At 37.6% G+C, this 137347-nt stretch overlaps 2 protein-coding genes and 1 long non-coding RNA gene across 7 annotated transcripts; 1 reads left to right on the plus strand and 2 right to left on the minus strand.

Moving 5' to 3' along the window:
- Positions 1-3875: 3875 nt before the first annotated feature.
- On the minus strand, positions 3876-18261 carry LOC130852466 (uncharacterized). 4 transcript variants are annotated; one of them, XR_009053355.1, is made up of 4 exons: positions 18149-18243; positions 16667-16762; positions 5719-5772; positions 3876-4776 (listed from the first exon to the last, which is right to left on the minus strand). It is a non-coding gene; the product is annotated as an uncharacterized LOC130852466 (long non-coding RNA). The 4 variants fall into 4 exon arrangements; XR_009053357.1 differs by lacking the exon at positions 18149-18243 and adding an exon at positions 18031-18045; XR_009053358.1 differs by lacking the exon at positions 18149-18243 and adding an exon at positions 17302-17320.
- A 9625-nt stretch (positions 18262-27886) lies between these two features.
- NUP205 (nucleoporin 205) lies at positions 27887-104556 on the minus strand. Of its 2 annotated transcripts, XM_057732358.1 has the most exons (43): positions 104351-104475; positions 98762-98904; positions 97344-97515; positions 95222-95366; positions 94672-94831; positions 94010-94238; positions 91683-91847; positions 87923-88098; positions 84850-84966; positions 84527-84664; positions 82518-82668; positions 81285-81490; positions 79413-79595; positions 77954-78004; positions 77223-77432; positions 74424-74523; positions 73859-73996; positions 72548-72737; positions 71688-71808; positions 69954-70035; positions 69515-69679; positions 68728-68852; positions 66043-66157; positions 64283-64432; positions 63632-63703; positions 63116-63273; positions 62521-62601; positions 61557-61748; positions 60581-60848; positions 60387-60485; positions 55353-55501; positions 54103-54294; positions 53090-53211; positions 51590-51728; positions 49835-49961; positions 41720-41796; positions 39757-39885; positions 39410-39536; positions 31745-31911; positions 30011-30134; positions 29409-29537; positions 28778-28851; positions 27887-28220 (listed from the first exon to the last, which is right to left on the minus strand). In XM_057732358.1, exons 1-43 carry the CDS (start codon positions 104376-104378, stop codon positions 28068-28070), a joined length of 6039 nt encoding a protein of 2012 aa, XP_057588341.1. In that variant the 5' UTR covers positions 104379-104475; the 3' UTR covers positions 27887-28067. The 2 variants fall into 2 exon arrangements, 1 of the variants encoding a protein (XP_057588341.1); XR_009053252.1 differs by lacking the exons at positions 27887-28220; positions 28778-28851; positions 29409-29537; positions 39410-39536 and having other exon boundaries at positions 104351-104556.
- LOC130851695 (ubiquitin-conjugating enzyme E2 N-like) lies at positions 48628-49365 on the plus strand. Its single transcript, XM_057732359.1, has one exon. The coding sequence runs from the start codon at positions 48628-48630 to the stop codon at positions 49084-49086; it is 459 nt and encodes a 152-aa protein (XP_057588342.1). The 3' UTR covers positions 49087-49365.
- Positions 104557-137347: the final 32791 nt, after the last annotated feature.

A 137347-nucleotide genomic window follows, 5' to 3' on the forward strand; every position in this document is an offset into this window, starting at 1 on the left:
TTTGCCGAAGCAGGCATCACTACAGTCACGTTGCTTTAAAATATTCAGAAGAGTCAGGACGTCACTCCTATTGTCAGGGTAGCCAAATCCTCGAATGTCTGACCCATTAGAGAACTTACACACCAAGCCTCTAAGTCAGACAATAAGACAAAGGCACAGATAAGCAATACACTTCTGGGACTGTAAATAAGTACATGGAGGAAGAAAAGTTGACTTAGAATTAACTTAGAATGATTGGCCCCTGTTCTGTTATTTGAGACCATGACTCGCTCCAAAAGGGAGAGCAGTGGAGCCCCCCTGCAGCTGCTGCCAGGTCCGCCAGGCAGCTAATACACTCAACAGCCAGTTCAGAAGGGGTGTTTATTTCCGTCTGATCAGTAGACCAAACAGCACTGTTTTTCCCCCAGAGATTCAAGCCAAACAAGCTTGCTCATTCCATATATGACTAACAAATGTCAGCTATGACTAACAACTCCTTGTCTTCTAAAATCACTCTGCTGTTGGACAGGAACTAATAGCTGTATTTAGTAGTCTTGTCTCTTGCAAATATATTAAACTTTTATTTTGTCATATCACAACTCTACATGGGCTTTAAAGCTATAAATCATCATCTTATACCAGCTCATTTTATAGATGATGAAACTGAGAAACAAAGACATTAAGTAGAGTTGCATCTTATTCTCAATTATACATCAAATTCGCTTAAAGTTGTCTTTGAAATTCCTTTAAGTTACCCATGAAGTACAGGGTATACCATCTTTTATGTTAGTATTTACATGAAATGAAGACTCACATGCCATCTTAGTACATAAAAAATAGCTAGTTTTTCCTCCATTGTCAAAATAGATCACCATTTATTTAGCTGAAACCAAATACAATTGGTGGCTTCACATTTAGGACTCTGTTTGAAAAATACACCTAAACACTAGAATCACCCTGATGCGAGATAACCAAACCACTAAGACAAAGGGAACTGACAGCACCTGGGGGCACAGGAAGCTGTCCTGGGGCTGCCCTCACAGAATGAATGCCAAGCACACTGCCCACACTACTCACAGGGCACCTTCTGTTCGGCCCAATCCTGTACAGCTGTACATGTAAGAATTGGGCAACCACACTGCACTTTTCATAAGCAGGCTCAGGACTCAGATTTTGCAATGTCCCACCCCACCCCATGCACTTTTCACGAAACTTCACTGTCGGGTTCTTTTATTCCTCTTCCAGAACCTCAAAACATGCCATCCGCTAGGTCTTCAGTACTTGACTATGTTGCATCCAGATTTAGGAAAGGTATTAAACTGAATATTTGAAAATCCAAGCCTCACAAACTCCCTAAGACCAGGCATGGTCTCAAAATATTTCCCCTTCACTGCCCTGTTCCTTTCCACGAGGCAAGGCCCTAACAGTTAGTAGGGAAAAAAGAACTCATTCATCTGCATAACGCTTGGAAATGCTATGTGCAAAGTCCGAGCCGGGAAGCTGAAGAAAAGCCTCATTTGCTCCAGTACACTATACTCCAGTGTATAGTGTTCCTTCAGGAGGAGTAACAGAAAGAGCATTAACACGTAGGAGATCTCCACAGAAAAACAAACACCAGCATAGTACCTAGGGAGTGAACCGCCCAGTGGAAATGAAAACATTATGCATGTTACATACGCTCCATGAACCCATTAAGTACAGACCACACATCCTAACATTTCTCTCAAGTCACACAACTGAAAACTGAGTAAATGAGTTAGAAAGAAGGAAATAAAATTGTTCCTTTAAATCAAAAACTGTTTAATTGTATAAAACACTAAATCAGAAGAGATGTCTAAAGAACATTAACTGGTAACTTCAACTCATAAAATACAGCACCTTTCAACAATTTTAAGTAAAATTCTTCTGGTTTTTGTCACCCTTTGGTTTTTTTGTTTGGGAGGGTTACAGTTTAAGGATAAGCTTTCCAGTTCAACATATTTTTAGGTTCCCAACATCAACCCTGAAGTCTTATTTTTCACACGTGAGTAACCTTCAGTGGAATTTTATGTAACCCTCCTCTGAAGGTCAGGTGTAGCAAAGTTTCCTTAAATCACATCAGTAGTTTTCAAACTTTTTTATAAGAAAAAAAGACATGTCTCACAGTAGTTCTTCCCATCCCTCCACTGCTCTGTGAGGCAAGGGCCTCTACAAAACACCCAGGGAACGTACCTTTCAGTGCCACGATCCCAATCACCACGCCCCCTACACTCCATGATGGTTCTAGGTTTCTCCAACAATATATCTCAGTGAAGATAATCCTGCCTGAGAACTCCGAGCTCCTTTTCACTCCTGCAAGAACCTAAAACTAAGAGGGGCTCTGAATGGTGACCAGGAAGTCAGCCTGTGCTCACTGTGTAGCAGTTTACATGGGGAAGGTGATTTGCTGGGTGGCTCCCACTGGCAGAAATGACCCTGTCGGCGAGGTTAAGTGTCACTCCTGAGGGAAGCTCTAAGTCCAAACGAGCTTTGTTTACAATGTATAATTATAGAGACCTAATCTTCCAACATCCAAGTGACTCTCACCCCCAAAGAAGCCACTCTGGGAGAACACACGCACAAGTAACAATGCTCCATGGCTGATAACAAGGAATCCCTCTTTGAGAAGTTTTCTAAGCTTGTGGCATTTGAATACCCTCAAGGATGGTAAACCTCTATCCACTGAGGCTGTAGTTCATTCTGCGAACAATTTGGTCATTCAAGATCAAACCTTGTAAGCCAGGTGGTATGACCAAGATGGATACTATAGATTTTCATCAACAAAGAGAGTGACCATAGAATAATGACAAATCTTGCACGGTTCACAAACTGGCTCCAAAAGTGAGTGCAGAAAAGCAGAAGTATTCTGACCAAAAGCAACATGTTTGGACTAATATCTGCTATTTATTGGACAATTTGCAAAGCACTGTGCTACATATCACATTATTTCAGCTGTTTCTCACAGAAGCCCTATGAGGTAGGCACTGCAGCCACATCTTACAGAGAATGTAACTGTTTCAGAAAAATAAGCCGCTCGCCCCTGATCTCAAGGGAGAAGCCACACCATAATACTATCCTCATCTATCTCACGCACCAGCACAACCTGACAGGGACGAAACTTATCTCCATGGATGAAGGATCCATGTTTTCAAAGAGAAGCAGAATCACTTCATTTTATAATCACATTTAGTATCAGTGGCATCACTGTCTGAAAAAAAGGTCTCTAAACCATTCTTCCAGTGTACTGATTCTGCTAAAATGTCTTCAGAAATGGCGTTATCCGTGAAGCTGCCCAACAAGCCCTCTGAAACAAAACACTCAATGAAATGGGACTTTATTTATATTTAGTGCAAATTACACTTCCAGGACTTTAGCTTGGAGCTATCCCCCTGCGTAGACAGGAATAATAACATTAGGTTTAAGGTTACCAACTGTAATAGCAACAGATAGGAAACAACCTAAATGTTCCTCTGGAGCAGATTAAATAAGTTACCGTATATTCATTCAGTAGAACCTCATGTCACCAAAAAAGGAAAGAGGTTCTTTGTTCCTTACATACTGATATGGAATGATCTCCACTGAGGAAAACACTGTATATAGTTTGTTATCATTTGTATAACACCCCCCATGTACATGTGTTCATTTAGGCACAAAATCTTTCTCAAAATGATATAGGAAACTAGTGACAGTGCCTGACTCCAGGAACTAGAAGCTGGAGGACAACAGAAATCACTTTTGTATTGACCCAGGGGGAAAGTTATATATTTAAACTTCTTTTTTCATTAAAAAAAAATTATGGACTGATCATACATCTGAAAAATTACAAGAGTAATTTGTGGCTGCAGAAAAAAACACAAGTCTTCTTATGAGAATCACTATGAAGTTATAATGTAAATACATTTTTTAGATTTAAAAAGACACAAAATCTCCTTTATAGACAACTTCTCATTTACCTACCATGTAATGTCAAATGTGCCTGTAATCCCATAAAGTAAGTATGATTCTTACCAAAGAACAGAGCCAGATCAAATGTAACATTACAAAAAAACATGCATGCTAGACTATGAATTCCACTGAGAACAAAGGCCATTATTTTAAATACTTTTAAATTCCCCAGTTCCTGATAGGGTTCTCAGAACACAGTTTCTTGATTAATGAACAGCAAATTGATTTATTGGTTAAATTAGCAACTATGAAGCTTCCTGACAACAAGATAAAATTAGTGGATAATTTACCAGAAACTGGCTTCTAGATTTTCACTTTAATTACTACTTTGAAACAACATAATTTAGTACCAACTGTTTAAACACTCAACATAATTGCTAGACTATGAAATCAGCATTATTTATATCTCATCAGCTATACAAAACTCATCAATTTTTCTTTTGAAAATGGTAGTAGAAATCCTGAAGAATAAGGGAGAGACTGCTAATTAAAGATCATGTTTACTAATCTAGCACCATAATTCCATTCTCAGGACCTCCCAAGTGGCTGGAAGGAGGAAGGGAAGAAGTGAGGATGTTGGAAAAGTAAGGGCTGTTCTTTACTTGTGGCTCCATTTGTGCTGTAAGGCAATGCAAGGTCTAGCAAAGAAGAAAACTGCTGAGGCTGGAGATTAAAACAAAAGCTTTTGGTTCAGATGGTATAGGAGGCCCTCAAGAACAGGAGAATCAGTTTATCCAGAAGGCAGTCCTGGAGTCGGCCTCATGAACTAGGGGGTTTCTTCTTGGCGTCCACATCCTTTTTAATTTCTTCAAGCTTTTTAGCCAGGTTTGGTATCTTTAAAAAGAAAAGAGATTATCATCATTTCGCATCTAACTAATCAATATTTTTTTCATTTTTCTTCCTCTAAAGATAAATGTTTTAATTTTCCTCTGAAACCTGCTAAACAGTGGTCTTTCTTGGCCTCATAACTGCCTAAGAAGGATACCAAAAGTTTTAAGTTAAAGTAGGCTCCCTCCCCAAAAGCCAGACCTTGACTTCTACTTTTATATACCCACCTAGCCCCTCAGTCCAGTGGCAAGTAAAAGTTGTACATATAAACAACAAATGTGACATAAATTCACAAGCACCTGCCTAGAAAACCACATGACTCAAGTGAGGGTTGACAAAGGGAATTCCTTTTGTCACACTAAAAGCTTCACTATAGAACAAATCAAAAGGTAATATGTTTCCCTTCCTTGTCTCTTTAAAATAAGCATTACCCTTTAGAATCCCCATTCATGGACATTTGTGTCACCTGATTTTCAACTTCCCCATCTGTAAAGTGAAGCTAATACAACTTCCTACTTCACAAAACTCCGTCCTCCTTAAATGTGTTGCACTATGTGGACCCACCTCCAAACTACTCAGTCTTCTTGACTACCGGGCAGGGGGCCGAAAAGATTATCCAATTAAAGTTTCACTTCACATGATTTTCCATAGAACTGTAAGACTCTAACGGTGTTATTTACCCTGCACTAACAAACACAGTTCAGGATCACCACAAGACCACCTAAACTGATGGGATTTTGCCCTCTTAAGGTGAAATGTAGGGCAGGTGCTGCTGTGAGTTCTATTATTTTTTCAAACAATGGAAAATCTTTCTACAAAACTCAGGACTTTTTCCTCAGACCTATGGACCTTGTTTATGTTGGAAGGCATAGCTTACTTCAATAAACACAAGTCATCACCACGTATTAGTTACGTGGAATCAAGGAAGACGTGAATATGGTCACTTACGTCATAGTTCTGAGCCAGATACATTCCCACCACGTTGCCAAGAGTAAATCCAAGCTGTAAGAATAGAACAGGAAGAGTCACACTGGAGACTGAGTTCTGTGCCACCTAATACCAAACTAGACTACACATACAATATTCTCCTAAGCAGCTCAGGACAGTTAGAAGACCCCAGTGTCCAGTCTAGGGCTATGCACAGCATGAAATCCACATTTTCTATAAAATAAACATAGAAATATCCTCCCAAAAGGTTAAGGAGTATACAAAAGAATATACGGTAGCACTGAACACCTCATAGATACTTGGCTGTAAGTTCTAGAAACTCAAGCCAAAATTCTGATTTTTGTTGTTAAAAGCCAGGTTTTTTTTTTAACTATGAGATTTATTCTTGCTTGCTACATCAAGTAAAAGGTATTCAATTTTAAGAAGTATTCACCTAAATCATAGGATCTTAGAAAATGTAGGGACCTTCACAGTTCAGTCTCTTCATATTTCAAAAGGCAACTGAGGCCTAGGACAGTGAAGTAACTTGTTCAGGGTCATTCACAAGGAGCACAGGACAACGTAAATTAGATTCACACTCAACAACTAAGATATACGAGGACATAAAGCAGGAAACTGACATACAACTGAGAGAGCATATGGCCTAGCACTCTGCCGTGGGTGGAGTCTTATGGGGAGGGCACTTAAGATCTGCAGAGAACGCAGGTCCCCTAGCCAGCTCTTAATATCAGTGACAAGAGAGAAGCGCACGAATTTCAGAGAACTGTGTTTATCCCAATGGGTGACTGTTTTCCTGAACAAAAACTGTTTCATGAAAATTTAACCCACTCCCTTCACACCAAAAGAGCTTCAAAGTTCCTTAAGCTTGGAGTTTTAATGATGATCTTTAATTTCTTGGGGGTTTTTCCCCCAATAAATAAAAATCTCCAATTGAATGCCTAACTTCTAATTTTATAAATTCGAACTGGCATCTGGTTTTTTATCATTCTCTTTAATTAGTGTTGCTTCTACTTAATAGACAGCAGAAATTAACACAGAAAAACAAAGCATAGCACTTAACACTGTTGGTAATGTGTGGTGTGGTCTAATTGTCTTCAAGTTGGAGATACATATAGGGGACAGAACACAGCTATATCCTTACTAAGCTTAGAATGCCAAAAGCATAATTTAAATAGGTTTGTTAGTAAGTTAAGAAGCATAAAATTAGGCTATCAAGTCTAATCATAGACCATTTTCTGATCATTTGATTAATCAAACATATCTTGTGAAACATTTTTACCAACATGGCACCAAATAGCAAAATGATTTTTTTTCATTCCTATGGGTTGAAATCATGTAGTCAGAGGTTTTCCAAATCCAGAAAGAGTATTAAATTTGCTTAAAAAGAAGAGGGGAAGAAATCATCTAAGAATGTTAGCTCTAACACCAAACAGAAAGAATAGAGGTTGAAAATTTTCAAGAGAAATAAATTAGAATTCTGGTTCTACCACTAGCTGTGTACCTTTAGGTAAGACAACCTCCTTTGGTGCTTTGCCAGTTTGACTTTCCTGATTATAAAACATTATACTAACAATGCTCCTTTCAGCTCCAACATTCTAAGAGTCTTGGTTCTTTCCACGTGTGTCTCAAAATAAGCATGGCATATCTAATGTGGCGATTTCACCAGGCATCAAGGCACATAAAAAAATAGCAGTTATTTTAAAACACAAAACAAAAACCATGGGTCTCTAGACAAGTCATATCCAATTCCAGTTTCAGAATATTGCTAGGTCTATCAATGGGATATTGTAAAATTACATACACAACATGAGAGAAATGGTGTACATGAAGAGAAATTTGAGGCAAATACATGACACCAGAAAAGCATTTATAGGTTGTTCATGGGATACTCAATAGGCAAATTTAGACAGGTAAAAAATTTTAATCTGAATAAAGGATCTAAATAAATAAAATCTAAATCTGAGGAACAGTGACTCATTAGACTGCAGCCAGGTACAGAAGGTCTCAAATGAGTCTGAAGCTTCTCTGCAGGCCGAGAATGCTTAACCTCCTCCAGGCCAAGACCTGGACTTCAATGGTCCATCCGGATGGCTGGATGCTATCACCATAGTCCTCCCCCACATCACATGGTCCTCCCCCATAGTACTCCCTGCAGAGAAGATAGTGCAGAAGAAAGGAAATGCCTTCTTCCCGAGCTCAATGCTAAATACATCACTATCACATCCTCTCTGCAATCATTTTGAGACTTTAGGAACACTAAGCTTCTTTTCACAAACATACTGGGGACAATAAATGGTAAAACACCAGAAGTTTGGGGCCTGAGGAGTGACATAAGCAAAGTAATGTAGAGGACAAACGAGTGAGAAGAAATATGAAAAAAATCCTCCCAAATACATCTGGCCTCCAAAGATCTTGATTAGATTACAGACCTTTATATACTAAAAATCAATTTCATATTCAGCCCTGTGAAAAGATTATAAAATGGTCTCTACCTTAAAGAATTTATATGGTATATAGAAAGAAAAGCTACATATAAGTAAAATTGTTATTTAACAACAGAAAGCAGCACCCAGCACATGACCTCGAATGTAATAGATGCATGAAAGATCAGAACTGGGTCATGCATTAAGTAACAAAATGAATGATATAGAAGTGATTCTTTTAAGAAACCATACCTGAAAGAGATCAGTATACCTCAACTTGTTATTAGAGGCTCTAAAGATGCCAAGGAAGTGTTAAAATTTAAACTGGAAAGGGGTGTGACTGTGAAGAACCAAGGTACAAGACAGGAATGACAACATGATCACCTGAATAAAAGAAATAGGCCCTTGGGCTTCCTAGGTGGTGCAGTGGTTGAGAATCCACCTGCCAATGCAGGGGCCGCAGAGCAACTAAGCCCGTGCGCCACAACTATTGAGCCTGCGCTCTAGAGCCCATGAGCCACAACTATTGAGCCCATGTGCTGCAACTACTGAAGCCCACGTGCCTAGAGCCCATGCTCCGCAACAAGAGAAGCCACGGCAATGAGGAGCCCACGCACCACAATTAAGAGTAGCCCCCACTAACTGCAACTAAAAAGAAAGCCCACGCACAGCAAAAAAGACCCAACACAGCCAATAAAATAAATAAATAAATAAATAAATTTATTAAAAAAAGGAAATGAAAAAGAAATAGGCCCAATTAGAAAAGAGGATTTGAACTAAAAAATGGAGAGAAATACTAGTGTGGAGTGCAGCGTAGGGCTACCTGGTAGACTTCAAAAAACAAACAATGGAGTTTAGTTCATACGCAAAATGGTAGGGAGCCACTGACTGCTCTTTACCAGGAGCAACATGATGAAAGCACTGCTTTGTAAGCATTCACCTGACAACTGTACCCAAAAAAAGCTGAATACAAATCAGAGAAAGCACATGGGATAGCAAGCAAACATGAATGAATTTTTTCTTCTAAAAATCAATGAAGATCAATGGAATAGAATAAAGGGCCCAGGAATAAACCTTTACATTTATGGTCATATGATTTTTAACAAGGGTGCTAAAACATTCAATGGGGAAAAAATCATCTTTTCAAGAAATGATGCTGGGACAACTGGATATCCACCTGCAAAAGAATGAAGTTGGACCCCTACGTCACATCATAAACAAAACAACTCAAAATGGATCAAAACCTAAATGTAAGAGCTAAAACTATAAATCTCTTAGGAGAAAACATAAAAGTAAATCTTCATGATCTCGGGGTAGGCAATGGTTTCTTAGATACGACACCAAAAGCACAAGTGACAAAGAAAAAATAGATAAATTTGATTTTATCAAAATTTAAAATGTTTGTGTTTCAAAGAATACCAACAAGAAAGTGAAGAGAACCCACAGAATGAAATAAATATGTGCAAATCATATATCTGACAAGGAACTTGTAACCAGAATATAGAAGGAATTCTTATGACTGAATGATAAAAAGATAACCCAATTTTAAAACAAGCGAAGGATTTGAATAGACACGTCTCCAAAAAAGATACACAAATAAACAGCCAACAAACACATGAAAAGATGCTCAACATCATTAATCACTAAGGAAACACAAACCAAAACCACAATGAGGTGCCTAGGACGACTTGAATAGAAAAGATGAACAAATGTTGGCAAGGATATGGAGAAATTGGAATCTTCATATATTGCTGGTGGGAATGCAAAATAATGCAGCCACTTCGGAAAAGTCTTGCAAATTCTCAAAAAGCTAAGCACAGTTACTATCTGACGCAGCAATTCCACTTTAGCGTGTACAATCAAAAAACTGAAATGTATCTACACAAAAACTTGTACATGAATGTTCACAGCAAGATTATTCATAATAGCCAAAAGGTGGAAACAACCCAAATGTCCATCAACTGGTGAATGAATTAACAAAATGTAGGGGCTTCCTAGGTGGCGCAGTGGTTAAGAATCCGCCTGCCAATGCAGAGGACATGGGTTCGATCCCTGCTCCAGGAAGATCCCTGCTCCAGGAAGATCCCACATGCCATGGAGCAACTAAGCCCGTGTGCCAAAAAAAAAAAAAAAAAAAAGTAGCATATTCACACAATGTAATATTAATCAGCCATAAAAAGGAATGAAATACTGATTCATGCTACAACACGGATGAACCTTGAAAACATTACACCAAGTGAGAGGCAGTCAAAAAAGACCACATATTGTATAATTCCACTTAAAGGAAATGTCCAGAATAGGCAAATCCAGAGAGACACAAAATAAATGAGTGGTTGTCCAGGGCTGGGTGTTAGGGGAATGAGAAATGAATGGTAATGGTATGGAGTTTCTTTGGGGGGCAATGAAATATTAGATATAGAAATTAAATAGTGGCGATGCTTGCACAACTCTGTGAACATATTAAAAAGCCACGGGACTTCCCTGGTGCGCAGTGGTCAAGAATCCACCTGCCAATGCAGGGGACACAGGTTCAATCCCTGGTCCAGGAAGATCCCAAGTGCTGCGGAACAACTAAGCCCACGTGCCACGACTACTGAGCCTGTGCTCTAGAATCTGCAAGCCACAACTACTGAAGCTTCGAGGCAGTGTTCCACAACAAGAGAAGCCAACACAACGAGAAGCCCGCGCACTGCAACAAAGAGTAGCCCCCACTCACCACAACTAGAGAAAGCCCACATGCAGCAGCAAAGATCCAACGCAGCCAATAAACAAATAAATAAATTTATTTAAAAAGAAAACAAAACACGAATAAAATTTGGTAGACTGTCAGCGATACAGGATAAAACTGAGGAAATCAAAGACAACTTTGAGGAGTCCAGACTGGACAAATGTTTAAAAAGAATGGAAACGTCACGGTGAAAAAATGAGGACCATCAGGTAAACAGTTTGCTTTGTATATGAGAGGTCCACTGAAAATGTTGTCTGTCAACTTTTTTTTAATGTATAGACACATGAGCCAGTGAGTTACAACACTGTATCTACTAACATAAAGCACTAAGTCTTAAAAAGAAGGACAACTCCGAACCAGTCTGACTCATCTCATCATCTGCTGCTCAACTCCTGTCCCAATCAAAAAGTTATGTGCGTAGATCAGTAAAGAAAGCTACAGTTGTTTAGCTGGGGATGGCCACTGGCAATGACCCAGAGTGAATACTATCTGACAAGTCTGAAATATAACTTATCAAATCACATTTTCGAAAGGTCCACACCCAAACCAAGTTATGACATAGAATCTGAACCATCTTGTATTTACCAACAAGGATTTAAGAAATCTAAAAAAAATATGATTGTATTTAGTAAATATAGCTACAACTAGCATTCAAAAGGACACCTAAAAATGTTTCATGGTCTCAGATGAGAAAAAATACACTGACAAAAAAACCAAAAGTACACATTATCTTACATTAATAAAAGATAAACTGATAATTTTACTTCTCAATTTTAGTCTCAGCTGCAGAAGCTGTCAGAAGATCTCTCCATTCCAAGGAAGCAGGAAAAAAAAGTTACCCTTTTTTTGTGCCTTAGTCTTTTAAACACTCAAGACTTGGTGTGGAGATTATCATGAAAGATGTTTAACAACTGCTTTGATTGAACCTGGTGTACCCCCAAAAAAATTTTTAAAAAAATTAAAAAAAAAAAAAAAAACAACTGCTTTGAGTAATAATAAAACTCACATTCTGTACATTAAAACAAAAATCTGCTGAGGATATAACCTACATCCCCTCTACTACCACCACAGAGAAGCACATTTTTAAGATGTAAGCTAGGTTTTACATTCAATAATTTTCCTTAGAGAATGCAGAACGGAAGGGGAAAAAAAGCTATTATTTCTTCAACTGAATCAGTAAATTAAATAGGGACATTCATGGAAGTTGACCAGTAACACTCTGGAAAGTGGGGCATCAGGTAGAACTGGTTTGCCTATTCTCAAAGAAACTGACTCAAATATTCAAATATATTATGAATATCTGAAAGTAGGAATCAGGCAAAAGAGGAATATCTAATTAAATAAATGAAATCAATCCTAAAGTACTAAATGCCATTTGCTTGGGAAATCTAAGTATATTTCTTCTTCCCATAGAATTTATGATCTATTCTAGAAAGACAAGACAAAGTAAAATACATCAAGATGCAGGAAACAAAACACAGCACATCACCAAATAATGATCTGAATGGGCCACACAGTTTAAGTGCCTTGTGTTAGAAATTCAATTAATTCATATTAACATATTAAAGGATAAAAGTCACAGGATAACCAGATAGGGAAATAGCACGATAAAATTCTGTAGCCAATCACAATAAAAACTCCAAAGAAATAGAAGAGAGTTTCATTAATTTGTCAGAACATATCAGAAATACAAACATCCTACTAAAACATGAGAAGCATTTCAACTCAAAGCAGAAACAAAACTAGGATATCCACTCTACTTCTACTGAAAGTCCTGGCTTGAGAGTAAGAACTAGTGAGAGGGAAAGAAATATAGGAAAAGAACACAAAACTGTCATTTTTGCCTTCACTGGAGACATGAGTGCCTTCATAGTACTGCCTTCTCTGATTCACTTCCAAATGAATCTACAAACTACTGGAGCTAAAAGATAGGCAAGAATGCTAGATACATAATCAATACACCCAAATTACTAGCATTTCTATACATCAGCAACAACTAATTTGACAACGTTGAAATTGAGTCCTCCTAAAACCGAGTTCATTCCCCTGACCAGTTTATGATTAACCAACCTCTCTATCCAAAACTTCACTCCCTTTTTTGTCCCCTCTGACCTCAATTCCGTGCTAACTGAACGCTAGTCAACCAGTCAGATGACTAAAGTTCCTGTTAGCGGTATCGCTAATAAAACAAGGTCCTACTGTATAGCACAGGGAACTATATTCAATATCCTGTGATAAACCATAATGGAAAAGAGTATGAAAAAGAATGTATAGTATTGATATATATATGTATAACTGAATCACTTTCCTGTATAGCAGAAATTAACACATTGTAAATCAACTATACTTCAATAAAATTTTTTTAAAAAGCACTGTACTAAAATTGATATTGTCAATAACATTGTTAATGTACCAAAATTGCTGCTGTGCATAACATCACTAATGTACAACAAACTCAGGTTGTTTCTCCAGGATAAAATAAGCTACTGGACGCTGGAGTCACCGGCCACTTGGCCAAAGAATTGTAAACCAGGGACATCCTGACTCCAAAACTATGATTAAGAAATGTCACAGAAACGTCACAAGACAATGATCGACCTCAGCTTCTTTGTTCTTCCCCTTTAAAAAAACCCCAAACTCAAAGACCAAGTTGGAGTGAATCTGGGGCTTGTCTCCCATCCCTTGCTTGGTGCCCTGCAACACAAGCCTTACTTTGCAGAAAACACCCACTGTCAGAGTCTGGCTTTCTGCACAGCAGGCACACAAGCCCTTTGCTCAGTTACAATGTAATTTTAAAAAGGATGTCACAGTAACAAACAACCAAACTAAAAAGTACCTAGGAAGACTAGGTAAAACTAAATACAATAAAATTGGAAGAAAAAAATACTAGGTAAAACTGAAAAGTTCCTAGAAAAACAAGGGGCAAGACTATCGCTTAGAAAATACAAAACCAAACCAAACCTGATGAAAGACATGTACAACTTAAATAAATGGGGAGATGGATCACAACCACGTAAAGGATTCAAGAACTTAAATTCACCAGGATGGCTGGTGGGAAAAGACAGGAGTTGGGCCATAAGGGTAGCTGGGAAGGCAAAAAGGAGCCTGAACGGGAAACCGTGTGGGAAGGTATGACGGCAAGAAGGTCCATAGGCTGGTGTGGATTGGTACCATCCGCCCAGCAATCCAAAACAGAGGATATATGTTGAAGGGCAGTGGGAAAGGAAAATGGGGTCAGATCATCAAATCTTGAAAATCAAGTAAAAGAGGTTATGATGTGATGTGGAAGGACACAGGTACCACTGACCATTTCTGAGCACATGAATAAGGCAGTTAATCCTGGATGATTACTCTGGCAGCTGAAAAGAGGACAGAACCAAGGATGTCAATGGAAGCATGTGGAACTCGAAGCAACAGCCTAGCTATTCTATGGCCGATCAGACAATATTAGGAGTGCTATGTTTAATAAAAAAAAAAAAAAAGAAAAGAAAGAAAAGATTCAAAAACTAGAATATTCAGGGAAGGGAGACCAGCATGAACCTGAAATCATGAAGAATAAGTGGAAGTAGAGATGTGTAGCCTAAAGCCAAGACTGGTGGGAGCAGGGGGGTTAGAGAGAAGGACCAAGGTAATGCTCTTCAAACATGTAAAAGGCTGTCATGTGCATTAGAACTGCTCTTTAACATCAAAGTGTAGAACCAGGTAAGAAGACACTGACCAAAAGTGAAAGAGAACCTGAGGAAATAGTGAGCCTGCTGTAACTGGAGGTGATGCAATATGAACTGGATGCCTCTTCAGACTTAAGCATCAGCATGTTAGTTCAACTAGAGAACCTAAAATAACTTTCCAACTCGGACCTACTAGGCTAGTGCAGCCAGTGCAAAGGTGGAAGGAAAAAGACCTGCTCTACAAACCTGGCAGTGGGAACAGAGAAAGAACTTGTCCTAAGATGAGTAATGAAGACTTGATGCCTTAAAGCAACACTAACTCTTACTGGGTGCTTATTATGCGCAAGGCAGCATTTTAACTCTTTTTTAGGAATTAATTCACACTCTTCACAACCTGGTTAAAGCAGGTATTATTACTGTCCAGTTTATGCTGGAGAAACTTAGGTACAGAGCAGTTAAGTAACTTGCCCAAAAATACACAGCAGGTAAATACATGTGCCAGACACACAACAGGTAAGTGATATGGAGAATGAAGGAGAGAAATAAATCAAAGATTATGTCAATATTTCAAATGTGAGAAAGCCAGGGCTGGGGAACAAAGAAAGAAGTCAGGTGTGGGGTGCGGGGTAGGGAAGGGAAGAGGTAATGGGTCCCCCACGTGTTGGGTCTAAGAGGATAAGACAAGAGAGGTTCAGTAGGCAACTGATGCCAGGGAACTGAACTCAGAGAAAAGGACTCAAGGAAGTTTTGGAAGCTGTCAGCAGAGGTGAAAGTGACAGCATGACAAGGAACACACCCCCTAAGGGTGTTAGAGAAAAAGGCATAGAGAGTCAAGGACTGAGCCCTGAGAAACACCCACAAACCAAAAGAAGGGAAAAGCAGCCAATACAAACCGGAGAGATTAGATAGGGTCAGTTCCCAACTGGTGCACCAAGATACTGCTCCCCTCAGCCCTTGGAGTGGCCAGCACCCAGGTCTGGTCACCTGCACTCTGTGCAGCTTCTTCCATAAAAATAAGCTCATGTGTGTTACAATGTGTAAGAATATTGGAAAGCACTGAGATGCAGGATCCAAAAGTCAAGGGAGGAGGGATTAAAGAGGGGGTGCAGGACTTCCCTGGTCACGCAGTGGTTGAGAATCCACCTGCCAATGCAGGGGACACGGGTTCGAGCCTGGTCCAGGAAGATCCCAAGTGCCTTGGGGCAACTAAGCCCTCGAGCCACAACTATTGAAGCCCATGAGCCTAAAGCCCATGCTCCACAACAAAAGAAGCCACTGCACTGAGAAGCCCATGCACTGCAATGAAGAGTAGCCCTCACTCGCCACAACTAGAGAAAGCCCATGTGCAGCAACTAAGACCCAACACAGCCAATAAATAAATAAATTCATTAAAAAAAAAAAAAAAGTACCAGATGCTACTACTTTGAGACAAGAAAAGCACCGCATTACCCCAATAACAGTACAACAAGGCAGCATACACAAGCCACAAGCAGTGCCCATCATATCAGGTTTCCCTTTAAAAGCTTCAAAAGTTTCCTTACACCAAACTGGCTAAACCATGCTGCAATTAGGGAAGCTACTGCAGTAAAAGCAAGGGGGAAAGAGGCAGCAGGACCAAAGGAATAAGTTTTGATATAGGGATGATGGGCAAATGTTTTAATCCAAGGAGAAATGAACAATGAAAAGAATATATAAGCAACACAATCTGGTGCAGTGGTTTTCAAATAGTGTTCCAGGAAATGACAAGTGTAGGAAACATCTTGGAGGGTTCCAAAATGGGTAATGACGGTGCACCCTCTAAGATATTTAACTTTTGACTATCCCATCATTTCCAAAACCTGTTCCATCACTATGCTTCTGAGGAAAACTAATCCTCATTCCTGAGAAGAAACTCAGAGTTCAAGTGATACCTTGCCAAAGAGAAACTGAACAACAGCTGAGTCCTTATTGTCACTGTTTCAAGTACTTTAATGTATTTAACTCATTTTTAATCCTCACAATAAAACCATGAAGTAGGCTCCCATCTTCAGATGTGGAAACTGAAGCATAGAGAGTTCAAATAATTTCCCTTAGTTCCCACTACTTAAAAATAATGGTTCAAACTCAGGAGTCTGATTCTGGAGTCTGACCTCTTAAGCACTAGGACATGATGTCTGGTCACAGGTTAATAGCCAGAGATCTTGGGGATCATCTGCATCAACCCCGCTGTTTTAGAGATGAAATGGCTGAAAGCAAAGAGAAAGACTCAAGTTCAACTTAGCTAGTGAATCATTTGACAGAGGCAGAATCAAGGTAAAGCAATGCTATCACTTCTTTCAACAAATGCAGTGAGGAGGTGGGAGAACACCTGTTACTTCTGAGCTAGAAATTTAATGAATGGCTTCAGCACCTCTCCTTTAATGCTCATAATTCTGAATTCGCAAATCAGTCATCATCCACATTTATACAAGGCAAAAGTTTATTCTAAAACCAAAAAAAGCCACTCTGCAAAAGCACTTACAAAGTTAAGTGTAAATAAATCCATGTCCTCCCAGTTATCAATGAGCTACAGCTGTAGCAGGAGAATCAATTACATCATCTTACACTCTGAGGCTGATACTGTTTTTAACCTGTTTCCTACAACTATATGACAGTCATTATTTCTATTGACTCCCAAGCTAATACTCAGTTAGGATACTGGAGAAACTTCCAGAAGGAGAAGTATAGCCATGTCTTGGCTAGGCAGTTTACCCTCTTTGGGCCTAGAGATTGAAAAGTCAATTACCATCTCAAAAAAGGACAGCGGGGCACTTCTTCTTTAAACTCTTTGATAAAGAATGTAACATTTGGGAGCGCATCTCATCCCAAGGGCACTTCATTTCCATCGGACACCTGGAAGGTACTTAGAACACCTGCCTCTTATCAGAATTTAAGCATCAAGTTTTGAAAGCACAAAAACCTGGAAGAAAGAATTTCATCTGGGCATTTGGCAAGTCCTCCTGAAACCTTCAACCAATCTCTGAAACACACTGAGCTTTGCCAGAAAACCCGTTTTTAGCTGAAATAAACAGCCATGAAAAATAATTTGTTTACTCATGGTAACACTCATGTCCCCCCAGAACGATCATTCTGGAAAAGTTACTTGTACACCAGGGCCTGACTCACGCCAGCAACCAGCCGTCCTGAGTCTGGAAGCTATAAAAGGTCTGATGAGGGCTCCCTAGGCCTCTAACTCTGGCGGCTTACTGATTCAGAGTTTATTCCTGGCCTTCCCACGTTCTCAAGGATGCCAACCAGCAGGCCTCTGAGTCGGGGATGGGCTAAGCGTCTACGTCGGGAGGGCAGAAAAGAGAGTCTTAAAACGGGGAATACACAAAACACGAAGCACGCGGGGCACGTCGCAGAACAGCTCTGAAAACGCATGCTCTGACACCTCAACATTTCAGGGACTTGAATGGCGGCAGAAAAATGCCGGCAAAGGATCTGGGTGAGGAAACAAAACCCCACAGCCCACCCTGACAGGCGACGCGACTCACGCCCAGGCCCCCGGGCCCAGGCCGGCACGACGGCCTCCGGAGCCCCTGAGGGCCCTGCGCCAAGCCCCCGGCTCGCTCCTCGGCAGCTCCACTCACCAGGAACTGGAGCATGGCGTCAGCAGGGAGGGAGAGAAGGGCGGCTACAGCTCCGCGGGCCGTCCGAGCCTGCCTCCCCCGGCGCGACGGGCGGAGCTCGCGGCCGACTTCCGGCCCGCGCCCCGCCCCAACCCTGCGGCGCCTCCCGCCTCGCTTCGCCCGGAAGCTGCTCCCGCCGCCCCCTGGCGGAGCGCCTCGGGATCACCTCCTGAACTGACCGCCGTCGGGGAGCTCTTGGGACCTGCTAGGAGTGAGCCCCCAGCCCCAAGCCTGGCTCGGAGCTTTGAGTGTTCTGATTCCAGGGCCCAGCCTTTAAATCCCGCTTCTGTAAACCGGGGCTGGGCCCAGGAATCTATACTGTAATCGGCACCCCACCGATTCTGATCCACAGCCGGTCTTAGAACTCCCTGCCCTGGAAGGACCACAGCAGGCTGTGGTTCCCTTCCCCACGTGCAAAGCAGAATCACCTGTGGAGCTTTTGCGACATACTCCGCTGGGGCCACACGCGGAGAGTGTGTTTTTCAAAAGCTCCACAGATATGCTGTGTAACCTGCGTTGAGGATCTGTGACAGAGGTAAGTAGTAAGATGGTAGGCCTTTGGAGTCTGGCACAGCTGGGTCCAATTCATGACTGCCTTGCACTTCCCGGCAGCCGTGAAGAAGTTATTTAACCTCCCTTGCTGAATTTTTGGGGGATCAAATGAGACAATGAAAGGGATCCATAAATGCTTGTCATGTGTCTGGTGTGGACAGTGAGCTCTGGAAGACCTCTTCCTGTCCTCTCTGCCCTCACACTGTGGGCACCTCCTACTCCTGGTCTTCAAATCCCTCTACGACCTCCAGCAACACACACACTTACAAAGCAAGACCACTGTTTTCTCTTTACTCTCAGCCTTTTGAATTCACCGTTATCTGTTATATTAAGTAGAACTCTTGTTCCAAATAATAGAAACAAAATCATATTAGCTTAAACCAAATGAGAGTGTATTAGGGATACAGTAGACAACAAGGAGGAATAGGAAAGCTATTAGGAATTTAAGCAGCATTTGCTCTCCATTTCTGCCCTTCTCCATACATCTGTCTCATTGTCCTCTCTCTTTGCTTTACATTTTTTTGGGTTTTTTTTTTTCCTGCTTTCCAGAATATGGCCACAGTAACTTATTTTTACTCATTAAGTGGTCCATCCAATGGAAAGGCTGGATCACTCTTTCATTACCATTTTCAGATACCTGGGAAAGGAAGGATGATTGGTGTCAGTTGCTTTCTAATCAATTATAACTAGAAGGGACAGGCTCTCTTTGAACTAAAGGGGCTGCCAAGAGGCAGGAGATGCTGGGAGATGGCTGTAACACACTCTACTTTCCAATATATCTAGGTTAAAACTTGAGTCAGTCAAGTCTTGACCAGGGCTTCTCAAACTTAATGTGCATTCAGATTACCTGGGAATCTTGTTTAATTGCAGATTCTAACTCAACATATGTGAGTTGGGTCCTGACAGTCGGTATTTCTGCTAAGCTCCCAAGTGATGCTGCTGTTAGTGGTCTGTGAACCATGCTTTGAGTTACAAGACACCAGACTATAAGCTACATGAGGGTGAGGACTTTATTCGGTTCGCAACTCATTCCTAGTGCCCAGAAAGTGAACACAATATTTATTGAAATTCCTTGTTTAAAACCTTGTCTCCTTACAGATAAAGCCTTAAATGAAGCCTGGGTTTTCCCCTAATGCCTTTGCAAAGGCTCTCTCTCCTTACCCCCAAATAACCACAATGTATGGAAAAGAAAGGCAGGATTCTTTTGCTACTTTCAGGTTATTACTTAAATGTTCTCATATTTTAAAAACCTCCTTTAAAATTCATGTTTTCCCTGTACCCCTTCACAATGCCTTAACTTACTGACTTCCTAGGCAGTCCCTTCATTCACTGAAGGTTTGGCATCGAACAGCCTTCCTTTCAGGCCCAAGCTATCATAATCATACGTGACTTCAAAGGCCATGAACACTTACATGTTCAAAGAATCCTTACCTCTAATGAACTGGATCCTCACATCACTTCAGCAATCCACCACCATGTTCATAACCCACACTTTGTCATCTCCTGGACCTGCTCCACCTGTGAAGTATTATATTCCAAAATCCTACCTTCTATCAACTATTTGACCTTAACTGGATGTCCAGTCTCTCAGCTGTTCCATATTCTCACAAGCTATGCGCTTCCTCCTGGCTTCACCCTCTTCTGTCTGGTCTAAACCCCCAAGAGGTCAGAACTTCAGTCAAGGACCATTAGCCTCAAATTTCATATCCATTGTGATTCTGTGATACTTGCCTTTCAAAATTTTAATTCTTGATCAGTCTGCCTTTTTCACTTCCACACCAGTGATTCTGAGCATCAAATGCAGATAAGATGGATCATTCAACAAATGATATTTCTCTAATGAGGTTCACTGTGATTTTTCCACCTGGAAAAAATAATGTTGGGTTCCTACTTCACACATTACACATAAATAAGTTACAAATAAATAACAACCTAAACCAAACAAAGCAAAACAAAAAGAAATATTAAAATCACTAAAAAGGGAGAAATTCTTTTATAACTTATAAATTTGAAGGTTTTTCACGTGACCCACATGGTACAAAACCCAGAAGCCATAAAAGAAAAGACTGATAAAATCAACTACATACAAATAAAAAATTTTCTGTATGGCAGAAAGAAAGTGGGAAAGAGAAAGAAAGAAAACATTATTTGTAAAACAAGTGACAAAGGCCTAATTTCCTTAATGTAAAGAGCTCGCACAGTTCAGTGAGACCAACAATCCAATGAGATGTGGTCAAAGGATATAAACAGTTCATAGGAAAGGAAATACAAATGGCTCAAACATATGGAAAGATACTCAGTGACATTCACACTGAGACATGTAAATCACTACCATAATGAGGTGCCATTTTTCTCCAGAATGGCGAGAATCAAAAAGCTTAATAATACACTGTGTTGGAAAAAGCAGGGAAACAGACATAGCTATACAGTACAGATGGGGATACAAACTGTTAAAACTTCTGTGGAGTACAATTTGGCCAAAACTATCAGAAGTGTAAATGAGCAGCAATTGCACGAACTTGTATATATTCAAAAACTCATCGTGGCAAAAAAAAAAAAATGGTACTGATGAACTCAGTGACAAGAACAGGGAAGCAGATACAGAGAATGGACTGGAGAACTCGAGGAAATACAGGAGATTGAAGAAAATGTTAAGAACATTATCCAGAAGTAATCAGACAAATCCAGAATTTGTGGGACAGTCTATAGGACACCTAACCCGATGGCTACAAAAAGTGAATGTTGTGAAAAAAAAAAAACTGGTGAGAAGCTTCTTCTAGAACACAAAAGACTTAAAAGATGTAACAATCAAATAGGATGTGTGCACCTTGATTGGAACCTGGTACAAAAAAATGCTAATGTGTAAACACATTTTTGGATAATTGTGGAAATGTAAATGTGGACTGAATATGAGATGATTACAGGGAATTGTTAATTTTCTTAGATATGATAATGACATTATAGTTATGGAGGAGGAAGCTCTTATTGTTAGAAAATTAACACAAATATTTAACAGTAAAATCATAATGCCTATTATTTTTAAATGTATAGAGATGCAAGTAAACTCTACAAATATATCCTTATATGTAAGTAAAGCAAATGTGGCATATATTAAAAATTACTGAATCTGGCTGGTAAAAAAAAAAAAAAAAAAAAACTCATCGTGGCAAAAAAAAAAAAGGGGGGGGATGTTAATAAGTAACTGATTAAATCACGCTATATACACACACTGAAATACTGTGTGTATATGTGTGTTTGTGAGAGAGAAAGAGAGGGAGAGGTTTTATATGTGTTGATATAGAAAGATCTTCAGTATAAGTGGAAAAAAAGCAGTGTTGATATGGCAAATAGGAAAAAAGAAAAACATCATCTGTACCAATGACAAAGGACTAATTTCCTTTATATAAGAAAATCCTACCTATTGGAGGCGTATGACAGAGGCAATAGTATTGATCAGTGAGAAAGCATAGGCTATTCAATGAATCATAAAAAGAAAACTGATCATCCACATGGGAAAAAAGTAAGTAAAGTAAAATTAGATCATGGACATCCACATGCAAAAAAATGAATCTAGACACAGACCCTTCACAAAAATTAATCAAAATGGATCACAGATGTAAAATAATAACACAAAACTATAAAACTCCTAGAAGATAACATAGGAGAAAACCTAGATAACCTTGGGTATGGTGGTGCCTTTTTACATACAATAGCAAACACACAGTCCATGAATAAAATAAACGATAAGATAGATTTTAATAAAAAAAAAACCTTCTGCTCTGCAAAAGACATTATCAACAGAAGACAAATCATCAACTGGGAGAAGACACTTGCGAGAGATGAATCTGATACAGGGCTGTTATCCAAAATACACAAAGAACTTTAAAACTCAACACTAAGAAAACAAATGACCAGATTTTAAAATGCGCCAAAGACCTTAACAGACATCTCTCCAAAGAAGATATACAGATGGCAAATAAACATATGAAAAGATGCTTCACATCATACGTCATAAGGGAAATGCCAAAGTCCAGATCACTGATAGCAGCACCAAATGCTGGAGAGGATGAGGAACAACAGGAACTCTCATACATTGTTGATGGGAATGCAAAATGGTGCAGCCACTTTGGAACAGTTTAGTGGTTTCTTACAAAACTAAACACACTCTTACCATATGATCCAACAATCATGCTCCTTGGTACTTACCCAAAGGAGTGGAAAACTTATGTCCACACAAAATCCTGCACACGGATGTTTGTTCATAATTGCCAAAACTTGGAAGCAGCCAAGATGCCCTCCAGTAGGTGAATGCATAAGCAAACTGGTACATCCAGATAATGGAATACTATTCCGAGCTTAAAAACGGGCAAAAAAAAAAAAAAAAAAAAAATGAAGGGAGTTTAAATGCACATTACTAAGTGAAAGAAACTAATCTGAAAATGCTACTTACTATATGATTACTATATGACATTCTGCAAAAGGTAACTATATGACAGTATGCAGACAATAAAAAGGTTGCCAGGGAGGGTGGAGAAATAATTAGGTATAGGCAAAGTGCAGAGGATTTTTAGATCAGTGAAAATAGCCTGTACGATGTTACAGTGAGGGATATATGTCACTTTACATTTGTCCAAATCCATAGAATGTACAACACCAAGAGTGAATCCTAAGATAAAAACCCTGGACTTTAGGTGATTTGATGTGTCAGTGTAGGATGTAGGAACATCCTTAGTAAAAACGCACCATTCTGCTGAGTGATATTGGTAATAGGGGAGGCTATACATGTGCAGCAGTGGGGCATATTTGGGAAATCTTTGTCTTCCTGTTAATTTTGTTGTAAAACAAATTTGCTCTTTAATAAAGGATGACAATTGGAAGGGTTATTGATGGTGTGGACAAACAGGAACTCTCACCCTATGGGTAGGAGAACATTGGTGCAACCACTAAGAAAAATACTGCAACGTCTAGTGAAATTGAAGCTCTTCATATCCAACTCGATTTCCATTTCTAGTTGTGTAATCCAGAGAAGCCCTCTTATGTGTGTGACAGTCATTACTGCAGCACTGTTTGTAACAGAAAATATTGGGAACTTAAATGTCTACCAGCTCACCAATAGTAGAATGAATAAATTAGGGTATTTATAAAATGCAATACTATAATTCAGTAAGTATAATAAAGGAGCATGAGGGATTATCAAAACCACATTAAACAGCAAAACAATACAACCTGCAAATTGCCTCATAACATGACACATATAAAAATTAACAACCTGTAAAACAATACTTTGTAATGCCTATGAATACATATATGTAGCAGAAGTATGAAACACAAATGGGAAAGAACAACAATGAATTCTTGACGATATTTATCTCTGGGAGGGAGGGAGGGGAATGGGATCAGAGAATTCACAGGAGCCTCAACTATATCAATCATATTTTTTTAATTGAAGTATAGTTGATTTACAATATTGTCTTAATTTCAGGTGTACAGCATAGTGATTCAGTAGTTTTGCAAATTACATACCATTATAGGTCATTATAAGATAATGAGTATAATTTTCTGTGCTATGCTGTATATCCTTGTTGCTTATCTATTTTATATACAGTAGTTTGTGTCTGTTAATCCCATACCCCTAATTTGTCCCGCCCTTCTCTCTCCCCTTTGGTTAACTACCAGTTTGTTTTCTATATCTGTGAGTCTGTTTGTGTTTTGTGTATACATTCATTTGTACTATTTTTTAGATTCCACATATAAATGATAGCATATATTTATCTCTCATTTGTTACTGTCTGACATTACACTAAGCATGCTATTCTCTAGGTCCATCCATGTCGCTACAAGTGCCAGTATTTCGTTCTTTTTTTATGGCTAATATTCCATTGTATGTATACCACATCTTCTTAATCCAGTTGTCTGCTGATGGGCACTTGGGTTGCATCCATGTCTTGGTTATTGTAAATGGTGCTTTTATGAACATTGGGGTGCATGTACTTTTTTGAATTAGTGTTTTCATTTTTTTCTGGATATGTACCCAGGAGTGGAACTGCTGGATCATATGATAGTTCTATTTTTAGTTTTTCAAGGAACCTCCATACCATTTTCCACAGTGGCTGCACAAATTTATGTTCCCCATATTTCTTTCTTTAAAAAGATCCAGAGCAATAAATAATCAGGAGAAAATATAATTAATTTTAAGATCTGACAAAATTAGGTGTATGAAATGAGGACAGAGTGAATAAAACACCCAGATGGGTGTTTACTACCTTGACTGTATTATTTGTATGATTGAAACAGTGTGGGAAAACATTCAGAAGTCTTTCTGAAACCTTGAAAATGTTACTAAAAGTAATTAAAGTATGTGGGCCGAGCAACTGGGTGCAGGATGTCCTGCTTGAGCAGCGGAGGAACTAAGGGTGCTGGGCGTGGAGACCATGGGGGCATAGGCTACCGTGGAAACAGAAAATTGACCCTCTCTGGGGGCGCAGCCCCTTTCTCACTTGCACACCTCATATCACCCTGTTTGGCCCCGGAGGATGGCTGGTTAGCCAGAGATGGGTAAGATTCCTCAGGGGAGGAACAACCTAAGACAGGCACAGTTGCAGAGGGGCCAACAGGGGTGGGGCACAGACCCTTAATCCTTTTGAGAGAGGTCTCCTGCCCCCAGGGCTGCTTTGCTATTCATGCCCAGCTCAAATCCACACCCAGCTCAAATTGGACCCAGGAGGCAAAGATCATTGCGCCCCCCCCCCCCCCCCCCCCCCCCCCCCGTCATCTGAGGCCTTTGTTTGTTTACTTCAAAGATAAACTTGTTTGTGGGACTAAACTGGGAGTGTTAGACCCTTAGGCTATGCCAAGAACTCAATAAAAGCAACCTGGGATCAATCAGCAAGGCTCTTGATCCTAGAAGTCTTGAGTCCCCCGGTCCCATCTTTCTCTTAAATCTGTGTCTGTGTTTTCTTTAAGCTTGCGGCACCCGTCACTCACCTCAAGTCGCCGAGCTGGTCTCAGCAAAACAGTACATAACTTAATAAAAATATTTAATAGGAATGAATGATAAAAACTATGGTTGAAAGATTTTTTAGAAACAACATATTCACGGTCTCCAAGTATCAACCCACAGATCACTCACTCATTGCAATGGGAAACAGACAACCTTTACAATGGAGATGTTTGTCAAATACCATAACCAAATGATCAAACAGTATAATGGGGCAAACTGATATGCACCTCCTGATATGACACGGTGAGGCATATCACCTGAATAACTGCAGTATTCGTGCCAAAAATGTTTAACCTGAATCTAGTAAAGAAAAACCAAATGCCTTTTCCAAACAGCTAAAGTGTCAATGTTGTAAAAGACCCTCTCCTCCCTGCAAAGACACTATCTGCTGAAATATTTCGTGATAAAGTGTTATGATGTCTATGACCTACTTTCAAATAGTTAAGGAAGCAAACCAGTATACATACATATAAAAAAAAGAGATAAAGCAAATGTGCAAAATGCTGATAACTGGTGAAACTAGGTGAAAGGTGTATGGGTTCACTACTTTTCTTTCAACTCTTATGAAGATGCACAGTTTGTCAAAACCAGTTGGGAAAACAATAGACAAATACTTAGAAAAGACTAGATTGTGTGTGACCAGATTTTATAAATAGCTCAGCTAAAGCTCAGACACCTATATTTAAACATCACTAATTTATCAAAACTAAAGCACTAATAACGAGGAAGAAGGTTTTCAGCTCTTTTTGATTTTCTAATTCCACCAAACTAATTAACTCAGTAAAAACAACACATTAAGATCCTATATTTATTTAGTATTGTTGAGGAATAGATGAATCTACCCTTTGAATGCTAAAACTTTTTTAAACAAGCTATCTAAAATCTCTTTCAATCTTTTTTTTTACTTTGCTGAAGAGCACATGCTGCATCCAATAGCCTCTCTCCACGCCCCAGAGAACAGTGCTGAGTCAGGTGGCGGCATGTGCCCTGAGTGCTAGCTTCTCCCCATACTATTTATTACACAAACAGCATGTCTGGTCAGCCTTTTAAGCAGCTTATGTGCAGCTGCAATCCTTCCTGCTTCTCCCTCCCACACCCTTCTCCACTGCCCCAACTTCTGACCCCCAGTCTGCTGTAATTTTGGAAGAAATGATGGGAAGACAAAGTAAAGAAGCTTAGTAACTCCCAAATCTTAACTAATTCCAAATTAGCTAATATCTCTGTCCTGAGGAAGGCTTCACACTTCAGAGGTTTATAAAATGCTTTGATTCTGTGCCCCAGACTCTTTTCGAGTATCTCTATGTTCATGCCTGTGTTCCACAGGATAAAGTTTACCATATGCCTCACCAGTGGAGCAACAGTCAGTATTACTGTCTTGGACCAGTTAATTATTCATTCACATCCCTCTAAGAATGCTATTTATTAACAGAATGCTTTCCAGCTGAAGCTTGATGTTTATAAGTGGTAGGCAGTAGATTGCTTTCAAAATATAACAACGACAAAGCCTTTTTTAAAATGCCTAAAAAGCCATGGAAATTTTATTATAAGATTAAGAAAAAAACCCAACAACACTATAGAAGTGTTAATTTTCTGCCACTACATGAGAGTCAAGACTCTTTCCCCTCTCACAGTCTCTTCTATATATCAGACTGAAATAATTGGTGGCTGGAAAGGGGAAAACAGACTTTCAGGTGATGTAGTCACGTACACATAAATACTATCGGGCAAGAAACAGAGTGATGATTGAGTAAATTCTTTTTCCCTAACTGCAGCCATCCTATGAGAAATATAGGCAGATGATTAATTTGAAAAATTCCACAAATTTTTTTAAGGAACAAATCCAAGTGATTATTTGTCATTTACATGCAGAAAAAAAATTTTAGTAAAAAGATGGCTTGACTTTGAGATTATTTCCAATATAATACACTGTATGTACTGAGTATACTTTTCTATTAAAGAGCATTATCATAAAAAGTGTAATTATCTACAAAGGGAAAAATTTAGAATTTTCAGACTATGTCTTTAATTTAGCACTCAGAATAATGCCCCTGAGGAAAAACCATCACTGTGGAAGGATTATTTGTTGAATTCCTGATAATGTTGACCATTTTCTAAATAAAATTTCAAGAGACTGACTACATGTTTGTTTTTTTTAAAAAGTATTTATTTTTTACTAGTGAGGATGTGACCAGGCAAAGAAGTTTACAGAAAAGAAGTCCATATATAAAGAAAGAAATAGCAAAATATCTTTTGGTCATAATTTAGAAAGTATAAAAAGGAGACAGTTTTCCCCAATTCTTCTCCTCAGAAGAGCATAAGCACGGGCTCTCAGTTCCGTGATATCCTCAGCAGGCCTCGGATACGTCTGACAAGAGCTTGTATGAAACTATAGCGAGATCGAACTTTTGAATACAATCCTTCAATGTCCAGAAGTTTCTTTTGTAGCGATTCTCCAAAAGCGTTGATGGCGTCAGCCTGAAGCTACAGGTAACACAAGTGACATTTCATTATTAAGTAGTCTCAAATATTTTGTATTCTGTCTTCCTATTTAAAATGCCTTTGAATTTTTGTAATGTCTAAAGTAACTCAACATTCACATTTTCCACCCTAGAATTTATTGGCGTGCTAATGTTTTTCCTTCTTTCCCTTCTTGTATAAATGCATAAAATTTAAAATTTGCTTTAAATAGCAATAACTGTTGATATGTGGAGTTTCCAGATCATAATGCCCACCAATTACTGAACTCTTACTGTGTTCTAGGCACTACCCTAGGAGTCTCACACATGAAGCCTCATTTACTTCTGACAAAACGCTTTGAGATTTAATTATCATTCCCATTTCTGAGCTGAGGAAATGGAGGCTCAGAAGCTAAGTAAGTTGTTCTGAGTCACACAGCTAATAGGTGGCTATCCCAGAATTCAAACCAGGTCTTTGTATGCAACCTTGAAAATTATTATCTTACTAACATACCAGGCTTTCACTTTTCTCTTTCAAAAAAGACAAAAAACAAAAAACAGGGTATGAGAGTAAAACCTTACCTGGTCTATATCATGTTGGTTCACCATAGTCAGCCCACTTCTAAAATCCAGATTGCTTTCTGAAGCGAAGGAATCTAGAGATAAAACACACAAACCAGCTTTGCAGGTGTGAGTCTACTACACAGTGGAAGAACCTGAAGACAATGAACCACAGTGCCGTGAGAGTATGGGTCAAGCCTGAGAACTCTTTCAGCTTTCAGTAAATGGAAGCCCCTACGAAGCATTTCACTGTTCTAGGCTACAGTTCTCAGGCTTTCCTTCTGTTTCTCACCACCTAAGGGATCCAATACATGCTCATCAGTCACAGAAGTTCCCTCGAGCAACAAGAATCATGACCAAGGCTGACACATTTCCATTCTTTTGGAAAATTATTTGTGCCCAGAGGACTCTGGACCTGGGTCAGCCATTAACTGCAAGAAGCTGAGGAGCAGCTGAAGAGCAGCCTCTACACACAACATCCCATGGACAGAAGGAAAATACAAAACATAGCTGTGCCTAGTAACTAAGTAGCTCTAGGATTACCTAGTCTAAGTAACCTGAACAGTCAAAAGTAGACTAAATGTAACTAGTTTTTCAAGGTTCTAAAATCTATAGGCATTTATGGTTCACTAATTTTCAGAATAAAGTTTACCCTGTAGTCTTCTGCTTTTAAATAAGGTCCTGGAGGCAAACAAGGAATCTTGAGAATCCGTGGGTGTGCAATGTAACAAGTAGTACTCCAGATGGCGCCAGAGAATAAACAGGCAGGTCTCTATGATAACTACAGAGGGAGCTCAGATTAAAGGAAAACAACCTTATCACATGATTTTACAAACCAGTTTCTGAACAGGAGGAAAAAGAAGAGACTGCATCATTCAGGGATGTACCCACAGCCTCAGTCTAACAAGCTGGATGTAAGGTCTCTCCAGAAAGCAGCTAGATGTGCTGAGAGGAAGGAGGTGGAAACCGAGGGGCGCTGTGCCAGCCAGCACAGCCTTCAGTGTCCTTGTCTCCTGTCTGGACAGAAAGTGTCTGTGTATATTATGAGGATTTCTAGTTACTCTAAAAGGTAAGAAAAAAATTTTCAATTTAGAAATATATCTAAATTTAACTAGAAAAAAACTAACAGTAATTATGTCCCTTTCCTTATTATTCTGATACCCAAATAATGTGAGAATAAGTAAACAGTGCCCACATTTGAAAATTCTCTTAAAGGTCACCCTTCAAGCCCCACCCTGATTCCATTAAGGATACAGGAGCAAAGGGAAAGCAATTTAGCTCGGTTGTTGATCAGCTTCACCAAACGCCGCCTTGCTAGGACATATTTCTGGGCAGTGGAGATTTTATCAACACCAGCAGGCATCACAGACTGACACAACTAAGAAAAAAACAGGAACACAGTATTAAGAATGACATATACTGTAACAAAAATTTAATGAAAATCTATATACTATAAGCAATCACTTGTGATAAGTGCTGTGAAAAATATTCAAATTTAAACATCCTTGCAGACAAGAGTTTATTATCTTAATTAGGAAGCTGGTAATTTTAAAAAACAAGAGCCAAAGAAGTAGTTGAATTCACAAATGAATGTTCATCTGCTGCTTTTTGAAAGTCCAGTCCCTGAAACAGACATTTCCAATCTGCTAATGGGCCAACTGACACTGAATTTCTTGTCAAATTAAAACAAAACAAAACAGTGGGATTTTCAAGCAGTAAGTGTCACAATGCTGTGGAGAATTTCTGTAACAGCTGTCAGGTATCTTCTGAAAAAAATGTAAATTAGACTCGTAGAGCGTAACAATTTTATGATCATCAACCAGAACCTCCCCTGATCCCTTCTCCATCTGGCATACCTGCAAGCACAACGGGTCAATTTAACGTCCAGATACTGGCTTTGGCAGCAGACATACTGCAGTGGGGCTGGTGGAGTGCCACATGCTTTACTGTGACGCTGTAGCTCCTCTTGCAAGTACTAGCATCACCCATAAGCTGCACTCAAAGGGGAAGGACTGCCAGGTGTAAACTACACAATTTCAGGGATTACCTGAACCCAGTCAATAACGCCTGCCTCAACCTGTACTTGCTAGCTAGCTAACTTTGGATAAGTTACTCAATCTTTCAGTGCCTCAGCTTCCTCATCTGAGAAATGGGAGAAGCAACAATATCTGCCTCAGGTATTCAGGTATTCAGGTATTCAGGTATTCAGATAAAACACGTAGCTCAGGGCTTGGCACATCATAAACTCTCAATAAATGTTTCCTAGAATTATCAGAAGAATGGTAAGAGGGAGTACGCTCTGACTGTTCTTAAAGGTGACAAGGTGTTTTTTAAAAACCTGGTGTAAACCAGGAACGGCAAAATGGCTCAACATCCAGGCTGCCCCACAGGACACCACGAAGCTTTAGCACTGGCCAGGGGATGCCGTACAGTTCAGCTAGGCCAAATGGAAAAGAAGGCAGGCTGCTCAGGGAGCAAGCCCAGTAACTCAGCATCTTTAGCTACAATACGTGCCAGGGAATGATTCTGGATCATTGAAAGAAGGCAGTCAAGTCTGATACGCCATCTCATTGGTCTGAAAAAATTCACTTAACAGATACTGAAGATGCTGAAGGAACATATCTTACCTAAGGAATCATTTCTAACTGAAAAAGCATCTGCAATAGAAACCTAAGTTTCTCAGCACAGATTTTTAGAGAGTAAATGACCAAACTGTTTATTCAAAGGCCAGCTGCTTTTCTCCTGACTAGCAGGTGGTTTTCTTGAACAGGTGCAGCTTCCTGTCATTCAGTCAAGGGTTTCTATGCTTATGAGGTGTGGTACTAGGTGAGGGACTCTTCTTCAAGCCACCCAGAGGAGTCACTGTAATTCCTTTCATCTCACTGCATGCATCACCTTTACTTACAAGTCTGACACTAGACCCCTGGTCCTTATCAGTAAAAGCAATGGTTTCTCAAAAGTCTCCAACACTCATTATAAGATTTATACCTCTTTTATCTCATCTGGGGGAAGCTGCTCCACGTTCTGTAGCTTGTTGACACTCCGTCGATGACTGTCATAATAGCTGAAGAAATCATTAGCGCTCTGTTTCAGCAGGTAGACAATAATGCCCAAACCAGGCAGGCGCCAGTATGGAACCACTGGAGCTTGGGTATCTAGTTGATAAAAAACAATGTTCTACTTATAGCCGTTTTATATGAATTTCAAATGACCTGTTTTGTTTTTTTTTTTTAAAAAGGAAAGCCCAGGAATTTAAGGGCATGTAAACTATTATTAAAACCAACCCAAGACTACTTTTAAATACCACTGACAGTTCAAAGGAGTGGTCAGGAACTACTGTAATGAGGTAGGTACATAAGGCTGGAGCATTGAGACAATAAGGAAATCTGGCTGATGGACACTGAGACAGCTTGCCCTTTATCGGTGAAGACCTCTTTGAGAACTCTATGGAAGTTATAAACCTTTACACCCATCTCTCCACCACCCCTCACCCCATGCTCCTGACCCCAAGTAACTCCTGCCTCACCCTATGGCTCTACTTATACAGATTCATTTCCAGTCTGCATCTTTCTGGTTGCTGAGTTCCCAGCTCAAAGTCATTCTTCCAAAGAGGCAAGGAGAACACTAACAAATAGTTAAAAATTAGATAATTAAATTTAAAGTTTAATAAGTCTTCTACCATGATAACTCCATTTGGATAGCAAAACAAAATGATCTGCCTTTTACTGGACAATTTTCTGATGGTGTAAAGGAACAATGTGATGTAGGAAAACCTGTTTGCAGAGGGAAGAAAAACTAAGAGAGCAGTAACGTTACTATTCTATTCATAGAGTTTGTGTGGTACAAATAAAGCATTTCCTCTTGTAACTGAGGGATTTCTTTGAGAAACACCTTAGTAATTTCAAGTATAATTTGGAGATAATCTTTGTTTAATGGCTGCAACTGCCACAAATACTGAAGGAGAGATCTACATTTGCTTCCCTCACTACCATCTCCCTGAACTTTGCTCCAAAGTCAGATCTCACAGACCTTCGTGGGGAGGGAAAAAGAGTCCCTTGTCAGTGGATTTTGCCACCGAAAAAATATCCCACACTCATTTGATTTGCCAGGTCTCCTTTACCAGTCTCAGTGAAGACATAACAATCTGTATGATACAGGTCATCACAGAGAGCCTTCTCCTAGTGAAATTAGGTACACTGGTCCCCAGACAACATTTGTGTGACCTCGACTTGGTAGGAAGCTATCCATAAATACAATGGTCTAACGCTTAAGAGTATTCCAAATCTCTTCAGGAGTTCTTATACACTAAGTTGCTCAAGTCTAGAAATCAATATTAGAGCATTCAGAGGCATCAGACTTAGATGTCAGATAAGGATGGCTCATGAGATATTTAACTACGGAAACAGACTCTGCGGGAAAGAGCACGAGGTCAAGGAAATAGAAGTGCTACAGGAAAGGGTCCCTCGATCACAAGTAATAGTAAATATACTAGAGAATAACAATAATACAAGAGCAATAATAAAAATAATAATAGCTAACACTGATGTCGTGCTAAATGCCAGGCACTGTTCTAAAGCACCTTACATATATTAACACATTTAATCCTTACAATAACTCATTGGAGGAGAGCTTGTTATTACGTCCACTTTATAGACAAGGAAACTGAGGCACAAAGAGATAAGTGACTTTTCTTAAATCACATGTAGAACTGAGATTCAAATCCAGGCAGTTTATCATCAGTCTGTGCTCTTAACCACTAGGTTAAACTATCTCTGTATAACTAAATATTCTAGAACCTACCAAATACCTATCTATTCATATGTGTACAATTGGCAGAGAAGAACATGCTTCTTAACTCTTAAAAAAGTCTGATGAAAAATAAAGATCAATTTATAAAGCTTTATAAAGTTCATCTTTAAGTATTAAAAATCAAAGAATGACATGGTTTGTAAAAGATGGGTTCAAAATGGTAAGAAACTAATGAAATTTTAATAATTAGTGATATTAATGTTTTGAAGAATAAATGACAAAATACAATTTTGTTTGAAAAATCTTATATTCAGGTTAAACTTGTTTTAAGAAGATGCAAAGGGGAAGAAAAGGATCACCCTCTTGAGGCAGAGTAAGAGGTCTCCCCAAGCTGCAGACCTACAGGGAGTAATACACAGATGCATGCCCATTACAAACTGCTAGCCAGAAAGGGGCTGGAGCGGGCTAAACGTCGCCACTATGAGGTAGCAAAACCACGCTTCTGAGTGAAAATGGGTCTCTGGGTAGGATTCCCAATCATTCCACGCCCCTCCAATGAAGAAGACCTCCTTTCTCCTATTTGCTGAGCCACATGAACTAGCACTTTTCCCTCATGCAGGAGAGATTGCACCTTTGTAGTCTCGTCATCTTCCTGGCAGTGAACTTTTTGAATATAGGAGAAAGCTAGAACTACGCAGAATCAATTTGCTTAACCAAGTCAAAGAAATGGTTTTATATATCCAGTTTGAATGATTTAAGCATTTTACTCCCTAAAATACTACTATAAATCTTTATAGTTACCTCCTCAATTTCTTTAAGACATACTCTCACCCAAGACTACTCCAAATGAATCACTGACTGACAGGTATTTTTAAGTAAAGGTATCTGATTAGGTATTAAGGACTTCTGCTTCCAAATATGTCAAACTAAGACCATACCAAACAACCCACTCCCTGCTCACGGCAGAAAATAAAAAACCTAGACCTAACCCCAAAACAGCTACCTAAAGTTACCAGAGTAAACAGAAGCAGACAGACACTGGTAGGGAGTGCAGGCTCACTGGGAAGAGGGCAGATGGAACCTGTACAACTCTTAAGTTTTCATCTCATGGCCTTAGCCTGGGGCTAAGTACACCCATGCACCTGGCAGTAGCACAAGCAACACAATGCAGAAGCAGGAGTGCTGATGGAAAAAGCACGGTCATTCGCGCCTGACAAATGGAAAAAAGAGAAGCTGAGAAGCTGGGAAACCGTGACCAATAAAGAAAGTTTTAGGGGAATCCCAGAAGAGTAGAGAGGGGATCCCTATAGCTACACACATCACTAACTGACCCCTGAACCATGCAGGTAACACACTCAAAACATCTCAGCTAAAGGCAAAAGTCATAAACTGACACACGCAAGAATCAGTGTTCACAGGTCAAAATAGCCAAGGTAATTAAGCCAAAACAAAAGAAAAACACCACAAGGGGAAAACAATAACAGAATCTAGAACCTTCACAACTTTGTAATGTCCAGTACACAATTTTAAATACCCAACATATAAACAACTAAGAAAATGAAAAAGATTCTAAAGAGACAAGAAAACCAAGCAAGTCTAATCCCTGATAAACTAGATGTTGGTAACTAGTGAATGAGGGTTTTAAAGTAGCTATTATAACTATCCTAACTGAGAGAAAACAATGAAAACATAGTCAGTCTCAGCAGAGAAATAGAAATAAGGGAACCAAATGAAAATTCTAAAACTGAAAAATACAATTTCTTAAATAAAAAAAATTCACTGGATTTATTTTGCCAAATAGAGCTTACTGAGGAATGAGTAAGTGAACTTGAAGACAGAGCAACTGAAGTAGTCAAAAGGTACAAGCTTCCAGTTTCAACATAAATGAGTAGTAGGGATGTAATGAGCCACACAATAAATATAATTAACACTGCTGTATGTTATGCAGGAAAGTTGTTAGAGTAAATTTTAAGAGTACTCATCACAAGGAAAAAAATTTTTTCCCCTTTTGTTTTGTATCTATATGAGATGATGGATGTTCACTAAACTTACTGTGACAATCATTTCATAATGTATGTAAGTCAAATCATTATGCTGTACAACTTAAACTTCTACAGTGCTGTCAATTATACCTTAATAAAACGGGAAGAAAAAAATTCCAGTCTTCAATCATCTGTAAATATAGTTGCTAACATAAAATTTATATATTCATATGATAGCAAGATATAAACAAAAAATTATGAGGAATGGCTGCAGCAAAATAAATTATCTGCCCATTACATTTACTTTCAGGGCTTTGAAATCATGCTAACTACATGATTTAAAGTAACAAGTAATGTAACTTTACGTGAGATAGTAAATCAATAAAAAAAGTATAGTGAAAGTTCTTATCCTATTTCTTATAAACAAAGAGCATTAAAAAAAAAACACACTATCAAACCATCTAATATATGTTTGAAGAGAATGGGGCTGAAAATATTTAAAGAAAAAGTGGTCAAAATTTCCCCCAAATTGATAAAACACAGAAATGTATAGATAAAAAAATCTCAACAACACTAAACAGAATAAAAACAAAGAAGCCCACACCAAGGCACGTAACAGTCAAACTGTTTAAAAATGAAGAGCACGTCTTAAAAGTAGCAAGAGAAAAACAACACTTTACATACAGAGGAACAATATTCCCATCAATGACTGACTTCTTATTAGAAATCACAGAAGACAAAGGAAAGTGAAACCATATATTTGAAGTACAGAAAGCACAAAAGTACCAACTCAGAATTCTATATCCAGCAAAATTATCCTGCAAGAATGAAGACAAAATCAAGACATTTTCAATAAAAGAAATTTAAGAGAATTCATCACTAGCAGACCCGTACTTATGTAAGAAATTTTTCAGCCCAGTAAAGCAATTATATTCCAATTAAAAAGAAAGAAAGAAAGGAAGGAAGGAAGGAAGGAAGGAAGGAAGGAAGGAAGGAAGGAAGGAAGGAAGGAAGGAAGAAAGAAAGAAAGAAAGAAAGAAAGAAAGAAAGAAAGAAAGAAAGAAAGAAAGAAAGAAAGAAAGAAAGAAAGAAAGAAACTTCAGCGTGAACGGAAATGACACCAGGTGGAAACTCTGATCACTGAGAAAGAATGAAGAGCACCAAATGTGATTAATATCTAAGTAAATGCAAAAGACTATTTTTTTCTTTTTTACCCTTTTGTTCTTTATTTATAAAGTATTAAATGTTTGAAAAAAATTATTGTCTAAGGGAATTTATAGTGTACGCAGATGCAGTACATGTAACAATTGCAACATAAAAGAAGGGGGAGAATGTGGGCCTATAACAGTTAAGAAGAGATGTAAATTTTAAAGTGGTACTATATTAACAATAAATAGGCTGTGAAAAATTATGGCAACTACTAAAAAAAATAATACAAAGAAGTACAGGTAAAAAATCCAATGGTAAAATTAAAATCAAATTCTATAAAACAGAATTTTTTTTAAAGCAGGTAAGGGAAAACAAAAACAAAAACAAAAAAATAGAGAAAGCAGGTAGAAAACAAATAGTAAGTAGAAAACAATTAAATGATAGAGCCTATTCCAATCATATCAATAATTACATTAAATATTAAAGGACTAAACACACCACTAAAAGTAGAGATAGTCAAAATGGATTAAAGAAAAAAAAAAGACTCAACAAGAGATGCACTTTAAACATAAAAACATGAAAAACATGGATAGGATGAAAATAAATGGACAGAAAGAAATAAACCATGTAAACCATAAGCATAAAATATTTTGAAAAAGAAAAACAAAGCTAGAGGATTTATACCACCTGATTTCAAAACTTACTACTGCTATAAAGCTATTGAAGATAGTGCATAAAGTATATAAAGACAGTGTGGTATTAAGAGAAAGAACAGACATACAGATTAATGGAACTGAATCTAGAGTCCAAAAATAAACCCAGATTTATGTGGTCAACTGATTTTTGACAAAAGGTACCAAAGTAATACAAACAGAAAAAGATAATTTTTTCAACAAATGGTACTAGAATTGGACACAGGCTCATCCCTAGTCATCAAGGAAATGCAAATTAAAACCACAATGAGCTATCACAACATGCCCACTAGAATGGCTGAAGTTTAAAAAGACTGACAAACCAAGCATTGGCAAGGATGTGGATCAACTAGAACTCTTACGCATGGCTGGTAGAAATGCAAAATGACTGTCACTTTGTAAAACAGAACGGCAGTATCTTACTTAGTTAAACATACCACACAGGGCTTCCCTGGTGGTGCAGTGGTTAAGAATCCTCCTGACAATGCAGGGAACACAGGTTCGAGCCCTGGTCCAGGAAGATCCTACATGCCACGGAGCAACCAAGCCCGTGCGCCACGACTACTGAGCCCATGCTCCACAACAAGAGAAGCTACTACAATGAGAGGCCCACTCACTGCAACGAAGAGCAGCCCTGGCTTACCACAACCAGAGAAAGCCCGCATGCAGCAACAAAGACCCAACGCAGCCAATAAAATAAATAAATAAATAAATATAAAATAAATAAATAAACATACCACACAAGCCAGTAATTGCATTCCTAGGCATCTAATCAAGAGATATGAAAACATATGTCCACATAAAGATCTGTATCCAAATATTCATAGTAGCATTATTCACAATAGCTAAAAATCTGGAAATAACCCAAATGTCTATCAACTAGTGAATAGATAAATTATGGTATATTTTTAATATGGAATACCAGCCAAAAATAAAAAGGAACAAAATAGTGATACACACATGGATGGCTTTCAAAAACCCTGAGCTAAATGAAAGAAGTCAAAACACAAAAAAGACTACATATTGTATGATTCTATTTATATGAAATTCTGGAAAAGGCAAAATAATAGACACCTTGACCAGGGGTAAAAGGAAACAATTACATACAAAGGAGCAACAAGGAACTTTTAAGGATGAGGGAATTATTCTATATTTTGGTTGTGGAGTGGTTACACACTGCATAACATTACAAAAAGTACTCAAACTGTACACCTAAGATGTGTAAATTTTGTTGTATGTAAATAAAAAACCTCAATGAAAATTTTTTTTCTTAATCCCACTAGGTAGGACATTTTATAACAGTTACACAAGAGTTCTTAGCATAATATATTTTTTCATAATATTCTATTACACAGGTATTTTATGTGATTAAGCAATTTTCAGAGAAAATAAGATCCTGAAGAGGATGAAAATGTGACAAAATGATTCACAGAAATCTCAAACAAAAGGTTTCTTGAGATCACCACCAGTCCATCACAATACAACCACCAAGATCCAAACAGGCTTTAGGCTTTAGGCTTTTGAGTGTCCGCTGGGATGACAGCTTTAACCAACCCATAATCCTTGCCTCATATTCTCAATCTTCCCTACTGGGTCACTAGGAAATCATAGGCTACATCAGCTTACTAAGTATCTAAATTTTACTTTGCTGTGTTATAGAAATTTGGAGCTAAATACAAAACCCAGATGAAACACCAAATTCAGCTTAACATGATTTAACATACAAACTGTTATATTTTCATACTTTTCACCTAGCTAGCTTACTCTCCAATCCTAGAGCCTTTAGGGCTTCACACACTATATAAAACTATACTCCCCCTACAGGGCTTTTCCAGATTCAGCCTCAGAAAATCTTAAATTTCTCTATTCTTTCCATCTCTCCAGCTGTATCCACAGGTCTGACAGCAGTACCTCCTCATCACTTCTTCTTAAAGAAGTTGTTTTAAAAATTTCCCATTCATTACTGGTGAAAAAAAAAATTTTTAATTAAAAAAAAAAATTGGATCTTACTAGAGCCAACTAGAGCTTGTCATAACCCTGGCAACTTAATTCCTGAATACAGAAAGAAAGAACTAGCTCACCTTGCCGGGGCCCATCTCTATTAATGGTTTCTGACAGGCTAGGGGTGAAGAGACACACAGCATGCTGAAAGGTAGGGGAACTCTGTAACATGAGTGACTGGCAGTATTCCATGACATTGGCACAAATCTACAAAGAAAGAACATCAGTAACAAACATATTAGCTCCCCAAATGCCTCATATCCTGGAAATCCAGATTTGAAGGAGAACAAAGTTACAGATCAATTTGTAAAATTATAACAAAGTTACAAATCAATTTGTAAAATTACCCACATCTATTATTTTTCTCAAATATCTCCAAAAACATAAAAACCTTAAAGAATAGTTATACAACTCTCGCTCCTCTTACCTGCTGCATAGCCAGTTCGATCTCATCTTTCTTGCTCACTCTATCCCCCTCCACATTATCATCTTGAAATTTAAACTGCCGCAGTCTGTCGGAGCCACCGAAGCGACTTAGTAGTCCTAAGCACTGGCGCTAAGGAAGGAAAAGATATTTTGTCCATATCTAGTTGGATATGTTTAAAGTTAGTGACCTATTTTTCTTGAGGGAGATAAAAAACAAAAACTCAGTGAGAAGTGAAATCAGTCTTTAAAGCATCTAATTTCTAACTTCCAACTGATAGTACAGTGTTCTGCACACAGTAAGTGCACAATAAAAACGTTTTTAATACACTGGTATTACACATACACACACACCCCCTTACATATATACATACATATATTACATATCTAATTTAAACTGATGTTAGTTTAAATAATAAATATTGATAATGCAAAACATACTAAGGAGATAAACTTATTTTGTCAAAATAGCTACATCTATTTTTAAAACTTAAAACTGGCTGTTTGCTACCCTTACAGATAAAACAGATGCACTAACACATTTCCAGAGGCCACCTTATGAGAGATGCAGCAAAAATATTTTTTGTCCCCACCAATGAAAAAAGTTATAAGACTGAAGGAAAAAAAAAACAAAAAAAAAACCAAAACGAGAGTATTTTGACTTGGTTAGGGAGAGTACAAGCCTTTCTGGAGTGCTAATTGAACAAAGACTCAAAATGTACTACTTGTGTACACTGGCACCCAGTGATAACTGTTATGTTATTTGATCTGTGGTTTAAAAATTTATACACTAAAATGCTAATGGCGGCATTTTTCTTTTGGAAACTTAAAATATAGCTCATGAAAAGAGGACTAGTTAAGAAAATTACTGTATCAAAAACATTGGAATATAAATTCTACTATATAAATATAATTTCTCTGCAGCCAAAAAAAAAAGTGAAGATGTTCAGATCAAAGCAGGCCAGGAGGCTCCCAAAAAGACTGTGATAAAATATCTAATTGAGGACTTCCTAGGTGGCGCAGTGGTAAAGAATCTGCCTGCTAATGCAGGGGACATGGGTTCAAGCCCTGCCCTGGGAAGATTCCACATGCCATGGAGCAACTAAGCCTGAGCGCCACAACTATTGAGCCTGTGCTCTAGAGCCTGTGAGCCACAACTATTGAGCCCATGTGCCACAACTACTGAAGCCCATGCGCCTAGGGCCCGTGCTCCAAAACAAGAGAAGCCACCACAATGAGGAGCCTGCGCACCACAATGAAGAGTAGCCCCCGCTCGCAGCAACTAGAAAAAGCCCATGTGCAGCAACGAAGACCCAACACAGCCAATAAATAAATAAAATAAATAAATTTATTAAAAAAAAATATATCTAATTGATAGACTAGTTTGAATATATTGAAAAGAGATTACAGAACTGGAGGAGAGTTTGGGAATAAATTAGAAGTACATAAAAGCAAGCAAATTAAAAAAGAAACAATTATTTTCTCTAGGGAAAACATAATGTTGTATAGAAAAGTAACATATGGTCCATCCATGGCTTATTCATAAATGACATTTACATAGCAATAATAATATAACACTAAATATTAATCTAATCAAAATTATGATATAATTAGGTGAGCTGGGGGTGGGGACATATTATGAGAGATATACATATTGTACGATGGAAGAAAAAGAGTAAAGAGATCTAAGTTCTCATCCTCCTTGATGAAAGGTCAATAGACGACTCTTAAAATTGGAAAATCAAGTAACAGCAACATAAGCATATTATTTAGAGATATAAAAGAATCAATTAAAACCATTGCTGGGTTTACCCAAATTCAGAAAGCAGAATGGGAAGGATCAGTGAGAGGACTGTTGCATTTTGCTACAAATCTTACAGCTACTCTTTAAAGAAGTTAAAAATTTTTTTTAATTTTTTTAATTTAAAAAAATAAAAATAAAAAAGAAATAAGAAAGAATCAGTTACCTGAAATCTTCCAATATGTCCCTGTAGCTCCATTAGAGATCCTTCATTTACATCAACATCAAGTTCACTTAGTATACCTATAAAATATGGAATGTTTTAAATGTAGTTTTATAATCAACAAAATAAAAACATTAAAAAACTAGGAAGGGTAGTTTTACTATTTTATGTTTATATATATATAAATATATACATATTTATATATTGATATTTATATATATGCATGAATAGACACAGACTCTGCCATGAAGGAGGCTTGAGAAATACTTTACAAAGATTGTAAGTGTACCACCACATGCTCACTCATATGCAAGCTAAATCTAGATTGATTCAAAAAGGCATATTTTAAAGTTTTTGAGAAAAATCTACTTTTTATTTATAAACATAAAAGTTAAAATTTCCTAAACTCGGCAGTAAATTACTTTCTCACGCAACAGTTCAGAATATAAAACACTAAGAATGAAATGCATTTCTTTTTTCTTTTAACTCTTCTATGTATTATATCATTTGATTTTTTTCTTTTCCCTTAGGCAAAGTACAGTTTACACATACACAAAAATGTTGCCATTCAATTTCTTAGTTTGGACCCATTACAAAATCCCTAAATCAAGCTCATCAATCTTTTATATTACCATGGACTTCCTTTATTTCTATTGAGCCCTCCAAGCAAACCCATGGGTCATTCTCTCCATTGCTCTATTTCTTTGTTCCATGACTGTAGCCATGCTGAGGAGAACCCGGCTGACCCTGCCCTAGCCACCCTAACTTTCCATGCGTTTTCACAATCTCTAATCCGTTTCTTACTTCCAAGCATACACAGCATAGCACATAACCCAGAACATTATCCTTTACTCCTTACAATGACAAACCCTCCTCTTTTCAGATTTCTCAGCCCATCACCTCAACACAAACCTACAGAAAATACTCCTATCACCAGGCATGCTGGCTTGTTACCTCACCTGCTCCTCATCGCTCCACTAGATTCTATCCCTTCCCACCTCCACCTCCACTTGGAGTCTGCTCTCACTGTATTTAATTACTTTCTAAAATTTACCCTGCCACACAGGATTTTTCCTCACTATCTAAAAATGTGTTCAGGTCTCCCTTATACTCCAAAACAAAACAAAACCAAGCAAAAACCTGGTTAATATCAAATTCTTGAAATATTTTTTCTACATTTGCTGTTTGTGATTCTTATGCCCTCCTTTTCCATCGCAACCCCTTGAAAGCTGAAGTTCGCACTTAACTTCATGGAACTTTGGCTTTTTCCTATTTGTCCTTAACCAGGGATCAAACCCATGTCTCCTGCAGCAGAAGCACAGTCTTAACCACTGGACCACCAGGGAAGTCCAGTTCTCAGATTCTTAAGACCTTTCTGCTACATGCCTCCTGAGTACTGTGGACCATATATATCACCCTCAACTCCAAAATACTTTACAGAATATCTGTGGGTCACAGATAAAAAATTAACCTGCTGATAAGTAGCTGAGGAGGTACAACATACCTGGTAACATGCTAACATTTAAGACAAAAAACATACAGTGAAATTACAGGATAATACAAAATCATATGTAATCAAGAACTGAACTAGACAGAGTACAGTTAGTAGGAGCATAAATTGTTTTTAAAAATTGTTTTAAAAAAAATTTGTTGCAATGGTGAATGGGATTGTTTCCTTAATTTCTCTTTCTGATCTTTCATTGTTGGTGTATAGAAATGCAAGAGATTTCTGTGTGTTAATTTTGTATCCTGCAACTTTACTAAATTCATTGATTAGCTCGAGTAGTTTTCTGGTGGCATCTTTAGGATTTTCTACATATAGTATCATGTCATCTGCAAACAGTGACAGTTTTACTTCTTTTCCAATTTGGATTCCTTTTATTTCTTTTTCTTCTCTGACTGCTGTGGCAAGGACTTCCAAAACTATGTTGAATAGTAGTGGCAAGAGTGGACATCCTTGTCTTGTTCCTGATCTTAAAGGGAATGCTTTCAGTTTTTCACCACTGAGAATGATGTTTGCTGTGGGTTTGTCATATATGGCCTTTATTATGTTGAGGTAGGTTCCCTCTATGCCCACCTTCTGGAGAGTTTTTATCATAAATGGGTGTTGAATTTGTCAAAAGCTTTTTCTGCATCTACTGAGATGATCATGCGGTTTTTATCCTTCAATTTGTTAATATGGTGTATCACATTGATTGATTTGCATATATTGAAGAATCCTTGCATTGCAGGGATAAACCCCACTTGATCATGGTGTATGATCCTTTGAATGTGTTGTTGGATTCTGTTGGCTAGTATCTTGTTGAGGATTTTTGCATCTAAATTCATCAGTGATATTGGTCTGTAATTTTCTTTTTTTGTAGTGTCTTTGTCTGGTTTTGGTATCAGGGTGATGGTGGCTTCATAAAATGAGTTTGGGATTGTTCCTTCCTCTGCAATGTTTTGGAAGAGTGTGAGAAGAATGGGTGTTAGCTCTTCTCTAAATGTTTGATAAAATTCACCTGTGAATCCATCTGGTCCTGGACTTTTGTTTTTTGGGAGATTTTTAATCACAGTTTCAATTTCATTACTTGTGATTGGTCTGTTCATATTTTCTATGTCTTCCTGATTCACTCTTGGAAGATTATACCTTTCTAAGAATCTGTCCATTTCCTCCAGGTTGTCCATTTTATTGGCATATAGTTGCTTGCAGTAATCTCTTATGGTGCTTTTTATTTCTGTGGTGTCCATTGTAACTTCTCCTGTTTCATTTCTAATTTTATTGATTTGAGTCCTCTCCTTTTTCTTGATGAGTCTTGCTAGAGGTTTATCAATTTTATTTATCTTCTCAAAGAACCAGCTTTTAGTTCTATTGATTTTTGCTATTGTTTTCTTTGTCTCTATTTCATTTATTTCTGCTCTGATCTTTATGCTTTCTCTCCATCTACTCACTTCGGGTGTTGTCTGCATTTCTTTCTCTAGTTTCTTTAGGTGCAAGGTTAGATTGTTTACTTGGAATTTTTCTTGTTTCTTGAGGTAGGATTGTATCGCTATAAACTTCCCTCTTAGAACTGCCTTTGCTGCATCCCATAGGTTTTGGATTGTTGTGTTTTCATTGTCATTTGTCTCTAGGTATTTTTTGATTTCCTCTTTGATTTCTTCAGTGATCTGTTGGTTATTTAGTAGCATATTGTTTAGCTTCCATGTGTTTGTGTTTTTTACAGTTTTTTTCCTGTAACTGATTTCTAATCTCATAGCATTGTGGTCAGAAAAGATGCTTGATACGATTTCAATTTTCTTGAATTTACCAGCACTTGATTTATGACCCAAAATGTGATCTATTCTGGAGAATGTTCCATGTGCACTTGAGAAGAATGTATAATCTGGGCTTCCTTGGTGGCGCAGTGGTTAAGAATCTGCCTGCCAATGCAGGGGACATGGGTTCGATCCCTGCTCCAGGAAGATCCCACATGCTGCAGAGCAACTAAGCCCGTGCGCCACAACTATTGAGCCTGCGCTTTAGAGCCCGTGTACCACAACTATTGAGCCCATGTGCTGCAACTACTGAAGCCCACGCGCCTAGAGCCTGTGCTCCGCAACAAGAGAAGCCACGGCAATGAGAAGCCCGTGCACCACAACGAAGAGTAGCCCCCACTCACCGCAACTAAAAGAAAGCCCACACACGGCAAAAAAGACTCAACACAGACAATAAAATAAATAAATTTATATAAAAAATTAGGAGGATATTTGGCATTATCTTTTAAAATCATTTTAAAGTGTGTGTATATGTATATACAAGCACTGCCAGGAATTTACCAAGGCTACCAGCTCAAATATGTAAAAATGTATATGTACACACACACACACACAGTTATTAAATGCCACACTGTCTGAAATTTTTAAAAAGATTGGAAAATAGTCAACATGTCATAGGGGTCTGGTAACTACCTCAGAAATGGAAAACTATTCCACCAATTAAAGAGTGAGGTAGGAACTATATATGCTGATGAGAAAAGATCTCCAAGACATAATGCGGGAAAAATTACTGAGCAGTGTGTATGGTATGATTTCATTTGCATAGGGAGGAAGAAATTTTTACACCACATGCAGAAAAACTGCTAGAAAAATGAAGTATAAATGGATAGCTGGTTCCTTTTCGGGAGCAGGAATTGCTGGTCAGGGTGCTTTTACTCTATTATTTTGTTTGAATTTGAATTTATCATGAGTTTGTTAAAATAAACTGTGCTTTTCTGAATATGACTTTAATACAGTGATAGAGTTAAATGCTGCTATTAGCAAAATACAGAATATTTCAGGTATTTTTAAAAAGTAATGAAAGAATTCATCAATAAAATCACTTTGCCGGGGGATCTACTAAAAGGTAAATTCTCTCTGTACTAACTCAGGGCTTCTGGATAAACATGGCAGAATGAAGGGGTATCATAAAATGTCCCTTCTATAATCAACCTACAAATAAATGAAATTCGCCAAAACAGGAAAGGGGCCAACTTATGCCATAAACACTGAAGAATGGTGGTGGTTAAGGAAAAATAAAAGAGAGAGATGGAGAAAATTCCAGGGGAGTAAAAAGCATGATTCAACTCATGGCCCTCCTCCCACTCCTCAGAAGCAGTACAGAGGAAAGAAGATAAGCCAACAAACTCTTGCAAATTCTCATGGAGACCCTGCAATTTGCAAAGAAGCATATCAGGGTGATTAAGTAAATTAAGTAATTAGGAGGAATCAAGGTAAAAACCATTAGGAGAACCACTACATAGCACTATGGGACCTTAGTAAAGGCAAGAAGCATGGCCTGTCTTGGTGTCACCTAAGGACACTGGAATGAAGTAGGGATATGAGCATAATAAGCACACAGGACTAAGACTCGCCAAAGCTAGGTAGAGCTGACCCTGGGATCTCCTCAGAATGAGCACAGCCTCTAGCTACTATAATACACACTGCACTCCACTCTGCCAAACTCTCTCCTCTCAACACAAAGGGCTCAGGCACTGACGCATGCCCAGAGAGGAAAAAATATTGGAGGCATTGTGGCAGAATCAGGGGTTGGCCTCAGATTTCTCCACAGCAACATAAAGATGGAGGTAGTAGAGCCTAGTAGTTAAGCACACAGGCTCAGAAGCCACACTGCCTGGAAAACCCTACAGTATTATCTGTGTGACTCTGGACAAGTTAACCTCTCTGTGCCTCAGTTTCCTCATCTGTAAAAGGTGGATAATAATGGTTCTACCTCACAAGACTGTTGTGAGAATTAAAACAATTAATATGCTAAGTGTTTAAAATAGTACCTACATATAAATGCTTAAAAAATAAGTTATTACCATTAATAGTAGGCCATGCTGTCATTCAAGAGTAAAGGCAACCTTTATTTGCAAGGCAGAAATAGAGACACAGATGTAGAGAACAAACATATGGACACCAAGTGGGGAAAGCGGGGAGGGTTGGGGGAAATGAATTGGGAGATTGGGATACCAAATAGTACACTCTAAATATATGCAGCTTATTGTATGATAACTGTATCTCAATAAAAGTTCATTATATTAAAAAAAAAAACTAACACAACATTGTAAATCACCTATATGCCAATAAAAATAAAAATTAAAAAAAAAAAGGAGTAAAGGCAACCTTTAGATGTTTGTAAACGTTAGCGAATTCGGGGAATATTATATACTTTTTCTTAGGGGAGGGGACCTCAATACAAATTAAAAATACCAAGAGATAAATCAAAAGAATGAACTCAGAAATGGTGAAGCTCTAGGGGGAAAAAAAGAATTGATGTTTTTCTGTGAATCCATGTAAATATACAAGGACAACTAAACAGCTGAAGGTATTATCGTTGCAGAACTGAATGTAAATGGTATTTACTTGGCAAAGTAAAAATAATACAAGCAAACATAATGTGTGGGTAGAAGAAGAAGTGTAAAATAACTCATTACTTCATCTTTCACATCAGGAGTTAGTTGATTCTGTCTAAAATTTACATGTAGTGAAAAAAAATTTTTTTAATGACCAAAATATCTTAACAATTTATCATAATCTTTTTTTCTTCTTAATCATAGTGATCTTTTAAGAACTAATATCTCTTATACACTTGTAGTAAAGAAACGTTTGTCCGGAATTCAGTGTCTTCACTTTCTCTTCAATTAGTTTTTCATCTGTAAAGTTCATGTAAAATTAAATAGTTGTTTTCTAAAACTGCATGTAAAAGGTATCCCATTCTCATGGAATTACCTCTGTATATGTTTCTCTCCACTGCCCCTCCCGCCACCAACACATACATATACAGTGAGCAATGTTTGAAAAGCTACTTACCAAATGTTAACATTTGGTAATTTCTAGATAGTAGGATTTGAGTGTTAATTATTTTCTTGAAATTTTTATACTGATCATATATCACTTTTATAAACATCTGACTTCAAAAAAGGCAGTTAAAGGGATTTCCCTGGTGGTCCAGTGGTTAAAAAATCTGCCTTCCAATGCAGAGGCCATGGATCCCTGGTTGGGGAACTAAATTCCCACATGCCGCAGGGTGACTAAGCCCCCGTGCCGCAACCACTGAGCAAGTGGGCCACTACTAGAGAGCCCACACACCACAACTAGAGAGAAGCCCACACACTGCAACGAGGAGTCTGAGTGCTGCAGTAGAGGATCCCACATGCCACAACAAAGATCCCATGTGCTATGACTAAGACCCAATGCAGACAAAAATAAAATAATTTTTTTTTAAAAAAGGCAGTTAACTCTGTTAGTTCCAATCTCAAATAAGTCATATATAGCTGCAAAGTAATAATAACCTCATTTTATTAAGTGTATGTCAGTCTGTAAAGCGTTGTTAAAAATCCATTCAACAGACTTGTGCGTGACGCGAGTGGAGCCGGAGACGAGACCAGAGACCGAACTCGGGATCTGACAAGATGGCCAGGCTGCCCCGCAGGATTATCAAGGAAACCCAGCGTTTGCTGGCAGAACCAGTTCCCAGCATTAAAGCAGAACCAGATGAGAGCAACACCCGTTATTTTCATGTGGTCATTGCTGGCCCTCAGGATTCCCCCTTTGAGGGAGGGACTTTTAAACTTGAACTATTCCTTCCAGAAGAATACCCAATGGCAGCCCCTAAAGTACGTTTCATGATCAAAATTTATCATCCTAATGTAGACAAGTTGGGAAGAATATGTTTAGATATTTTGAAAGATAAGTGGTCCCCAGCACTGCAGATCCGCACAGTTCTGCTGTCGATCCAGGCTTTGTTAAGTGCTCCCAATCCAGATGACCCATTAGCAAATGATGTAGCAGAGCAGTGGAAGACCAATGAAGCCCAAGCCATAGAAACAGCTAGAGCATGGACTAGGCTATATGCCATGAATAATATTTAAATTGATCCGATCATCAAGTGTGCATCACTTCTCCTGTTCTGCCAAGACTTCTTCCTTTTTTGTTTGCATTTAATGGACACAGTCTTAGAAACATTACAGAATAAAAGCCCAGACATCTTCAGTCCTTTAGTGATTAAATGCACATTAGCAAATCTATGTCTTGTCCTGATTCACTGCTGTAAAGCATGAGCAGAGGCTAGAAGTATCATCTGGATTGTTGTGAAACATTTAAAAGCAGTGGCCCTTCTCTGCTTTTATTCATTTCCCCCATCATGGTTTAAGTATATAAAGCACTGTGAATGAAGGTAGTTGTCAGGGTTAGCTGCAGGGGTGTGGGTGTTTTTCTTTATTTTATTTATTTTTTTGGTGGTGGGGAGAAGGTAGTTCTATTTTAATTTTATGAGCTCCTTTCCCCCCTTTTATGGTGATCTAATTGCACTGGTTAAAAGCAGCTAACCAGTTCTTTAGAATATGCTCTCTAGCCAAGTCTAACTTTATTTAGATGCTGTAGATGGACAAGCCTGATTGTTTGAACCAAAATGGGAACATTAAACAAACATCACAGCCCTCACTAATAACATTGTGACTTTGCTGTCAAATGTAGACTTCCTCCCTTCAAGAAAAAGCTTGTGACCATTTTGTATGGCTTGTCTGGAAACTTCTGTAAATCTTATGTTTTAGTAAAATATTTTTTGTTATTCTAAAAAAAAAAAAAAAAAAAAAAATCCATTCAACATAATCAACTCACCAGGAAGTGCTGCTTTACTTATAATCCCTGTCAGCAGAGCCAATTCCTGCAAAGACCCAGCACTAACATCCTGACAGCGCAGGATTGCTTGAATGGTATCAGAATGAGAAATGAGAAACTGCAATACCTAAGATGAGGAAAAGGAGGGGAAATGGAAAAAAAACAGAAGTGGAAGAGTAGAAAATTGTATTATAAATTTATATCCATCTGTTTAATAACACTGAAGAAAGTAATTTAATGTAATGAAGAATATTAGATAAGCAGTTCTTTTGCATTTACATAGTTTATTTCTTCAAGAAGCAAAATCTAAATTTCCTAAGAAAGCTGAAGATAAGGGTTATCTCAAAGTTTAGAAATTAATACACTCAGAAGCTACTGTAGAGGAGTATAATATAACTTGGAACTACTGTACGAAAACTATTATTTGACCCCTATTTTTTTTTTGTCTAAATGGAACTAGAACATGAATTTACAATAAATGTGTATAAAAAGGACTTACTGAATTCAAGTTGGCTCTATGAAAGTCTAACCACTGTGATATGGGGACAATCACATAAAAGCTTTTGTCTAACTCTCCTTTGGATATGGTGAAAATAAATGAGGTACAAATCTTGACCTCCAAACTCTGCCCTTTCAGCTTAGCATTTTACAGTGAACCATCATAGAGGACTCTACATTCACATTCAGATATCTTCTCAACTAGATTATAGATGCCTTGAAAGCAGGGGCTACACCACAACTAGCTGAACATTTGAATCTCTCAGTAACTGTGCCCCCTTCTATTTTTTTAACACAGATTCCTAGCCTCAGACCATCATTGTTAGACACGGAACTCAGTAATCTGTATTTTTTAAAGAAGCTACTCATGTAATTTCACTCTGCTCAGTATAAGACTGGTCTTATATCACAATGTCCCACTTCTCCTAAAAAAAATCTTAATCTCAAGAAAGTAGAAGACAAAGTTTTTCAGTGTTAAATAACTGACTCAAAGGCCGCATACAAAAGGGGTAGAATGTCACCTAGACTAATGCAATATAAAATTAGGTACCACACTAGAAACAGCAGCATTCTTAGGAAAGTTAGCCTTAAGACTGATGGCAGGGAAAGCAGATAAAATCACCATAAATTAGTAGGACACAGTTCCTGAGGGTATCATAATAACAGAGCAACACAATATAAAACTTCAGATTCATAATGATAACCCTAATTAATCAGTGAAAGGTTAAATTGTATATTGCATTATTAGTCTAAGAAACAAACATATTTTTGAAGATTTCACTGAAAAGCATTGAAAATAAAACTACTGAAGGAAAAATATTTTATTAGAAACTCATGTAAATTACTCATTCTTTAAATATCACAACTAAATGTGGCACTATCATCTATCTTTTGTATTTTCTGCAAGGTCTAATAAAGGTACAGCATTCTCTAATAAATACAGGGTTAAATTACATTTTAGAAGCCAGTTTAGTTCTATCACAATAACGGCTTCCTTTTGTAGAACAACAAATTTAGATCTCTCGCTTCCCATCTCACTATTCTATTAATTATCTGTGGTGTTTCTTTCAAACAAGAGTACAAAAACAGACCAATGAAGTTCAGAGCAAAGTGTAAGGGATCTATTTTCAACACCCAGCTCTGCCACAAGCAGAAGGATTAGGGTAAATCCACATAAGCATTCTCTGCCTAGGGCTTCTGCACTTGTACAATAAAGCTTTCACACTCGATGATTTCTACACTAAGGGTCCCTCTTACCTGCCCTGCTGCCTGCAAGTGCTGGGCCATACTAGATGTGAGGATGACCTGGCACAAGCGGAGAGCTGGAAGGAGAATCTGGCGGTACCGGTCCAGCGGAGTAGGGATGAACACTGGTGGGTCTCTCATGCCAAACATCCTTGATTCATATCCCATGAACAAGGAGAGAGCAACAGTCCAAGAGTTAAGGTACACAGTCCCCGACCACCTCTATGGCAAACAATCACAGGTGGCTGATTAAGATGTGAAGCTACTAATGAGGACTCTGTATCCCAGATGTACAATTAGTGAAAACAGTTATCTGAATTTTGAAAAATCTTAGTAAAGAATATTTGCATAAATTTGAAAAGACAATGCTTTCCAAACATACTTATTCTACTCTAAATGGTCCCTTGGGCCATAGAGACTATGTGTGACAGACAGAAACAAAAGTTACTTTCCTCAAATTTCCTTCTCATATACCCAAAGCCAAAAATTAACCTACTTTGTCCATTATATAAAATAAAACAAGACTTAAAAAATTAAAATGAGGTTGTAAAATTACTTAACCTCTAAGGTTAGCTCTCAGAACACTGCGTTAATAAACTATTATTTATTGTTAATATTTCTATTTAAATTTTTGGACAAAAAAAATGGTTGCCTGTTGAAGAGAAGAGAATGAAAGCAGAATGTGGAAATAAAAAGAAATAACAGAAAGGCTTTCCAAAGACAGGCAATAATAATGCACCATGAACTGAGGAATATAATTAGCTCAATCCTCTTCACCTAAGGTGAAAGTAAGAACTCTCATGTTCAAAACTTTAGAAAATGATATTCAGAAAAAATTTTTTTTCTAGAAGTAAAATATTTCTATAGCGAAGCCTGAAAAACCCAAACATTCAATTTGGCAATGGATCTTTTGAAGAAAATTACTAAAACTGACCTCAATGTTATTTCATAGCAGGAGGGTATGCTATAGGCCTAACAATGGTGCAGCCATGTAGACAAAAAAGAAACAAGTCCATATTCAAACTCAACTGAGAAATCTGCTAGAAAGCTTGAAACTTACAATAATTTCACTTGAAGCTTTCAAATTAGCAAGCAGTTGGTAAAAAATGTTAAAATGAGAAAAATATAAAATACTATTCAAGTCATCAAGAAAACCCACAACAAATTATAATTTCATTACAATACTTTAAAAGATCAGTATAACTAAAAACATGTACATTTACTAAATAGAACAGAAAAGTTGAAAAGAAAAACATCTAGTAACAAAATGCTCCCCCATGTCCCTCTTATGTGACTGCTCTAAAAGGGAACGCATAGGTCCCTACCCACGTTTACCCTTATTAGCAACTTTCATTTATTAGTAAATGGCAGGGGTACATGACCGAACAAAACCGTCCAGATGAGGGTACTGCTCCAACAGAATTATAAAAGGCAAAATTACATTTGAAAAATTTTTTTCGTTAATAATCCTTTAGTAGTAACTTCAAAAAAGAAATTGATATGGACACTTACCCCTGTGGGTCCATTTCTGGGCGCATATCGTAGACTTGGCATTGTGCCAGCCTCACAATCACCCCAGATCTCAGCAGCTCTAAAGCGCCCTGTTGTATCTTGGCTACTCTTGTGAGAAATGCCTAAGAAGTTATAAAACAAAAATCATCAGTACAGAGATCACAGCCAATGGTCTCACATAAAAATTAGACTTTCTCATAGCACATTTCTGATCTGTAACCATCGGTGAAGAGCAATTCTGAGCTGGCTAGGAAGGGGCACATTACACCATCTTTATCACAGGATACTTAGGAGGAATAAATGGCACGGCACATCTGAAGCGCTACAAACGCCCTGCATGGATTAAGCATTCAACTAATCATCACAGGGGCTTATGGAGGGCAGGGAAGACTGTTTTGCTCACAGCTGGTATCTCTACTACCTAGTGCCAAACCTGGCATATAACAGACATTTAATAAATACTTGCTGAACAAATGAAGGGAGGAGGAAAACAGAATTAATGAAGAATCTAAGACTTTAGTGCTTCTCTTATTGTGACATTTGTGGTATTTTTAAGCAAGAGCAAACAAATTAAAAAAGATTTAGAGGAAAGGAAATGAATTATATGTACTGTATTGAAATATCCTCTGTTTAAAGTAGAACCTGCACATCTACATTGGCATTTCAACAGGCAACTAACAGTCTGATTTTCGCTGCAGAAGGACATTTTTATTCACTTACCTCCTCACAGAGCACTGGGTGTCACATCGATTTGTCACCACCAGCAATCGAAGTGACTAGGCAATAGTCTCAGTACCCAACTAACCCTCTCAGGATCATTTCAACTCAAATTTGGCATTCTCAGAAGACGCATTTCTAGCACACGTCCCCAAATTTAAAACTCCTTCTAAACAATTATAGCTTGTATGATAGAAACATTCAAAATGTAGGCCACATTAATATTCTTTAATATATCTTTAACCCCAAGAGGAAATGACCTGCTGATCTAACTTCAAGTGAATATAAAGCCTTACCATTTTGGATTCATAAGTATAAAGGGCTTTTAAAAGGGGTGGCTGTGGAGTGAGTAAGCTCTGCAAAGTACGGTCATCTTCTACCAAGCTGTCCACAAGCACCTTCAAATAGCCACTGTTAGAAAGATACAGAAGCCACTGCTGCTGCTTATCTACAGAGACAATCCGATCAAGTAGAGCCAGTGCCAGCATCTGAAGGAAAAATAAACCAAAGTTCAAAACATGGACATGGCTACCAAAATCAACAAGAGTAACTCCCTTTATCTGGAAATGTTTAAAAGTTTTCTTAAAAGGAGAATGGTTGCTTGCAACACAATTCTCTCTTTTTTTTTTTTTTTTGAGAGGTTGAAAAGCTATATATCCAGAATCTTAATTTATTAATAAAAGAAAACTTTTCAGAGTAAAGTTATACTTCTGAAACAAAACCTAACACATTAAAATATATTTTAGCAGAATCTAAACATCACTTGTTGGAGGAAAGTTTGTTTTTTTTTTTTTTGGGTGCATGAGCTTAGCTGCTCTGCGGCATGTGGGATCTTCCTAGAGCAGGGATCGAACCCATGTCCTCTGCATTGGCAGGCGGATTCTTAACCACTGTGCCACCTAGGAAGCCCGAGGAAAGAGATTTTTAAAAATAGCTTTTCTCCCCCTAATTGAAAAGTCTCACATGCTCATTGTAGAAAACATAGAAAACAGAAAACTATACAGAAAATACATTATCTTATAAACACAGACCACTTTGGTCTACTTCTTCCCAGATATTTTTTTAACATAACTGAGAGATACTACTGATTCAAATGCTATGTAATTTTCCACCAGCAGCAAATTATCTTCTCACTGTATTATCGCCAATATGACATAGTATTTTAAAGATATATAAATGCAAATACTCCTTGAAAAAGCAGAGAAAGGTACATTCAGTACAAAAGCTATTTACCCAGCATTCTCTTATTCAAAGATCTTTATTAACCAGCATCTCTGCTGGTTAATTTCTACCAGTGTAAGGCAAATCTCAAAATTAAAAAGATTATTCTGAGGGTGCAGCCTGAACTAATAAAATTCTGAACATAAGTAAACAAAACATATGAATGGACAAAATAGAAATTCCAAATTATAGTAAATAAGAAAATTCACTATACTACAGAAAATAATTCCCAATATGTAACATGCATTTGAAAAGCTGATCCAATTTATGCCTTAATAAGTCAAAATATCTACGCAATTGTAATACTAAGCAGGAGTTACTGTACCCTTCCAATCTCATGACCATCACAAGCGTCTCGACAGACCACTTCCATGAGGGCAGCACCATAGCTCTCAATGATGGCTATGTTTTCTCGCTGCAATTTACTAAACACATCTTCAGGGGCGGTCAGCCTTTCCCACATGGTTTTCTTGGCTAAAGGGTTACAACAGAACATGTATAAAACACTCCAGCAAAAAGCAGTTTGGTAACTGAGTAATTACCTCATACATGACAACAATAGGAAATCCTTCCATTACTGCCTGCACACAAAGGCCCCATCAACCAATGAGTCTGGGTAGGTAAACTTTAAGAACACAATGCAATACTCCATTAATGTACACTGAGATAACAATGGTATTAGGAAAAGGATAAACTATTCTTAAAGAAATCAAAATGAATTATGAGACTCCAGGAGAAACAATCCCTTTATTTATTCCACTATAATCAATCTGGTTTTATCTTTTATTGATATCTATGAGAAGTTGGCTACAAAGGATCAGGTACAAAGTAGACAAAGTTCTGCTTCCACAAAAAAGATATTTTATTCTTTTATATTTTTAATTGAAATACTTATTAAAAAGAAAAGGTATACTCATTATGAAGATAATTTAAATTAATTTAATTCAAGGTACAATGATAATTAAAGATAGGATCATATACTTTCTACATAGACTCCTGTAAACCTTTTAGAAAAGTTTCATAAATACACTACATAAAGCAATAATCTGTATTTGAAACTAATCTTATGACTTTTCCCCAACTAGTGCGTGGTGGCAATTTTTAAACTTTAGAAAGATTCTCAAGACGGTGATCAGAATGGAGAACAAAACAATGCAGGCTTAATCATGAAAAATAAAAGCAACACACATTGTGGTCTATATTCCACTACAAAGTTTGCAGCAGGCAAACGTTCAGAGTTTTAATTACATTTTTTTCCCTAAAGTATCTTTACCACTACTTTGATTTGATTTTAGTCATATTTAATTTCCAGTAGTGTCAAAGGAGGGTATGAGATTATTAATTTTCTCAATTGTGTCACTTCCTTTGGTCATCTGGTCCCATCTACTTCTCTATGTCACCTCCTTCGACCCTCCACCTCCACCCCCAAGCTGCTGCCACACTAGCCTTTCTGTCCCTCAAATTCAGCACTTACTTCATTCTCAGGATCTTTGCACTAGCTGTTCTCTATGTTCTTCCCCAGATCTTAGCATGGCTGCCTCCTCTTCATCATTCCAGCCTCTATCAAATATCACTTCCTTAACTACATCCAATACTCCCTCCTCCTGCCACCCCACACACAATATATCACTATTTTATTTTCTCCATAGTACTTATTTATCAGATTTACTCAAATTATGTTATTTTTTGGTTTCCATGCTTGTTTTCTGTCTCCTCACATCGAACGTAAGCTTATTAACAATGGGATTCTGTCTTGTCTGCCACTATTTCTCCAGAATTTAGCACAGTGTCTAGCACATAGTAGAAGCTCAAATATTAATTACCCATTGATTGACAGCTTAAAGGAAAGTTTAGAAACTTTGCTCCAGGGATGCCACCAGAAGCTCTCAGGGTGGAATACCACGGTGGATGGGTTTTCAGGAACTCGGCATGAGGAGCTATGGCATTTCCTCTTCTGTTCTACACATAGGATTACTACAAAATTACTTGAATAAAGGCTTTGGACAAAAGTCTGAAAGCCACTACTTTATAGGTTTAACATTTTTAGCCATGAACTCCTTAGTTCAAACACTGTGGTTGAAATGAGGGTAGAGAGATACTGGCACATCACTCTAGAGGCTCTTCCACATAACCCCTGAGGTATCCCTGCAAGAACCTTGGGGTTTCACAGTGAAATGTGAAAAACAATGGTTTGCAGAAGACCAGCTAAGTATCAAAGAAATATTTGATTTCAGTTTTCAAACTGTGAATAGACCTCAAAGTTCCAATATTACTTATTAACGGCACTACCTAGAAATAAGAAAAATCTAATTCTACAATCTAATTAGAACTTTCTTTAAACCGGACTCACAGACAGAGAAGAGACTTGTGGTTGCCAAGGCTGGTGGGAAGTAGGGGAGGGACGGAGTAGGAGTTTGGGGCTAGCAGATGCAAACTATTATATATAGAATGGATAAAAATAAAGTCCTACTGTATAGCACAGGGAACTATATTCAATATTCTGTGACAAACCATAATGGAAAATAATTTTTTTTTTTAAGACCTTTCTTATCCTCCCTTTTTTTTTTCGGCTGTGCTGCGCATTGTGCAGGATCATAGTTCCCTGACCAGGGATCGAACCGGACCAGGGACTGAACCCATACCCCCTGCAGTGGAAGCTCGGAGTCTTAACCACTGGACCGCCAGGGAAGTCCCTAAGCGGTCCAGTGGTTAAGACTCCCCACTTTTACTGCCAAAAGGTCCAGGTTCAATCCCTGGTCGGGGAACTAAGATTCTGCAAGCCACACGGTGTGGCCAAATAAATAAATAATAAATCCTAACTTTTCAGAGAATAAATTAATTCCTTAGAAACCACCAAGATGATTTCTTCTACTTCAATCTGTCCCTTCTTCCAACATACCATATAAATCACATAAACTTTCCTAAATACCAACTTCTTCATATCAAACTACTCAAAATTATTAAATGGCTATTACTTAACTCAATTAGCTTTAACACTGCAGTTTCATTTTCAAGGTCATTAATAATATGGTCCGACCCTCTCAACTTGGCTTAATTTGCCATCAACCCCCTCCTCTGCTTATGGTCAAGACAGCCTCCTGATTCTTCACTCCCTCCTAGTTTGAGCCTTGGTTAAAAGCCCTCCATTTATTCTCATGTAAATGCAACCCTACCAGAAAAGTTCAGCAAAAATCTTGATTTCTTTTCTCTTCTTAACTCTTACGAAACTTGTAATTTATACTTGGGGTTGGCAAACTAAGGCCTGTGGGTGAAATGTGATCTCCCACTTATTTTTGTAAATAAAATTTTAATGCCACATAGCATATGTCTCTGGCTTCTTCTGCACAATAATGGCAGAGTTGAGTAGCTGCAACAGAACATACGGCTTGCAAAGCCTAGAGGAGTTATTATCTGGCCCTTTACAGAAAAAGTTTGCTGCATCTGGTCTATATCATCCAATTTAAGGCTTATTGTTTTATAAACACATATACTGCCATTTCTACTAGGATAAAAGATTTTATGAAAGCAAGAACCCAATTAATGTTTCCTGCTTCCCAGAACAACTAAAAATAATCAACCACCAAATGATTGCTGATTTCTGTCTGTTCTATGAAAAGTGGAAATAATCTAAATGTCCAAAAATGGGTACAGTAAGTAAATTATGGTATATCCATATGTGGCAAAATGTATACAGGTATTAAGAATGTTACTAAATGAGGCGGGAAATGCTGATAAAATACTAAATAGAAAAGGGAAGATATAAATCAATAAAAAAGATGGCTGGCTATAACCGAAATGTTGTGATAGTTATCTTAGAAGGGTAAAATGTGTGACTTTTTTCTTCCTTTTGTTTATTAGTATGTTAACAACTAAGTAGCTGGCGCAACCAAAATGAAAAAAATAAAAATAAACACAAAAAATAATTTTTAAAAAAAGGAGATAATAACTAAGATTTAAAAAAAAAGACAAAGGAGAATTTTCTTTTATGGTCACACTGCTTTTATCACACCTTGATAAGGATTTCTTACAAAGCATGTTGTAGAGCTCCACCTAGTGATTTAGTGGTAATTTCTGCCAATTCAACTAAATACACTGTTAAAAATTTTCTGTCAAGAAGAAAATGAGGGAGGTGTGTTGGCGGATTTTTCCCTCTTAAAAAAAGCTCCTATTTGTTTAAAATATTTTTTTGAAATATTATTTTTAATGACCTTAAAAATATTTTTATACATTATTTATGACAGTAGGAAATTCCTATAAATACATCACTTGGCTATTATTACCTTCTAAGGAAGATATTATACAAAAACATATAGCCGGTAATGAATAATATGAGATAATCTAAGTCTTACACACAGAGTGTTTTTTAAGAATCTGAGTACAAAATTACAAGTACTCATGCAGTTTCTCAGAAAGGCATAAGGAATCCATTATCAGAAGGTGCTTATGACAAGTTCTTAAATAGAGTAACTCTGGCAGAGAGTATTATATACTAGTCTCTTGAATAGTTAAAAACATTTTCCATATTTTGGTGATGAAAAAATCCATATTATTACTCTTATTTAAAAATGCTAAGAATATGGGAATTCCCTGGCAATCCAGTGGTTAAGGACTCCGAGCTCTCCCTGTCAAGGGCCCAGGTTCAATCACTGGTCTGGGAATTAAGATCCTAGACGCTGAGCAGTGCAGGGCAAAAAAAAAAAAAAGCTAACTATAGTTTACAAAGTTGATTTATCATTGTTTTAAATACACAGATCTTTTGACCAAGAAATTTCACTCCTTGGAATTTACCCTAGAAAAATTTCACATTAGTACAAAAAGACATATGTATGCTATTTTTGAGAATTTAAACTGGTAGAAGACCATTTGGTAGAATCTATTAAAATAAAAATGTGCACCCTCTTTCACATGGAAATTCCACCATGAAGTATTCTTCTTGAGAAATATATAGGCATATAAAAGAATATTTAAGGCAGCTTTTTTGTGTTAGTAAAAAATTAGAAACAATTTAAATGCTTCCGAATAAGGCAAATGGTTCAATAAATGTTACTTCTACACTATGGAATAACAAAGCTATTTTAAAAGATATGCACTTTATGCATTGTTCAATGACACCAGAGGTGAGTGGGAGTTACAAAAATATACAAACTAAAGCAATATTTGAGGGTTTGTGTTTACATTACTATTGTCACAATGTTAGAAAACTAAACATTCTTCCTTGACTTCAGATTTGATTCCACTTTGATCCCAAAAAGACTCATTTATTATAGCTTTGCTTAGCCAAAAGATGAAAAGGTGATTTTTTAAAAATTTCAAGTCAGCAATCTCTAAGAACAGAAAAGAGAAATCTATCTAATTCTACCTGCTTCTAAGGTATCTGGTTCATCCGGTCTCTGGGCAATCTGTAAGTAATAAAGCAAAGAGCCATACAGGTGTGTCCTCACTCGCTGGAATCCGCCACCTAGGAAAATATAGTAAAGTAAAAACCTTTTTTTTCAAATTAAAGTTAAAACAAATACAGAAGTTCTAATTTATAGAAAATTTAGATGGAAAAACCTGTCTTCAAAATGAAGTCTAACAGTTTCTTCAATATGATATGAAGTGAAGAATCTCCAATAGAAGCAAACCCCACCACTGGGTTCTCTACGGATGGAGGTGAGGTGAAAGAGTTATCAAGCATAAAAGCATAATGAGCCTCTCCAGGTCCCAAGACTACTGGTTGCTTCTGTTCTGTGCGGACGGCTTGGCTTAGGTGAGCAGTCAGGGTGAACACAGCACCTGCTACCACTGGCATTAACTCTTGTGCTGCTTCATCATCCAGTATCTTAAAGCAGAAAGACAAATCATAGTGAGGACCCTGCTTTCAGTTACAGTCATTAACATGTCTTATATACATATTCAGCTTTTCAACTACCATAAGAATATAAGAATGGAATTGTATTGTTCAAAGACAATAGAAGCTAATACATAGAAAGAAATTTAAATACGATGCTGGGTAATATGTTCTTAACCAGAAGGGAGCCCTATCAGAATTCCCTAGAGGTTTTTAGTGGAAATTAACATAATGGACTCACCACTAGAGTCTCCCACTCAGTAGGTCTAGGGTAATAAGATCTGTCATGTAGATTTTTAAAAAGCTCCCTAGAAGATCAACTCGATGATGGGTGATGCCTTAGAGGGCCGGGACGGGGAGGGTTGGGGGGAGTCACGGGAGGGAGAGGATATGGGGATATGTGTATAAACACAACTGATTGACTTCAGTGTACCTCATAAGCTGGTACAAGAGTGTAAAGCAATTATATTCCAATAAAGAGCTTAAAAAAAAAAAAGCTCCCCAGAAAATTCTGATACACACTTTGGTTGAGAACCATTACTGTGTAGAGTTAATACCTTTCTCAAGGAAAGTCTTAACACTGGCATTGCACAACTCTATTTACTCCAAATCTATAATGAAAAGAAAGGAGTGGCAAACTATATATTTAAGTGGTATAAATATTTATTCAGCAGTATAAGGTAATTTAGGAAGCGTTACCTTATCATGCACATCTTGTAAAATATCACGAATAATCAGTTGTCGATCCTCTGCCTGAATGAGGTCCTGGGGACAAGCTGTCAGTATAATTTCTACCAGCTGCCTCCACGACTCCAGCGCATGCCGTTTTGCATGAAGACACTGCAACAATTTGTTTCTTCCTACCACGTACTGAAGTATAGTGCTGATTTCCTAAAGCCACAGAAATTGAATTGCTAGGTTAACACATAGGCAAATAACGTCTTTTACCAACAGGCTCCTATTTTTAACACTGTCAGTTAATCTAAAAACATTTAGAGTATACTTCGGAAACCTTCCATATGCTTGCTATTTAGCAGATAACTTTTCACATTATACTGGTAGACAGAGCTATGAAAAATAATAAATAAGGCGCTGTGTGTGTGTGTGTGTGTAAGGCACAGGCAGAGGTGCTGTGGGTGGAAATGAGTTTTTAACCCCATCTTCTTTCTTCTTGCAACTGTCTACTTATACTTACTCTGGAACACTAGAGTTCCCTAAAACCCAAGTTCAATGGCAAATTTCCTTGATGTGTCTTTTATTTCCTTGCCTCTTGCTTTGGCCTCGCCAGCCATGTTTCCATGAATGTGTTTCTTCCCACCTGTTCTCTTACCCGTATCTCCCCATTTGTGATGACCAATGACTCCTCCCTCACTGATAGGGAGAAGCAAGTGAAATATATTACACAATATGAAAAGGTTATAGAGATCCTCAACTAGCTTAGCAGAAAAGATGTCATTTATTCTGGCATCCAGACATTAACTTCAGTTCAGCTTTTAACAGTTATAAACAAAGTCAAAAGTGAAAGATACCATTAAAGTTTAATTTTTAAGTAGTTAACTAACAATAAACTAGAAGTCAATTCACTGTTTTGTCTTCTAACTGGCAATTTAAGTAGTTTAAGTAGTTAAAAGGTTAAAACTAACATATACTCAACAGGGCTTACCTCCATTAGTAGAGGTCTCTGTCCTATGGCTGCCATACCCTGAAGGGCATTTACTTCAGCTACAAGAACTCTATGAAGAAGCTATATAATTGAGAAACGAGAGAAAATTAAGACCATTTCAGACACTGGTAGAACAATAACCTAGCAATTATTCTAAACTGCCCTAGAGGGACGTCTCAGATACCTTTACCACTATGTAATCTAACACTGGCATTGTCCAGTTTCTGTCAAAAACAGTAGGTATCCCTTACATTCCAGAGAGTGGTACCAAAGAGCCTCGTGGCAGGGAAGTTCGTGCAAACGCACGGGACAGATTCTTCCTACTAGTGAGGCCATTACCATTTACCTGGTAGAGAGTTAAGTATTTAAAACCACTCCATAATTATAGCTGGTGGCATGACTACTAAGAGGAAAGGGGATGGGGAACCTTGTAAAGAGGTAAAATTAGTGTGGCCTATTCAGTTTTCTTTACTGTTTGAAAAGTAAAAACCACAGTCCAATACACCAATATCTATTAGGAAAAAAAAGTTATTTTTTCCGAACGACTCAAAGTCTGAACCACTTGATACTATACACATTCTAAAGCAACGCTCACCTTGACATTGCAGACTGTCTGTCCCCGTAAATTCTTGTGTTCACAGTTAGCAATAACTTGCTCAATCTGGGCCCGATCAAAGAAATCCAACTGCAAAGGCTCAGGTATCTCCTGACTGAAGTCAATGGAGTCGAGAATACTGAGAATTTTTCGACGTACTAGAAATAATAAAAAGTAGTTTTATTTTACTTGGGACACTGAAGAGAAGAGCAAAACACAGTACTCAGCTCACTCTCAAAGACAGCACTATGTTCGGAAAGGACATCAGTCTGGAATTGAAGACTGTTGAAATCTAAATTGGATTTTATTTCTAATATGTTTATTGGCAAAAATATTGTTTTCCCATCCTATCTTCTTAGTTATAAAAAAAATTTTTTTTGATGACAAATAATCCTTTACATAGTCCTTCTATATCAGTTTAGAATTTGCAGACACAGGCATTAACCACCTCTTGAAATTTTAAGCAATTTAATATATATGTATATACAAATTTATTACAAATTCAAAGGGCTTTACCTTTTGTAGCAGTGTCAAAGTGCAAAAACCCAGAGACAGACCTATTTTCATCTTCTATTCCTCCTTCCCCATCTGTTGGAGCATCAGTAAAAATAGATTAGAAAAAGAACAACATACTCATAAAATTTATTTGGAAATAAACATAAGGTATTTTATTTCTATGTCATTGTTTCTAGGTCAAAAAGCCCCTTGCAAATGGATAATTAAAATGCAAAGATGATGAGGACTTATCAACAACATTCATCTAATTCTTTCCATCTCTATGAGATCCACTTCACAATTGTAAAGAGCATAATCGGAACTCCAAAAGCAGCAGGACCCAAGCATGCCAGTGAGATGATTAGAAAAGCTTATGCTTAATTTGCATGTAAAATACATATTAGAATATCTTGGGTCATGCTGGCTCAGTGTGACAAACTCCACTGTGTATTTGTGTATATGAATACAACAAAATGTAAATGCTTCAAACAATAATAAAATGGCAATTATGGGTGATTTTTAAATTTTGTGTTTTAAGGAAAAAAACTCTGAAGGCAGAAAGAACTTGTTCGGCCTACAATAACATACTAACCATAAGATTCAGATTTGTGCTTGCATTCACACACACCAGTCAGCAGCATAACATACAAATGCCAACATTCATATGTTCACCTGAGTATGGTTTCACTGGCATGTCATCCAGTAAGAGGTGTAGGAGCCTCTGGGTGTGTGACCTCTGGCGATTCAGAGAAGTTACCCTTAGTTCTATTGAGGCAGTTTTCATCAGCCATGACATTTGGTTCAGCATAGATATTTCATATTCTGGAATTTAAATATAAATGCTTAGTTTCCCAGTATAATAACACAAGATTAGAACAGACCTAAAATCTGTAACTCATCAGATTATTTTCCCATGTAACATAGTCAATAATGTATGAAACTTGGCACCATAATAATTTATCACTCTGTACCACGAAAAAAGAAAAAAACAGTTGCCAAGGGAGAAAAAATAAGCTAGTATATGTCTATGAAAGGTGAGCAAAAACAACTGAAGAACAAAAGAGAATCAAGTTTCTGTCACCAGAATAATTTCACACAGATTTAGAGAATTCTGAGTCTATCATAGTTTGACATTAATAGAGAATTTAATACTTAAAAAAAAAAACCCAAGTAATTCTCAAATATTTACCTTGTTAAAAAAAAAACTATCTTAAAATTTGATCCTTATTTCAGAAAATAAAAAATTTTAAAAAATTAAAATTAAATTGCATAATTTTATGATGTCTTGAGATTATGAAGGACATTTGGTCTAACATAAAATTACGACTGGGAATCTCTTATACAAGTTTTTGAATCCAATACTATTTTAATATCCCTGGCTTTGAAGCCCTAAATTATGACAGTTTTATAAACATAAAATTCACCAAACACTACTACTACTGCTAGTAACAATGATTAGAAGCAAAGTTAGATCAATTTTTAAAAAGCAGAGAGCATAACAGGCAAGATATTAACTGTTTCTTCTAATTAGGTACAAAAAAGGTTTCTTAAAAACCTTCTTATAAACAGATGATTGAACCTGGTGTACCCCCCAAAAAAAAATTAAAAAATAAAAAAATAAAAAAAAATAAAAAAATAAACTTTCTTATAAACAAAATCTTAGGGCTAAAAATAAAATACACTTATTACAAAAATGAAGTGAAAATTTTCAACCATTAGATAATTCCCAACAGTCTCTCATACCATACTCTAAAAAGTAAATAGAAGCTGATAATTACTAGTAATGGAATTTATTATAAAATCTGTGAGCCTAGATTTCCTAAAACATAAAGATGATACAAAATAAACTTTAAAAAACCTCAAGAAACCCACTACTGTCTGGATATAATATGAACTCAAAAAACTTATAAACTGATCAAAAAGAAAATTATATAAAATAGAATCCTATAAAACATAGGTAGCTTGGGATAACTGTGTTGATCAGGTCAATAAACTAAAGCTTAAATAGTTTCCATCACGATTAGTTTTCTATTTTTCAAAGCCTGAATTGGTTTCAATATATACATAAGAAACAAAAGTAAAACAGATTTTTATGAAACAACTTCACTCAAAAAATCTAAATTTCTAAAATCTTCTTATATAAATATTTTCTTATCCCTTCAACACAATTTTAAAATTTTATTTGTTACTAAAAGGATCATATTCCATCCTTAACAGGCTATTTTAAAATAATTTTATGCTGGCAGTTAAAACATCAGGTTTCTCAAGCACAAATTACAAAAGCAACTCAAAGGAACACAAAGGCAAAGTAATAAAATGAGAACAGAATTCCACAACTTCTAAAACTGCTACCCCCAACTGTTATAAAATTAAAATCACTCAACACAGATGTTAAAGATTTGTTTTAATAATAAGGGAAAATAATGTCCTACCTTTGTTAGAAAATGGTAAATGTTGCAACTGAGAAAATAAGAAGTCCTGGCTGGTTCTCAAGTATCTCATAGTAGGACCAGATGTATCAGAACATGCACATAACTGATATATCACCTAAAGAATTACAATAAAGTGAGAAAATTCCCAAAGCAGCTTTTCACATTATACATTTTAAGATAAAAGGTAAACTTAAATCTACCAAATGGAAATTAAGACCCTTAGCAACTAAAGCAAAATGGATGAACACATGTACATATAAAATAAAAGCTCAGACTTACAAGCAGTTCTTGGCACACTAACTCAAAATATATTGGAATACAATTGGAGAATGCTGACAACATTATTCTAGGACATCTTGAAATCACCTTAAATATATTAATATCGGGTTGGCCGAAAAGTTCGTTCAGGTTTTTCCATACAATACTATACGTAAGATGTTACAAAAACCCGAATGAACTTTTTGGTCAACCCCAATATATATACATATGGTTAATTGAAAAGTTTTAGTATTTTAACTACTATTAGTAGCAAATTACTCAGAAGTAACTTCTAAAAACCAAGGTTATGTATTAATCGATTGATAAAAATGTTGGGATCAGAGAATCCCTTGCAGGTATCTAACCCTATGTATTCCTAAAGAGCAATGGTTCAATATTCACCAATTCACAGGGTTCGCTGTGACTTTATACAACTAGTAACAACTGACCATAAATTCAATCTGTGTCTAGAAATACAGTCTTAAGAAAAATATAAAACAACAAAAGGTAACTAAAGATGTTGAGTAAAGCAGAGTAAAAAAACTGGAAACATCCTAAGTGTAACTTATTTTGCTGCAGCATAGAAAGTTTATTGGGGGGGGTGGGAAGGACACAAGATTGGATGTCTACTGAACATAACTAAATAAATAATATGTATAAACAAGGACAAGATAAGAAGGGAACACAAGGTAAAGCTTAAATACTTGCAGATGTATGCTTGTCTTTCAAACAGCTGTGATATTGTTTTTGACACTCTATAAATACTGAACTTCTCAAAACAAAACCAAGTTATTCACATTAGATGGTAAGTTAAGAAGATATACGAACAGATGCTCAAATATACTCAGATATGGGAAAGATAATACCATTAGAGGGAGAAGGACACAAAAGTGAGTTCCAGAAGCATGACAAGCCACTTTACAAGGGTTTGCCCAATACCCTTCCTAGTTCCCAAGACCAGGTAGGAAAAATCTCCATCGTTAAAGAGAAGAGAGCAAAGGCACAAGATTCAGTGTCAGCTCTTCACCCAGAAGGCCTTGTACTGCTAGATGACAAAAGTATCAATAAGGCCCAAATTATTTCCCTTCTATATAATCAGATTTATTTTTAAACTAACAAGCTTCTCCTCAGAGGTTTAATTTTTCTCTGAAGCATAGTGAAGTATAAACCTAGAGGTAAAGGAAGCCTCTTTCATTAAAAATGGAGCGGCGCTTCTTGTTCAAATGCAGATTCTGACTCCGCAGGTCTGGAGTGGGGCCTGAGATCCTGCACTAACAAGCTCCCAGAGCTGATGCTGATGATGCTGGTCCGCAATCTGAGTAGCAAAGTCACAGAGCACGTGTAATAAACTGGCCGGCTGCTGGCTCAGACATGTGTTTGGCCAGTACAGCGTTCTGAAAAGCAGAGTATCTGGCAAACAAAGGCCTGCATCCCCAAAAGGGGAAAAATGAGCAGCATGAGACCTCCCCTCCCATCTATTTGTCTTAAATCTGGTTTCATTCACTTACTTCACCTGCCTAACTCCTTCAGTCCGTATGATTAACCTTATCAATTGCTTCTCCCAAAGTATGTCAAAATCTGTAACACTGTGCTAAAATATACATCAAGTTTGTTCCCAAATTAAGGGATTCACAGGAAGACCTAGCTAGAGTACTGAGAAGTGAAGGGTTGTTGGGAGAGCTAGAGGATAGAAGAAAATAGTAAAGAATTACGAAAAGAAAAACAGGAAAACAAGAAAGAAAAATCTCCATGTTACTATAAGTTAATGATGCATTTCTTATCATGAAAATGAGAATCAGGGTGTCACTTAAATTGAGAAATTAGTCATACCTTATGAAACCTAGTTCTTAAAATTCTTATAAAATGAATAAAACAAGAAATAAAAGAATAAAACACAAGTAAAACAGTTCTCGTTATAGTTTAAACTTGCATTAATTTGACTGACTACCACCTTAAATATAGCTATAGGGCTGCATAATTCACATGATTCTTAAAAAGTACTTTCACTTACATTCTTGCATTCTCATTTAAGTCTCACAACAGCCTATTTCACAGATTTAAAAACTCAAAGAAGTTTTGTAGCATGTCCAAGGTGATTTAGCTAGTTAAGGGGCAGAGATAGGAACCAGAGGTCTTCTGACTCAAATCCACTACTCTCTCCACCAAAAAGAAACAATCTGAAACACAGCATCCCTGGAAAGTTTCTGGTCTAAATGCAGCCAACTTCCCTTATTTTTCAAGTGATCAACATATAGGATCTTGGGTTTGTACTTTATGGATTTTATCCATAAATGAAAGACTGGTCAAACCACTAAATGAAACTCATTTCAACTCAGTCATACTGTTATACTTTCATATCTGTGATGGATTCAAGCATCTAATTAAGCTTTTTCTCCTAAGTGCTACAAAGTACAGCACTCTGTATACCTGGTAACATAGCTCAGCAAGTTGAGGAGATTCTCTCACTGCCACCGGGCCTGTTCTCCCTTCAGTTCCCTTCTCCAAGATGTTCAAGATAGCATGAAGGCAGGTCCGAGGGCAACCTAACACTCCTGCATGAAACCAAAAGGAAATTCAGCTTCCCTTTTCAAATTTCTGCATTAAAAACATTAAAATACCTCTATAAAACAAATTCCATACACATATACTGTACTGTAAACATCCTTTCAAATACTGATACAGAAAATTTATTAAATACTAATTTTCCAAGGCGTAGTTTGTCTAGACTTGATCTAAGTCCTAAAGATTGACCCGTCACATTACCTTTCATACACTATTTCTTTCACTGAATTATCCCATGAGCCCAGAATTCAATAAATGACCATTGGGACTTCCTAGGTGGTGCAGTGGTTAAGAATCCACCTACCAATGCAGGGGACATGGGTTCGATCCCTGCTCCAGGAAGATCTCACATGCTGCAGAGCAGCTAAGCCCATGTGCCACAACTATTGAGCCCATGTGCTGCAACTACTGAAGTCCACACACCTAGAACCCACGCTCCACAGTAAGAGAAGCCACAACGAGGAGCCCGTGCACCACAACAGAGAGTAGCCCCAGCTCACCACAACCAGAGAAAGCCCATGTGCCGCAATGAAGACCCAACACAGCCAATAAATAAATAAATAAATAAATTTTAAAAATAAAATAAAATAAATGACCATTCAGCAACATAAATATGAAAAGAAATAAATGCCTATGTGTCTTATGGCTATACCTGGGTCTTGTAGGTTTGTAGTACTGACAGGTTTCTTCAATTCAAAGCCCAATAGATAAAGAGCAAGATTTGGTGGATTGCATTCCAGAGAAGTGATGAGAAGATTCAAGATGTGGATTCTTGTTTCATGATGGATTCCAGCTAATTTCTTTTCAAGGTCTGATCCTTAATGTGGAAATCACAAAACAACAAAAAGTTAACATAAGTCAAATTGAAAAATATAAGCTTGTATCCTAAACCTCCATGTTTTCTTTATTTTTAGTTTACTTGATTAGCCACTATATTAAGTTCAGATTTAAGAGGTTTCCCAAAAGCCTTATACACATTTACGCTAGCAAATTCTCAAATTTCTCTTACATCACTATGAGACATTCAACAGTTTTCTTTATAATAAGCATTTACATAAAATAAAAAATACACATGTTAATCTAAGACATACCCTCTTCTAGACGTACAAATTCTTCTGTATCTTCACTATCCAAACACTCCACAAATCCAGCCATCAGCTTCTGACTTACACTCTGAAGTCATAAAATGATTTTAAGATGACAAATTATAAAAATGTTCTAAATATTAGAGAAACTATGATAAATATGATATACATTTATAAACATTTGTCTATAAAGAAAAAAGGCAAATCTGCTCCAAGGAAAGTATTTAGGTTTTAGTTACATTTTTAATTAATATAAAACAGTTCCTTAACTGAGTGCCATTTAGCTTGCTATAGAAATAATTAAAGAAACAGAAACTTTTAAAGTTTATTGGTTTTAGGGCTTCCTAGGTGGTGCAGTGGTTGAGAGTCTGCCTGCCAATGCAGGGGACACAGGTTTGATCCCTGCTCCAGGAAGATCCCACATGCCGTGGAGCGGCTTGGCCCGTGTGCCACAACTACTGAGCCTGCGCTTTAGAGCCCGTGAGCCACAACTGTTGAGCCCATGTGCTGCAACTACTGAAGCCCACGTGCCTAGAGCCCGTGCTCCACAACAAGAGAAGCAAGAGAAGCCACGGCAATGAGGAGCCTGCGCACCACAACAAAGAGTAGCCCCCACTCACCGCAACTAAAAAGAAAGCCCATGCACAGCAAAAAAAAAAAAAAAGACCCAACACAGCCAATAAAATAAATAATTTATAAAGTTTACTGGTTTTAAAACTTGCTTCACTAATTTTCTTTCTCAAAGAATCAAACTAGTTTAAAAAAAATAACATTAAATTGCTATTTAATAACCTCTTCATTATATACTCAGTGCTATTGGATCTTAACTAAAATATAAAATAAAATTCTCATCTTCTCTCTTTAGAAATGTACTACTTACACCAGTTTTATATCTCTGGGCTGAGACATTAGAACTTCATCCAAAAACCAGATCAGACATCTATATTTTACTATAAATAAATGTTCTCAACCTGGGCGGTACTGCCACTCCAGAAGGCAAGAAGAAATATGTGGGGGCATTTTGAGTCGTCACAACTAGACAGTGGCAGGAGGCCTGGGATGCTAAGAGTCCTGCAATTTGAGGGACAGCTGCACATAAAATGAAGATCTGTCCCACCCAAAATGCCAGAAGAGTCCCTGTTTCAAAACACTGGAAGACAATAATATTCTTCAACTAGCTAGAGCGGTGATTACCAGCATAGAATACAAAGGGACAAATGTCTATAAAGAGAAAGAAAAATAGCAGATTCCCCAATTATAGCTATTCAGTGAACAGAAAGAGAACTCTTATAAATTGGACTAAAAGAGGAAAACATCTAAAAACGCTCTACAGTGTATCAAATGAAGTGACACAAATGTGGGTCACCAAAAACCCACAGAAGTAGACAACTCACAACAGTGGAATCAGAATTGCAGAGGCTCACTGAGCACAAAGGCAACTGAGGAAGGGTGAAACGAAGGACGCAAAAAACGAACAGAAGTTGCACTTACAAACCTAATAATCACTTTACTGTGCCTGGAGTAGCAACAGTCTCATCAGGCCAACATACTATAATATGGAGTATAATCACATACTATAGTATACGTAGTATCACTGGGAATGGTATTATTGTCAAACACAAATCACAGCCCAGCACATCATATACAAATATACTTACTTTCAGAATTTTTCCACATACAAGGATAAGATGTACTCAGGAAACACCAAAAAATAACAAGAACAACAACAAAATCAGTTACCTGGTCATGTGTGAAATCTCCAACCAATTTTATCTGAATATTGGAATTGCAAGAGATACAGCAGAGGATCTTGGCACTTTCAAAAGCCAATTCTGGATTAGTATTGCCGTGATATAAATATCTTTAAAACAAGAGAACATTTGAGGAACAATGTGATGAAATTTTTGCTTCTCACTATTCTCAGTATAGAACATTTAGAATCAGGGGTTCTCCTACCCACACAGCACTTTTGGGTAAATTAGACAAATGTTTCCCCTTCTGACTAGATGTAATCTGTTATGGGTTGAATCATGTTTTCCCAAAACTCATATGCTGATAGCCAAACCCAGAATGACCTTATTTGGAAATAGTCTTTGAAGATATAATTAACCAAATTAAGATGAGGCCACCAAGGAGAACCCTAATCCAATGACAGATATCCTTATAGAACAGGGAAATGTGGACACAGGCACACACACAGGGAGGAGGCCATGTAAAGCTGAAGGCAGAGATTGGGATGATGCTTCTACAACTCATGGAACACCAAGCATCGCCAGCAAACGGCCAGAAGCTCAGATACATACAATGAAAAGTTTGCTCCCCAGCCCTATCCTCCAAACATCCAATTTCCCAAGAAGAGACAAACAATATTATGTCATTTTATACTTAGAAATTTTTAGGACATAAAATAAGTTAGAAAGAAGAAAAAAATTATAAGGTTCAGAGTAATTAAAATCAGAGAAGCAAAAGAAGACAACAATAAAATGAGACAAAAAAAAATTTTTTAAGTGATGTATTAGGGATCTGACCCGATGTGGAAATCTAAGCTAGAATGCCATCTGATTGATTTCATCATTTCTCTACCTACAAATGGAACTTACCTGGCAATGTTCACCACGTTATCAGCCTTCTTAGTTCTGGGATTGATTCCCTGCAACAGCTGTTCTAAAGGACAGACTATTAGAGCCAGCTGACTCTCTCTTAGAAGATCCATAAAAAGGTTTTCCTTTTGCAGAGTAAGATTGAGAAGCGCAAGGCAATGCTGCACTGCTTTCTCCAGGTGTTTTTTCCCTACAGAGCAAAAGCAAAGTTAGAAAGTTCTATGTGAGTCTGAGAAACTCATAATCAATTCTCAGGAAAACATGATAAAGGACAAGTTTCAGATTCAAAAAAACCTCAAGTTTTCAAAACTTCAGCAGGAACTTCACAAAACTGCTCACCCAGACAAGTCATGGTAACTTTCGTGACTCAGATTACTTTAATGCAGTGGCTTCTCGGTAATTTTTCCTATATCCTTTCCCTAATTACTTAGAGCAATGGTGCTCAGATGGGAGTAAGCTTGGCCCCAGAGGACACCTGGCAATACCTGGAGACACTCTTGGTTGTCACCACGAGGGATATGCTGCAGGCATCCAGTGGGTAGAGGCCCACAACACACAGGACAGCCTCCACATTAAAGAATTATTCTGCCAAAAGTAGGAATGGGTCTGAGGCAGAGAAACTGATTTAGAATAATATATAACCAATGTGGAAAACTTGGAAAATAAAGAAGCAGAAAATACAAACAAGGTTCACCTATAATCCCACCATTCAAATTTAAAATACACATGCTCTGGAGCCAAACTGCTTAGATCCAAATCATAGCCCTGACCCTGGAGAAAGGTATGAAACCTTTTTATGCATCAATTTCCTTACCCATTAAATGGAAATAATATCATCTACCACATAGGGCTTTTGTACAGGTTAAATGTATTAATACATGCAATGTGCTTTTAAAATTGTCAAGTACATAGTAAGCACTGAATCAATGATAATAACTAGTAATAATAGTAAGTGAAATTTATTGAACACTCTGTACCACACACTATAGAAAGGACTTTTACAAATACTGTGAAGAACACAAAACAAAAAGTACTTTAAAGTTAGACATATTAAAGATGTTACAGTGATAAGAAATAGTCATGATTACCTACCAAAGACCCTGCAATAAGACAGTTATGAGAGTCTCTGTACTTTAGTCTGCTTTCACTTTTAATACACTTTCATTGTATGACTCACTAAAACAACACTGCAGATACAGAGAATCTTACAATGAAAACGAAGTTCAGAGGTCATCTACTTCAAACCTTCATTTTACAAAAGACAAAAATTGCAAAGCTATTTTCAAGATATGAAGACATTCAGGCACATACCAGGGAAAGGAGCATAGGTATCAAGCTGCTTAACACCTTCCTCCAGTAAACTAAGAGCAAGCTCCAACATTGGCGACTCATTCAGAAGATGATACATCAGACTAAATCCTGGTGGCTTATAGGCTATGATTTCTTCTCCTAAACAGAACATAACATAGTCCAAGAGATGGTGAATTAGTATTTTTGTCACACTCTCGATTTCTATGAAATATCTGAGACAAATTAAATGGTATCTAAACAGATGAAGGCAAGTTTCAATTTAGAGACAGTGACACAAACTATACGCAGTGGTAAGTTCCAAAAGAGCCGATCTGCACACAGCAGTTAGTTCCGTGTTAACTCATTAAAGAATCTGTAAGGCAATGTTTTTACCCTTCCATTCAGTGAAATTTTACTTTCTCTTGCTCAGAACAATCAAAATGACTAAAACAATGTAACAAAAACATAAAATTACAATTTAACTTATAACCAGAAACAATTTATAGATTATGTATAACAATTTATAAATTATAAATAGGTTTATAAGTAGCTGACACCCTGTTTGAAAATAACAGAATTAAATTACCTTGTAGTTCCACAAACTGGTCTACAAAATCTTCAAGTTGAGGTTCGTAATCTCTGAGCAATTTATAAAACACCTCCAAAACAACCTCAGCGACTTCCCACTATAGAAAGACATAAATATTTCAATAACAATAACAGTTCAAGGTGATAGCCTTGCTAAGTTTTCATTCCTCCCACTTTTCTCCAGAAAATGAGTGAAGTCCCTTTTCCACTTTATTTATGCTAAGCAATATAGAAATCTCAATTCATTTTGCTTTGTTTTGCTAAAGGACAATGGATTGGCTAAAATTTCAAGGTAAAACATTTATAAAATATTAATCTAAAAGAAACATTTCTACAGCAGATATCTGGGCTTTGTTAACAAATCTAAAGCACTCAGTAGCTGGCCACAGTCAATTTATAATTAAACATCATCAGATTTGAATACTTCTCCAAAGTGTCAAACATTTCACAGTTTCTCTAAGAATCTGAGCTGGACAGGATCTAATAAATCATCTCATTTAATCAACTCTTATTTTGCAGGTGAAGCAAGTGAAGCTCAGAGCAGTGAATTATTTCCCCAAGACCATAAAGCTTGGCAGCAAACATGCTGGAGGTCCAGCCCTGCACTTTTAATTCCCAGATGAGTGTTCATGGCTCTAGCCAAACTTAAGAATCACTAGTAGGCTTCCCTGAATGACCTCATCATCATCTCTTTGTTTAAAATGTTTTTAAAAGCCAATTAACAACAAGGAAAAATATTTATGCCAAAGGGAAAATATATATAACTGCACGGACAGTAAAATTAAACTCTGTTGAAACAAATCCATTGCACAGAAATTTAATAAGGCTGAGTTTAGTAACTGTAGATGGTGGTTTTTAAAATTATTACTTTAGTCATTATTTCCACTGCACATAATTTTATCAAGGCTGATTGTGAGAACTGGAACGACAATCACTTTTTAATTTTTTTTAAAATATTTACTTATCTCTATTTTCCAAAGTTTTCAAAATCATTTATTTAAATAAAAAATGCTTATCACCACATAGTAATGGATTTTAGGATTAATAAATATGTACAATGCCTAAGTCTGTTTATAGTTATTTATCTCAATCCAAAGCACTGTTTTTATGAGAAGCTAGTGTTCTAAAATACAATGACGTAAGTTAAACTTTAAGAAGACTTTCTAGTGAAATAAATTCACAAAATTGAGGGAAAATTTCTTAGGGTAATATGTTGGGAAATCAATGGTGGCCAAGAAGAGAGCAGTGCTATAAATACAGAAATGCATGGGTGAAAAAGAATAAACACGGAAAGAAAGTGGCTGACTAAAGCTCCTCCTAGGTCATAATGACCTTTTTAAGAAAAGGCAAATAAGATATTTAAAAGAAATGCCAAAAAGTATCAGAACATTTCGTTGAAGAGACTGCAATTATCAGCATCCATTATCCATCTGAAATGACTTTTATTAACAAGGCATGGTTGCTGTTATTGTTTTTATCCAATAAGAAAACAAATGTTAATAAGGTAATTCTAGGGCTTCAATAAAGTGTATACCTCTCTCAGCGTTTCTTTTTACCACACGAGAAGCAAAACTTATAAAGCAACTGACAAAAAATAAACTTCAGTTATTTGGGACTAAATATTAGAAACAAACTATGTCCAATGATATGGTAGTGAAAAATAAACTATGCTAGATATAAGTAATGATTATGCAGTCATTAAAAAAGACTGTTTTCAAAGAATCTTTAATAGCATGAAAAAAATCCTCACAATACTATGTTTTGTGGCCAAAAAGGGATACAAGCTAAGGTAGCTATCTCAGTTTAAGTAGATATGCATAGGAAAAAGAATAAAAGTAGTTATCCTTCCTTTGGCAACAGGATTATGGATGACATACTTTCTTCATATATTTTCTATATTTTCCTAATTTCCCAAATTAGCATGAACTAAATTATTTTTATAATCATTAATACAACAAATAAACCCAACAGGTTCAAAAGCAACAAACTATAAAAATAAAGCAGAAATGTCCCTACAAGATATATCCAAGGATATTCTGTGAACCAATTAACAGTATTTTAGACTAAAGTGAATTACATCAGAACCTGGAAGGGTCTCTTACATAGCTTAGCGGTTATGAGCTTGGATCTGGAATCAGAGTCCTAGGTTCAAATCCTGGTCCTGGACCTTAGGCAAGTTCCTTAACTTTGCTAAGCCTCCATCTGTAAAATGGGAATATTAATAGTACCTGCCTCACAGTAATATTAGAATTACATAAGATGATATATACAATAAACTCAGTTGTGAGTGTATTGCAACCAGAGCAAATATGTATATAAATGTCAGTGCTTCTCTATCCACGGCAAACATACCTAATGAATCACAATATGCCGTCCCACTAAGCCAAGACTCTACAACCCAGAAGTGTTACTAATCAATAGAAACTGGTGTGCAAGTTTAAACTTATTTCAATCCCTAACCAAAATCATCCCTATAAAGGATTGTGTGTTTCCAACTGTCAAAGGTGTAACATTTTTGGTTCAATTTTGGTCAAAATTTCTTCAATTAAGGATCTAAATGACTATGACTTCATATTAATTAAATTACTGACCACTAAAAAGTCAGTGCTTTGGTTTTAATGCCTCAGTTTATTTTTTAATACATATAAACCAATCAGACCATGGATATGTCAATATAAAACTATGAACTTTACTAACTTTCAAAAGCTAAAATGAACTTATAGCATCTTGCACCTCTAATAAAAGAAAAAGCAGCAATAAGTGAATAAGGAGACAAAAGTTTTTCTCTGAACATAACCTTTTCAGCTGCTCTCCGGTAAGCTCTTGTACGGAATCGGAGAAACACAGAATCTCTAAGAAACTGCAAATAAGGGTCAAAGCCAGGGGGCCGCAGTCCAGCACCCAAATTAGAAGGAAAGGAGCTCTCCACCAGGGTACTAATTAGCTGGCAAAAGGCACGAGTTAATGGGTATTCTTCACACCGGGATTCTATTTCATTTAGTTCCACCTTCCAAAGAAAAAGAATAGATATTCAGTAACATGAAACCATCAGCCGTAAAGTGCAAAGCATTTTTCAGACATTAACTCATTAATATTGGTATAATATCACATCCAAAGACCCACACAGACATTATAATTTTTTTATTTAGAGGTAAAGACACAAAAATTAAAAATAGAAATCTTAAATGTTTCTTTAAAAAAGAGGAAGGGAGCATAGAGAGAAGAAAAGAAACTAAAACAAGTAAATTCTCACTTCAGGGTTGACCCAAGTAGCCTAATTAAATTGAGTTCAAACCAAACTTTCAGTTTGGATGGCTGCCATCCAATATACTTTTCCAACTCTGAAACTGAAAGTATTTTGATTTCTTTCATAAAAAATTTAATCTCCATTTCAACACTGAAAACTCTCATGAAAATACACTAAATTTGAAAATTACGGAAACTTAATAGGGTAAGAATATTTTTTCTTAGTCATTTTATCATGTGAATGTATGAATATAGCATTTAAAACCAAAAGGAAAACTTTACCTCAATACCAATAGCTTGCCTCTGGCTTGGAACTCTTATGGTCTGCAGTATCTTAAAACAATAAGAATTAGATGTTGGGAGCATTCCTCATTTATCAGTGAAAAGCAGCAGCTTTGCAATAATATAATAGTCATATACAACACCCACTACATCCATACATCTTACAATGTCAATCGGAAATGACAACTGAGAAGTCTCTGATGAACTTCCATTAGCAATTGTGTCCAGGTCCAGGGAGAACTTCAATTACCTGGGCTTCAGAAAACTGGTAATTTCTACATGCACACGTGTGTTTTCAGCAAATTTCCTCTCAGATATTCCAGGAATGAACATTAAAAGAATTTATGGGATGAACTCTCACCAGTATTCATGACACTGGTCTTTTTACAACCAGTCCTACTGTTGGCACCAGAAAAACCAAGAGGTAAATTTGTTAAGAACAGGTTTCTTATGTGGGCAGAAGTTTTGGGTTAAGAAGTTCTGTCCTGACCTTGCTGGAGGCGTAAACAGTCTATGGTATAATTAATTACACTTAATGCCATGTTACTTAATTTCTTGCAAGTTAAGAATACACTATCAAGTGTAACCCTTTAAAAAAAGTCTTACTTTAGAAATGTCTAAACCCAATCACACTTCATCTTAGGTATATAGAAGCACTAAGCACTTAGGACAATCATAAGTACTGACACGCTCATGAATGAAAAAATAAAGCATCAATACTAAACTAAAAGCAGCCCAGCCTCCCAGCACACACCAACTCCCTTAATTTTTGTTTTTATAAAGTATCATTAACATCTTCAGGACACATATGTTATGAAACAACTGGAATCCTGCTTCAAAACAGTAGCTTCTAACAATTTGTCAGAATCCCAGGCTCCCTTATGTGGTACTATTTCTAAGACAAACATATTCCACCTAACCATTTTCCTAGAGAAATCTCTATGGAACACATGCTTATTTTCCTTTTTCACTTTACCACATATAGAATAACTCTATCTTTACATAAAAATTCCAATAGAGCTTATATCTAAAGAAATAAGATTTGATAGAGACACTTCACTTGTCTGCTGTAAAACAGGAAGGGCATAGAAGGAAGCAGCAAAAAAATAGGCATCCCCTACATTTAATGCGTACAGATGATTTCTGAAGGCTTATATCAGCCTAGTATCAAAGACAGAGTTAAGGAATTCTCTCCATTTATTAATCTTACAAACACTGAAAAACAGAAGTCTTAAGAGAAGAACCAGTCTCCAGTAACCCAGTGAAGCTGTCAACTGATCCAAGAGAAAAACCCAAGCCTGTAAGTTTCTGATGTTATGCTTAGTACCAAAAACATAACTTTCTATTTGGGAAGTTCATGGTATACTATACGTTTCAACTGGATGCACTTGTTTGTACAATAGTATCAAATCTCACTTCCAAACTGTAATAATATAAATAAAAGAGCTCATAATACTACCTGAGTGTATTCCAATGACTGCCAGAGGGAAGCAGCAATTTCAGGAGATCTTCCAAACGCTGCAAGTGTCTTCAGTAGTTCGGCCTTTAGTACAGGAGGGATACTGCATTGCAGGAGTCCCAGAATCACCACCACGGGGGTCCACTGAGGATGTTCACAGAGTGCCAAACGGGCATTTTCACTCTGAGTACGAACACAAAAGGAACAAGAGAGGCTTTCCATTTCAGAAGCTAAGAAAAACGACCAGTACTCATCTAAATTGCTAACACTTAGACTGAGTATTCACATGCTTAACACATACTAAAACAAAGATAAGCCTACAGCAAATGCTTAAACTCTACCAGTAGATCAAATAGATCACTAGCTCAGCCAGTGTAAAAAATGGAGGAAAAATAGCCTCTGTAGAATTACTTTTACAGCTCTAAGAATGGAAATTAATACATACAAACAGACAAAGTCTTCCAGGGTCATGTAAATCTCACATAGGCATTTTACATCTTTTCTGGAACAATGTAATATATGAATGAATAAAATACCTTGTCCTTTTCTGAGAATAAAATGGAAATACACACACACACACACAGTAACAAGTATCACTCCATTTTAATTCAACAAGAAATAACTACAAACTTTGTATGTTTTGACCTTTAATAATATTTAGCATTATAGGAAAAACCAGTTAAGTTAGAAGAAACTATTCCTATCCTTCAGAGAAAATGTGAGACTAAGGAACTTAGCTTTGCTCTAGTGAACAACAGAAACAACTAGAAGAGCAAATGGGACCTAATTAAACTTAAAACCTTTTGCACAGCAAAGGAAACGATCGACAAAATGAGACTACCTACTGAATGGGAGAAAATATTTGTAAATGATATGACCCGATAAGGGGTTAATATCCAAAATATATAAACAGCTCACACAAACAACACGATTAAAAAATGGGTAGAATTCCTGAAAAGACATTTCTCCAAAAATGACATGTAGATGGCCAACAGGCACATGAAAAGATGCTCAACATCACTAATCATCAAGGAAACACAAATCAAAATCACAATGAGATATCACCTCACACCTGTCATAATGACTATCATCAAAAAGAACACAAAGGCGACGATATGGAGAAACGAAAACCCTCCTACACTGTTGGTAGAATTGTAAATTGTGCAGCCACCATGGAAAACAGTATGGAGGTTTCTCAAAAAACTAAAAATAGAACTACCATATGACCCAGCAATTCCACTCCTGGGTATATACCTGAAAAAAACAAAAACACTAATTCAAAAAGGTACAAGCATCCCAATGTTCACAGCAGCATTATTTACAATTGCCAAAATACAGAAAAAACATAACAGTCCATCAACCGATAAATGGATTAAGAAGATGTGAGATATACACATACACAAACGCACACACACACGATGAGAGAGAAAAAAGATTCAGTAAATAAATTTTCTTTTTAATTAAAAATACTCTGTGTGTGTGTGTGTATACACAAGAACCTATATATCCACACCTACACTAGGAAACCCTCTAGAAGGATGTATATCCAAAAACTCATTCTAATTTGCCCTTCTGATTATTTTCTTTCAGGCTTAGGCTATTATTATACAAGGTTATGGCAGTAAGCAGGGGCGATCAGAACTATATCCTCTACAGGTGAAGAAACAAAGAACTTAAGAACAGAATAGCATAAAATACTAACCACAAAAAACAAAACAAAACAAAACAAAAACAGAATGCCAAATATATATGCTAAATTTATCACTCATAAACTTTAAGCATTATAAGAAAACCTGGGAGCTCTTTAAAATGCCACTGTTTTTAGAATACAAATAAAATTACATTCTCACATGCTGTGGGTGTATTACCTACCCAAGTAATGATGGTAGATGTGAGCTGTAAAAAAGCAATCAATCCATCTTGCTCCTTCTGGGTGATGCCACGTGAAGGAAGGTGACGGTACTGGACACTATCTGCACTCGGAAGATCCTTCCGCAAGTGTTCGTGGTAAAGCATCAAGGAGTGAAAGAAGTGTTCCCAGGAAACAGGACTGCCGCCTGCTCCCTGAATATTTTCAACTGTAAAGAAACACAGCACAGAATTTCTTTTCAAAAATGTCTAAGCGTTTGCTTGGATATGGAGGAAGAAAATAAGTTTAAAATAATAAACTTTGTTTGCCTTTGTCCTGGATAAACTGCGTGTTGAAAATCAGTTAGAAACCCTCTGTAAACTAAACTCTGGATTAATTCTTCCCTGGGACTAAAACTGGGTGGTGCCCACATAAAGGCAAAGGTAAATCACTTTGGATGTCGGCTGTCTACTTCAAATCCAGGACAGTACTATGTTGTCATGTAACTGTACAGGTCTGCTTTTTCCATGAGTAATTCCCAATGTTGAGCTTAAATTAAACTCCCAAAGAGAGAGAGAACTACAATCTAGATTTGCAAATTAAAGTACTCTATTACATACCAAGCACTGAGAGCAAAAGCCTAGCAGATAAGACACAGAAGCCTTGACAGAATAGTCAAAATACAGGTTTTGGAGCCAGGCAGATCTCAGTTCCAGTCATGGCTTCCCTGCAACTTGTGACCTTTGCTAAACCTGTTTCCTCACATGTAAAAACGAAAGTAATAATATCTACCCAACAGAGATGTTTAATAAATATTTCTTTCTCTTTCCTTTTGCACTATTTTTGGTGTAACTAGACTCAAGTCTGAAAATTAAATGAGGAAACTGGAAGAGGGTTGAGAGAAAAACTGTAAGAACAGAAATTTAGAAAATAAGGGCTTAAGATAAACTAAAGAAATCAAACTTATGTGGTAAGGGTGTACATTTTGCTCTGAGCACCAGATGTGTTCTCGAAAATGTACATTAATTCTCATTTCTTAAAGTGAACTGTACTTTATAAAGCAAATGGTAAAACTCTCCAATCTGTGAGACCATAATCAAAGCATCACCATAGATAAAGCCAGCAGTGTGCTTCTCTCTGTTATAAATATAACCTATACGCCCAGTAGAACATAGCATATATAACCAATATGCTTTAACAGATAGAAAGATACTGAATGTCACAACAAACTTAGACAACATCTAGATTTTTCTTACCATGACTGCTACCATTGACTTTGAGCAGGCTAAAACAGTAGTGGGCACACTGAGGCCCATTGGCCAATCCCTGGAGCATTTTCAAATAAGGAATATAAATAGTTGGAGGCAACAGATCACCCATTTGCCTAACAAACTTTGACAAGACAACCTGAAATAGGGAAAAACCAACAGTTTACATAAAGCATATCTTAACTTTAAGCCAACATGGACTAGCTAATAAAGACTACATATGAACTAAAATGAACTAAGTACTCTCATTCAACTCCCCCTCCAAAACAATAATCTGGTATTCTATTCATGAAAAATTGCATTTTCAAGTTTGTCATTAGCAATTTAATGCAATTATAGAATATCTTTGTGAACATAAAGTACATTTTTAAAAACATCTTAATGTCACAAAACATAAGACTAATCACATTCTAAATATGTAAAGCAATTGAAGAAATTTACTCATCTAAAATTAACCAGCAAATTCAAAGGTACACTTAGAACTCAAAGTCCCAGTCAAATTTAGTATGAAGATCTAGGAAACTGAAAGAATTTTTGATAGTAACCTAAATATATTCTGTTTGTGTTCTGGCCAATACATGTTTCTACACTCCTGTTTCCTAAGTCCACTGCTTAGGTTTCTCTTTTCTCTTGCTTATGCCTTAAATCTATTATCAACAACTAAACATATTCAGACTAATTAGCTGAAACTCAGAACCACAAATGTTACAGATTCCTGGAAATTATTATTATTATATCTGTTAGGTATAACAATGATTTTATGATTATACAGAAAAATATCCTTATTTTTAAGAGACATTAACTTAACCAAGGTCATGCTGCCTGTAATTTACTTTAAAATAACCCAACAAAATAAAAACAGTAGAAATAACAAGAGTAGACGTGAATGGCAAGATGCTAAATTAAGATGTTGGGGAATTCCCTGGTGGTCCAGTGGTTAGGACTCTGTGCTCTCACTGCCGAGGACCTAGTTTCAATCCCTGATTCGGGAACTAAGGGCCCACAAGTCTCGAGGCAAAAAAAAAAGTAAAGAAATTCTTCTGGGGAAATTTCCTGGCAGTCCAGTGGTTAGGACTCCGCCTTTCCACTGCAGGGGGCACAGGTTAGATCCCTGGGAACTAAGATCCTACATGCTGCAATGTGGTCAATAAACAAACAAGAAAACAAATAAATAAATAAATTGAAAGGGGCATTTGCTGTATAGCTAAATAGATAAATAAATAAAAATTAACATGTTGGGTGTTCATTATTATTCTCTATTCCATATATTTGAAAATCTTCATAACAGAAATTTCTTTTTTAATACTTAAAAAGTTTTAATTGATCCTTTTCCAAAACATTTTTTTAAATGGGGAAAAAAATAGAACACTAAATGTAAGAAATACAGCTAAAAAAAGGGGGAGTCCTGATCTTAGACTCTAGCATAAATGAAAATTATATGGCACCAAAGCATCTAGAATAGAAAATCCCAAAAAGATGAAGACAGATATGGCAATCCATCTGATTTGCTGCTGCATCTTTTAGTTACTACAGGATAGAAAATGGACTTTTTCCTACATTATCTACTGACTTGTAGGCATTCTGTCATTAATTACAACTTCTAAGCCTTTTTCCTTTAGTATTTGTACCTCTCCTATCTTCCTCAACTTGCTAAGAATGATGTATATTCATGTCATGCCTAGAGGACAGAATAAGCTAATGAATACTAATTAAATCCAAACAAGTGACTCATAAAGAAACTAGACACTTTTCTGTGTCTAACGATTGAATGCATAGCTAGTATCTAGTAAAAGACTGACTATATAAACTCCAAAATGATGAGATCAACTTTAGAGTTTCAATTTCCTTAAGTAAAAGGAAAAAAGTATAAATGTCTAAAGGTTACATTGGTATTCATTTGCATGAACAGCAAAAACTTCAGGAAATACCATTTTTCATGTTTTTAAGATTTCCAGTTACCATCGCAGAGTACAAAAGCAAAAGAACTAGGAGCTCACCTGGCGTTGAGGGGGTCGCTGATGAGCCACCCCAAGGTAAGAACCCAGGATAGTGGAAGTCTGAAGAGGCTCTGAGGGACACCAATATTCCAGCGCAAGCTCCAGATTAAAAGGATTTTTTTTATAGAGCTCACCAATCTGCAAAGAGTAAGCAAAGACTGTGGGAAAATGTCTATGACTCAGAAATTACATTTAAATAAAAATTTACATTGTTATTGAAGAACTCACTTGTATATTTAAGATATTAAAGCTGAAATTTTACAAAGTTAGGGAAAAAAATCACAGAGAGAAGAAATGATAATCCATCCAGCATAACAACTCACCAAGAGCATTAAGTGTTCCAGATCCCTTCTAAGCGAAACGGGGGGGTCGCTGCCCATCTGCATGCTCATGTGAATCATTCGAGCATCTTCATCTGCCCGATTCCTCAACTGCTTCACCTATTAAATTTATTACATACAGTTTATATGTAAATTTATTACATGGGTTAATAATAATGAAATCAGAAAATCAGGCAACTGTCTAAAAGTGATTACGTAAAAGAAAAACATTGTTTAAATATCTATTCCACTTTGGTAATGTAAATAAATATGCTAGGAATTGTACTGCAATATTATTAACCATAGTTTATGATATCGCAAAATTTCAATGTATTTTCCACTAGTTAAACTACAGTGTTTTTCTTTTTTTTCTTTTATAAATTTATTTATCTATTTATTTATTTTACTGGCTGTGTTGGGTCTTTTTTGCTGTGTGGGGGCTTTCTTTTAGTTGCGGTGAGTAGGGGCTACTCTTCATTGTGGTGCGCTGGCTCCTCGTTGTCGTGGCTTCTCTTGTTGCAGAGTATGGGCTCTAGGTGCATGGGCTTCAGTAGCTGCAGCACATGGGCTCAATAGTTGTGGCTCACGGGCTCTAAAGCGCAGGCTTAATAGTTGTGGCGCACGGGCTTAGTTGCTCCACGGCATGTGGGATCTTCCTGGAACAGGGATCGAACCCGTGTCCCCTGCATTGGCAGGCGGATTCTTAACCACTGTGCCACCTAGGAAGCCCTAACTACAGTGTTTTTCAACTACTGACATTTTGGGCATGACACTTCTTCACTAGATTGGATGCTTCTGAACATTATAGGACATTTAGCATCCCTGGTATCACCTACAAACTATCAGTACCACCACGACAGTCAATGTAAGGGGCAAAACTAGCACCCCAAATATTTGCTAATTAAATAATGTACTTGTAAATAACCCACCAATTAAAGAAGTCTCAAGGAAAATTAGAGAATACATTAAATTGAATAAAAACGAAAATAAAACATCAAAATTTGTGTGACCCAGTTAAAGCAATAATTACAGATAAATTTATAACATTAAATGCCTGTATTAGAAAAAAAAAGGGTTTCAAATCAATAATCTAAGCTTCTGCCTTAAAAAGAAAAAAAAAAAGCTGAAATGATAAGGGCAAATTAAAACCCAGGCAGAGGGACTTCCCTGGCAGTCCAGCGGTTAAGACTCCACGCTTACACTGCAAGCGGCACGGGTTTGATCCCTAGTTGGGCAGCCAAGAAACAACAACAACAAATCCAAACAGAGAGGAAGCAAATAATAAAAGTAGAAATCAATGACAGTGAAAGAAAATATAAGAAAATCAACGAAGTCAAAAGCTGGCTCACTGGAGAGATCAATAAGATTGATAAACCTCTAGCTGGGTTAATTAAGAAAAAAGGGAGGAGACACAAATTACCAATATTAGGGATGAATGAAGAAACATCACTACAGATCATATAAACATAAAAAGTACAATATTAGGAATGACTTTATGCCAATCAATTTGATAAATGGAATGAAATGGACAAATCCACTGACAGACACAAACCATCAAAGCTCATTTAAGGAGAAACAGATAACCTAAATAGTACTACATCTATTAACAAAATTCTAGTGTCCCAAAACCGTGTGAAAAAATTCACTGTTCATGCTATCGAAGCCATATATGATTCTGTTTATTCAAACTCCTTTCAGCCTTCATCTTTCCGGATAACCATTATCTTTCCATAGTAAAAGTCCCTTCTGAACTAATAATTAGGAAAAAGTTAAAGCCTTAACCCTTTCTAAGGCTTCATTTCCACAAAATTCTATGACGTTAATCTATTATGTCCTTCAAGGCTGACGAGGTTTCAAGTTATCTATTAAACACTCCTTGACTATTTTAGTCCTGAGTGAGCTATACTTAGCCTAAGAAATCCACTGTAATTTACTGCCTACACCTGTCACTTACTTACTGTTACTACCTATATTTTTCTGTGTATATCTTATTTCTCCAGCTAGGCTATACATTCCTTGCTGGCAGGGAATTGTTCTCCTACTTATTTGTCTTCTTCACAATTCCTAGCATAGTTACCTGCAACACAGGAGAAACTCAATGAACACTTAATTCATTACATCATGAATAAGCACTGAACTCCTCGTTTTCTACCATTCTAGGTACTTTTTCCACTTGCCTTACGTTTTTCAGGAAGTATGGTATCAGAACTGCACATCAGTATTACAAATGTAGACCCTTCAGGTGCTTTTTTTTAATGCACACACACACTAAAAGGCAGTTTTATAGGACTTTACTCCCTCCTTTACTTCCTACCACCACTTTGATGGCTTCCTTGGCACAAAATGGCACTCAGAACGTATGCCTTGTAAGAACCATCTAAAATGGCTCTACGAATCCATTTTTGGATCAAAGTTATAGCTCGTGCACTTTATTTAAATGTAACGTCACTAGAAGTGGGCAAGGCCCCTGGGCCTTGTTATCTATTAAAGAAAAAACAAAACAAAACAACAAAAACAAGGAAGGAAGGAAGGAAGGAAGGAAGGAAGGAAGGAAGGAAGGAAGGAAGGAAGGAAGGAAGAAAAAAGTAACCTTTGTATTAGTTTCTTAAATCCATTACTTTACCTGTATCCACGTGGAAGTTCATTTAATCACTATAATTAAGAATCTAAACAATTATCTATTAAACTGGAGATTCTCCACTATGCCTCTTCCAAATCATGTATAAAAGGCATTAAATAAGGCAACCTTAGCATTGATTCCTCAAGGTAGCACAGAGTTAATAATTCTATCCCCACAGAAGCATTTTCATTTGCCTATTACTTTCTAATTACAAACCATGCTCAATGTTAAGTATTTCTTCCTTTTAGCTTGTTCTCAGTTAATGGATCTTATATTATTTCATTTTCATGAATCACAAACTGATGCAAGAGCTGTAATATAACAATTACTGCCAAATATTACTCTATAACAAAATATTTTATTAGTTTCCAAAACATAAAGTTAGTTAACTGATCAATTATAAATTATTTTATAAAATTCTACTACCTTTTACTGATCCTACGTTATTACACTTACCTTCATTGGCATAAGTGCCAGGAAATCTGTAATGAGATTATGTATTCTACGAATATAAAATTCCTCCTGATAGAAGTTTTCTGACACCACTACAGATTCAGTGAGGAACAGGAAAACACTGTCAGCAATTGCGAGCTCTGCCATTGCTTCATCTGCTTCTGTGAATTCAGCCAGAGCTAGAAACATATTTAGAAAAAACAGCACATGGATGAAAAGTTACTAAACTAGACTATAATATCTCATAATATTCTGCTGATGTTTCAAAATTCAGATCTCGGGGACCTCCCTGGTGGTCCAGGGGTTAAGAATCCACCTTCCAATGCAGGGGATGCAGGTTCTATCCCTGGTCGGGGAACTAAGATCCCATATGCTGTAGGGCAACTAAGCTGGAGCGCTCTAGAGCCCATGCACCACAACTAGAGAGAAGCTCATGCATTGCAATGAAGATTCTGAGTGCCACAACTAAGACTCAATGCAGCCAAATAAAATATTAAATTAAAAAAAAATCATATCTCTTTTCAAACTTCTGATGTGTTATACACAAAGTAAGACAGCATGTAACTGTAACTGACTCACAAACCCCAAAGAACTAGAAAAAGTATAGTAGAAAATCATCTGCTCTTCACAATAACATGAAGAGTGATAAAAAAAACTTAAGAGATGTATAACACAAACGTAGTCAGAGAGCTATTATCAAAATATTAACATATTAAAATGATGCTAAGGTGTTAATTTCAGTGAAATGAACTGGATCATTCAGAAAAAGTCTTTACAGCCAATAAGTGAAGACCAAAAACATGGCCACTTAAGCAACTGTACTAATTTGGTAAACAAATAGCAAAAATTGAAAAACTAAATCTTAACCTACAGACAAAGTGGTCTACTTGTAATATTTCTACCTTCGTATTTGGAAAAGTTCAAACAGATATCTAAAAGTAGATAAAACTAGTATAATGAATCTCCACATCCCCATCACCTAGCTTCAATATTTTCCATTTATAGTCAATCTTATCTCGATCTCCATGCATTCCCCCCCCCCACCTAAGTTACAATGAAGCAAATTCCAGACAATTTAACATTACACTCCTAAGTATAAACTGGAAATGATACTTAAAGAACAAAGAAAAAAATACACCACATACACAATAACATTGTATCTTAAAAAATAACTCAATATCAAATATCCAGACAGTGGTCAAATTTATAGCTGTCCCACAAATGTTATGAAAGACTTTGGTTTTATTTTTTTGCTTTTTATCTTTTGTGTGATTTGTTTGCTAGAATCAGTATCCAAATAAGGTCTACACATTGCAATTAACTGATACATCTGTAGGCTCCTCTAAGATCTTTTTCATTTTTCTCTTGCCCTTTATTTGCTAAAGAAACTGGGTCTTTTATCCTGTAGCATTTGCTACCATGTGGTTTAGCAGTGCATGCCAGTAGTACAGTTACCATATTCCTTTGTCCTCTGGATACACTAAAAATAGTTTGTTCTTGAGAGGGTGATCAATTAATTACATTCCATTTTTCTCAGTAAAAGTATGTCATAAGTGATGCTGTGTCTATCAAAAACTGCTTTGCTGTTTACTTCTTTTAAATTTTAAATATAAAATTGCTAGGTAATTTTGTGACAATCTGGCTTTGGAAAAGAACTGTTAAATAGCTTATTCTGTTTCACTGTCATAGAGACCAAATACATTGTTACTTAACGTACGTTTTCAATGCCTTGAAAAGGGTCAGGACTAAATATAAACAAGGACAGTCTCAACCAGAGGAAAAGAGATTGGCTGGTTTTTCTTTTTTTGTTTATGTATTGTTTTGCATTTTGAAATTAAGCCTGTATATCCACCCATATCATACAAACTCCTTGAGAACAAAATAGTTTCTTACTTCTTTATTATTACTACTACTAATTACTAAATTAATATTAGTTAAATATTAATAACAATAATAATTAGTTCCAAGGCTTCACTTGAATCCAGAAATACTGGAATTAAGAACTACTTCTTGAAGGCTGCTTACTTAGGTAATAAAGCACACTAATATTTTAATGTAAATTGAGTTTTGATATCTTAAAACAGTATATAAAATTTTTATACAGTTTAGTAAAATTCAAAACGCATTTTTTATAAAATAAATGTAACATATGTAATAAACAGAACTGACAAACTTCCAGAAGTCGATAAAAAGAATGGGAAATAACTTTTCAAAATTCAGATCTTTGTTAAAACTTGTCTGGATTATTTTAAGAAATGGCCATTTCTACAATATAAGCTATTCATCTTTTCTAGTAATTTTTACAATATAAATTAACAGAAAAAAATGTATAGTTTAAAATGTTCACTATAGGGAATTCCTTGGTGGTTCAGTGCTTAGGACTCGGCAGTTTTGCTGCGGAGGGCCTGGGTTTGATCCCTGGTCAGGGAACTATGATCCCGCAAGCCCCGAGGCACAGCTGAGAAAAAAAAGCTTCTTTATAATACCCCTAATTTCAAAGATTACAAAAGAGTATGAGCATGTAAAACTAAAGAGAGATTAAGTAGCCAAAGATCTAGCACTTGAAACAAGGTCTAGACTCCTAGACTATTCTTATCTACTACTCAGCAGTGAAGCACAGCATATTCTACTGTGCCTCTCAAGATTAGGGCAATGGTACAGTAATTTATAGTATATGAATTTGATTAACAATCACATAGCTACTTAAAAGTATACAGGGTAATTTTATGCCAGAAAAGTACTCAAATAAGACTTGTAAATGAATAAGAGGTATAGTGAAGAAACAGAATTTATACATGAAGGTAAATATCTAATTCACCATTTATCAGCTTTAATATAAAAAACATTTGGCCAAAGAAATACTTGTAACACAAAAAAAGCTTTCCACAGCCCACTTGGGAACAGCATGAGACTAGAGAACAAAATGTTCTAGAATCACACAATTGTTGAGATACTGGAATCTGCACTCTAAGACTAGAAAACACTGACATAAGACTGTAAACTTTAATAAAACCTTTCCAGGGACTTGCCTAGCAGTTCAGTGTTTATGACTCCGTGCTTCCACTGCAGGGGGCACGGGTTCCATCTCTGGGGGAGGGATTAAGATCATGCATGCCTCGCCGCACAGCCAAAATAAATAAAAGCTTTAAAAAAATAAAAAATAAATAAAACCTTTTCAGATTTACTGTGAAAACCTACAGAAGTGACAATTTGGGGGGGTGGCTTCAGATTACAACAAAAGCATAGTTCTCATTTTGTTAGAGTAAACCACTATTAGTATAATTACATGAATGTAAACAGCAGAAGAGGATATGCTGCAGTGGAAAACACATTGCTGGAAGTCAGAATTCCACATCTCTTATTGACTGAACCAAATAAATCCTAATATATTGTATTTTAAAATAATACTAGTTATTAATCCGACACAATGTGAGAAAAATTAGTCTGTGAACAAAACCACAAAGAAAAATGTAAAAAGTATATATTGTTATACTGTCATTTCAAATTTAAAACACTTAAGGAAAAAAAGAAGTTAAAAGAGAACTGTCACTGGCTGCAAGAAAGGGAAAAAATATTTCTAATAATTCCTTTTGGGAGACAAGAAAAAAGGAAAAGGTCTGTATTTCACAAAGTTTCATTTACCACAACTCTAGATATCCTCCTAAGCTCATGCTTATACATGTCAAAGATAACACCTTTTCCAAAATACCATTAAATGTTGATACGTCATTTCTCATAACAAAATAACGTACAATCAGTTTACCTGTCACATCAGGTAACTGAGATATCCCCCTCAACGCCAGTGCCCAGGCAAGTCTCACAGTGGCTTGCAATCCCGGCAGTTTCCAAGGCTGTGAGTCTTGAAGGCGAGAGTGAATTGTTGAAATGTACTGTCTCTCTGTCAACAGCGGAAGTTGATGTATCATATCTGAAAACAAAAACAGACAACTATACCAAAAAGTAGAGAAAATTTTCACTTCTGATAGATAGGAATAACGTCTAAGAATCAGAAAGAGTATTCTCATCAAAAAACTATGACTATGCACAGAATGGGTGCTTGAGTTGTGAGTAAAAAAATGTAAACAGGTAGATTTTGTGCTTATCTTCAAGACCGGCTTAAGTATAGAATGGTTTTTTGAAAACACTTGAAAAATAAAAGGATTTGTTTTATATTAAAAAAAAAATCTATGACTAATTAACATTACTGTTCGAAATAAGAAGTACACTACTGTAGGACTTCCCTGGTTGTGCAGTGGTTAAGAACCCGCCTGCCAATGCAGGGGACACAGGTTCAATCCCTGGTCTGGGAAGATTCCATATGCCGCGGAGCAGCTAAGCCCGTGCACCACAACAATTGAGCTTGTGCTCTAGAGCCCGTGAGCAACAACTACTAAGCCCATGTGCTGCAACTACTGAAGCCCATGAGCCTAGAGCCCATGCTCACCAGAACTAAAGAAAGCCTACATGCAGCAATGAAGACCCAACACAGCCAAAATAAATTAATTAAATTAAATAATTTTTTAAAAAGTACACTACCGTAAAAACTATACATAAACTAAAAATGAAAGCAATGACAATAATCCTAAATTTTAATTTCATTATTTTCAGTGATTTTTTTAATAAGTGTACTATATTTTTGAAAAAAGTTAAAGCCACTCTTTTTTCTGTATATAAATTCCAAAATATAAATCAATATTATTTAAAGATCAAAAAAGACAGTTTTATAGATAAACAATAACCTGAATTTAAAATATTAAAAAAAAACCCTGACCAAAACAAAACATGCAAATTGCAAACATGTATCTATTCTGATTATAAGATAAATGAAATAGCCAAATAGTAATTAAGGAATTTTCAATTTATAGTTCAATGATACTATGGTACTTCAAACAAAGCACAGGATTACAAATAAATATTAAGATAATGGGAAACATCACTGATCACCTACGAACTCATTTATTTTACTTCATTATTTTCTTATACTTTGTTTTGATGCTATCTTGTGAAAAACTAGTTCAGTGGTTCCCAACCAGGAAGAACACTTTCTTTCTTTAATTTTCTGTATTTTTAAAGTTTCTGTCTACTATTATACATGAATAATTTACTTCTCCCATTAACAAAGATATACAGAAAGATCAACAAGTAATTAAGATGAGCTAATCAATGTAAGTGCCTGAAATGAATACCATTACAACTTAATGCAAAAAACTTTACATCTTGGACTATGAAACTTTCCAGGCATTCATCCTATCCAGCTTTTGAAAGTTCCAGCTTACAAACTTCCATTAACACAGCCAACATCTACTTAATTCTGTGCTTCATTTCATTCAATACAGGAAATCTGACCAATGCATTCACTGGCAGTAGTCCTATAAGAGTAGCACAGGTGCTGCTGCTTGTTATATAACACACAACATATTATGTGACAATTTGATTGGAGGCAAAGGGTAGTGGTGTTTTAAATAAGCCTTTCCTAATGGCTAAGGATGATCACCAAAGAGGAGTGGGAAATATCTGCTTTCCTCACATACCCAGTAAAAGGAGACTGTGATGACACAGTCAATAGCAGACAGGGGACAACTGTTGGAAAAATTATAAGTATTTATGACATTAAATGGCAATGATCTTCCTTTGTGGGAATCATTTTTGAGATCCTCAGGTCTAAGCAGTAAATGTTTATAAGATTACCAAGAGAAATTTTATCTACTTCACAAAAAAAAAAGTCAAAAGATGATATATTACTAAAAATTAGTTATACTCCCTTAGAATTAAAGGTTTAAAATGTGAATAAATAGTAAAGAAACAAGCAAGTAAATTAGGCATGCATAACTCATGAACATATATTACAAATCCTTTAGCACTTTCCCATTCCAAAACCCCAAAAGATAACAGAAATATCTAATAGGGTTGCAATTACTTTAAAAATGTGACCTTGTATCTAAATATTCAAATATGGATGAATTACACACAAAGCAATAAAATATACAATTTTTATCTTATTTGTTAAAATATCACCCTTCTTAAATGTTATCTCCACAATTAAATCTGATTTTTTGAAATACATGTATTAATAGGTACAAAATCCAATACCATCACGTTCCTCTGTGCTTTGTTCTATAAAGCTGATATCAAAGCAATACAGAAGCGCCATAAGAAGAGCCAGATTCACTGCATCCAGCGAGCCATCAGCCTCAACAGTCACTCTTTCCAAATGTCCAATAAGGAGTAGAGTGTCATCTTTGCCTAAAGGTGACTGGCAAGCCCAGGCAAAAAGGCTTTCTGCCAGAGACTGCCTGCACTCCTTAATGAGATCAGAGACCTAGAAATAAAGATGAATGATTATCAGTATAAACAAATTAGTGAAGCCTGATCTTATTCCAAAATGTAAACTATCTATTAAAAATGCAAACTAAATAAATGTATCTGAATCTGTAAGTGACCCTAAAATCTCACCTCTGCAATTCTGAACAAACCCTAATGTTAATTCCTCATTCTTAAGTTCCAACCTCCTCTATAGGATAAGCAATTTCTTAAAAGGCTCATTCTAGAAAAAGTGCTAGCATGGCATACAGCAACTAGAAAGAGGCTGAAACAAATGCAAGCCGATTTCATGGACACAACCGCCTACACACTTTAATATGCATTGTTAATTTTCCTATGCCTGTATTAGAAGAATGTTCTAGTTGACATGACTTTTCTGGCTCCAAGATGTGGCACAGACAACCCGTGAATTGATGTCATTGAACCCTTGCCTCTTTTCGATGTTTTTCACTGCCCAAACCTCTCTCGCGCTGTAGTTTCTCAAACTCATTGTTAACATCAATCTGTGACACCAGAGTAAGAACTTTATAAGTTAATCCTTGCTCCATCAGCTCATCAGTAAACCGTGTTGTCATGGAAACAAGCTCTGGACTGTAATGAAGAAAAATCAATAAAGTTATAATGAATAGTAATGTTTATATTTCCTCATCACATGGATATAGCAAACACTCTTTTGACAGTAATGTTGGGTTATTGGAAACAATCAGGATGAGCCATAACCTAGCTATTTTCATTCTTTTTAGCTCATTGTGTTTCAGTAAACTTCTAACCATAAAAAACTAATTATATTTCATTTGTTGACAAAATAAAGCAGCTTTAAACTTGGGTCATTCTTGGCAGAATAAGGGAGTATTTATTCCTCAACTTACATTATATACTATACTTAAATTATACATACTAAAGAGAAATTTTTGTTTCTAAAATTATAATTTTTCAAGCAATTTCTAATTAACCCTTTGAAATCCTAGCATGCAAACAGACCTAAGTTCAAGGGTCCATGTCTTTCCTCGTCGAGACTGTATCAAGGCTTTCAGGGAATTCGCAATGCACCGCTTTCCATCCCAGTATAAAAGAACAGCTACTAATCCTCTGGTGAGGCCAGGAAAATGTGGCTGTTGGTGCTCTCCTAGAAAAGGAAGTTGAGAAATAATTCAGTAAATAAACACATATGTGTTTAGGCTGCGACAAAAATCACTATACCAATGTTCGGTTCAAAGAAATCACAGAATATTAGGGTTTAAAGGGTCCTAAGGGTCCTCTACTTCAAACATCTACCCACTGTTTTATTCTCTTTCCCATAAAATCTTTGTAAGTTTCTTCCCCCAGTAAATTAAATAACCTTTTCTTACGTTTCAGCTTTTACTTGCCCTTTTTAACTGTTCTCCTTTGAATAAGTTCTACTTTGTCTTTTCTGAAATGCTTTGCCTATAGTTTCATTTCCTACGGTTTTTTCCTCCCCTTGCCCAATTGCTCCTACACTTTACTCCCTTCTGTGCCCCAAATTCATCTCACTACCTCACATCTCTTACAGGCAACTTCTTCTGTCTGGATGCCCTCTGCCTTCCTGAGTGCACACCTATTCCACACCTATTCCGCCTGACATATGCCTACTCATTTTTTTTTGTTTGTTTGTTTGTTTTTTGTGGTGCATGGGCTTAGTTGCTCTGTGGCATGTGGTATCTTCCTGGGGCAGGGCTCGAACCCGTGTGCCCTGCATTGGCAGGCGGATTCTTACCCACTGCGCCACCTAGGAAGTCCTGCCTACTCATTTTTCACCAACTACCTTAAGGCTTGTGATCTCTGTGAACTTCTCTGTACAAACTGAGGCCAATTTAAAAGCCGCCCCCCTAGACTAACCCTAAACCTTGCATTAATGCACTTAGTGGTGTCATAATTATTGGTTTCCACGTCTTTCTCAATTACTGAGACCATGAGCTCCTTTACACTAGTTGAAGTTTTATTCATCTTTATATCCCTGGAGTCTTAACACAGTGCCTGGCCCATAATATGCACGGAAAAAATATTTGTTAAATGAAGTTTTGAGTTAAACTCAAAATTCAAGCATGTCCAGTTAACATCTCCATCACAGAATAGAAAAACAACCTTAGTCATTCTCAATATCACACTTTTAATGTGGCATTAGGTCAAAAAGGATTCTGGCAGCCACATGCTATCTTTAGACGTATTAGACTTTCTTTCAATTAAAATGCCCACCTGGCTTCTTCACATGGCTCCCCTGCTATAATTAAAATGAACTGCTTATTTTATGGAAATGTCAATCTTTTCTCTATATAGCAGCCAGAGAAATAATTTCAGTTATTCTGGATTCTGTAACTCCTGCTTAAAGTCCCTGCCAACAACTTCCCACTGCAATTAGAATAAAATCCAAATAATCTTCATGGCCCGCAAGACTATGATCTGACTCCTGCTCTGTCCTCATCTTCCTTTGCTCTCCCCGTCATTCCTGATGTTCCGGCCACAGTGGTCTTTGTATCCTTCAGCAGGCCTTTGTTCACACCTCGAGCTGTCTGCTCTCCCTGGAACACCCTTTCCCAACAACTCTGGTATCTTGTCATCGTGCAGGTCCCAGGTCAAATGTCCCAATCTCAGAGAGGCCTTCTCTAAGTACCCTACTTACAACTGTCCCCTATCAGCCCCTATCTGGCTATACCCCACTGCCTTGTTTTATTTTCTTCCTAGAACTCAGTATTATTGAAATGATCTTACTCTTTACCTATTCATTATCTGAATCACTTCCTCAAAAAGAAACTCCGAGAAAGCAGTGACCTCACCTTCTTATTCGTTATATGACAATAAATGCTTTGTGCTACAAAACTTCTGAGATACACTCATTCTATGCTAGTCAATCACCATGAAAAAGTCTATCTTAAAACAGCCAAATTTCCTTTAACAAGTCTGATCACTAAACTAAAGCCTTCCCATTAGTCAAAGATAAACAAAAGGAAATATTGTGAATATCAAATAAACTACATTTTTAGAAACTATTTTAGAATCTAAATGATATACCATTTTAAATTACAAGTGAATAATTTTATATTTATAACTGAACCCTCACCATAGGTTCAGTTAAAAGTCAACCTACCAGCAAGGAGAAGTTCAACAGCTGCCAATTCTCCAATATCAAAAAGGTCACTGAGGATAAAGGCCTCTTTAATGAGCTGTTCAGGAAGAAGTCGGGTTCCCTGTTGACCCTGGATGGCAACTCCCTCTGTACTGGCTTTCTGAACCTTCTCATGCTGCTGAACATTTTTTGGCTACAACAATAAAAATAAATAAATAAGACCATGTAATGAAAATAGCACATAGAGACAAGGTATTAAATTGTTACCTAGAGAAGTTTATTCATAAGGCAGTCTGGTAACGTGACAAACAGCATTTCTTATCAGATAATCTACAGTTAGACCTTTATAAGGTAACATTTTACACCACTTTCAACTTTTTATACTATTATTACCTTCTCAATAACTGCTTCTGCTAAACTCTGAACTATAAAATGTTGAGAAATCACACAAAATAGCATACTATTTTTCAAGTGTCTAAGGAACTTTCCAATTATATCTTTAATAAATATAAAGACAATAAATCTTCAAGTGGAAAATAACAAAAGGAAATGAACTGTTGAATTAATTGATTAGTAGGACTAATAATAGCTTATTAGTACGTTATTTTAAAATGTAGTCTTATTTGCAAAAAGACTTACTTGGTGCAAATACTTAAAAAATAAAATATAGAATTACTAAGTAGATCATAAAATCTTAGGTATTTATATCTTGAAAAAGGCCATATAGTCATTTAATTCAACTTCTCTATTAACAGAATGGAAAAACTGATGCCCAGATAAGTCAAGTGACTTGCCTGCGGTCACACAACTCTTTAGTGGTAGAGCCAAGACTGGAACTCAGCTCGACTGGCTCCCAGGCTAAGGCTCTTTCTGGTAAGACAAACCTATAAATAGTTCTTAGACCGTCTTATTAGTCTATTAAAAAAAACTGTCAAACAGCAGGGAAAGGAGTTTCCAAATATGAATCCCCGCCACTGAAGTACTTTACTCCTGGTTGAAAAGTATGTCAAGATGCAGTGATTAACAATATATAAGAATTAATTAGTTCAGCTAACACAACTTACATAACATTATGAAGAGTTAAAATGTTGAAGTGTACCTGGAAATAAATAAAATAATCAATCTTACTAAGCTTAGATGGATTAACTATAAGTTAGAAATTCTAAGGAGGCTCACATTTCTGGAACATACAGAAGCTTCTAAATCTTATTCAAATACTATTAAGATATCTCCTAGCTAGAGATAAATACAATATTAACTTCAATGGAGAACAGAGAGAAGATAATAACTGCTCCTAGGAAATTTCCATTTTTAGAAAAAACATGAATCAATGAACTAGAACAAGTAACATTTCATTTACATACATTAAGAATTTACTTGCTCCTTCAAACTTTAAAGGAAAAAGCAAATCCAAGAAGCAAAAAAAGAAAATTTCCTACTGGGTTTCTGAACAATGAGATGAAATCAGGTTTGTGTTTCTTCAAAATCATGTCAAGGAGATGGACAGCTTCAGGTTGTCTTCTCCAAAGAGCATTTCCCACAGTTTGCCAAATGTCTTTGTAAGGACCCCACAGACTAGCAGCTTAAAGAGAAAATAAATAAAATCAGCACCAAATACAACATATATTGGGAAATAAAGTTACTATCTATACATTTTAGCCATGCTCACAGCTACTTTTAAATATAAGGAGTTAAATATACGAACCAAACATTAATATAAAAGAATATCAGAATTCACAAGCAATAACACAAACGTCATTTTACCTAACTTAATATAAAGTAAATCCTGACTTTACCCCATGTGTTTATAAAGACTCTGAAAGGGAAACTAATCAAAATCAATCACTCACTCAACAGGTGAAATAACTATAGCTTAAACCGTAAAGGGTGGTCTGCAAACATTTAACTGCCATCTGAGAAAACACAAATCCCACTAAAGTCACCAGGACAGTCAGAACGACATACAAGATAACCTAACTAAATGCATTACAATCTTATGAACAATGTTGTCAGAGGAAAACAATTTACTGGGCAAATTTTTTTTAAAGGGATGTGCAAGGAGAGCAGACTAAATCGGTCAAGCTGGATCATTCATTCACTCAAAAAACATTTATTGAGGGCCATCCATAGGGAGTATAGAGCAAGCAAAACAGACAGGATCCCAGGCCTCATAGAACTTACAGATTGACAAGAAAGACAGGCATCAAATGCAGAATGCAAAACACAACTACCAGTCTAATGGAGAAGTACACAGTGCTATGAGAACATATAAAAGGAAGAATTTAACCTAATCTGAAGGGCAGGGCAGGAAGTCATGTATCAGGTCTTTGGTGTGGGATGTGGGGGAATGGGAATCACCATGTCTAGACCTTACATAGAGAGCAATCATCCAACTCCCTGCTTTGCTTCTCCTGTTTTGATCCTAAACTTGCCAATATTCTAATGAAAAATATAGCTCGTCATATAAATTTCTAGAATAAAAAATTGTGCTGATGAAATGAGTACCAATGCAGATGTACCTCCCACTAAAGATCAATTAATTGACATACTAGTTTATAGATGTTTTTCCTGAGTGCGATCAGAGAAAATCAATTACTGGAACCTACTCAACTCTGAATACACTAACAAATATCACAGTTTCTGGCCTGCCAAAATGAGGACCCAACCCTGGATTCTGGTGACTGCCTGTGAGGTGCTAGTTGGATGGTGACTAGCTGACTTCCCTAGAGATCATTTTCTTGGCTCTTTCCAGCTGCAAAGGACAAAGTAGGTATGAGCTTTGTATTCCTGGCCAAGATGGAATGCTTCCTATCAGTAAATGGGAAAGTTTCAAGTAGGTGATGACAAAATGAAATTGGACAATGGTGTGACCAATGGATTAACTAGAATATGAAGTGTCAGGACTCAAGGATGTTGGGTAGGTAAGCTACTCATAGGTGACAGAACCTTAACCAGAATGAGGGCAGTAAAATAGAAAGGCAAGGCCTGTTGGTAGAGTCAGAACTGGTAACTGACTGGCACAGGGTATGAAGGAAAGTTGTCAAAAATGACTTGTAGGCAAATGTGAAACCTGCCTTACCACAGGCGTTTTTAAAATTTGAAAAAAGCTAACAAAAGTAAACTGTAAAAGTAACACTTCATAGAACCTCTGAAGAATAACTTTCTTTGCACTATACATACTTAGCTTGAATAAGCTCAATAAACTCTAGAGAAAATTCCGCTTCCCCCCCTTTTATGGGGAGGCATCCAATAACAGATCAAAAATCTACACTAAGGGCCCACATATACCAGCCTCCTGAGTCCATCATTGACATCAGCACATCACAGAAGGTAGCTGCAACAAAGATTTACCTTCATTTTGTCTGTGGTTTGACTAATTTTGGTAAATATCTCCATTACTGATGACAGATGAAAGGAGGCTATAATTTTTCCAAATTATTAAATTTGTATTTTTAACATAAGTGATTTGCTCATTTGAGAAATACACTTATTTTCCTAAATGTTTGGAATACCTCCAGCAAGTCACATTTATTCACTCATTCATCATGTACTAGGTATGGGTAAGCTCACAGTGCAGTGAGGAAGCACACTCAGCATACAGTCATACATAAGGGCAATATCTAATATGGTAAGTGCTATGAAGGTGAAGAACCCAGGGCAAAGATCACATAATAGGGGAGTTTGACCTAGCCAGGGAGATCAGGGAAGGGAAGGGTTGACTGAGCAAGTGATGATTAGGCTGAAATGTGAAGGACAAAAGTAGGAGTGGAACATGGTGGACATACGTTCCAGGAAAAGAGGACAGCATGTGGGTTCCCAAGGCTAGAGGAAACGCCGCAATCTCAAACCCCTGAAAATGCCAAGAGAGCGAGAGTACCGAGAAGGGTTCAGCAAGGGAGGCGACTGCCACACCATGCAGGGCTTACCAGCCCATGTTAAGGATTTTGGTCTGTATCCTAAAAGACCAAGTGAGATAAAGATTCCAAATGTCTGCTGGAGTTAGTGAAATAGAAAAGCATCTGAAAGTTGAAAGCTGTTTAGGAGGATAGAACACACTAGAGTGGGTGGGGGAGGAGAAGGTATGGAAACGGAGTCCGTGGATACTGGTGAATCTTTGAAAGGTTTCACTGTGAAGAGGAGCAAGAGGACAGTAACTGGAGTGAGGCATGAGATCAAGATAAAGAGGGTGGTTAGTGGACAGAAAAGGAAGGAGAGGGAATAATAAAGGCGTAAAGGGTGGGATTTACCTTAGGAAGACACAGGGAAACTGACCCAAAGAGTGTAGATATATCTAGGTTTGTAGGTTCATGGGTGAAAAAATTAGTTCAGGCCTGTTGGCTTCTATTTTCTCTGTGACTAGGAGACTGAGGGATCAGTCGGAGGTTAAAGATTCAGTAAGTGTGGAAAAAGTCTGAAACAGACAATACTATGAACAGGACAGAGGTGACCAGACAGCCATCCAAGGATTATTAGTGTTAATGGCTGCTTATTCACAAGCCTGTACGTCTACTTTGCTGGGCTGATACAGTTCACAATACTAGTAAATCATGCACCTGAAACTCAAGCATAGGTCTTTGAACTCTACAACCTCTATTTTTTCCCCCTTCTACAACTCTAAGATGTTTAATTTTTTTTTTTGAATTATGGTAAAAAGCACATAACATATAATTTGCCATCTTAAACATTTTGAAGTGTGCAGTTCAGTAGTTAAGGGCATTCACATTGTTGCACAACAGATCTCCAGAACTCTTTCATCTTGCAAAACAGAAATTTTGTACCTGTTAAACAACTCCCCATATCCCCCTCCCCCCAGCCTCTGGCAACCAACATTCTTTGTTTCTATGAATGTGACTATTTTCAATCCCTCATATAAATAGAATCATACAGTATTTGTCTTTTTGTTACTGGCTTACTTCATGTAGCAGAATGTCTTCAAGATTCATTCATACTGTAGCACAGGACAGGATTTCCTTTTTAAAGCTGAATAACATTCCATCGTATACCTACAGACCACACTGTTTATCCATTCATTCGTCAATGGGCATTTGGGTTGCTTCGCTGGACATTTAACTTAAAAAAAAAATATTCTGGGCTTCCTAGGTGGCGCAATGGTTAAGAATCCGCCTGCCAATGCAGGGGACAGGGGTTCAAGCCCTGCTCCAGGAAGATCCCACATGCCGCAGAGCAACTAAGCCTGTGCGCCACAACTGTTGAGCCTGTACTTTGGAGCCCACGTGCTGCAACTACTGAACCCCATGAGCCTGTGCTCCACAAGAAGAGAAGCCATGGCAATGAGGAGCCCGCACACACAACGAAGAGTAGCCCTCGTTTGCCACAACTAGAGAAAGCCCATGTGCAGCAATGAGGACCCAACACAGCCAATAAATAAATAAATACAATAGTTAATTAATTTAAAAAAAATTCTCCTAACTGGGCTCTTAAAAATGTTTCCTTTCTATGGCCAATTAAACACTCCTGCCACAAGGCCTTGTTATACAATGTATACTCTTTGCAGCTGTAGGCAACTCCTTTTCCTTCAACGATTTATGTTTAATGACAATAACTTAAGATGAGTATATACTAAAGAAAAGTGTATAATCACACATATAACATGCAAGCCTTGTTTTAAGTCTACATCTGGGTAGGAGAGCAGGACAGCAATATTAAGAAAGTAACTTCACTATTAACATTCAGATATATGAAAACATTATGTAATGAAATGAATTAGGTTTTGCTTAAGAAGGAGCATGTAGAAGTTTAAGTATCAAAGACTGACTTCGAATCATTACCTGTATAACCTTGAAGAGGTTACTTAACCACTCTTAAGACTCTATTTCCAAATCTGTAAAATGAGGTGTTTAATAGCAGCTACCCCAGCGTTGTATAAAGGGGACTAAATGAGATAAAAGTACAACGCTCAGTCCAGTGCCCGGGAAGAAGGAGGTGCTCAAAAAACATAATCTTTCATTATTATAAAATAATTTATCATAGTGTTTCTGAAATGGTTTGATTTGCAAAAGTCAGATTTAGACAAGTTTTCAAGAATATCAGTTGTGTGAAAAGAACAAACCAGCAACAAAAAGGCTGTATAGAGACAGAAAGAAAAGGCGCCCAGAAAAAGAGTCCTGTTGAGTGAGATCCTCTACAAGCATTTACCACACAGATGTGCTCTTAACTGACCATGCAGCTTAGTACGGCTCAAAGTATTCTGAACAGGAAATTTTTCATTTTCAGGCAGCACTTTTGGCATCCTTGGCCCGCGCACTAGGAGCCAGCAGTGCATCCCAAGAATTGTGACAATCAAAATGCACTCAACTCTTTCAAACGCCCCGCTGGGGGCGGGCTGGAGGTACCTCCCTAGATTGAAAATTACCAAGAGGACCCAATCCAAATCTTCCAGAGTTTCTTTACTCCCTTCCAGATTCTGCCCCTCCCCTAAGAGCTACTGCTCTAAAGGTACAGGAGCATCCAGGAACGGGCCACACAGGCAGAGCTGGGAGTCACGGCACCACCGGGCCACCTAGATTGCAGGCTTCATAATCAAGGGACTTCGCTTTCTGCAGGACCCCCCCACCGCCACCCACCCAACCGCCATGAGGTGCCCCAGTGCCTACTCTGAGGTGCGAGATTTCAACCTGCGCTCCTGGCTGAGAAATATCTCAGGTCTCCTGGCCTCATTGCCGGAGACTCGCAAATCCTGCAGGAATTCGGACCGCAGACACATAATGGGGCGGAGAATGGAAGGGACTAGGCTCGGCCCTGGGCTGGGAGAACTGTACGCCCGGTTCCAGGGAACCAAGCCTCCTTCCCTCGATCCTAAAGCCCCCACGCCAGGGCTAAAGCCGCAGCGCCGACGCGCGCCATTCAAACTGAGGAAGGGCGGGACTCTAGGCCCAGAGCTAGGGAGGAGCGGGCACTATGCACAAGTAGGGGCCTGGCCTCCGAGGAACCTCACAGCCCGGGTCTCTCCCTGAAGAACGGGTCAGCACCGTGCCCCACAGCTTGCCTCCTGCCCCGGCCGCACCTACCCGAATTTACCGCCAACAGCGTCGCCATCTTGGAGGCGCACTAACGGAGCCCTCCTGCCGCAGGGAAGCCCCAGAAGAGGGTGAGGCTGCCCGGGGCGAAGCCTGATCAGAAAGGCGCCACGCTTTCCCTCCAGAACCGTACGCTCAACCGACCCAGGCGTACAAATACTCAAAAATCTGCTTTGAGTCACAGATGTCAATTTCCGCCGGGATTATTCCTATTCAAGTAAGGCGAGGGAAAGCAGTTCAGAGACCCGAGGTCCTCGAGTTGACGTTAATCGTGCAGTGCATCCTGGGACTTGCAGTTTGTTTCTAATGATTAGGGTTGATTAGCTGGAACCGAAGACTAGTAATTGGAATGACGCCCAGTTAGGATATTACGAAAGCCGTAAATTCAAGTAATTATCTCCATTTCAAATTAAATATTCCTTGCGTTACTGCCTTACTTTGGGGAGTGGAGTGGACTGTAAGGTTTGAAAATCTCAAAAAGCCATGTAATGGTTTACAACTAAGTTTTCATTTCACCTACGGTATGTAGCAAGTGTATTGCATCAATATAGTTCCATGAAGTTAAACAATCATAACTGTTTATTACGAAAATTTCAGATGTATTCAAAATTAGAATAATAAATGCGCATCTTCTATAGTTGGTCAATTCCTGTACCTTACCCACAACACAAGAGACTATTTTGAAGCAATTTCCAGACATCATTTAATAAACACCACATATTTTTCTACCTAAGCACCCCCAAATAACTAGACCTTCTTTTTTTTACTTGCTAAATTTTAGTTTGCTAATTTTCAAACTAAAATACAGTCATTACCATTTGCTATCACGTGCCAGATACTTATTAAGAGCTAACTAAGGGGGCTTCCTAGGTGGAGCAGTGGTTGAGAATCCGCCTGCCAATGCAGGGGACACGGGTTCGATCCCTGCCTCAGGAAGATTCCCACATGCCACGGAGCAACTAAGCCCATGCGTCCCACAACTATTGAGGCTGCGCTTTAGAGCCCGTGTGCCACAACTATTGAGCCCATATGCTGCGACTACTGAAGCCCACGCACCTAGAGCCCATGCTCTGAAACAAGAGAAGCCATGGCAATGAGGAGCCCATGCACCACAACAAAGAGTAGCCTCCACTCCCCACTAGAGAAAGCCCATGTGCAGCAATGAACAGCCAACACAGACAATAAATAAGTAAATAAATAAATAAATAAATTTTAAAAAAGAATTAAATAAGAATTTGCTATCACAACAAGGTTCTACTCTGTAGCACAGGAAACTATATACAATATCCTGTGAGAAACCATAATGGAAAAGAATATGAAAAAGAATGTATGTCTATATGTGTATAACTGAGTCACCTTGCTGTATAGTAGTAATTAACATAATATTGTAACTCAACTATACTTCAATAAAAAATAAATTTAAAAAAGAATTTGCCATCATGTGCCAGATATTTAAGAATATTCATTAAGAATGTTGTTGTTAACATTATCTCATTTAATCCCTGAAACAATCCTACTAGGGAGATATATGATTATGGCTACTTACAGCTAATTATCTCAGAGATGTTCCATGTATCTTACAACCTCACTTTAACAACTCCTACAACATTCCACTGAGATTGGGAGAAAATAGAGTTTATAGTCTCATTTCACTGTTGGAAATCAGAATTAAATAATTTAGACAGAATCTCAGAATACATTGTTAAGAATATCAAGCATATTCATTCTTTTGAACAAGTAATATTGAATGTACACAGTGTACATTAGATGGAACGTGAAAGTCATGGGTAGTTTTTTTGAGAGTCATTGTTATATAGAGACAAATGCCACATTACAATGAAAGTAGTTTTAAGGAGTGAAGGGGAAGAGAGAATGAAAGGTAAAGGGATTTTCCCCAAAGTTTAGCATGAAAGTGAGAGAATATTGAGCAGAAACTTGGCAGGACGTGGCATTCAAAGAAGATTTTCTTTCTCAGCACAACTATTATGAGCCTTCCCCTCACATACGCTTTAAGCCCACACATTTCCCTCTTGGTAGATCACTTCACTTTCCATGAAGGAACTCTTTAACTTCCTGCAACTCCCCCTCACCCTTCATCTCTCATACAAGCATGCTCTCACAGGTTTCCTTAATCTGTAGCAATTGGGATATTGGCATCATAACTCCTCTAAAACTGTTCTCAGTATGGTTACCAGTGATCAATAGTTAAATCCCACAAGCACTTTTCCAGGTACTTTAGGAACTGTTTTCTCCCATGACTTATGGGGCACCACCCCTCCTGGTTTTCCTCCTGTCTTTATAGTTATTTTTAAGTTTTCTATACGGACTTCTCTTTCTCTTCTCATCACTGAATGTAGTTCTTCCCTTTTGGTCATTCTCAGCCTCTATTCTATTCATTCTACATGCTTCCGGGAAATCTATGGCTTCTTACCACTCCCTGTTTGCTGATGAATTTTGTATTTGTATCTTTAATCTGGTCCTGTCTCCTAGGATTCAGATTTGTATATCCAACTTGTCTACCCCACACTTCTATTGATTGTCATACAGGCATCTCAAAATAAACTGATTCAAAGCTTAAATGAGCACTTTCCTCATAAAACTCAATCGCCTGTATCTATTCAGTTGCCAAAGTCAGAAACTTGGGATTCATTCCATGTTCTTCCTTCAATCGCCATGTCCTGTTCATCTTGCCTCGTAAAAATTTCTGGAGCCCTTTTTATCTTCTCTGCTCCCTATGCCAGTGTTCCATTGAGGTCTCATCTTCTTATACCTGGTATTTTGCAATAGCCTTCTCACTGGTCTTCCGATTTCCATCTCACCCCTTCTTGTGGTCTCTCAAAGTAATATTAAAATACACAAATAAGAGTGAAGTCAGGAAGAGAAAAACAAATACCGTATGCTAACACATATATATGGAATTTAGAAAAATTGTACTGATGTACCTAGTGACAGGACAAGAATAAAGACACAGATGTAGAGAACAGACTTGAGGACACGGGGAGGGATGGAGAGGCTGGGACGTACTGAGAGAGCAGCACTGACATATATACACTACCAAATGTAAAGTAGATAAGTAGTGGGAAGTTGCTGCATAGCACAGAGAGATCAGCCTTGTGCTTTGTGATGACCTAGATGGGTGGGATGGGGAGTGTGGGAGGGAGGCTCAAGAGGGAGGGGATGTGGGGATATATGTATAAATATAGCTGATTCACTTTGTTGTACAGCAGAAACTAACACAACATTGTAAAGAGATTATACTCCAATAAAGATGTATAAAAAATAAGATAAATAAAATAAAATACACAAATATCGCGTGCTTGACTAATCAAAATTTCTCAATGACCTAATCCCTAAGGGTAACATTTGAAACTTCTTAGCAAGGCACTCATGCCATCTCCTGATCTGGTTCCACTGTCTTCTTCAACCTTCTCACCATTATTCTTCCTCAAGTGACCTTTACTCTAATCACTCTGAACTATTTGTTATTCCCCAGATACAACATGCTTTCTTGTACCATGTACTTGTGCATCTGCTATCCTATCTGCCTGGAATACCTATCTTTCCTTCTGTCCCTCTGTCAACCACCCACCAAGTTACTACACCTATATCCCTAAATTCAAGCCATTATGTAATCATCTGCCACAGTGAATCTGGGTGGGCCTTATGACTTGCTTGGACCAAAAAAGTACAGTGGAAGTGACATTGGGTGAGTTCCAAGCCTAGCATTTGAGAGGTCTTGCTGCTTCGACTTTTGCTTTTTTACTGCCCTGAGATATCATGAAAGGAAACCCCAGCCAGCCTCCCTGAAAATGAAAGACCAGGAGGAGAGAAGCCTAGCCAGCCTCCAGCTGTTTCAGCTAAACCAGCTAAGATGCTAGACATGAGTAAGGCCATGTCAGATCCTCTAACTCTAGCTGAGTCATCACTTCACTGCAAATGGGTGAGTCCAGCCCAGATTTCAGAATAGTGAGCAAGTAAAAGGCTGCTGTTTTAAACCACAGTTTTGTGATTTGTTATGTTCAATAAACAACCGATTTACCCCCAGAGAGCAACAACCGTGTCTTTTTATACTTGTATTCCCTGCTGCTGCCACATCCCTGGCTGACAGTCACAATGCAGGAAAAAAACAATTTGAAAAACTTGGTGTTTCCAAGAGCTACTGGTGGAGAGAGAGGCTACATATAAGCAATTGTGGCTAAGAGCACAGACCCTAAAGCTAGGCTTCCTGAGTTCAAGTTCTGTGTCCCTTACTTATTAACTGTGAAACCCTCCTTAGTGGCTCAGTTTTCTCATCTCGAAATGGGGGTGTTAATATTAGTATCTACGTTGTACAGTCGTTAAGAAGCTTATTTGTGAAGTGCTTAGACTGTGCCTTACAGTTAGCACTATGTGAGTGTTTTTTTTGGCACACGGGCTTAAGTTGCTCCGTGGCATGTGGGATCTTCCTGGAGCTGGGATCAAACCCATGACCTCTGCATTGGCAGGCGGATTCTTAACCACTACGCCACCTAGGAAGCCCTATGTGAGTGTTTTTTAAATAAAAATAAACTTCTTCTAAGGCAAAATTAGTGCTAAGTAGAGGTAGAGTCAATTACTTAGGAGTTTCACCAAGTCGTTAGAGTGCACTGCAAACGTGGAAGTACTCGGCAGTTAAACAGTTTGTGATTTATCTGGGGCAAGGGGTAGGACTGTGCCCTAGTCTAATTGATCCACTATTTGTAACTTCCCTCATTGCTCTGATTAATTGAGTTTTACCTGTACATACAAAATTTTTTGAAATCTTAAAATAAGAACAGTTAATTCTTGTTTCTTTTTTGAAAAAAATGAGGTATAATTACATGCATTATATTAGTTTCAGGTGTACAACATAATGGTTCAACCCTTATATGTACTACAAAATGATCACCATAATAAGTCTAGTTAACATGGTCACCATACAGAGTTACAGAATTCTTTTTCCTCGTCATGAGAGCTTTTAAGATTTACTGTCTTAACTTTCAAATGTGCAATACAATATTATTAACTATAGTCACCATGCTGTAATTCCATCCCTCTGGTTTATTTGTTTTATAACTAGGAGGTTTGTACCTATTGACTCCGTTCACCCATTTCACCCATCTCCCAAATTCTGCTTCTGGCAACCACCAATCTGTTCTTGGTAGCTATGACATATGGAGATTGCAGGGGTGGGGGGGGGGGGAGTGGTTTTCAGGGGTGGGGTGGGGCCACACTGCATTGCTTGTGGGATCTTAGTTCCCTGACCAGGATTGAACCCTGACTCAAGGCAGTGAAAGCGCCAAGTCCTAGCCACTGGATCACCAGAGAATTCCCTGTTTTTTTTTTGACTCCGCATGTAAGATCATACAGTATTTATCTTTCTCTGTCTGACTTATTTCACTTAGCATAGTGCCCTCAAGGTCCATCTATGTTGTCGCAAATGACAGGATTTCATTATTTATTTATTTATTTATTTATTTGGCCCCACCATGCAGCTTGCAGGATCTTAGTTCCCCGACCAGGGATTGAACCCGGGCCATGGCAGTGAAAGTGCTAAGTCCTAACCACTGGAACGTCAAGGAAGTCCCAAGATTTCATTCTTTTTGATGGCTAAATAATATTCCATTATATATAGATTATATATAATATACATACATAAATAATATGTATATAAAACCTTTTCTTTTTCCATTAATCCATCAATGGACATTTAGGTTATTTCCATATCTTGGCTATTGTAAATAAAATTGCAATGAACATGGGGATGTATATATCTTTCCAGGACAGTTAACTTTTAAAAAAATTTTATTTATTTATTTTATTGGCTGTGTTGGGTCTTAGTTGCTGCATACGGGGCTTTCTCTAGTTGCAACAAGCAGGGGCTACTCTTCGCTATGGTGTGAGGGCTCCTCATTGTGGTGGCCTCTCGTTGCGGAGCATGGGCTCTAGGCCCATGGGCTTCAGTAGTTGCGGCACATGGGCTCAATAGTTGTGGCACACGGGCTTAATTGCTCCTCAGCCTGTGGAATCTTCCTGGGGCAGGGATCGAACCCGTGTCCCCTGCATTGGCAGGCAGATTCTTAACCACTGCACCACGTAGGAAGAGGATGGTTAATTCTTATTTGGAGTCCAGGAAATAAAAATTATGGAAAATTACATGAAGGAAATGGCACTTGAATAGAGAGATGCTAGAATTTTACACGGTTGCGAGAGCGTATGGGGCTGGGATTGGGGGAACAGATCAGTGAAAGAGTGACAAAGTCCAAGATTTCATATTTACAGAGCTGCAAGAATTCCTCTGGACAAGGCTTAGAAATTTAGGTGAGTTTCAAGTTCTGTGATTTTCCATGTCCTGCCAGTGGAGGACTCCAGGCATGACAGGTTCACCATCATGTTTGCCCCCAGTCAGTGGCCAGCTCTGGGTTTGCAGTGGCAGAACTATTGGCCTGGGAACACTGGCAGTCTCTGGTGGAGTAGGAGACAAACTTTCCCCAGATTTTCCCTGAGAGAGTGGCAACCACAATGTCACAAACGATCCTGTGTAAAAGCTTCCCTTCAAAGGCAGGATTAGTCCAACAGCCTCCTAACTGTTCTTCCTGCCTCCAGTCTCACTCATTTCCAGTTTACCTTCCACACTGCAAGCAGAGGGACCGCTTCATCCTCTCCCTAAAACCTTTCAAGTTCTTGTCACTGCCCTGAGGGCAAGTCCACACTTCTTACAATGGAATACAAGGCAGTTTACCATCTTGTCCCTTCAGGTCTCTTTAATTATACTCACACCTACTCCCCTGAGGCTCTTTAGTGATTACTGCAGTTACTTAGATACATATTCTCAGCCCCTTCAGCTCCCAGAGCCCTTCACCAGAGCAGCCCCCTTCTCCATGGTATATGCCCTCTGGCTACTGGAGTCACAAGTTTTTCCCACTGAATCTTTGTTGGCACTATCTTCTCATTCTAGAATAACTTTAGCCCCTTCATCTGGTTACTCTTCTCAGGCATCACTTTCCCCCACCCCATTCCTGCCTCAGCCTGGACTACACACCACCCTGTGCTCTCCAATAATGTACTATAATTTCCCATAAGTTTGTCTGTCCTTCTGCAGTGAAAGCTGCACATAGAAGAGCAGAGGCACCCAGTAGCCAACAAACGTTTGTAGAATGAATAAACATGAGGAAAGGTCAAACTGCTGTCTTTTATCCATTGCCAATCTATACCGTGGGCTCCTTGAAAACAGCTTCATATACTACCACCTCTCTTGCAAGTACCTGAAAACTCTAGGGAAAGAAATCTAGTCCCTCTTTTCCTGATGCATGGATTGCCAATATGGACCTGAGGGGGATAGGATTCTCCATACTTCCTTATATGAAAAACACAAGGGCTCCAGCTAAGGAATTAGCTGGTTGAATCCCTTGAGAGGTTTTCCTATAGTCTTGACAGGAGGCATGTGCCGCAGCAGAGGGTGACATAGAACAGGATAATGAGAGGAGTAAAGGCATGTAAAAGTACTGGTGTCAAAGTCAATTCATCTGATCAAAAAAGAGTCTGGATTGTACTCTGGGAATTAGCATGAATACTTGGCTCCAGTCTTGGGCAGCAGTGTGTGAAGGAGAGTGGGGAGTGACTGAGGAAAGCAGAGTTCTGAGTGTGATGAAAGAGCAGGGCATTCATCCCATCAGAAGAATACTCAAAGTGAAACTATGTACAAGGAACAAGAAAGCATTAACTGAAATAAACTACCGTACTGTTCAGGACATGATGTAAACTCAGAAACAATGGACAATAAGAAATATTCGCAAGTGCAAACAAATGTAAAATAAATAAATAAATTAGAGAAAGAAGATTTTAAGATAGCTGATTACCATGAAGCTGTTGTGTGTGTAACATCTTTGCTTCCCTTTTGGCCTAGGGCTATTCTTCAGTGATGTATGTTGTACATCATCTCTTCCTGCTTCATGGAAAAGCTGAGATTTCAGGAAGGGACTGATCCACAGTATAAGGTTTAACATGCTGGTGGAATTGAGGAGAGACTTTTGAGACAGGTTGCCCTGAATCTAAATTTCTCCCTTGCCAGTGACTCACTGTGTGATTGTAAGCAAGTTTTTCAACCTCTGTTTCCTCATCCATTAAAATCAAAATAATACTTTCCCTGAATTGCTGTGAAGAGTCAGTAAAATAACACATAAATTTAACTTAAAACACTTAGAAGATATTCTGCTGTAGTCATAGGATGATCAGAATGAATAACAATGAGGGTAAAATACGGGGATTAAATAAAGAAAAAAGGAGCCATTGAATGAGTGTCTGATAAAGATGTACTGTATTAATGCAGTGAGCCCTCTGTATCCGTGGGTTCCACAACTGAGGATTTAACCAACCACAGATCCAAAAAATTAGGGGGAAAAAATTACAGAAAGTTCCCAAGAGCAAAACTTATATTTGCCTTCTACTGGCAACTGTTTACATACTATTTACATTGTATTAGGTATCACAAGTAATTTAGAGATGATTTAAAGTATGGTGGGGAAGGGGGGGAGGACGTGTGTAGGTTATACGCAAATTCTATGCCATGTTATATAAGGGACTTGAGCATCCTCAGAATTTGGTATTGGTGTGGGATCCTGGAACCAATCCCCTGTGAATACCCAGGAATGACTGTGTTAATAATAGTATAACATCAGTGAACTCTTTTAATGAGGCTCCTATGGCAGCATGAACTCAGCCATGATGCACAACCCTGTAAATTTTAAGTGGCACATTTAATAAGCATGTAAGTAGTAATAAGACTAATTTAGATGCTTTTTTTATATAAATGTATTTTATTTATTTATTGGCTGCGTTGGGTCTTCGTTGCTGCACGTAGGCTTTCTCTAGTTGCAGAGAGCGGGGGCTACTCTTCATTATGGTGCACAGGCTCCTCACTGTAGTGGCTTCTCTTCTTGTGGAGCATGGGTTCTAGGCGCATGGGCTTCAGTAGTTGCAGCACACAGGTTCAATAGTGGCTCACGGGCTCTAGAACACAGGCTCAACAGTTGTGGCACACGGGCTTAACTGCTCCGTGGCATGTGGAATCTTCCCAGAGTAGGGCTCAAACCCATGTCCCCTGCATTGGCAGGCAGATTCTTAACCACCGTGCCACCTAGGAAGACCAATTTAAATGCTTTTAAAATTAGACAGAAAATTAATGTGACTGCTAGAACTTAGTTGAGTATACTGTGATTTTAAGATTTTAATCTCCAGTCATAAGTGTGACAATGCCAAAGCAAGGTAATCATTTTAAAAATGTAGTTAAAAAAAAGAAAAAAGGTACTTTCTAGCATTGAAATATTGTTGCTTCCTGGTTTCTAAAATTACATCTGCATAGTACCTAGACCAAGTCTGGGTATTCATTTTTTTTAATTGTGGTAAAATAAACATAACCTAAAATTATGACTATTTTTAGGTGTACAGTTCTGTGGCCTTAAGTGCATTCACACTTGTTTTCAAAGCATCACCACCATCCATCTCCAGAACTTTGTCATCTTTCCTAACTGAACTTTGTACCCATGAAACAATTCCCTATTCTCCCCTCTTCCCAGCCCCTGAGCAACCACCATTCTACTTCCTGATTCTATGAATTTGACTGCTCTAGGTACCTTATATGAGGAATCATACCATACTTGTCCTTTTGTGACTGGTTTATTTTCACTTAGCATAATGTCAAGGTTCATCCATGTTGTAGTAGGTGTTAGAATTTCCTTCTTTTTTAAAGGTTGACTAATAGCCCATTGTATGTATAGACCATTTTGTTTATCCATTCATCTGTTGCACACCTAGGTTGCTTCCACCTTTCGACTATTGTGAATAATGCTGCTATGAACATGGGGTACAAACATTTCCAGTCCCTGCACTCAGTTATTCTGGAATTATACCCAGAAGTGAAATTGTTGGATCATATGGTAATTCTGTGTTTAATTTTTGAGGAATCACTATAACATTTCCACAGTAGCTGCACCATTTTACATTCCCACCAAAGAGTGCACAAACTTTCCAATTTCTCCACATTCTCAACAATACTTGTTATTTTCTTTTTTAGATAATAGGCACTCTAATGGGTATGAAGTGGTATCTCATTCAGTTTTTATTTGCATTTCATAGTGATTAATGATGTTGAACATCTTTTCATGTGCTTATTGGCCATTTGTATATCTTCTTTGGAAAAATGTCTATTCAAGTCCTTGGTCCATTTTTTAATTTGATTTTTTTGTTGCTGTTGGATTTTTAAAGTTTTTTATATATTGTGGATATGAATCCCTTATCATCTATTCATTTTTTTTTGTTTCATTTTACATGTATTTGTTTTTTTACTTCATTATTTAAAAAAACTATGATCACTCCACAAGTGACTAGGAAAAGTTGTTAATTACATTCAAAGTCGTTGGACAGTCTCCTTACTTTGTTCATTTTTCAAAGAGTGAAAGTATAAAAGAGAAAATTTAAATCAGCATAATCCCAGAATTTTTTCTGTTGACAATGTTAGGAAACCTTGGTTATGATTCAATCCTAAAGCTAGCCGATGCTTATGAAAATTCAGTCCATCTTCCTGAGTTCAGAAGGAACAAAGCATAAATATGACAGAGAAGAACACATCTCCCAATAAATACCATCTCTCTCAAAAAGATGATTATAAATTTAGGAAATATATGCAGGCAGGAGGTTTGAATCTACTGTTTAAGTATAAATATGAGGTATTAAGTAGTTTTTAAATGTGAAAGTCACTGGTATCATTGCACAGTTGCAAATAAGTTCTGTAAAGTCATAATGGCGATATAGGAAGGAAATAGTATGTCAAGACTTCAAAAGGAAGGTAACCCTTTGATAGGAGTAAATATAGGCCAAATCACAAAATAGTAACCGCTACTAAAATACATGTTCTGTGTGGTCAGGGATACTTATTTCATTCACTCATGTCTCTCAAGTACTAGTATCTAGTACCTCATAGCAGGTGATCAATAAGTATTTGTTGAATGAATGAATATACAAAAGAAAAAGGTTGGTGCACAAGGCAGAGTAAGATTGAGAGAGAAAAAAACTACTGAGAAGGACCCAAGGAAAAAAAATCACAAGCAAAATTAGAAAATATTTTATTTTTTATTTTTTTGTTTATTTTTATTTTTTTATTTTTTAGAAAATATTTTAAATTGAATGAACATTAAGCATGTCTTACTCAATATTTTGTAATAACCTACACTGTTGGTGGGAATGTAAATTGGTGCAGCCACTATGGAGAACAGTATGGAGGTTTCTCAAAAAGCTGAAAATAGAGTTACCATATGATCAAGCAATCCCACTCCTAGGCATACATCCCAACAAAACTATAATTCAAAAAGATACATGCACCCCTATATTTATAGCAGCACTATTCACAATAGCCAAGACATGGAAACAACCTAAAAGTCCATCAATGGAAGAATGGATAAAGAAGATGTGGTGTGTATATACATATACATATACATATATATACAATGAATATTACTCAGCCATAAAAAGAATGAAATAATGCCATTTGCAGCAACATGGATGGACCTAGAGATTATCATACTAAGTTAGAAAGAGAAAGACAAATATCATATGATACTGCTTATATGTGGAATCTAAAAAAATGATACAAATAGTTTATATTGCCAAAACAGACTCACAAACATAGAAAACAAACTTATGGTTACCAAAGGGAATAGTGGGAGGGTGGGGAGGGAGATACATAAGGAGTATGGGATTAACATATACACACTACTGTATACAAAATAGATAACAAGGTCCTACTGTATAGCACAGGGAACTATTCTGAATATCTTGTAATAACTTATAATGGAAAAGAATCTGCAAATGAATACGTATATATGTATAAATGAATCACGTTGCTGTAAACTTGAAATTAACACATTGTAAACTAACTATATTCAATAAAAAATAAAGAAAAAGAAAAGAAGAAAGAAAAAAAAGTACAAAATCCTTTCAACAATCAGAACCAGTCCAGGACCTGAATATAGATGTGAGTGGCAGTACTACTTACAATTATACATGACAACATTTCCACTTAGGGCCAACTGAAGGAGGTTAGAATGGCAACACCTGAATCAGGGCCTTCCCAGAGGGTCACTCCCACAACAGGCCTTCTTGGCTTGCTTGACCTCTAACTCATCTCAGCATTATCGCCCCCAACTCTAACCTGCTCACTGCTGGGTGACCTAGTGGAGCTCTGGAAGTATTTCCCTGTTTGCTGTTCTGGTAGGAAGTAGGGTTTTGCTTGGATCAGTAGCAAGCAAAACCCTACTTTCTCCAGGGCGAAACCTCACTTGCAGGGGTCCTGCTGGCCTACTGGCTCCTAGGTATTGTGGATCATGACTCTAATTTGCAGAGTCCTCATTTCATCTGCAACCCAAGCGTCCAGTCAATCCTGGACCTCAGCTGGAGGTGGAACTGTGTCCTTACAGCTAACCCTAATTTGCTGAATCTGAAATATGAGTAGTGCAATTAAACCTTGGGGCATAGGCCGTTAACTGCGTGGGTGGCTCATTCTTTCCTTCTGTCCCACTCAGAGAGAGAAAGGCCACTGTTTCTTAACAGGGTAAAGGCAAGGTAAGGTTGAGGGCGGAGGCAGTTCAAGCAAGGTGCTGCCCATCACCTAGGGCCTGAGAAGAGACTGGAAAAAACTGAGGCAAGGGAAGTCTCCCAGCAGGTTTTAGAGGATAATAGGAGACAGAGCCTGGGACCATTGCCAGGAAATGTGAAAGCCAGGAAGGTGTTGCAGAGGGCAGCCTGCAGCCTCACCCTGAATCTAGAGGTGCTACTGATGTTTGGCATCATCCCAAACTGGACTATTACAGTGTGATGCCAACTAGCATTAAGATAATTTGACTCAGTGATTTTGAAATTGCAAGTTGTGACTCATTAGTAGATCTTGAAATCAATTTATTGGGCGTATGCCTCAATATATTTTTACAGGAGAAAAAATAGAATATAACAAAATATCAGTATCTTATGAGTAATAAGAGTATGTTCTGATTTCTAAAAATTTTGTTTCAGCTCCATTTTGTGTGGTGTAAACTAAGTCTCCATGTAAAATGTGTTCCCAAGTAGGGATCATACCAACAAAGTTTGCTAGCAATGACTCTCACAAATTCCCCATGCTCTGATTTTTTGCAATCCCATCAAATAATCTATTGACTGAAATTTAGCTACCCATGTAAAAAGATGGCATTAATCAATAAACACAAGAATTCAGTTGTTTTATTTCTCATTGTGAATTAATAAATTGGCATTCTGATTCTACTATTATCACACTCTTGTGAATTTTTCTAGCATGAGTCAAATCCTTACTCCCCACATTCCACTGGGTAATCAATAAAACAGATTTCTAAGTCAACAGTGCAGAGGACTCTGTATCAGAACAGGGTTATTTCAAAGCAATCACATCCTCACTGATCTTTTCCCTGCCCTCTCACCTGCCTCCCATCTATCTTACACCCAGCAACCAGGGTGTTCTTTTTAAAACATAAATCCAGTCATTGAACCTTTAATGCTGCTTTGAACCTTTAATGCTGTTTAACTGCATTAAGTTGAACCAAGTGAAATTGAAACCAAGCAGGACCTTGTGGGGCTCCTAGGCACAGAAGCCTTTCTGTGTCCTCCGTTTCTTCTTTGTAGGGAGTAGACTCCAGCCTCCATGACCTTCCCTGAGTCCCAAAGGGCAGATTGGAACAGTTGCTAATCAGGAAGCAGAGGGGATGCAGACACAAGAGAGGAGAAGCCAAGAAACAATAGTGCAGCCTTAGGGCAGGGTCCTGGTTCCACCTCAAGGCATACACATAAAAATATCTTTGAGCTCTTTACAGAACTAAAGCCCCCAACAGATGGAAGATGCTAGAAGAAGACCACCTGAAGCCAGATTAAAGGACTCAGAGAAGCTCATCAAGAGACTACCTGAGACAAGATTAAAGGAGTGCACGCCCTGCACACGCCCTAATCCTCATCAGCAATCCCACCTTTGAACCGTTGCTATAAAACTCCTTACCAAATCTTCCTAGGTTGGGACACACTATTGTGAAGGGCATGAACCCGCTGTGTCCTCCTTTGCCTGCCAAAGCAATAAAGCTATTCTTTTCTACTTCACCCAAAGCTCTGTCTCTAAGATTCAATTAGGCATGGGTGCACAGAAGCCGAGTTTTCAGCATCAAAATCACTAGTCCCAAATGAAAACCGGGACTTCCTAGGTGGCATAGTGGTTAAGAATCTGCCTGCCAATGCAGGGGGCATGGGTTCAATCCCTGCTCCAGAAAGATCCCACATGCCACGGAGCAACTAAGTCCATGCGCCACAACTATTGAGCCTGCACTTTAGAGCCCATGAGCCACAACTATCGAGCCCGTGTGCCACAGCTACTGAAGCCCAAGCGCCTACAGCCTATGCTCTGCAACAAGGGAAGCCACACCGCAATGAGGAGCCCACGCACCACAATGAAGAGTAGCCCCCACTAGCTGCAACTAGAGGAAGCCCGTGTGCAGCAATGAAGATCCAACGCAGCAAATAAATAAATAAATAAATTTATTAAAAAAATGAAAATCAACAATTTTACATTGATCAATCTAATAAAAAAAAAAACGGAAACTCCTTGCTTATAAGGACTTGTATGATCTGGATCCAATCTCCTCTCTTTATTTTACCCATGTTTGTATCTTCATCATGCAATGGTTTTCCTTTTTTTTCTTTTGACAACGCACAATAAGAAATACATTTAGATCATCATCAGGATCTACATATATGTAAGCAAATGTAATGTGCTTCTGGTCTTTTCTTTTTTGGCTGCATTGGCTCTTTGTTGTGTGCGTGGGCTTTCTCTGGTTGTGGTGAGCGGAGGCTACTCTTTGTTGTGGTGCATGTGCTTCTCAGTGCAGTGGCTTCTCTTGTTGCAGAGCATGGGCTCTAGGCACATGGACTTCAGTAGTTACGGCTTGTGGGCTTCAGTAGTTGTGGCACACAGGCTTAGTTGCTCCACGGCATGTGGGATCTTCCCGGACCAGGGCTTGAATCTATGTCTCCTGCATTGGCAGGCAGATTCTTAACCACTGCACCACCAGGGAACTCCCTGCTTCTGGTCTTGACTGGAACATTACTTCCTAAGAGAAGCTTTCTTTAACCAACCTATGTAAATGGATCCCACCCCACCCTTGATTCTCTGTCGTTGCATCCCATTCATTTTGTATAGCACTTAGCATAATCTGAAGTTCTACATTTACTTACTTACTTGTGAGAAAGAGAAAAGTAGCCTCTTGATATCCAGGAGCTGGTGAGATATAACCATTTAGGCCTTGATGTTGCTCTGTGTTGGCCCAGCACTCATAACTAGGTCTTGATGTTTTCCCACTGAACACAAACAATGTCACACATTATCAACAGCAGATAAAGGCACTCTGTGACCGTGAGGAATCAAGACCAAAACAAGAGCACTCTGCACTCACATCTGAATAGGAAAGAAAATGATAACATTGTCCAAGCTACAAAATACCAAGTCTCCTCCCTTCAGCTAATAGGAGTGACTGTGACTTTTTTCCCAACTACAGTTTTAGCCTTACTCCAGTCTGCCCTGGCTATAGATAAGATAGATTGATATGATGAATCATAGAATTATTTCTACCTCCTGAAAGCACCCAATCCAGACCAAACCTCTGTTTCCTTGAACCCTTCCCCAAATTACCCAATCAAAATCCAAATCCTTTAAGTCCGTTCTAATACCCTCTTACTGAAATGCCCCACTGTTGCCCACGGTGTTATTAACTCATTTGCAGCAATGAGTTAATCAACTCAACTTGTTCAATTTTACCTGTGTTCCTGGTATATTATTCACCAATATATTCCTTGGGCTTTGCACAGTGCCTGGTATTTATGAGGTGCTTAATAAATATCTTAGATAAAGGAGAATAATTACTTAGTTTCCACCTTCCTAGGCAGAGGTGGGGGACCTGCCTGGGTGACTGGCTGACCTTCTCAGGACACTGTTCTGCACTGCTATGTGAATTCATAGCTATTAACTTTTTTTTAATTATTGGTGCTCTCTTCTCTGACCCTCTTTCCTGCTGGACAGAGGGGTTTTCAATTATTTTAAACATGTTCAAACTAAATTCTTCCACGATCTTGGCTTTCTGAGTTCTCAGCATTCTTTGGATGGCAACTGGCAAAGCCCAACTCTCACCTCAGGGTCTGCAGAGTGGTCCACTGTGATGCTCTTTCCAAGCAAGAATTTCTTTGACAAACCTCTTCTGACTCCCTCAGTCAGTCCACCTGGCTTCTACTATAATATTTTATCTCCATGTTGAGGTCCATTGTTAAGCCTCCATAATTTTAAATTATTTTTTTCTGATTATAATAATAACACGTTCATCATAGAGCATTTAGAAAACACAGAATAGTTCAAGGAATAAAAACTGAAATTAATCCCATAGTTAGAGATCTTGCTTTAATTCCAGCTGGACACATTGATATTAATATAAATTATTAATACTATGTATTTGCTTTACTTATTATGTTCTTTTTTTTTTTTTTTTGGCAGTGCGGGATCCTAGTTCCCCAACCAGGGGTCAAACCTGGGTCCCCTGCAGTGGGAGTGCAGAGTCCTAACCACTGGACATCAGGGAAGTCCCTCTTATGTTCTTAATATGAGCATTATCTTCATCATTAAATATTCTTCGAAATCACTATTTTCAACTTTGTCATTCCACTCAGAGAACATTTATGTGCTAAGAATTCAAAGCAGCATATTAATCCAGTGCGTGGATATACAGTCCTAAATTTATGTAGCCAAGCTCCTAATACTGAATATTTAGATTTCTTCTAATTTTTCATTGTTATAAATACTGTGATGAACATCTTTATGTATGAATCTTTGTCTCCTTTTAGAAAGTTTTCCTAGAAGTAACATTATCAGTTTAACATGTATGAATTTTTTAATGCTCTCAATAGATATGGCAAAATTGTTTTGAAGACTTTACATTCCTTCTATAGAATGAACCTGATTCTCCAACCTTCACCCACACTAAATATTATAACTTTTAAATATATGTTATTAAGAAGTTTTTTTAAAAAGTGATATCTAATTTTAACTAGCTTTTTTTATTGCTGGTCAAGTTCAGGAATTTGTTCAAATATATTTCTTTAGGAATCCAAGTACTCTCCCTATCCTATCTTTAAAAACATAATTAGATAAAGCATAATACCTTAAAAATAATGTCGTTTAGTCATTTTCTCACATAAATATGAACCAAAAAGTAGCAAGTCTGATACTGAGATAATATTTTAAATCAAAACTGTGGTGGAAAAGCCAGGATATGCAGTTGCCATATTTATATTCCCTGCTGAATTCAGAATTATTGGTGGGGGAAGAAATTGCCAGGTCATAATTTCAAGGCATGAGGATTTAAAAAAAGATTTCTATAAATTTTGCTTATTTGTTATGTGCTACAGGGTTAAGCTATGACTAAGATTAAAGACATGAGGGAAGGGAAGGAAGTGTATTCCAGACAGAAATACATCTCTGCCAAAGGTTCAAAAATACCCAGACATTTCCCTAGTGGTGTTTTGCAATTCTTCATATTTGCATTTTTCTCATTACAAAGACCCTAGCCTGCAGCCAGAGCTATTTCACCCCCTCAGAATTCTCTGAACAAAACTGCCTGGATCCAGGTCTCTATTTTTAACCCCCTTGAAACTCCTTTTGAATAAATCACTTGATCTGAGTGTGTGAAATAGCTCTGAGCTCTGAACAGCTTCAATTATATTACATTCTATCCAGGTAAATTCAATCCAACAAACATTTATTGAGAACCCACCATGAAGAACAAACAAAAAAAGAGATCCATAGGAATAACAGATGTATCAACACATAACCACAACACTCTCTATGTGATACAGATGGAAATAAAGGACCATAGAAATAAAGGTAAGGAACAGGAAGAAAAACTCTTACCTATTCTCCTTTTGTTGAATAGGTGGTTCAAAGGTTTTTCAGGAAGTAAAGGAGAGAGAGGAGAAAGAGAATGGGGTGAAAAAGAAGAAAATTTTAGTTTCTTTCCATATCCACAAATCTACCCCTTTCACAATTTAAGCCCTAATTAGGCCTCCGAGATTGATCTGGAATTGACGGAAGTAGCCAAAGCTTTGGGGCAGATGGCTGAAGATTTATTGGGCAACATGAATGGGCCACAGGAGTGACCAGCTATGTGGAAAACTAGATCAGATATTATAAGAGGTATATGTACATGGCTGTATTTCTAAATTTTTTTAGCTGTTTGTTGAGATATGATTGACATGTAAAAAGCTGTATATATTTAATGTATACAACTTGGTGAGTTTGGGTTAAGTATATACCTCTGAAACCACCACCATCAAAGCCATAAATATATCCCACAGTTTCCTCCGACCTCCTTCATTAGTATTATTATTGTTATTTGTGTGTGTATGTGATAAAAAACAGTTAAGAATAACCCTCTTGGGCTTCCTAGGTGGCGCAGTGGTTAAGAATCTGCCTGCCAATGCAGAGGACATGGGTTCGATCCCTGCTCCAGGAAGATCCCACATGCCACGGAGCAACTAAGCCCGTGTGCCCAAAAAAAAAAAAAAAAAAATAACCCTCTTAGCAAAATTTTAAGTATACAGTAGTTGTCTATAGGCACTATTTTGTATAGTAGATCTCCAGAACTTAATTATTTTGCCTCATTGAAACTTTGCACCCTTCAGCTATTACCTCCTCATCCCCTCCGCCCCCCAGCCCCTGGCAATCACTTCTACTTTCTGCTTCTCCGAGCTTAACTGTTTTAGATTCCACAGGTGAGATCAGCTGTATTTTTTATTGAATGGATCTTTACAGGTTACAAAGTCCTCCTTCCTTCCTATGTATTCTCATCTGTCCTTGTAACAACTTGGTAAGTGAAGAATTATTATTCTCCAATTTTACAGATGAGAAAACTGAAGATCAGACAGGTTAGGTGACTTGCTCAAGACCACTCAGAAAGTGGCACAGCCAGGCATGAAACCTAAGTCTTCTGAGTGCGAGTTGAGTGCTCTTTCGAGAAGCCAAAATACATTAGAAGTCATGCAATGATTCCAACTTCTAGAATTTCAAAGGTTCCCTTTAAAGCCTGTACTAAAGGGCTTCCTAGGTGGCACAGTGGTTGAGAATCCTCCTGCCAATGCAGGGGACACAGGTTCGAACCCTGCTCCAGGAAGATACCACATGCCGCGGAGCAACTAAGCCCATGTGCCACAACTATTGAGCCCATGTGCTGCAACTACTGAAGCCCACGTGCCTAGAGCTCATACTCTGCAATGAGAAGCCACAGCAATGAGGAGCCTGCACACGACAACGAAGAGTAGCCCCCACTCACCGCAACTAAAAGCCTGCACACAGCAAAAAAGACCAAACACAGCCAATAAAATAAATAAATTTATTGAAAAAAAAAAAAACCTGTACTAAAAGCTAAACTTCAAAGGGGAGGAAGTGGGAGGAAGCTTTTAGTTATATCACTGATTTAGGCAAAAGATGCAGGGAAAACGTAATGCTCTAACATTTTCACCTGTCTCATAAAAGAAGAGGTAAAGCTAAAGAAGAGAGCTAGACAAGATCAATTACAACAATATTATCATACTATCATCCTATTTTCATGATGTAATAATACTTATTATTAAGTAGTAATGCTAACATTCAAGTAATATTTTTAAGACACTTAAAAAGTGCTTACAATATTCCAGGTACTGTTTTAGTATCTTAGATGTATAAACTCATTGAATCTTCACTGCAACTCTAAGAGGCAGGTACAATTATGATTCCCATTTTATAGATGAGGAAGCTGAGGTACAGAGAGGTTAAGTTGCTCAGGGTCACATAAGCAGTAAGTGACAAAGAGCCATGAAACAAACCCAGAAAGCTGGACTTCTCAGGGCCACTTAACCGCTATACTGTACTGCCCCTCTGGTGCCTGCAAAGCTCCTCCCAAGAACAGGCAGACGTCCCTTTTACATGGGCTAGGGATGTGCCCCCACACTGTGCTCCCATCATGCCTTATACAACCCCTGTCAAAACACTTCTCACATTTTCTGTTATCATGTGTTTAATTGCGTCTTTCACTGTCATCTCAAACTTACAGTGGCGAATTCTATGATTCTCTTATTCACCACTGTAACCCAAGCATCAGGCTTAATGTCTGGACCATCATAGTTGCTCAATGAATATTTACTAAACTAATGAGTACATTAATCTAACAAGCACTATAATGTTTACCATGGCCCAAGAACTGTTCAAAGAGCAAATATTAAATATCCTATGAAGTATTACATACTACGTTACAGATAAGGAAACTGAGGCAAGAGAAGTTGAATGATTGCAACAAGGTCACACACTGGTTATAAGCAACAAAGTCAAGATTAAAACCCAGGCAGTCTGACTCCAGAGTCCACATTACTACTAAACTGAACAAATACATGAATGAGTGAATGAAACATCTATCCATATGCACTGTATAATCTGGGACTGCTGTTCTTTAGGCTTTTGTGGTCAATTGGTTTTCCTAGTGGCTTCTTGATGGCTTCCTTTACAGCTCACATTTATCTTTCACTGGCCTCCCCCAGTGGAAAGATGATTGAACATTACAATTGCAACTTGTCTGAGTAAAGTACCAGATATTTCTGCCGAAGTTACCCTGCTTTTTATTTAGTCTCTACAAATGTCTCAAGGTGGAAACAGTTGTCTAAATCGTTGGAAAAGAACTAAAGAACTGGATTTTCATAGCATTGCTAGCTGTCAGTATAGTGCCAAATGGGAAAAAAAGCCTAAAGGAGTGATTTTACTTCCAAACATGCATCATTATCTTGCTGAAATCCCTCAGGTCCCAAGTAAATTTTGTGAAAAAATATTGAAACAAAATTGAATACACATATTTAAAATATTCAAACAGAAACTTCTATGACATTTTATGCAGTTTATTACTTACTTGATTTGTTCTACAAAAGCTTGCACCATGAAAATAGGATCCTGGTTTCTTAAAAACTATTTGATACCTACTGGAATATTGGGAGGAAAAAAAGGCATAGTTTGGAAGTAAATGTGCCTGAACACTTTAAAAAAAATTTTTTTTTTAAATTTTTGAGTCTCTTTACTAGTATTTCAAGGACTTGGAATGAGAAAATCACACAGAATTGCACCCTCAGTGATGGAGCAAGAGTTATCACAGTCAAGTTTATATTTTCTCTCACTTTATTCTCATCAGAATATGAAACCTGTTTGCAGCATATGGGCCACTTCAGTGTGTAGCGCGGGGCCTGGTGTCCCCACCGGTATTCCAACAAATACTAGTTGAAGAGAGAGCAGCATAGAAGGTTAGATCTCCAACCCTTATGTTCTAGAATGGCTCTTCCAAAATGCAGATCAGCCTCTGCAGAGAGACAGACTGAAACCCCAAATCCTGTTTTCCCCAAAGTTTTTGTGGCAATGAAAGCCACAGGAGAAATCAGAAAATATTTAAACCAAGAACCCAAAGTCTTTAAATGGAGTTGTTTCTCAAGGTCTTTCAGATGAATCATAAATTATTACAGTTTTTGTCTCTGTCCTGGATTTTCCACCAAGTAGAAATAATTTATTTTCTTTTGGTACCATGCTGAGCATGAAGTGAAAAGAATCTCTCCCTCTCACCTCTTCCCCAGCCAACAGATTCCTTCTCCAGAGGGAATTATTAGAACTAGTTTCTTGTGTATCCTTCTGAAGACATTCTTTGCATATACACCAAGATCTTTTTCACAAATGATAATATACCGTTCACATACTCCTGGTCTCTCTTCTGCACATGCCAGGACGTGCTGGATGTGGCTCCACAACAGCACATGTGGATCTGTGTCATTCTTTTTTTTTTTTTTTTGGCGCATGGGCTTAGTTGCTCCACGGCATGTGGGATCTTCCTGGAGCAGGGATCGAACCCGTGTCCCTTGCTTTCGCAGGCAGATTCTTAACCACTGCACCACCAGGGAAGCCCATCTGTGTCATTCTTTACATGACTATGCAGAATTCCGCTGTGTGAATATACTATAATTTTTTTAAATTTTTAAATTTTTTAAATTTTTATTTTTTTAAAGTATGTGTTTCTTTGCCATCTAGTGTTTTTATTTATTTATTTATTTATTTATTGGCTGTGATGGGTCTTCATTGCTGCACGCAGGCTTTCTCTAGTTGTGGCTGCTCTGTTGGGGTGTGAGGGTTTTTCACTGAAGTGGCTTCATCTTGTTGTGGAGCACGGGCTCTAGGCTCGTGGGCTTCAGTAATTGTGGCACACGGGCTTAGTTGTTCCACGGCATGTGGGATCTTCCCCGCCCAGGGATTGAACTCATGTCTGCTGCGTTGGCAGGCAAATTCTCAACCACTGCGCCACCAGGGAAGTCCGTGAATATATTATAATTTCTTTAGCCAGTCTACTGTTATTGGACATTTAGAACTTTTATAAACAATTACTAGCTATTAGAGTAATACTGAAAAGAATATACCTAAACATACAGACCACAGGTATTTCAGAGGAAAAATAATATTAGGTAAACACTGAAAAAGAAGGCTGTTTTAAACCCTTTTAGGGGTACTTATTTTCAAATTTTAAAAAAGGAAAAAAAATAAATCACTAGTAATTTAGGAGGACAATGAAGTATAATAGAAATTAAAGGTTTGTAATGTGCAAAAGAACTCTGGATTTTTTGGAATGAATGTTCTCTTTATGAATAGGTTGGTTAGTGTTAAGTGAAGTGTTTGGATAGCAGCACAAGATGTTTGAAGAGGAATAACTTTAGCTACATGTGCACGGATTTCTCCATTGTACAAAAGCCTTAAAGCTGGAAAAGGTATAGAATATGGGACTACAAGTCTGAAATGATTAAGGCTGGGGGAAGGGTCTTAGTCATGAAAACAAAGCAAAATGAACAGATTCAAATAGTGTTGCAGAGGAATGTGGCAAAGGGAAAGGCAGAGAATAAGGGCAAGGGAGTTATAACGGAACTAAGGACAAATCTTAAGTTGAAAAGAAAGGGTAACAATATCCAAAGGATGGCTATACAATGATCAGTCCAAATAGGGTCAGCATGAAATCCATGGAAGCCTCTTTGCCAATGTGATTTTGCATCTCCGTGACCAAACTTCATCCTTTCACCTTGGGGGAGTATCAGCCAGGGGAAGCCAGCGGCAACAAAGCAAAAATACCAATCGATATGCCACCAACTTTTGCCTGAGTATCTGGACATCTAAAGACCATGCACGTGACCCAGGCTCTGCATTAGATGCTCTTTCTAGGATTCTGAGTGATGCAAGGAGGAAGAGTTAGTCAGGTTTACCTGTGGCAGTATGCAACAGAGGCAACAGGGCCATTGGAGCCATGCAGAACAATGGTGATGGATGCAATGACTGTGACATTTGTCCTCTTAACCAGACTGCTTCAGTGGCTAGCCCCCTGATTCCTACCTGTTTTCCAAGCCTAGTTCTCCATTCTCCGGCCAACTGAGTGAGTCATCCAATGTCCTTCTAATACATTTATTTTCCACTTTTGGTGGCCAGGATCCACCGCTGTTCTTTGTCTTCAAGAACCCTAACTGATATAGTGAACCTAAAGGGATTGGGGCCAGCCTCTGACAGAAATAAGGACGAGGGCAGAGATCCCCAGAACTGGGTCCTGAAAGGGAAAACCTCTGACACTGGGCTGTAGACTTGGTCTCATCATGCAAGGCCAGAAAAGTAAAAAGCAGGGCAAAGGTATTGATACATAAGGGCTGCACTGGTCTCTGGGGATTAGATAATGCTTCTTCCTTCCAATGAAGTTATTAGGACGATTGGAAGATAAATGTCTGAATGCTCTTCTTCCCAGCAAATGGGAGCTGGTTGCATGCAGGGGAGAAGGGCAGAGAGCCAAGAGGAAACTGATGAAGATATCCAGGGCAAAACTGCACATTTCAAGTCCAATTGTTCAAAGGGAGCTTGGTGGAAGGTGGCAAAGGATGTATAACTTGGAAACAGGCTGAGTGATTCTTTGTGTTGCCAGTACAGACACAGTTGAGCCCTTGAACTCATTTGCTTTGCTCACTGCCATATCCTCAGTGGTGCCTGGTACCTTGTAGGCCCTCAATAAGTATTTGTTGAATGAATGAAATTAATTGTTAACATTGGACACCCACCATTAGTTGGCACCTCATCAGGGGTACCTTATGTAGGTAGGATGGGATAACGTTGGGGGTTTCAATCTAGACCTGTCTGACTCCGAAGTCCAAATTCTTAAACATTGGAATATATTATTTACTTCTTGGACTCCAGCAGCAGTAATTGCTTGGGGTGTTGCTGCCTGCCAAGTCACGTGAAGGCTCCCGTCGTGGCTGCTAGTGCTAACCAAGCTGTCACTTACCCTAGTTGCCATCGCCTCCCTCTCTGTGCATCATCAGGGAAGATATGCTGCATTTTTCAAGGTGCCAAAGCTCCTCTGAATTCTGGGCAAATGTGCTTTGGATGTCACACTTTATGAATGAGTATTAACGACAAGATGCTCATATATCAATGTCACACAGAGATTTTAGGGACGTTGCTCTTTCAGAGTTGAATCATAGCTTGCATTTCCTCCCCTTCCCAGTGCATACACCTGCACCTGGATGCCCGCATTACTCAGATATGAGTTTATGGAGGGGGCTGAACTGGGACACAGATCTGAGTAATACACATGAGTCAGTATTATCCCCTGGCCCTCCAATGACTAAAGCTTTGTTTCAGTCCTGTATGCCAGGTTCTTCCCTGGAGACTCATGTCTCTCAGGAGATTTGGGGGGATCTTCTACAAGTAGAATTCTGGTGGCCATCCCTTGGTCTCCCAGAAGCATCACACTTTTATGAATCCTAGCAGTAGATACAAATGAGATTCTCCCTGGGGTCCTTCTTGGACAAAAGTAGCAGTTTCCATCACATATAATTAATTCTCTTTAAACTTCCATGCAATAAAATCAACAAGATGAAAAAACTTTTAAATCACATTTCCATTTTACATGAAAATACATGAAAAGCAAAATGATAGTGACAGAAAGCAGGTCTGGAGTTGCTTGAGAATTGGGTAGGAGGAGAGGATTGACTGCAAAGGGGTAGGAGGTAACTTATTAAGGTGAGGGCACTGTCCTATATCTTGATTATGCTGGGGGTTATGTGACTGTATATCTGTTGTATGAGGTTAGAGTCCTTTGGAAGCAGGCCCAGAGGTAAGAACTTGGGTGAAAGTAGTTTTACGAGAGATAATTCCAAGAAGTGCAGAAGTACAGATGAAGTATGGAAAGTAAGACAGGAGAGAAAAAGGGCACATTAATGATCAGTTTACTGTAGTGGGCAACTGGTGTTCAATTCTGCATTGTTTTGACCTGAGGTGTATTCCATAATCTCTCACTGTTTCTTAGACATTTTAAATATTACCTTTAGGATTAATTTAAAAGCTAAAATAATGTAGGCTTCCTCCAGTGAATTTTTGTTTTCTTCTACCAAGTACCTGATGGTGTATGAGCAGTCAAGGGCAAGAGTGGGTTACTGTGGGGGGGACTCGAGGGGGGGGGAGTCAAGGAAGGGAGGGAATACAGGGATATGTGTATAAAAACAGATGATTGAACTTGGTGTACCCTCCCCCCCCAAAAAAAAAAGATGTAAAAAAAAAAAAAAAGAGTGGGTTACTGAGATGACCCACTGGAGGGTACCTACACTTACTTTTTGAAGTAGGGCCTTTCAGGGCCCCAGTCAAGGGCAGAGGGTCTCCACCTTCAGATGTGTTGAATTCCAACCCCTGTTCCTTAAACCCCAGGTGTCCATGAAAAGCTCCACTTTTCAGCTGTTCCCCTCAGAGTAGCAAATGGCTCCAGGGTAAAAGCAATAGTTGTTTAGCGTATTTAATGAGACAAGGATCTTTACATTTGGCAGCTGTGTCTCTCAGATTCCCACCCCCCCCCCCCTTTTTTTTTTTTGGTGCAAGCAAATGCCCCTTGGACAGAAATGGCTTCAATTCATCTCCTTAAGCTCCAATTCTTTCCCAGGTCGAGGCCTACTATATTGTTCTGTCTTTGATGCTTTTTTGTAAATGCTTCTGACATTTATCCAACTTCTTTTCAGTTGTCTTTAGTGAAAGGATAGAGGGACTCATATCTAATGAGGTCCCGAAAGCTAGGAAGTGGAGTGAAGACAGGTAAACCTGGATGGTCCTAGAGATTCATTCCTGTCCCTCTTGCACAATTGTGGTAGATTAGATTATTGTTCAGTAAATATCATTCCACCCAACCTTCACAACAGGGATCTACTACCCAGCCTTTTTTTGTTTGTTTGTTTGTTCTGGCCGCGTGGCATGTGGGCTCTCAGTTCCTGGACCAGAGATCCAAACTGTGCCCCCTGTATTGGAAGGGCGGAGTCTTAACCACTTGAGAACTTTCCTCAGGAAGCTGCTGCCCCTTCAGCCTGGGCCCAAGAATGAACACACGTGAAAGCGGTTTAGAGCCGAACACACGTGAAAGCGGTTTTGAGCCCAACCCACAGAAGAGCCAACCCTAACTGGACTTGCAGCTGAAAGCAGAGCCACCCAGATGAGCCCAGTTTAGATACATTGACTCCCAGCTGATCTACAGTTGTAGGAGAGAAAACAATTGATAATCTTTTATGTCACTACATTTGGGAGGGTGGTTTGTTACACAGCACTTTGGCTATAATAGCTAATCATACAAGTAGCCTAGCATGAAGCTGGCTCAGAAGATGCGAGTTATCGCAACAGGAAAAAAAAAAAAGCTATTATCGGAATCGGAGCTCCAGAAGCTTCTCTTTTCTAACAGGTCATTTCCCACCCAGGAGGTTCTCATTGTTACATAATTGCCTAGATCCCTGTCACAGCACCACCACCCCCCGCCCCCCCCCCGCCCCCCAGCATTTCCCATTCTGTATAAGTAGTTAAAACATCACAGGAGTGTGGTCTATCACCTGGAAAACTTTTGGGGGGATATACCCAGTCTATTTATGCCAGGCTTAAGCATGTGAGATAATGAGAACTAATGCCCATGCTGCATTTCCGGAACATTTTCCCCACTAAATCTTATTTTGCATTTATACTACGCAGCACTAGTGTATGCGGGACTCTGCTCCCTTTGCACAATACGGGGAAAGGTTGGTCAGAATCATCTTGCACACTATTATCAAAAGCCAGAAATCCCAATCTGTCGAAACTGATCACCCAAATTTAACAAACTTACTATTTTGTCATGTGAATTTTTTGCAGTTTCATATTGATATTGCTGATATACAGGAATGCTACTCATTTTTGTATGTTGATATTGTATTCAACGACCTTGCTGAATCCTCTTTAGTTTTCGTTGTTTGTTCATATATTTGTTCATGAGCTTTCTATGCTGACAATCATAATATTTGTATATGAGAGGGCTTTTTTTTTTTTCTTCCTAGTTCTTATATCTCTTGTTTCCTTTTTATTTCTTTGTGCATTGGCTAGACCCTCTGGTAGGCTACTGGATGGTAACTATGATAGCATGCCATCCTTGTCATGTTTCAAAGAAAATGCTTTTAAAATTCCACTACTATGTGTAATGTTTGCTGTAGGTTTTCAGTGGATTAAGGAAGTTCCTTTTTATTCCTCTTTTGCTAAAATATATATTTTAATGATTGAACATTGTCTTTTATTGAGAGCTTTTTCTGCATCTATTAAAATGATCATGTGTTTTCTATTTTAATCTGTCAATGCAATAAATTATACTGCATTTATCTTCTTAAGTGAAGAAGTTGAATAAGAGAGGCATTATTGATTTCTTGAATGATTGGCAAAATGAGCCTGTAAAATTATTCAGACTTGGTGTCTTTCAGCAGGGGAAACCTGATTATTAACTCAATTTTTTTCATGAGTATGTCCCTGAATAATATAATTGTTTTCAACATGAAGCAAATCACACAGAGGAGCATACAAAATGTATTTGCATCTCTTAAAAATAATAGTACCATGAACACCTGTCGGTCTACAAGACAGATTAAGAAATAGCATCAGTTCTTTAGAAGTTCCCTGTGTAACCCTCCAAGGTCATGTCCCTTTTTCTCTGTGTAGGGATAACCATGTCCTGAATTTTGTATAAAACATGCCCTTGTTTTTCTTTGTAATTTTAACTCTACTTATGTATCCCTGAGTAGTAGTATTTAGTTCTGCCTAGTTTCGAACTTCATATAAAATGTCATACTGTTATATATTCATCTGTGATTTTCTTCCTTTGCCCTATATTTTGTTTTTGAAATTCATTCTTTGAAATTGAAATGTATACTTTAATCTTTTTTTTTGCTGTATAGTAATACACTATATTAAATTACTCAGTTTATCCATTTTACTATTGATTGACATTTGCGTTATTTCCAGTGCTTCTGCTATTACAACTAATGCTGCCATTAAGTCTCCTGGCATGCACACACACACACATACACACTCTCTCACCCAGGAGTGGAAATGTTTGGTTGTAGGATATATATTAATGGCCATTTGTATTTTCTCTTATATGAACGATTAAAAAAAAAATCAAACCAGCAAAGTACCTGTGAGCTAGCTACTTACCTTGGTAAAAACACTTTTATTGGAACAGGGCCAGAATTAGTGGGCAGAAACTGAGACAGGGTTGTGTAAACTCGGGGTCAGATTTTGTCTTTATTTTATATTTTAATACTTTGTTCACCATGGATTTTTTTGCATTAATGTTGATTTTAAAAAGTTTTCTATCAAAATATTATTTACCTTGATGACTGCATCTTTGAGTGCTTGCTTAAATTTTGTGCCCAAGGCAAGTGCCTCCCTCACCTCATCCTAGTTCCAGCCCTGCTGTAGTCTAAACTACTTATTATCTCCAGGCTGCACTTTTGCAATCGCTTCCTAACTGGTCCCTCCACTTCTACATTTGCCACCCATCTTTGATCCATTCTCCATGTGGTGGCCCCCCTGATCTTTTGAAAAAAACAAAGTGATTATGTCACTTCTCTTTTTAAAACCATTCGATTGTCTCTTAATGTACTTATAACAAAATCCAAATTCCATCTAAAACCCTTCTAAGTCTGGATTTTACCTTCTTCCCTAACCTCATTTCCTACCACTCTTGTCTTTGAATGCCCCAACTTCACTGGTTAACTTACCATTCCTGAAATATGCTAAATTCATTCCTACATTGGGGTCTTAGCACAGGCCATTCTTTAAGGGGGTGATCTCTTGCAATCCTTTCAATTTCAGATTAAGTCATCTCTTTAGAGAGGCTGTCTAATCTAAAGTAAATCTTTTCTTGATATATCTATTACTCTGTTCTTTTTCCTTCTTAATACTTTGACAACAAATAAGTAGAGTTTTACTTGCTTATTATTTAACTTATCTTCTGTCTTTTCTTTTAAACCCTAAGATCTTTGAGGGAGATTACTGCTTTGCTCACTTCCATATACCCAATATTTAGCACTCAAATACTAAATAATTAAAACTGGAAAAGATAAATAATAACAATAAAACTCCAAGCAAATGGATTTTTGGAAAAAAAGCCTCACATTTAAAGTGGTATTAATATTCATTAATATTAAAGCAATCTGGCCAAAACAAGGGACATAAAACTGATCATTTCCTTTGGCCCAGTAGGTCTATATTTGAGACTATATCCTAAGAATATAACTTGACAATTTTATTTATTTAAAATGTCTATATATTAATAATTTATGAAGGTTGGTAAAATGAGAAACAACCCATAATGTTTCTTGTTTTCATTCTCCTTCTCCAGCCTAGATAAGCCCAACTGTATGTTGTTTCCTTGGCAGAATCCAAGCAGATAAGCATTATTAGAGAAAAACCACTAAGTTGGGCAAAATACAATTGGAATGATTTTAAGTTCACCAATCTCAGATGGGTAACCATTATTTCCCTGAAATGCTGTTGTTTTTCTGATGAAGCTGTTCTTTGCTACACAGATGCTATTTCAATATTCACAATTCTCCTTGGACCAAAGGAACCACCACCTACAAGGCCATTTAAGTCAGAAAACCTGAGAGCTATTTATGGGAACGCCTCCTTATCCATTACATCACGAAGTCCTATTGTTTCAATCTCAATCTCAGGAAATATGTCTTAAACTCACCTCTTTTCTATCTTCACTGCCACCCCAATAAGAACCATCATGTGGAAATATTCTCTTAATTAGTTGCTCCATTTTCATTCTTGCTTTTCTCCTATCCTTTCTCCACACAGCAGAGTGATCTATTTTTTAAATGTATAAAACTCATTCATACACATAATAGATCAATACAGCAATTTATAAAGACAAACTTGCATACTCCCTCCACCCATTTCCAACTGCAATCCCCCAAAGGAACCGACTGCACATTGAATATTTGACGTGTCTGTATTCTCTCATTCCTTTTTCTGTACCACACATAAATACTGATTGATTCTTTTTTATTTCTAAAAAATGGGTAACGTTATACACAGTATACCATGTTATAATTTACTTATTTATTCTTTACCTAATAACATGTCATGGACATTCTTTCAGGTCAATATATAGTTCTTTCCTTTTTTCTTTTTTATGTATCTGTGTATTATTCCAGAGAATGGAAGTACAAAAATTAAATTAATAACTTCCTCAGTGACGAACATTCAGTAGCATGGTTCTTTTAAAAATGTAAATGAGATCATGCCTCGTTCCTTCAAAGGCTTTCCTTTTCCCATGGAATAAGATCCACATCTCCTACCATGGCCTGCAAATCTCTGGAATGATATGGCCCTTGCCCCTCTTTAACTCACCTTACACCCTACCTCCCCTTGCTCACCATAACTCACGCTAGCCTTCTAGTAAGGTTTTTTCCACCTCATAATCCCTGCATATTTTCTACTCTTAATGCATAAAGATCTTCCCTGACTATCCTCCTCTTGCTCACCAATCTAAATTAGGTTCCCCTCAAAATAATTTCATTTGCAGCAATACAGATGCAACTAGAGATTATCATACTAAGTGAAGTAAGTCAGAAAGAGAGGGACAAATACCATATGATATCACTTACATGTGGAATCTAGAATATGGCACAAATGAACCCATCTACAGGGCAGAGAGACTCATAGACATGGAGATCAGACTTGTGGTTGTGGGGTGGTCAGTGAAGGAGAGGGATGGACTGGGAGTTTGGAGTTGGTAGATGTAAACCATACAAGAAAAGAAAGGAAAAGAAATCAGGTTCCCCTCTTAAATATTCTCATAACATCTTGCAAACACCTTCACAGTACTCAGCACCAGTTATAATAATGTATAAGAAATTATATTTATATACTTGTATTTATTTAAATGTCTGATTATTTCATCTCTGCCTCCTCCACTAGGCACCATGCTCTATGAGAACAGAGTGTTTTGCTGTACCACCATCATCTAGCACAGTACTCAAAGGTAAAAAACATTTTTTGAGTGAATAGATGGTATGTCCTACACCGAGGAATCATTAGGTGTTAGGTAATAGAATTTAATGTTAATTAACCTTTTAAATCATATTATATGGATGTCTATATGAAATTATACGTAACAACACATACACACACACATGAAAAATTTGTAAAAGTGTACAAGGAGCATCGGCCTGCGAGGACAGTGACTCTGTCACTAATTAGGTGGTGACCTTACTGTCACTTCCTTCCTGTTAGTCTCCAGGAATAAATGACTGTCAGTAGGTGTGGTATTGCCCTCTAGTGTTGGATACTCTGGGAGGTACCACTGACTTTTAGAGGGTAGGGGCCAGTTAAGCTAGACTTCTTGCAAAACATGGGACTGTTTCTTACATGAAAAATTATTTTGTGTCCCTCATGACTTTTAAATGCCCCCAGTGTAGGTGAAAAACCTGTATATATGATCAGTACCTAAAACCTGACCTATTTTGCATATGAACACAAATCTGTTTTTTAATTATTACACAGTTCTACCAGTCAGTGTTTTAGGAATGCATCTGCAGTGGACACTGAGGAAAGATTAGCATTGTCACCAGAGGTGGCCAAATCACCATACTTGTTTCAGTTGGTATTTGGAGCTTTCACATTCATGGGGATTTATAAGTGCCAGCAAATGATGATTTGATTGCGTTTTCTAGAACAGTCATGTCTGAGCATTTATTCAATGAAATATAAATCATTGTATTACAAATTACTTTTTTTGTACTTTTTATATCATATATAGGACATTATTTTGATTTAAAACAAGATCCTGTATGTAGATGAAATTCATAAATTTCATTTTAGGCTACATATATCCCCATTTCCCTTCCCTCTTCAGCCTCCCTGGAAGATAGTGTTCTTTAAAAAAAAAAAGGTGTGCAGGATAAGATGATGAATTAGATGATGATTAAGATCCTTTCTGGCTCTTATCTTTAATAATGGTAAGTTGGTTCTAATCTTTAATAATGGTAAGGATTCTTTTTATTTTGTCCTTTTCATTACTTGGTTTATATTTCACTATAAAGTTGGTAATGTAAAAAACAAACACATTAAAAAAATACGTCTCCTATGCTGAATGTTTAGACAGTTTCTAAAGGCGGTGAATCCAAATGATTTCTCGTTTCTTTGCTAGAATTATGAAATTCTACAATTCCATAATTCTACAATTTCAAGTTTTTGGTAAATTGTGAGTTTGTTACATATTTTAAGTTTTCACCAAATAATTGACTCTAGGCTTGATAGTGAAGAAACTGAAACACAACGAACTAATGTATTTTTAAAAAATGAAAGCTTCTCACTGAGATTAGGTTCACAGATTTTAAATTGCAACCTTTCCCTGTTCCCCTTCTCTGTTTTAAGTTTTTTCATCAGTTACAATATACTATGCATTTTAACCATATGTTTTAAAAATTGCCTCCTCTCCCTTTTCTCTCACCTCAACACACACTCTGGAATAGACACAGGAATTC

Source organism: Hippopotamus amphibius, chromosome 4, assembly GCF_030028045.1.
Source record: "Hippopotamus amphibius kiboko isolate mHipAmp2 chromosome 4, mHipAmp2.hap2, whole genome shotgun sequence".
NCBI classification, from domain to species: Eukaryota; Metazoa; Chordata; class Mammalia; order Artiodactyla; family Hippopotamidae; genus Hippopotamus; species Hippopotamus amphibius.

What these genes read in the sequence shown, in the direction of transcription:
- LOC130851695 (XM_057732359.1), top strand. Translation starts at nt 48,628, where the DNA reads ATGGCCAGGCTGCCCCGCAGGATTATCAAGGAAACCCAGCGTTTGCTG.
- NUP205 (XM_057732358.1), bottom strand. Translation starts at nt 104,378, where the DNA reads ATGGCGACGCTGTTGGCGGTAAATTCGG. An exon ending in GTGAAAAACATCGAAAAGAG is followed by an intron (nt 94,239 to 94,671) that starts GCAAGGGTTCAA and finishes CTTTATTTCTAG; the next exon opens with GTCTCTGATCTCATTAAGGA. An exon ending in CATCTACCATCATTACTTGG is followed by an intron (nt 79,596 to 81,284) that starts GTAGGTAATACA and finishes GTTCGTACTCAG; the next exon opens with AGTGAAAATGCCCGTTTGGC.